General features: G+C 42.9%; 1 protein-coding gene across 1 annotated transcript; it reads left to right on the top strand.

Moving 5' to 3' along the window:
- The first annotated feature begins 38,846 nt into the window (after positions 1-38,846).
- STXBP6 (syntaxin binding protein 6) lies at positions 38,847-120,403 on the top strand. Its single transcript, XM_063439226.1, has 6 exons — positions 38,847-38,999; positions 74,502-74,680; positions 90,210-90,340; positions 101,654-101,819; positions 105,293-105,450; positions 119,351-120,403. The coding sequence occupies exons 2-6, from the start codon at positions 74,527-74,529 to the stop codon at positions 119,372-119,374; spliced, it is 633 nt and encodes a 210-aa protein (XP_063295296.1). The 5' UTR covers positions 38,847-38,999; positions 74,502-74,526; the 3' UTR covers positions 119,375-120,403.
- The last annotated feature ends 23,776 nt before the right edge of the window (positions 120,404-144,179 follow it).

Below are 144,179 nucleotides of genomic sequence, written 5' to 3'. Positions count from 1 at the left end.
TTCTTAATACATACAATTGGACTATATTAATGTCTCTATCATAGCTACCTATTTCGGTTCAAATATTCTTGTCTCATCTGATAAATTCCTTTTACGTAAAGTACTACGGAATAAACTGGCGTTTTATAAACGGTAATATAGATTATGCTAATAATAATAATAATAATGAGGACAAACAGTTCATTTCCAAATCCCTTTCACGTCTTTTGTTTCTTTTCAGTTTGATTCTTCTTCATGGATCAATACATGGGATCGTCTTCGCACACTACGACAATCTTCCAGTCGGGATTTGGATCATTTACAGTCTGATTCTTCATCGTTATCATTATGTATTGTAATAGCAGGATATGTTTATGATTATCTCGCACCAAAAAAAGAGGAAATGATGCAAGAGGAAGGGCCTTTTATACCCTATGGCAATGTTTTTTTCACTAAACTTTATTGTTAAACCTGTGCTGCTGGAGTTTTAGTAAAGAAAGATTATGCAAAATACTCGCCTCCTGTCCTTAATAAAATTAAGATTATAGGTACACTGCGCTAGCATAATCTACAATTGTCCAAGCGGGCAATCAAAGTTCTGTTGCCATTGGCCAGCACGTACTTATGTGAAACTGGATTCTCGCTTTACTCTGCAACAAAAACAAAGTATCGAAATCGACTTGACGCAACTGCAGACATGCGAATACAATTGTCAACAATTAAACCAGATATAAAAAGAATTTGCCAGCAAAAGAGAACATTATACTCTGCTTAATGAAAGCACACAATTTTTTGGGGGGGGTTTCCAAAAATTTTCTATACCATGTCAAAGGGTTCCGATGGAGAAATTAATTGGGAAACCCTGGTCTACGCCAATATGGTGACAAGTCCGAAAGTGGCATTTTGCAATTCGATATACAAACCTCTACAACATTTCAGATGGCTGTGGGCCCATTCCCCTGTTTAGCATTTTTTGTTCTATTGTGCTTATTTATAGATGTACACTGTTGTCTATATTACTTAAGTAAATAGAGTACTACAGTTCTGCTAATAAAACAATCTTTAACCCAGAATAAATTATATATATATGCTGTCATGAACAGAGTAGAGAAATGTTTGGTTGAATTGCTTAAGGGAAACAGAAACTCAGAAAAAGAGCCAAGGGCAAGAATAAAGACAGGAGAAATTTAGACACTGGCCATGGAAATACATTTATTTTATCTGAACTTTGCAAGAAGAATACTTGGGGGAAAATGTGCATAATAAGCAAAAGAAAACTCCAGGCAAAACGGCAAATCAGAGAGAAAGGTTGTGTAGTAGTTCTATTACTCTGATAGGTTCCACAAAATAGCTCAAAAACAAATTGTCACAAAACAACACGTTTTACAGCACAGCTAAGCAGATATTTTCTCGGGCAAACTTTTTCCAATACAGTTTAAATGTATAATTAAAATAGGATAATTGGAATCAACAGTAAGAAAATAAAACATAATTGGAACATATTTTTGATTGGTCACGTCATTTTAAAAGAAAAATATTGCCTCATAATCCCTCCGTAATGGAATATATCTTGAATTGTGGTAACTAATTTCTCTATGGCAAGCCACAAAAATGTTGAAAAACGCCCTTGCCCAGACACAAAGAGAGAAGAGGCTCTAGAGCAAGCATGTAAAACTTGCGGCCCACAATGGACATCTTTGCGGCCCGGCGAGCGGCGGGTACATGCTTAGTGTTAAAGCAAAATAGGCATCTGCTTTCTCCACATTGCAGGTGCCTACTCTGCTAAAAGTTACCCGGCCAGGGAAGAGAGGTCCCTGGCGGCAGCGAGGGAGCTCAGTCTTGCTGCTCCTTACTGCTCCCTCGCGCGCGCCGTCTGTAGAGATACCAGGCGCCGGAATATGACGTCATATTCCGGCATCCGGCATCACTAAAGTGCGCGCAAGGGAGCAGTGAGGAGCAGGAAGGCTGAGCTCCAGATAGAGGGACCACACCAGCTCCCAAAGGTAGGGAGCAATAAATAAAATGATGTGAGTGCAAGAATGTGTAAATGGGTGTGTGTGAGTCTGTCAGTGAGTGTGTGTGTCTGTCAGTGAGTGTCTGCATGTCTGTCTGTGTGTCTGTCAGTGTGTGTGTGTGTGTGTGTCTGTCAATTAGTGAGTGTGTGTGTCTGTCAGTTAGTGAGTGTGTGTGTTGGCCAGTGTTGCATTGGCTGCGGCTGGACAGTGGAGTATCTGGAGGTGCTTGGAGGTACGCAACGGCACATCACATTCTGATATGACATTGACGTGCTCAACATTCACAGGGTTTCAAGAAGTAGCGGGAGGATCAGATTTGGCACAGGGTGTGGACGGCGCCATTTGGGGTATACCAGAGGCCGGACTCTGGAGTCGCATACTGGCAGCGGCAATGTGAGTGGAGTCTGCCTGTTAGAGGGGGGTACTGGGATTTAGTATATGGGGGGACTGGGATTTTTTTATACTGTACTTTTCAAAATAAACCTACGTTTCTGTAAACATTAAGGGTTTTTCTTTTTGCGGCCCACATAAACTTAAACCTTGTTTATTTGGCCCATGCTAGACTTTGAGTTTAACATGCTTGCGCTAGAGTTTGCTAGGCCTAAGGCAAAAAACTCAATTAGGAGGCCATGGTTGATGTGCTCACAGTGACAGCAATGCTCTACCACACTTCCCAATGAAGCGCTCTCTGTATGATTTTAGTGTTGTCCATTCACAGCGCATTCACTTGTGCTGTACTGCCTAAGGACCGTTCCCTGCTCAAATGGCAAAAAAATTCAGATGACGGGTAGAGCCCCAAAAATCTGGAAAGTTGGGAGGTCTGCTCTAGGAGGGGTATAAGCAAGGTCTCAGCAGGTATGAGGCCTTATGCGGTTGCCTAGCTAGCTTAATTATATATAAAGAGCGGCCTAAGCACACATATACACGATAACATACACATTTAACCCTTTAAGGACCGCTGACGGTTCAGGACCGTCAGCGGTAAAACGTGCGTTTGGACCGCTGACGGTCCTGAACCGTCATAACGGTTTTGGGCAACTTACCTGATCGCCGTCGGTCCCACGGCGGCGATCAGCTCTCCTCCCGGTCCAGGGGGACTGCCTGTCTGCCCGGGCAGTCCCCCCTCGGCAGATCAGGACCCCACGGCCATGTGATCACTCGATCACATGACCGCAATAGGTGTCTGTGTATCTGCCTGCAGGGGGACTGTCTGTGCTGACAGGCAGTCTCCCTGCAAGTGTAAAATCATAAAATAAAGTTAAAAAAAAAACCAATCAGTGTAAAAAAAATATATAATATGTATATATATATATATATATGATATATATACACATGTATTATATCTATATATACCTATATATAATATATGTATATATATCATATATATAATGTCATACTAAGTGTATTTTTATATTTATATATACGTATATTAATATAAAAATACACTTATATTTAAATTACACACGAATATATACAATATATATATAATAACTATATATATGGTATATATATTATTATAAAATACAAATAATATGTTAATAAAAATAAATAACAAAAATAAAAATAATTTTTAATAATTAAAAAAAATTATATATATATGCAATTTTATTCTAACAGTATTTTGATATTGATATATATATATTTATATCAAAATACACTTAGAATGTAATGATATATATATCTATGTATAAATAAATAAATAAAAATAATACGAAATATACATATGTCCACATACATAATTACATAAATAATTTCATAAATATACACGTAGACGTCAAATATATAAATATGTATATATATTAAAATTATACGTGCATATTTATGTAATATTTTTACCTAATTAAGTAATTTTAATGATTGCAATTCGAGGGACCTGCCTTTTTCACACACAAACAGCTCTTTCACTGAGGATATTATTGCTGTGATATATTTTACTGTTCTGATACACTCATATTTGTGTTCAGCGAAGTCTCCTGAGTATAACAGTACCCCACATGTAGATGTTTTATAGTGTTTGTGAAAGTTACAGGGTCAAATATAAGGCTTAATTTTACTTTTTTTTTTTTATTGAAATTTGTCAGATTGGTTAGGTTGCCTTTGAGAGCGTATGGTAGCCAAGGAATGAGAATTAGCCCCATGATGGCATACCATTTGCAAAAGAAGACAACCCAAGGTATTGCAAATGGGGTATGTTCAGCCTTTTTTAGTAGCCACCTAGTCACAAACACTGGCCAAAGTTAGCGTTTCTTGCATTTTTAACACACAAGCAAATATAAATGCTAACTTTGGCCAGTGTTTGTGACTAGGTGGCTACTAAAAAAGACTGGACATACCCCATTTTGAATACCCTGGGTTGTCTACTTTAAAAAAATATGTACATGTTAGGTGTGTTTCGGGCATTTATGACAGATAACGGTGTTACAATGTCACTATTGATACATTTAAAATATATATATATTGAAACAGCAATTTCCTACTTGTATTTATAGGCCTATAACTTGCAAAAAAAGCAATAAAGCATGTAAACACTGGGTGTTTTTAAACTCGGGACAAAATTTTGAATCAATTTAGCAGTTTTTTTCATTAGCTTTTGTAGATAAGTAAAAGATTTTTTTTTTAATTTTTCACCATATTTTTTTATTTTTTTTTATACAATATATGGCATAATACAAATAATGGTATGTAAAGAAAGCCCTTCTCGTCGTGAAAAAAACAATATATAACTTGTATGGGAACCGTAAATGAGAGAGCGGAAAATTACAGCTAAACACAAACACCACAAAAGTGTTAAAACTGCTCTGGTCCTTAACGTACAAACATCGCAAAAACAGGCCGGTCCTTAAGGGGTTAAAAACATATACGTTGGTTTTTGCAATTATCTATTTTGCCTTATTTTGGGGGGCTGCAGAAGCAAGAGCGGCTTTCCTACTTTGAAGTGTAGAGCACACAATAGCCGTCAGAGGTTCCTCTTCACTCCAATGTAGTTTTCTTGGTTTATCAGGAGGAAGTGAAATCACATTCTCTCTACACTGCCACATTGGAGTGGAACGAGAGCTGTAAGTAGAGTCTGATAAGGGGCTTGCTCCGTCATAGATCTGCAATGCAGTCAGGTTAGAAAAAATGATTTTCTTTCTCCTGGCATGTACAGTGTAACATTGCACCAAGCAGGCCCCAGGGATAGTCCAGGTTTCCTACTAAAGTAGTGCTTATACCATCTGATGGTGAGCCTGTCTTTCTATATGTCATGGTGCACCTGAAGGAAGAGGTGCACTGTGACTACTCACCGAACCACCAGCCTTCTCTCTGCCAATGATTCACATGGGGACCTGTGTTGGTGGAGTGACCCGCACAGGTCCCTATGTGGACCAGTGGCTGGGAGGGGTCCTGTTGAATCCATTTTTTGTGCATTGGAGTCCTAGGGGGGAGTAGTGGGTGAACAGGAAGAGCAGGAATGCTGGCAATATGCAAATCGTGGGAGGTTACCTCTCCAATTATATAGACCTCTAAACTCCTCCCCATTGGAGTGTCCCCCATCCCATTCTCCTATTAAAACCCCGTCTACCCAGGCCTCACTGCTTATATTTCTTACGAGCTCCCAAAGTGCTGCAAGTCTATTATTAGTTTTCTTATTCTGTGTATTGAACTTTAGCCTGTTTCCGGAGACTCTCTCTTAAAGTGACAGTTCCCTTGCTTTGTCTGCATAATTGAGCCCATTTGGCACAAACCTTTACACCATAACACTACATTACTGTATCACCACTTACAGTTAAAAAATGATTCCGTCTGGTTTTGCAATCATAGATAACAAAAGCAAACAACGAAGGCAGTGTAAACAGGTGAATGCCGCATAGCACACAAATTGAGCTCACACGCTTGTTACACAATAACCTTTAATTAGCGAATTTAATATATGTGAACCTAGCGGCACAGTTTTCTTGGGTATATATGCAATTATTCCCAGTACAACTTGTCCTATTGAAGCTGAAGCTGTACTGCTATTCTATTAAACAGTAGTTCTTTAGTCAGATCTATAAATAAGTGACAGCTGTCCTGGATTGTTTAAAACATCACTTGTCTGGCGTATCTACCACAGTCGTGCTTACACTATGTGTACTTTCTGAACATTGACTTTGAAACATACATGCCAGTGCATTCCCAGGTTCATGGGAAGTGGGGAAACTAAATATAAAAATGTATTATATTATTTAGTACAATTTGCAAAGAAATGTTGATGGGGAAAAAAATGGGTATTGCAACAGAACGCAAAGGATAATCTATGAATCAAAGTAGATATTGAATAAAGAGTAATCACCATGAAAACAACAGAATTTAGCTCTTTGCACCCAAAATCGCACCTGTTTTGCTTTGATAATTTTTCCGCACTGTGTTTAAGTAGTCAACTTCACTATTCATATAAATGTCCTCTTATATTTGTGTTGAACTGTGTTTCAAATATAGATCATTTTTCGCGTGTGTAACTGTGTGTGCCCCTATGGGGTCCATAGATGTATTATGATGTTGTAGCTTTTGATCTGGGTCAGGAAAGGTCAGCAAGCAGAAAATGGATTCAGAAATGGTAAGAAATATGCAAAAAAAAAAAGGCCATGGTAGAAAAAGATGCTGCTGTTGTCAAGATAGAGGGAAATTAGTATTGGGGAGAGAGAAAAGGAATGGAATGTTAGCAGAAGAGGTGAACAAGGAAAATGGAGCGAGTCCAGGAAAGAGATGAAACTATTTCAGTAAAGGCAGAAAAGGTTGTCTGGGGTTGCTGCAGCTTTTGCCCAGAGTAGATCTGCCTGATATTGCAGTTCTGCAAGGCCTTTGTGGGTCTGATATATAAATAGTATTTGTTATCTCTATAACGGCTCGATTAAGCTAAACTGTGTTTGAGACTTTAGAATGAACTAACCAAAAGGCAAGCAAACTGAGTTTATATCCATTCTCACGAAGACCGTCAAGTCTTTGGTTTCTACTCTGGCCTGTCCTCAGCAGGTTGTAATCTAGTGCTTCTCTATGAGAAGCATTTGATTGGTTGACGGTTTGAACATTTTCTAGCATCGACCAGAAAAAAGGGAGAGGGTCCGGATTAGCTGCAGAAGTAAGTTCTACAGCTAATGCATTAGTTTAGGGTTTAGAATTTGGGTTTTCCCACAACTACATGCATTTTTTCCTTTTACTGCCTTATTCATATCCATTAAAATGCATATAGTGACCTATAGTTTTACTTTACACGTATGGCTTGTTTGAAGATTCTAATCAAAACCATAATCACGCAAGGACAATTTTATTAGGATGTGCATTCGGGGATTCTTAAATTTTTGTTTTAAATCTTAAAAGATGAACGTTGATTGATTACTCATAACGCACATTCATATTTATTAACCATATCGAATCATCTTTAGTTTTAATAACTAGCTAGCTAATATGTTATGTAACTAAAACAGGACACATAAAAAAACTTAAACATGAGATTTAAAAAAAATACCAACTATTTGCTCAGTGAAATCCACATGTATATATACACATCTTTACAAGCCTCTTCATTTGAACACTACATCTTTAAAGCCCATTTCCCATGCCATTTTTGCTGCAAGCCTCTTTATTTGAACGCTACATCTTTAAGGTACAAATTGAAATTCAGAAGATGCTCCACCGGATTTCTTTCACCTTTGCCACTAGATTACTTACTTATAATGTTTTCATTGTTATCTAGAGTGTACTACTGTAGTATCCTGTACTTGCAGCTACATGTATTAATAAATGATCTGTTTGTTAGGATTTGATTGGCAAAATTCTAAATTGTAAATCACAACTGTTTCTTGTCCTCTCCCAGTCCTCCCCCTATGCTTACCACTCCTAGCAGTAAATACCTTGATATAACTGTTTATCTCTGCTCCCTCCCTAGACCCATTTCCCATGACTGCTGACCCAACCAGTCCCAACCATCAACCCGTTGCCCCCAATAATACACGTGACACCTCATTCTTGTGGATAAAGGCAACGGCCGCAGCTTTATTTAAATTAACAATTTTGCTCAGTCCAAATCTGGCAGCTGTTGGGTGTTTGCCCAAGAGGCAATTCTCACACACATTCGGTGCCATGAGCCTCGACAGCCAGCTCCTCGCCATCAGCTCCGTGCCGGCTGTCATCTCCCCAATGTCCTTTCTTCCTCTGCGCTGTCCAGGGACAACACAAAAACAACAGCACGAGACACAAGCCACAACACCAGAAACAGGGAGGCAGGGTGGGAAAATAGTCAGGAGCCCTCAACTGATCCTGCCGACTGGTAAGTCCCCTCCCTCTCCCTTTTCTTAAGAACCCCCCAATCTTAGCAACATTGTATCTACGTGCCGGCTGTCGTCTCAACAATGTTCTTTCTTCCTCTGCGCTGTCCAGGGAAACCGCTACCGCGATGCCCCTCCTTGCGCACTACACTGCGCGGGCATCGCGCCCCACCGCCGACACCGCCTCCTCAATTCCTGCTTGCAGGCCCGTGTTAAAAATGTCCAGCCCAATGGGGACAGGTGCACCCCATCTCGCCTCATGAGTGCATCATTGTTCCCCTCCAATTCAATGTGCCTTACTTCTATACCACCCAGGCGGCGCACGAACCGGGACATGGTCATATTGACCTTCCGCCTATAGCGCTCTAGGACCTTACCCTTTCCCTCGATTCGCCAGACCTGGCGGAGCACAATCTCGGACCAGACGAGGGTCAAGTCCCCGAACAACGCGACACAGCGGGCCACGTCATGATGCATCGCGTGCACCAGGTCCACCGACCGTCGCCGTCCGACATCGCTCCCGCCCACGTGAATCACCAGGGTAACCGGCCCCGACACATAGCGCCTGAGCTGAACCAGCTCAGCATATAACCCGTCCCAAGACAGCCCCCGGATACCTCTCCAACGTACCCTTGCTATCTCATATGGGAAACCAAGGTTCCGGCCATAGGGTCTACTCTCGGCCCTTCTAGCTGCCCAATACACAAAGGAATGTCCGATTATCCATTTAAACGCGGGGAAGAACCTACAACGAAACAAAAAACCATAACTACGCTGTGCCGCTGGCCTAAAGCAAGTGAGGGCGCACATAGAGCTGGATCCGCCCCGATTGCCATCGGCCCAACCGCTTGAGAGCTTTTGATGGAAGACCCAGCATTCTGGCCTGAGTAGCCGCCCCATTCCTGAAGGAGTGCGTAGTATAACATCCGGGAGACAATCCAATATTTATCACCCCAGCCCGAAGCCTGAACAGCGACCCTGCTGCCCTCCCACGTATCTCCAAGAACTCCCGCAGCAACCTGACCGGGCAAAACAGCTGATCAGTAGCCTGAATCCGAACCGAGGCGCCCACCCCCATCTGATCCGTCTTTGACCTCCGGATGCACAATGCAACGTCCCCCGTAGAAACCTTGATATCCGCCATTTTCAAGACGGCTGGCGCCCTGGTACTTGGGGCCACCAACTCGCCGACCCGCAGGGCAGCAAAGAAGCAAATGGCAAACGCGGCCAGAAACAGGAGCACCTCACAGTGCGACACGCAGATCTGCGGTAGCCGCTCCAATAGTTTGCACAGGATCTCATAGGAGATGGGACACCGAGCGTCCGGCCTGCAATCTCTCTTCCATCCCTTCATGACCCGTGCGACGCAGAACGCCTTAGTAGCATCTTGCCACCCACACCACTGGAACAGGAACGACAAGGCCGATAATGTTCTCTCGGCTGCCGCAGCCGACTTACCCTCCTCACAGAGCAACTCCAACAAAGCCAGCATAGCCAACAACCTACCTTCCTCCGAGGACACTTCCCTACCCCTGCAAACATCCGTCCATCTCCGCCATACTGCAGAGTACGATCTCCACGTGGATGCAGCCAGCGACCCCCTCACCAACCAGCTCTCATTGTGGAAACCAGGTCCCAGACGCCCGCTGGGAACGAGGTTCCAGTCCGGGCCGCCTCTGGAGCCGCCTCTCGAAACCGGTCCCACTGAAACCGAGAGAGAGAGTCGGCTAAACCGTTCCGCTCCCCAAGCACGTGCCGCGCAACCAACCACAAATTCCACTCTAAACTAAGCAAGACTAAGCGCCTAAGCAGCGACAAAACCGGAGGGGATGAAGACGACGACCGGTTGATCACATGGACAACACTCATGTTGTCCGTGTGCACCACCACCTTCCGGTTTGCCAGTTCCGAACCCCGTAGTTCCACCGCCACAACAATGGGAAAGAGCTCCCAATTTGGTCTCCAGCCAGTGGCGGGGCCAGGCCTCCGCGCACCATAGTCCTTGAAAGTAGGCCCTAAAGCCCACTGACGCGTCGGTGTACAACTCCAAATCCATATTGGACGCCGCCGGGCGCAGCCAGCAAGATTGACCGTTGTACCTACCCAAGAATGAGTTCCAAACTTGCATATCCTCTCGATGTCTGTGGGTGATCCGAATGACGTGAAACGGCTGTTTGCCCCCAACTGTCGCTAATGAAACATGCCGACAAAAAGCCCTACCCATTGGTAGCACCCGACAGGCAAAGTTCAGATGCCCTAGCAATGCCTGTAACTGCTGGAGCTGCACCTTTTTCGCTCCTTTAACCGAATCCACCAGACACAGCAGGTGAGTCAGTTTCTCTTCCGGCAACCGGAAAACCATACTCTGCGAGTCCACTTTAATACCCCAACCGTCTTTTCCCCTGCTATGGGCATACCAAAATCCGACGCGACGGCTCTAAATTAATCTAAGAGCCCCACGCAGTCATCTGACTCCCGTGGGCCCACAAACAAGAAATCATCTAAATAGTGAGTCAGCGACGCTAACCCGGAAACCCGAGCAACCACCCATTACAAAAAGGACGCGAACATCTCAAAATAAGAACAGGCGATAGCGCAGCCCATTGGCAAACACATATCTACGAAAAAGGAACCCTGAAACCGGCAACCCAACAGGTGAAAACAGTCTGGGTGGACCAGGAGCAGTCGGAAAGCGGACTCGATGTCCGACTTGGCCAACTGAACTCCCCTCCCTGCCTCCCGGACCAACTCCAGAGCCCGATCAAAGGAGGCATAGCAAACGTGCGACACCTCCCTGTCAATGTCATCATTCACCGACCCGCCTGATGGGTAGGACAGGTGGTGAATGAGACGAAAGGATCCAGGCTCCTTCTTAGGGACCTACACCAGCATGGAGACCCGCAAATTGGGAAATGGCGGCGTATCAAATGGGCCGGCCATCCTGCCCAAATGAACTTCCTTCATCAACTTCCCCTCTAATATCCCTGCTTTACCCACTAACGAACGCAGATTGTCCGCTAACGAAGGGGAATCCGAATGAACAAACGGAATCCAAAACCCTACCAAAAACCCCTCCAGTAGAACCTCTGCATCCTTACGCTTGGGGTACTTGTCGAGCCAAGAGCGCATCCTTAGGACGCTCACCGGAGTCCTCCCCTCTAGGGAGATCCTCCCTAGTGGGCCTCCCACCTTGGTTACCCTTCTTGAAGCAGCGCTGGGCCAGGTGGACCCCTCTACAATGAGAGCACTCGTGTCTGAATCAACACGATCCAAACCACTTGCAATGACTCTCATTGTAGAGCCAACAGACGCCCCTGCGCTGCCCAGCCGGCGCACTGGACGGTGTGCCGGCCGCTCCAGGAAAGGGGGACGGACGACTGGGGGTCATCAACAAGAGCCAAAGGCTCCCGTACTGTACCCCAAAGTCCATACCTGGTGTAACGGACCGTTTTGCTCACCAGAGGTTAAAAACCGTTAAGGCGATATTCCCCTTTCCAGATGCACAGGCAGCAACTGTAAGCACCAATGTCCCGAACTGCAAACCCATACGAATCCTGGAAAAAGCCGAACAGGAAACCCATACAAAAGGGTTGCACTCCTGGCAGTCAGCATACAATCCAATTCCCCCAATAACGAGACAACACTTCATTTTGAGGGTTAAGCAGAATCTGACTGTCTTTTATTCCCAATCCACAACCACAGTACAGCCCACAGGGTTTTACAGAACAACCAATCAATACGTACAATACACACAGACACTCCCACACAAAATCCATCCCTCTGCCTGTGATATGATTACTGAACACAATGGGTAATCTCATTATCACAGGCAGAGGAATACAGTTTTTACACAATATTTATAACTTCTAAAATATACATGTCACAAACATAAAACATACATTTTCATAATCAGAATGCAAGAAATAAACACATACTCAAAAATCAGGGCAATCGGTTCAGGGGTTAAAAAGTTAGATGGAAGTCCTTTATGACCGACCGCAAGCACATTTTCCTGCCCTAAACAGTTCCATAGAGTTGGGCTGTGCGGTCGGTCTATTTCAGGCTGAAAAAATGACTAAGTCCCATTCGAACGAGCGTTCGAATCTTCGAACGGGACTTAGTCTCTGCGGCTGCAAAATCATTGTGGGAGAAGGCAAGGCTCAGCGGTGTTCGCGGAACTGTGTAGCCGATTTCAGTTCCATGAATTTGGCTACACATACCGCTGACCACATGGACTGAACCAAGATGGCCGCCGCCACGTGTTCGTTTTTCGAATGGCGGCCACTTCGACTACTTCGGCACTTCAACGGCATTCGAAGTGCCAATTTAAAAGTACAAACACTTTCTCTGGGAGTTAAAGGGCCAGCAGCAGCACAACAAAAATCCATTATGCCCAAATCTGCTATTTCAAGGGCCAAACCTCCCAGGGACCATAATCACAGGGCAAGAGGCTGGCAAGCAGTCCTCTCCAGACACAAGTGGCGGGGCTGGCTCCGCCACACCTGGACACACCGCCATCTTCTGGCGAAATTGTTGGTCATAGCGGAACCAACATTGACCCCCATAAACCTTGTACGCCCCCCATATCAGGTCTAAGTATCCAAACACGCTCGCAAATATGGAGAACCCTTAAAGCTAGTTCCCAAACGTACGCTCCAGCTGCTTGCCCTTCTCGCCGTCTGCCGCCTCCCCCCGTCGCGGTCTATCCACTGACTCCCGGTCCGGAGGGACCAGGGACAGTACATCTACGTACTCACCTTTTATGATCTTCTCCTTAACCTCTAACGCCACATGCATAGCTAGGGGGGACAACTCGCAACCCGGCAAGCACCCCAGAACGCAACCCCACCTGCCTACTCTTATCCCCGGACTGGGAAGGGAGCGCGCTAGCAGCCTGGCCTGGGAGCCTCTCTAAAACTGCCCTAAGCAACCCCAGCACCTCTTCCCCCACAAACCCACGACTACTCCTGTCTCCCGCCAGCGCATCCCAGGCGCTGGCGCAACACTCACATGTGGCTGGCTGAGCAGGCTGGGATGCCTCCTCCTCCGATCCAGAACTGGACCCTGCCGAGGTGTGGGGGGACCCGCGGTCAGCCTCCTGGCCCGATCGCAATCTTCCGCTGTGTTCACTGCTGACCGCCGGCTCCAGCACCGGCGTAATCCCCGTGGAACACACGGTGCGTCCTGACGTTTTCCTTCGGCGTGCGCGCTGACGTCACATCCGGTGGGCCCGGACACCACTGCGCGATCTTCCGGCCTCACCTCCGCCATTGCCGCAGCCGCCATCTTGGGCCCGGACACCATTAGCAGCCCGGCTCCTTCGCCCCGGGGACCGATGGCCGCTCCAAGTGCGCGGCCGAGCCGCCACTATGTCTCTGCTCACGCTGCCGGACCGGGCTTAGGGAAAGGCGCGACGGAAGCCTCGATCTCCTGGCCCTCCGCCTGACAGATGCCACAGGCTGACCGGACGCCTCTCCTTCCTCCTGGGCCACGCTCCTCACCCCCGACATTAATTCATCCAGGGCCCCTCGACCGTGGGCCTCGAGGTAAGCCTGCAGAAGCCTCTGCAAGTCAGCAGCTGGGGCAGCCATAACAGCAAGATGCACAGGCTCAGGGTAGATTTGCAGTTTTTTGTTTTTTTTTGAGAATAATAATAATTTTCTTTCTGAATTACAGGGGACAGTCAGCTAAGAAAACAGTCAGGAGCCCTCAGCTGATCCTGCCGACTGGCAAGTCCCCTCCCTCTCCCTTTCCTTAATAACCCCCCAATCTTAGCAACATTGTATCTTCCCTGATCCATCCCACAATCTTGGGCAGCAGTCATGTTCCCCCTTCCTTATTATTCCAGGGGGAATCTTTACATCTTTACTGCAAGCATCTACAATTCTACTCGGCTCAACCAACCCACCCAGGTACCCTCTAAATTTATAGCATCCTCCTCCAGCTGTTTAAAATTCTCACTCACTTGCCTCTGCATTCCCTCTATATTCTACCAATAGCTGCAACTCTCTGTTTACTTATTTCACCATTACTTCCAAATTTCCCCTGCTACCTGTTGTCTCAAATGCCCACGGTTTAGATTGTAAGGTCACGGGCTATCGAGATATGCACCTTGTATAAAAAAAGCTTAAATGGCTAGATCTCAGCTTACGGGCAGGGCCCTCTCTACCTTTTGTATTTGTCTGTGTATATTGTATGTTCTCCACTGATTGTACAGTGCTGCGGAATCTGTTGGCGCTTTAAAAATACCAGTAATAAATAAATAAATATAGGATACATTGTATGCTGGGTTTTGACCAGATAACATTTATTTTTTTAAACTTGTATATTGTACTTACCAGATGACTAGCAAATGTATGTGGGTATATGTAGAGTTATTTAGAATAAAATACTGCCTAACTGCAACATTTTCAGGTGGATCTGAATTAGTACCCCATACAGATGTTTGTTCATAAACAATTCACCGAGAATGTAGTGTTGAATTTTCTGCCCGATTGCTTCATATAACCCGACAGTAGCACAGACACCTAAATTCTGCGTACAGCTAAGTACCACTATGCGTGTAAACTATTTATAAAGAAATCACGTTCTAGCCAGCTAGACCTGAGTTGCCCAAAAGGTAGATCCACAGATGTTGCAGAACTACAACTCCCATGATGCTTTGCGTACCTTTAGAATGACAAAGCATCATGAAAGCTGTAGTTTTAAAACATCTGGGGATCTACCTTTTGAGCACCCCTGATCTGGACAATGCAGTGCATAGCTTGTAAATGTATAGTGATACTTTTAATTCATGATAACTTCTTTTAATAAAAATTTCGACACGTCTGTGATCTTTTTCCATAAATATCCCAAATTTAAAATAAAGAAATAAATAATATTTGATTTCCAAGTAGAAGTAGCAATCTGTGTAGATGGAAAAACAGCAAAAATAAGAAAAAATTTATAAAATAAAATAAAGCACAACAAGGCTCATCTGGCACCGTGTTGACGTATATGTAAGGTTTTCAAGAATACTTTTACAAGTTAGTGGAAGTCACTCGGACCCCAGATGGGACAGTTCTGGATTTTGTCATATGTGCAAACACTTCTATGATCCCCAGCTGGGTACAAGGTCTCCACGGAATAAAGAACTATTCATATCACATGGGAACTGGGGGGGATTAAAAGACCATTCACTGTACCAGGAGGGGCTCCATAATATATAAGAAATATTATAGCGCGGACATTAATAAAAGTGATCTTTTCAACACAGTATTTAATAAGCACGCTAAATTACAATATTAATTGATTGATGAACACTGATATTGCTTCAGTCACAGTAAGATAAAAGCCGTCTAAGCCAGTTACACACATGATCTCGTATCCAAAATTATCAGATTTCTGTGCAAGTGGCTGATAAAAATGACAGCATAGTTCAAATTCCTTATCAGAGTTTAGTAGAATAGAGGGCTGTACTGGAGATATTACTCCATATTTTATTCCGCTCTCATATTTGCTCAGTTACTGCAACACTGGAGCTCAACCTCAAGATTAAAGGAAGAATCCCATCACATAACAATATACGTTTATTTAAGCTGTTTATTCAAGTGTTGGAGTACCTCTTTACCTTCAGGGATTAAACCATTTGGAAAAATGTTTATACCAAAGTTGGCGCTCCAATGCCCAGCGCTTGTATGTGTGACAGACCGTCCGGTCACCTACACCGAGTACATGTCTCCCCACTTCCTCCAAAAAGACTATATCACTATGGATTAACTCTCCAACCCACATCTCCCTGCCCAGCGCCCCTTTTTGGTTATCCAGAGCCGCTGATTTGTCACTCCAAGGGGCGCTGAAACATGGTGTGCCTGACCAGGAGCGACTCTATATTACTCTGGAACTCTGAAGCAGATAGCATAGTTACTGCCGTCTGCTACAACTTTGAACAGAGTGCTTTAAGTCCCAGGACATTCAATCAGGGCGCTCTTTGGAGGGTTAACAAAGGAGGTGCAGAGGCATTGAACGACACCAATAACTTGGAGGAGTTCCATGTACTCACGGAAAGCACAGTGACTTAAGGCGACCGGGAAACTCTACCAAGCACTCTGGAGCCCTGCGTCAGATCAGCGGCTAGCCGCACCTTGCTTGAACTTTCGACTCTCACCTCAATTGGGCTAGCCGTATCCAATCGGGCGCTTTTTGGACAGGATGGGCGCTCCAGAGAGACCTTTCCGGGGATGCATAGAATGTGAGGGTGCTTCACTGTTTTGTATGTGTTTTCAGGGTTTTTTATATGTTGGTTTTCTGTGTCCAGGAGATAATTAGTGTAACCGAGAACTGACTCAATTATCTCCCAGACACAGAGGCTTCTGGGCGGGCTTATGTTGTATTCAATGGAGACCCCATGCTGGGGATCTGTGTATAAATTCAGTGTGCCTTGACCTAATAAAACAGTTCTTTTTCACTAAGTCTCGACTATTGTTTGGGTGAGACAGCAGTACCTGGTATAATCACGCTGGAGCTATTCACAACTAGGAAGGGGCAGCCTAGGCAGTCCCCATCTTCACGTGTGTATACCGCTACAAGAAGCTACCTAGCTTCCATTATTCTCCGCAGTGCAGTACAGTGCAAGGAAGGGTTAGTCGGGTGACCACTGATAGTCTGTGAGTCCGTTGTTCACACATCAACCACTGTCAAACACCTTCTCTTTCACCAAATTCTGCCTTGATTTCCCCCCTAACATCACCCATATGAAGATTTAATTACATCAAATAAGAAACAAACTTTAGGCTCTAAATAGTTCTTGTCCTTTATTAGACTCATTGGCACTTGCAAATTGTGTTACACTGATCATGTTGAGATGTTTATCAAAGTTAAATTCTATATTGATGTTTACCACTTAAAAATTCACCTTCTAGCAGAGACACTGTGCCATATTCTACAGGTATCCTATTATAAAAGGATAGACGGAAGGTGGACACAGTAAGACACTGACCAAAGATCAAAGTAAGAGCGGTTAGCTGATTTATTTATGGAATGTGCCCTTCATTTGCCTTCTGTACTCAGTTGTTCATTAAATAATAATAGCAGCTCATCCTAATCAATGCACTGTGTGGAGAAGAAAACTTCATTCTATATCTGATCATGCAGAGAGAATACATTCTGCATATATTGCTATGCTCCTCATGGCTCTCTGCAGACTGTTTGCTAAAGTTCAAGGTGTCTCCTTAGCGTTGGAAAACTGCAATTTTTTACCATCCCTTAAGTAAAGACAAAATATGTAGAGAAAGAGACGTGTCTATCAAGTTTAGCCTTTTTCACATCTGTTTTGTTGCAGTCTGATTTATCCTTGGATTAATAAGCTATTACCCCACAAATTAAAAATGATATCTCTGAATATTGTGTTTTTGCATGTATGCATCCAGTTGCTGTCTAAACATATGTACAGACTCAGATAAAAACCACTTCTTCAGGCACAGAATTCAACATCCTTATTGGTTTTACTGTAAAAAAAATAAAAAAAAAAATAAAAAAGATTTTCCTTTGCCTTAGACTAAATCTCCTTTCTTCTACTCTAAATGCATGACTTTGTGTCCTATATGGTGACTGTAAGTCTTAAAAGGCCTCAAGTAGCTTAATATTACATTTATTGCTTACAATGCTGTCAACACAGTACCACCCTACCTACCTGCATAGTGCTATTCCGGCTGCTGGAGCTCAAGAAGCAAACATGTATTTTTTTCTGCCATTTAGATTTAGGACGCGCCAATAAAATTTGGAGTTACCTTTAGTGCTATGCCACACTGGTCTCAGCATGGCCGCCTCTCCCGGCTTAGGTTATCATTACAGAAATTTCAGCCATTCCGCTCTGCATGATATACAGCAACCCTAAACAATTGTTTCAGCCGTCATTGGACCTCGTAAGTGAGGTATAGCTGGTACTCTGCTAAACATAGAGGGCAAGGTATCCAGGGTTTTAGATAATATTTTTTTTGAAACCCTGGTTTTATTTATATATTAAAATAGTAATAAATGGTCTCAGTTCCCTGCATTTCAATAAATTAGAGTTTTTCTAGTTTTTCTACATATATTCATTGGGGGTATATCTTAAAAGACCTTTCCAGCAGATCTTATAAACTCAGAGAAAGACAAATGTGTGAATTACAGGCGCTTATTATCTTATAAACTGCCAGATTGCAAACCCTCCCCTTTTTCAGGGGGCGTGCCTAGCTGCCGAAGAAGATTGCTGCCTAATCCTGTAGCTCCTCGTGGTCCCAGCAAAACGCAGCAACACTAGGCTCACCACTCGCATCCAGCACTGAAAATGGGGCGCAATAAGAAGCAGGCAGATCCCTCCGGTACCCCCAGACCATCGGGGTCCGGAACGTAACTCTCCATCCGCACCTACCTCACCACGCCACGGGATCTCGGGTCCCAGCCAGATACGGAGGCCCCAGACCCGACCGCGGACTCGCCCGTGGCAACTCCCGCGCAATTCTCCCCAACGCTGTCGGACTCACTATCGGACCCACCAGAAACCCAGGGGACACTTGAGACAGACCTCAGGGCCATACTACCTACCCTTCTGACGAAGGCAGATCTAGAGGCGCTCTCAGACCGCCTCAGCAAGGTGATCCGCTATGAACTGACCCAAGTGAAGGCAGATCTAACCAGTGTAGACACCAGGCTGACGGCTACAGAAGCAGAAACAAGGGCCCTCAGCACGGAAACTGATGCTGCGGCCTCCGCGATCACGGGCTGTAAAACGAGCCTGGCACATATCACCACATAAGTTGATGATCTTGACAACAGGAGCCACAGAATGAACCTCAGGGTAAGAGGGGTGAGGGAGGTGGGCCCCAATGAAAACATACCTGAGATCCTCCGCACAGTTTTCAGCCTCGCCCTGGGGGGACAACAACCCAGACTAGGCCTCGTACGAGCCCACCGCGCACTCCGAGCAACCCCAGCACCAGGTGATCAGCCACGTGACATAATCTGCTGCTTGGATAACTTTAACCTCAAAGAAGACATCCTGCGCAATGCCCGCCGTATGGGCACCATCAGACTGGACAACCAAGTAGTGTCGATCTTCCAAGACCTCTCCCGCTACACACTGCAATCCAGGAAGGCCCTTCGACCGGTAACAGCGTCACTTCAAGCGGTGGGTATCCCGTATCGCTGGGGATACCCCTTCTCCCTCTCTGCACGTAGGGGACAAGAGCTACACACCATCAAGACCCCGACGGATGTCCAGGGATTCCAACAGTCCCTGGGGCTCCCTCCTGCCCGAGTACAGAATTGGCTGACTCACCAATTTATACAGCAAGCAACAGGCCCTCCGCTTCCACCGCCAGACAGATTCACAAGCCGAGATCACACTCAGCGCAGATACCCAGGGCGACCAGGCCCGACCAGGCCTGAAGAATAATGGCCACACTGAAAGCTCAGCCAGAACGGAGGAATGGTGCAGGAGCACGCCAAACCACACACCACACAGCAGTGAGTACTTTATAATATTTGATATGGGAACTTTGGCTACATGCCCACGAGAATACGAAGGAGGGGGAGGGAGAACTGCTTACACTGAGGGTGGGGGACGGGCACACTGCCATCAAAAGCCTGGGCACCAATCCTCCCTGCCCGTGCCCAGGAACGGGTCTTTCCACCGGGGGAGGACAACGGCTCCATGAGCACTTGCCAGCACTAAGGGGGGATTCAGCACCGTTGGGGCAGGGGACAGGGGACCTGGGCTACACCTTGGCACCCGGGACCCGCAAGCAACACAACATCATTGGAACTGGGCTATTCAATGACTAAGAGGCATGAGACACGGAATATACTCCCACACGGGAGCACCAAACTCCGCAGAAGTGCCGGGAGAGGGACCAGGCCAGAGAACCAACAAGGGAACAACCGACAGGCACAGCCAGAGGGGCGAGGGGAGACAGCTAAGTCCCCCGGCCCCGCCGTACACACATAGTAGGTACACACACACACCACATCGGCCGACTCCCGGCACGCTAGGAAACCACGCAGATACGCAGAACCCACATAATACCGTGACACAACACTACACGCATAGGACAAGGGAGGGAGGGGGAGGAGAGGGGGACCAGGTAGAACAGGAGGGGGATGCTAACAACCTGCAGAATAGGAGGGAGGGTGGGGGGAAGAGGATCCGGGGCAGAAACGCTACTGGGTACCGAGACGAGAAGGCTACAAGGGGAGACACAGGAAGAGGAGAGGGAGGGGACACTGGGGGGGGGAGAGAAACGAGACTCCACTAGACGGGGGGGAAGGGAGTGGGAACTAAACGAACATATGCGGGGGAGGGGGGAATAAATAAATAAATAACCACGAAAAATAATGATTAGACTAAATATAACCCCCCCCCCCAAAAAAAAAAAAAAAAACTTTTGCAAAAAAAAAAAAAAAAGACAATAATTAGAAGGGCCCCGGGGAACCTACATCCCCCTCCCAAATAAAAACGACAGTAAAGAGGAAACAGGGAGGTGGAGAGGCCACCACCCACAGTGCCAACCCAGACCCAACGAGACATAACCCCAACCAACCTGGACCCCATGGTACACATACACTCTACACACTGGAGTAGCACCCCAACAAGTGGACGAGACACTGGGCAGCCCACGCAACACTAGACCATCAGCCATCAGAAACCACACGTAACCAATCCCCTCACAGACCACTTAATGCTCACGCACCGTTCCTACCAAACCTGGAACATACACCTAGACCGAGAACCAGACGCCTAACCTAATCCATACCCCGGATGGGAGCTCACTGACAACGGCAACCCACTGCGAAATTGATAAACCACTAAAAGGTGCAGCCACAAACCACACCTAGGGACCACCACGAGCCACTACCAAGGCCACTGACTAGCCAACTACCCACGGTCAGACCTGACTTACGGACCCAAAACCGAGCCAGCCGTGCACGGGTGATAGACCCGAACGCCAGGAGCGGAGGCCGAGCGGCCACTGCCGCCCCCAAAGGAATAGGACAAAGGGCGCCCTTACACTAGAAGGGCACCACACTCCGGAAGTAACCCCGGGCACCCAGACTACCAGGACCCGAGGACCCACCGCCCGGATACCTGTCCATGACCCCAACCTAAATGGAGAACATACCGAGCTAGACACAAAACAGACTCGCAGACAACCTCACCGTACACCCTCCATCCCCTACCCATACCTCCACACCGCCTCCTCTCCCCCCGCCAAATGGCAGCCGCCCCGGGCTTGCAGGCCCCGAGAGATGTCCACTATGCCAAAGAGGACCTAAACATTATCACATATAACGTCCATGGACTCAACGTCCGAGAAAAACGCACCAGACTCCTCAGAGACCTGAAACGGTACAGAGCTTCGGTTGCATACATTAAGGAAACACACTTCCAAGACCTCCGGGCACCATCGCGTCTATAATGCAACACAACATAAGAACCGCACATGAAAACCCAGGCCTCACATCCGGGGGCCCCCATTTAAGTTTTGACATTACAACCTAAATGGATGTCATACACTACCGTACTAAGCCTCTGCGTAGGCCAACGTTGACTACATATGCTTATTTGCTTAACGACTGCCTCTAATAACACTGTAATAATTACAAATAGTATAGGTCTTAACTATAATAGACCAGCTACAACTACTACTTGAGCCTTGTGATAGCAAATGTGCACTGTTTACTGCATGCATTAAAATAATTTGTATGACTTCTGATACGATTTTAGTACAACGCACCACTAATAGTCTCTTTACGGGGAAATAAACTAACAAAGGTGTCTCATTGAGAAGCCTCTGATCATGCGCTCATATGTCAGTTTGTGTGCACGTGCATTGCACAGCGTTCTGATTTGACAAGGAGAGGGAGGCAGGCAGGCAGGCAGGCATTCTCAAAATAAAGCACTCCTGTTAGGTCAGGGGGAGTCTAACCAAAGGAGGAAGCAAACCTTCCAGGCTGCCTGATTGACAGCCATGTGGGGTGGGCTTCTTAGTTATGGAGTGGTCCTTTAATGCTTACACAACTGAGCTGAAATCTGTTAAAACCTCTACAAGCACTATCCATGCAAGCTATTAAAGGGGAACTTGCACATCCCAAAATATTTAGTATCAGGTTTACTTTTCTCCTATATTTAACAAATATGCATTTTTTGAAGTGTGAAATTAAGAGAGTTCAGAGTTACATAGTTCGTTACCCTGGAACTGGCCTCCTCCATTTTGGAGCCCTGACAATATTTGGGATTAATGTATTAAAAGTGGTCTGATGTACTGTAAAGTGTGTCAGTCACCCTGGAAACCAGTGGGCCGGGTAGGCAAATCCCATTGGTGACCCCACCCTTTTTCCCTTATTTACAATATGTGCCCTAACTGTGCCAGGAATTAACTGGAATGCAATGCCATTTGCTAAATATTTAATTAAAAAAACAAACTTACACACAAGAAAACATGAGTTATATGTGCCTTTAAGGTTATTTTTTAATGGTGCAGTTTAAAAAAAAAAAAGTTTATTTTCAAACTTTTGGCCATTCTTGGTGAGGGCCAGACTTTTTCCCCTTATTTTTTTTTTTTTATTTGTTTTAAGAAAAATCTTAGAAAGCCCTACTTCACTCTTATATAGGTGAATATTATCTGGCAACAAAGCAGTGCGCAGTCAAAGTCCAAAATATTTTTGTAGGGCATTTAAAATTCCAGGGATATATATATCATGAAACATTTTCACCAAATAGACACGAAAGCACTCACCTCCATTTGTGCAGACCAAACAGACGTGTCACCACATATTTGCTCCCCTAGGGTAAAATCAAATCAAGATCCACTTGAGGAAGGTTCCTAATACATCTATTGAACCAAACATTAAAGGGCTATATCCTTAAAAAAACAATATAAGCATAAATATGTAAATACAAGTTTAGTAATAATAGCATAAAATGTAGTACACCACGAAAGGCATTTTTTTGTTCTTCATTTATTTTTTATTTATTTTACAAATCTTAATTGTTAATGACATACAATTAAAGGTACACTCCAAGCATCTGGACCATTACAACCTGCTGTAGTGGTTATGGTTGCCATATCCACCATGGTTTCCTGGACATACATAATTTCATCATGTTGATTGGCAGTAGATGAAAATGCTACCGTGTATTATGGATAATGTATTTGCTGCAGGAATTCTGATTGATTTCCTACCTGCAGCACATGATTTCTACATACAGCAGGGCAGAATTTTTTTCTAGTTTGCTCTAAAGAGTTAACGTTTGAGTTAATGTGGTTGTTCTGTTCAGTATAGCCTTTCCCTAAAGGATTTTTTTACATTACTGCCTAGAAACACCTCTAGTGGCAGTCACCCAGATGGCCACTAGAGGTGCTTCCTGGGTCAGTGCTGCACAATATACAGCACTGACGTTCAGCATCTCAGCACTCCCCATAAAGATGCATTGATGAGGAGAAGCTGGTTAATGCACTGCGGAGTTTGTCACAAGTGCGCATTAGCCTCCAAATGCTTTCCTATGGGAAAGCATTGGCTTAATTGAGGTTGTCAATTTTGATGATCTCAGCTAAGGAGGCAGAGCCAGCTGTGGCAGTCCCACGTGGAACTGGAGTAAAGGTGAGTTTTCACCCTTTTTTGAAGAGGGGCAAGGGGGGACAGTGGCCTAAAATGTTTTTTTTTAGCACAATAGTGCCATGACACATGTTTGTATTCCTGACACTTTAGTGTCCCTTTAAGCAGGGCCATGCAGCGCAATGCTCATTGGCTGAGCGGACTGGCCTTGCTTTATTATGTAGTGACATTGGCTACTACCATAGGAGCAGTCTGGATGCGGCATTGGAGACCCAGGAAAGTTGCCAAGCTGTATTAACACAGTTTGGCTACTTACCATGGGACCGTGCTAGTGCACACCTGGCACCAAAACCACTTCATCTTCTTTAGTGGTTATGGTGCTTGGAGTGTTCGTTTAACCATTTATAAGCACAACAGCAGCTGGACAGAATCTAGCCATAGAACCAACGCTGACTGCAACATTCCGTTATATCTACGCCAGACAGCTCCCTTTATTGGAATGTGTAAGGCAAGCTATCCCTAAATGTGTATAAACAATCTTCATATTGATTCTCAGTATAATCAGGAATATTGAAAAAGTCAAATATACTGAGTTAACTACGGTAAAGCCTTAGAGATAGCAAGCTTTCTAGTTGTAGCTTTGGAACGCAAGGCATTTTTAATCAATCCCTGTAAATCAAGCTAAGAAGGAGGGAGCTGATTTACGTGTCTTAAGCTGGCCATATCCTTAACTTAAATCAATTCTTCGTTATAGGGCGTGGTGCTCTCTGAAGAATAATCAGAAACTGCAACAGCCTAAAGATATCTCATTATAATTAAAACATAAATAAATAAATAAAACACGCTGCTTTCATAATATTAACACTGTCATCAACCATCTGACCTAAACAGTGAGGTTTTTTTTTTCGAAGGTGAGTTTTACTTTTTTGAGGGGGCAGAGGACATTAGCCCTAATGTCTATTGTGACTTAAATCAATTAAGCCACCAGAATTCAAGTCCCCTTCACATACTAACCCTATATGGCCATATACAATTAAAGGGACACCCCGGTCACCATAACAACTTAACTCCTGATAAAGTTGTTGTGGTGCCAGGAGGCCCCCCTGGGCGAATTCTTATCTTAAGGGGTTAAAACGTTATCATGCCCGTGGTGGCATCCAGCTTCTGAATCTCGGAGTGCTGCTGGGCTGGAGCGTCGCTGATTGGCCTAGAACAGGGGTTCTTAACGCAGTCTTTAGGTACCTCCTACCAGTCCAGGATTTAGGGATTACCTTGTTGTGTCTTAAGTGTTTTATTTAAATTTTTCATAAAAACACCTTAGACACAACCGGGTAATCCCTAAATTCTGGTAGAAGGTACTTAAGGATTAAGTTGGGAACTACTGGCATTAGATTGTCAGCTCTAAGCTTATCTTTTTCTTTACTTTTTTTTATCAATGGGGAGCTACTGATTGGATTAGAGTGGCACTCCGCACTTCCTGAAACTGAGATTCCTAGGGTACCTGCAGATTAGTGCTGGAGGTACACTTTGTGGTTAAACTGTTTGAGGTTTAGATGAAGTTGTTATGGTGAACAAAGTGTCCCTTTAATTAGCAGTGTAAATTTGTGTATGAGATCATTAAAAAAATACAATACAAAAGAAATGTATAACTACAGACTCAATCGATTTTGAGTACTGTCCCACGGAGCTTAAAGGGATACATTCCCCAAAACAACTTTAGCTTAATGAAGCAGTCTCGCTGTAAATATTATGCATCTGAAGTTTCACTGCTCAATTATCTGCCATTTAGGAGTTAAATCGTTTTTGTTTCTGTCCATGCAGCCCTAGCCACAACTCCCCTGATTGTGACTCACACAGCCTGCATGGAAAAAAAGGGTTTCACTTTCAATCTGATGTTACTTACTTTAAACATTTTTATCTCCTGCCCTCTAAGTTGAACTTTAATTACACACAGGAGGCTCCTGTAGGGTCTAGCAAGCTATTGGAATTGGACATTTTAAATTAAATAGAATTTGCAATAAAGAAAGTATAAACATTAGATGACTCTTTACAGGAAGTGTTTAGTAAGGCTGTGTAAGTCACATTCATGGGAGGTGTGACTAGGGCTGCATAAACAAAGTGTTTTAGCTACTAAATGGCAATTGAGCAGTGAGACTGAAGGGACATGATCTATACACCCAAACTGCTTAATTAAGCTAAAGTTGTTTTGGTGACTGTAGTGTCTCTTTAAATTTAAACCAAACTAGAAAAGAAGGACATTGGGGGGGAGAGGCCAAATGTAGGGACTGTCCCTTCTAAATAGGGACACTTGGGAGGTATCTTATTCAGTAAAGTGAGAATTTGAGGTGAATCCAAAGTTTAAAATAGCCAAACTGGAAACATTCTCCAAGTCAACTATGCTTTTAGTTCGGCTGCTCTGACCTTAAATGTGAAATTCACTTTGAATTCTAAGTTTAGTAAATAACCCTGTAAGTAAGGATAATTGGAAGAATACTGTTGAAGGAGACACTGGTAGTAGCCGCGGCTCCCTGGTTTCTGCAGCATCACTGAACCACCAGGGAATACCAGGGTCCGGCGGGGTCCGGGGTTAGGTGTGTCCCACTGTGGTGGTTATGGTGTTAGGAGTAAACCTTCAAATAATCACTGATTGTTTTTTTGTGACCGATTTACTTTTAAGCCAAGTAACCATGTGCTTTAGTCCTCTTAAATGCGGAATTGTAATTGCTTACAAAATAATTGAAGCCCCTATTGATTACATGTCTTTGACATTTACAAACAGTCTCTCTCTCTCTCTCTCTAGCTCGCTGGCCGAAATAAGCAGATACAAAACTCCAGTCAGTGCCACTTGGCACAGACCCCACAAGTGCTGCAGTCCTGCTGTACTTTGAACAGTAGTTTATCATTCCATGTCTCACTGCATTATAAAGCTGATCTCTCCTGGCTTATGATACATTCTTCATGAATATTCGTAAATAGAGAATACAATGTTTAACTGCATAGTTTATCATACGGTTATAGATCCAGCGCACCTCGAGTAATGAAATTATTGGATCAAGAGGAATTTATTTACTTTCTTGTGCTATAAACAAGGTCTTAATTTCACAAGCGTTACACTCAAGGCTGCAATCATATAACAGAGCACAAAATAGTAAAAAAAAAAATATATATATATCTATATCCCTCAATCGCTCCTGTCCTTTATAACCTCTTTTATCACATTTTTTTTTTACTTCTTTTCTTTTTTTTTTTTTGGGATTCATTGGCAGACCTCTCAATTCTTTGAAAGGATCCGCCCCCTTTCAGGGTTGGTCTCCCCACTTTGGGCAGTACCTGTGACGCTATTCACACCCCTATCCCGCCCCATTGAATTAAGGTATTTTTATGACGAGATGCTGATTGGCAGTGTGCCATTCATGCACATCATGGAAAGAATGCCTTTAACCTTTTGTGTGCCACAGATATGACCAGCACATTGCAAATCAGTGTGTGTGCTAGGTATCTGGCACTTAAGGGGTTAACCTACATATTCCATGGCTCCATTAAATATTACTGTTGCTGGGATCTGGTAAAAAAAAAACCATACAAAATCATATACATATAGTGTGGCTTCAATAGCAATCTACAGTTTGGAATGAGCACAGCACATCATATGAGCATTTTGCTGTGATAAGGTGGTATGATGGTGACAATGTAGATATGATATTTAAATATGATAATCATCATAGAAACATAGAATGTGACAGCAGATAAGAATCATTTGGCCCATCTAGTCTGCCCAATTTTCTAAATAATTTCATTGGTCTTTTATATCTAGGATAGCTTTATGCTTCCCCCACGCATGCTTAAACGCCTTCACTGTGTTAACCTCTACCACTTCAGTTGGAACGTTATTCCATGCATCCACTACCCTATCAGAGCAACTGTAGCTCAAATAGCTCCATTATTTTAATCAGTATATATCTTTAAGTAGTACACTGAAACTGAGAGGCATTGATAGCTGATATTAGACACATATACATGGTCTCTGGCATTCTTGTAAACTATGCTACCTTTTACTCTCTGGGGCTTTCTTTAACCCCTTAAGGACCAAACTTCTAGAATAAAGGGGAATAATGACATGTCACACATGTCATGTGTCCTTAAGGGGTTAAAAACAAAAAACATAAGTGTAGTTAAAATGTTACTGGAAATCTATCTCTTTAAACTGACATGCTAAGCTCCACAAATACTACAGCTTATTGCAGGGCTTATTTTGCTAGGAAGCTACGGGTGCAGTCTCCGGTTTTATGGTCAAACCACTTTCGTTCAGGCTTCCTGCATCAGTCCAGCTTAACTGAAAGAGTCATCAGCAATTTGGAGATTTGGTACGGCCGAATCCACATCAGCAGTTTGAGACCTTCACTGCACAGTACTTGTTGCAGAATAATTTGCCAAAGTGTGAATTTTCCAAATTTTCTAATTTTCATTCAGAACAGCCAAATTTGAAAAAATGTTCCAGGTCAGTAAGTCCGGCCTATAGTTTGTAATTGATTTTTCAAAGTTTAGTGAATATTCCTGTTAAATGGATAAAATTACATTTGAAAATTTCTCGTTGTGATGTCTTAAGTGTCAGTGTGGGTTTTAGTTGAAAAGTAAAACCCTGTTTTAAGTTACTTAAAAAATACATACATTTTTTTTTAATACCATTGTACAGCGCTACGGAATTTGTTGGTGCTATATAAATAATAAAATAATAATAATAATAATAATACCTTCGCTCCAACCCCGTGTATAGGGAGGGCTGCTTTCATTTTGCATTGCTTTGCAATAAAAAATAATATACATGCTGCCCAGGAGTATAAATATCACTAATTTCTCTGATTAATGGAACTCGAACACTAATTGTAATCCTAATACAGTGTTTAAAAAAAAAACAAAAAAAAAACATGAAATGTCTTTTACAATTTTGTTACCATTTAAAATGTAGTTAAAGTTATCTGTCGTCTTGTACCTATATTGTATGTGACAAGGACACACTATTTCTCCCATAGTAGGGTTATATCCCACTATATGGACAATGGTCCGGTATTTTGACAGTCTAACCATGACGCACAGTCCACAATCCTTTGGAAACAGAGGTCTCAAAACTCCTCCAATCTTGATGAAGAATATTGACAAAACCTGCTGCTTTCCCTAGCAAAACCTTGGCCATTGAGATATCGTAACGGAATTTTCAGTCAGTACATGACATGTAAACAACGTTGGTCCCATAATTTCCCAATACAATTAGGTATGAGGTGCAACATCTTTACTGTGCTTCTATTTAGGTCCCATAATTATCTTGCCATGTATGGTACAGTAGCTCCTGAATTTAAATATGATACATTTCTTATTCTTACTAACACAGTAGAAACAGAGTAAGATAAGCCCCTTAAAAGACATACAAAGTGAGTAGTGAACAAAATTTGTCTTTACTAAATTATTTAAATGTGTCTTCTTCCCTTTGAGTGGTTTTCTTCACCCAGTGGTTGATATACTGTCATTAACAGAATAGACAGTTACTAAATCATTAGTACATACTCTTGTTATGTTTGATTACTTTTATATCCTTTCTAGACATGTGCAATTCGTTTCGGTCTGAATTTAAATTTGGACGAATTTCGGAAATTCGGACATTCGGATGCTTCCGAATGTCCGAATCCGAATTGCCGAATTGCAGAATTTCGGAAGTGCCAAAGCACTTCAGATTTCTGAAAAATGGCAAAACAGGAGAAGGAAGGAACATTAAGGGAATGATGACAAAAATCTAACCCTACCCCTTGCCCTACCCTTAACCCTGCCCCTAACATTAACCCTTCCCCCAACCTAACCCCTAACCCTAACTCTACTTTTGTGTGCTATTATGTACCTATATTTCTTTATATGCACCTTTCTGGTACTTTCTTTGCTCTCAATAAAAAAAAAAAAAGAAAAATTAAATGATTATAAAAATATGAAGCATTGTAGCCTCACATTAGGTAAAGACTTGCCCAGCTAAGGCCTCAATTTAATTTTGTTGGATAAGCTCTCCAAATGTTTTAATATTTTTGGATAAACTTTAAAATATTTTTTCCAACATATTAAAATACATTTATACAAATATATTAATATATGAAAATATTATAAAATAAAGAATAGTTGTCACAATTTTAAATCATTTTAAAAGTGTATCTAAACATATTAAACTAAGGCCCAAGTGATAGATGTCTGTGGAAACCTTCTCTTTATTTACTAAAGTGTTCATTGTCGGGAAGTCAAAGTGAATTTTAAAGCAAGATTTAGGGCACCATAACAAATTAATCTCAATGAAGCCATTTTACTTTAGCTAAACCATTTATGAACAGTTTAACCCAAAAGTTGTGAAGACTGGGTCAATTTACTCATTCTCCCGGCCAAAAAGCACAATAATTACAGTTACCAATGGTAGCTTGTTACGGCATATTTAGACTCATATTACGCACCACGCTTTGCCCTATTGTGGTTTCATGCAACCAAGATTGCATCATCGTGTATCATTTCTTTGTGTTATATTGATCTAGCTTGATTGCATTTATTCTTCACTTTCTTAAGTTTTGACCTAAATTCTAATTTTCTGGTAAAATTCAGTCCTGAAGTACCTACTGCCACAATAGTAGATGTATTTTTGGAGATTTAGACATACAAAAATTGCCAAGATGTATGCAGCCCACCACTGCGTCAAAGTACTCCAATTATGGTGGGTTCCTATACTGCCTAGATATGCATGACTAAATAAATAATAAAACACACACAGCACTTACCTGCAAGAAAGGGGCAGAGGACTTGGAAAAAACTGCCTGCAGTAACAAACTGAAACAAAAAGGATTAATGGGAAAGGAACGGGTGAAAAAAACAAACATTTAAAGGAATCCAAGAGATTGGGAATTCCAGGAACGGAATACAGGAATGAACCCAGAAAACCCAGCATAAAGAAACCCAGACATGGAATAGAGAACCAGAAAAACAAAGAAAAACTAAACAAGAATTGTAAAAAGAGTACTGGATACCAAAAGCCATAGCCAAAAATGATCCGCAGCAGGAACAGGACGTGACACAAACCACATCATTAGCCTTATGCTTGGCATGACTCATCTAAAAAAAGTATATGAATTAGCACAACCAGGGCACCTTTTATTTATTCACCAATCTTGCCAATCATGTCAATGCGTCTTCTATGTCTCGAAAATTAAGTCTTACTGCATTGATTACAGAGATTTAAACTAGATTACAGTGAAGAGCTGGTTTCCAAACAATAGAAATAGCTGATGTGAGGTGGGCAGATAAAAATAAAATATTATATATATTAAATATTTTATATTGTGTTCTTTATTTTCGTTCCGACAAACCATAATTACTGCTCTCTCCTTTGTCCTTTTCCTTTAGGTTACCACTAAGGTTTGAAAATACGGATGGTAAAGAGATAAGATAAGTGCAAGGGTGAAGTGATTACATCATATTGGGTCTTTAAAAGGTCATAAGGTTCATGTGTGATGTCAGGCATATGAACACACTGAGCTCCATGCTGCAGAACCCTATATCCAGCATAGCTTCCAAGGCTCCACTGACAAGACCTTCAAATGAAGTTTCTCATGAAATAGAAGTGTCTTGTTTCAATACTGGACCATCTGTATTGATATGTTTATATCTATTATGCTAAATGGTCTGCACACCTTCACTCATCTTTCAATGTACCCTATGGCTTAGACAAGGTTTACAAACACATATCCCTTCCGTTTCACTACAAATTCTGCAACTGAAACCTTCACCATGTGTACTGAGAGAAACATGTTAGTTTACACAATAATGCCCTTGAGCTTTCAATCTAATCTTAACAATGCAATTTCCCAAATTTGCCGTACCACCTCCCAAATATTAGCTCTTACCACATATGCTTTTAATGACCTATTACACAACAACACACCAGCACACATATTGAGCTTCATTTAATAAGTAGCTTTGCAGAAGAACATACTACAATGCTTTTTTAGATGCATGTAACATTCATTCAGTAGCTTCTGCGGAGTAGGAGCTAAGCTTCAAGGTGGCCAAAGATTTGTGTCCCTAGGAAAACATAGAACCTGAGCAAGTACCAATAAAAGCTATCCAGTGGGTAACCAGTGATTTGCGTTCTGCTGTCTGGTGTGCATACCCTATATTACAAAAAGGTCCCCTCTGACCTACATCATCAGTCCTAGCTAACTAATGTACCCTAATTAGGTATGTGCAGCACCCAATACAGGCATACTTTCTATGATGCTGTAAGTACTTAACACCCATACCCACACCACTATGGAAGGACACCTGGGAACCTAAAGTCTTCACTTTATGGGCAAGGGGTAAATATGGAAAAGAATCCTCTATGAAAGTGATGTGATAATTGTCTTTAAGTCATCCATTGTTTCTCGACTGCAATTAAATTCTAGGGATAGTTCCAGCCCTTCGCAATGTATTGTTATGTGTAACTGGCACACATTCCTGCACACGATTTTCTTAGTGAGTTTCCTCATATATAACAACACATGGCAAAATGCGTTGGAGGACAACAGTGACAGCAAATAGTTCATGGGCCTTGGAAAGTAAATGCTTATTTAGGGATTAAAGGAACCATATAGTCACACAGACCACTTCATTGAGATGAAGTGGTCTGGGAGCAGTGTCCCTATGCTCTTAACCCTGGAATGCAAATCATTGCAGTTAAGTCCACCTCTAGTGGCTGTCAGTAGAGGAGCTTCCGCTGCACTGGCCAAGCAAAACGCGTTTACGTGATGTGGAAGCACCATAGGAAAGTATTGATTCAATGCTTTCTTATGGAAAATGTTGAATGTGCGGGGCACTGGCCAGGCTTGCTTATTGGGTCCCCAATGTTCCCCTATGAGGCCTTGACTCCTCTATGATGCCGCTGGGGAAGATGAGGTTAGCAGCCCAGAGGTAGCCTTGGCACTGGAACCAGGTGAGTAAAAAAAAAAAATGTTTTTTTTAACCCTTTCTTTCCTTGGAAGCGGATAAGCCACCCAACAGCAGTTAGAGAAAAAACTGTGAGTTAGTGCTTAGAAGAGCAAGGATCTTCTTTTTGTTTGTTTTATTTTTGTTTAAATTGCCAGACCTCTTAATAAAGAGAGACTGCATTTACAAGAAATCTGATTTGTGTGGTCTTCCTATCATTAAGACTGTGTGGTTGTATGGTCCCAGGTCACAGTATATATTTATTGTAAATAATTGCCATTCTAGTTTTGTTATTTTCTTAATTATTAATACCAAGTTAACTCCAGTATGTATGGGCTCATGTGCCATGGTTCATACCAAGAGTAATAAAGTAATTTAATAATAATTTCTACTAGGAGACCTGACAAATATGGATGAAATGAATACGTGTTTTGAGGAAGTCGTTAGTCTGGATGTGTGTGTGGTGTCTAGCCTGGCTATATATAAATAAAAAAGAGCTAAAACATGAGACCGAATTGGGAACAAAAACTGCAGGAACAGTATCTTTCCAACAAAACTACTTCACTAAGCTGAAATGGTTTTGGCGTTTGGAATATATTTTAATTTTTTTTTTTGCGATGGACCTGTTATTTTATTTGTTGTTGCAGAGACATGTTTGTTCAAATTACAATAATTCCACCACACCCCAGTCAGGGCATGGGATTTTGGCAATGCATGGACCTCACACCCAGTATATTGGCTCCTGTAAAACACCCTTATACTAAAGGGCTACTCAAAACACCATGACCACTTCAGTGATTTAAAGTGGCCATATTGCCTGGAGTCTGTAAGTGTAGCATGATGTTGTGAAACTCAGTACATACCAAGTTTATCCCCTTGGATGCCTGAGGTGTAACTCCACCTCCGGCAGCATTAGCCATCCCAGAACAAGAGGTCTGGGCTGGCTAATGTCAATTCTGTGCCAATTTCTTTTTTACATTGTGGCATTCATTGTCTGAAAGCATAATGCTCTCAGCAAATGTATGGCGATTGGATCGGCTCCAACTTCTGCAGCTCGACAAAAGCCTGAATCGCATCACGGGAGGAGCGATAGCCTCGGAGTCTGGTGGAGACCCAGTTGAGGTTTGCAAACTATTACTAAATGGTTTGCCTCATTACCAGGGAACTGAGGCAGGGTACTCCTAGCATCATAATTACCCAGCAGGCTGTAGTAACCATTTAAGATGGGGCTCCTACATAGCTGAGACTACGATACCAGTGGTAAAATACAGTTACAGATGTGGTAAACACGGAAATGTAGGTCATACATGACCTTTCCACACATGTGAAATCAGTATTGAATATTATTGTAGTGCTCTATTTAACAATATGGTGTGAGTTGGATTTTTAATTTAGGAGGGTTTGCATTTCATGGATACCAAGGAGTAGGGATGTCCAACAAAAGGTGGGCAGCAAGGGAGGAGCTTTTTGGCTACATACAAGAGCTCAGAAACAAAAAAACATGTTTTATGGGCAATGCATGGGGTACACACAGGTGTATATATGGACTTTTACGGACAAAATATGGGATGGGATCTGAGTTGCTTTGCACTGAAGGTCATAGGAATAAAGATGTCCTCTTTCAACTTAGCCAGACGGTGGTTATTGGTTTATTTTAGAAAACCATTTACAGGGATAAATTGGGTTGAAAGAAGACTGAAATAGCTAAAGAATGTTAGCAAATTGGAATACAAAACTAGATGCCAATAAAGCTTGGATGACAGAATGTGTGAAGATGGTACATGAAATGAGAACCTTGATCTAGCATACTTATGAAATTAGAACCTTGGTTATTTTACTTTTTCTACTAATTATAGCAAATGGTGCAGAGGAAAGTGCCACAGGGGTTGGGTTAAATTTACATTTGTGAGTATATTCAGATATAAGGGAAGAATTCAAAGGGTCAAGAAGGAGAAAGGAAAGGGTAGACAAGGCTGCAGATGCTGTAAGAAGAAGATGGCAGTGAAATGGTGGCTTCAGTTTAAAATACGAGTTAATATAAATATATACGATGGAAGGTTATAAAGAAGCAATTTCATGCTGTGACAACATGGGAGTTTTAATCAGTAGTGTCAATCTTCTGTTTGAAGAATTGTGCAAAGGCTTGAGGTATGAGAAAGGTTGGGTGGCGAGAAGAGGAAGGTTCGAAAGAAAAATCAAAAGGAAGAAGCAAGCTTCTATACATTTAAAATCGAACTCAAGGATTTTAGGACTCATTCTTTACTCTTTCAACCTCGACACAATGCTGCAAAAAAAAAAAAAAAATCAATTAATCAATCAATAAAGAGATAATTAAAAACAAAAAGGCAAAAATGAGTTAGGTGGCCAGTTCCCAACATCTATAATACCCTGAAGAAAATCATTGTTGTTCTTGGTACTAGAATAGAATGCTTTCATAGGCATAGAAATAAAATCTGTAAACTGCAATCTCTTAGAGTGCGGGGCTAATGGCATAGGGGAATAGGAATTCCTCAGAGCATAATGAAACATCATTATTTCATCACATTACTATTTATTTGTGCCTTCGCCTCTCCGGGAATGTTTTTTTTTTTTTAATCAAATCCACATCGATATTTAACGTATTGCAAATGTCTTGTGATGTCTTTTGAGATCAGCTGTAAGTAACTCACAGCTGATTAAAACACGAGACGACATTTGTAAATGCTTGTTCTGCTTTTCAATGTACGAAAACTTATACTAATGGCAAAAAAAAAGTCCTTTCACCCCTTTAGGACCAAACTTCTGGAATAAAAGGGAATCATGACATATCACACATGTGACATATTGGACTGTGATATGTGGGACATTTGCACATTTTGAGAAAACTAATCAATGCAACATGTTTTGTTCCACAGTGAAGACTAGGGGAGAGTTAACAGATAACTATACTCTAAACCTCTCTCTCCTTGTCACCAACACTGTCCTCTTCAGTTCCACCTTCAGCTCCTGGTGCATCTGTTAGGTGCACAAGTCATGTGATATCATGTGCACAATGAGATACCATAGGCATCTATTACATATTGAGCATAAATATGTCTGTTACCATTAGCCTGTATTCATGGCAGAGTGGATAGGATGTATCAAGATGTAGCTATGGAAGCTGATTGAAGCTTAGACCTTTGCCTTATTTTCCCCAAAATCTGAATTTGTACGTACAAGTTTACCTTCTGATTGATTACATTTTTAATTAAATGCAGTCATTACATTTTCATAAAGATTCTAGTGCCACTTTAAATGGACATTCCAGACACCTAAAGTACAATTTTTTTTCCATTAAAAAAGTGCAGATTTCAAAAGAAATTGGCACTTTTATGAATTAACCTTGTTACACCCACCCCGGCAGTTAATCAAACACTAGTAATTTTGCTTCCTGGTTGTTTGGGTCAGCGATGCTAAAGTAAAGAGGTGTTAACTGCAGAGCATCTGCCTGTAAAGACGTCTCATTGAACTACATTGGGAAGTTGTGATTGGACACTCACAGAAAGTCTGCGTAGTGTTAGAAGGGGAGGGCTTGCAAAGGCTGCAGTCAAGAAATCTGCAGCTTTTTCAAGCTGTTTTTAGATATACCCCAATTAAAATACATAATTAAATGCATATATCTACTAAGCAGTGTTTTTTTATTTTATTTGTTTTGGATGGTATTTGGGTAGTGGGGTGTCCCTTTAAGTATATCTCAAATTATTATTATTATTATTATTTTATCACTACTAATAAAAAAAAAAAAAAACTCAGTATTTCCACATTGATTATCAACAATTCTTTGGAGAACAATTCTAATAACTTTTTTTCAGTGTAATATACAGGAGGCCTGGCCATGCTCTGGAGCCAGCAAGGGGCCATATAACATGTGGTCCATTTGGGGACTAGATGCGTTGTGGATCCGTGATGGCATAGGCCCCTTTCAAGATGATACAGAATGCTCCCATTCATCTCCAAGATGGCTGCTCCCAGAGATGTGACATTCAATCACTTAGTCCCAGTGTTCAAACAAAGATGCATGAGTGGAGGAGCATACACCACAACCACTGGTGCTGCAGCTGTTGGAAATTATGGAAATTTCAATATTTGATTTTGTGTAGGTTAGTGTTAGTGTCTGTATATGGCTGTCAGCATGTGCCGATATGTTTGTCAGTGTGTATTGGTATTTGTAAGTGTGTCTAGCACTGAGTTTGCCTGTGTGTATATGTATCAGGCAGTTTGTACCTGGTATGAGTGTGTCTAAAATGTATATTTGTGTGTGTTTAGCAGCAGGAGTATGGGTGTGTGGGTGGGGGCCCAGCCACTGGCTTTGTAAGAGACCCCAAGTGTTATGACTGCAGCCTTGGTAATGTATTTAAAAGGAACACTCTGGTGACCATAACAACTTCATCAGAATGAAGGAGGTCCCTGGTGCCGGTTTACCTCAATAGGGTACACTGTTAACATATGGTTTAACCCCAAAGTCTTCAATCCGACGCCTGACAACTCTGTTAATTTACTTCCATTACAGTCCAAGGCTTAAAAAAAAATTAAAAAGCCTCAGAATGGGATCTGCTGATTGACTGAGAGCATCAGCTAACTCTATTAGTAGAACCTTATTCACAAAAAGAAGCCAAATAGATACATACCTTTGCAGTAAGCTGACTCTCTCAGCTTATCAGTGGCACCCAGTCTGAGGCTTCCTGAATGAGGTAAGCCCCGGTGCCCGAGACATCCTCGCACCACAACAACTTACTTACAATGAAGTTTTTATTGTGCCTGAAGTGTTCCTTTAAAATGTTAATGTATATTGTTAATGTACTACAAAAACAGAGTTATTAGCATTAGAATAAGTTACTTACTGTAAACCAAATCATTATATACACTAAGATCTGAAATAGCCAACATTTAATATGGCTATTATGGTTCATGGGTTTCTATGTTTTATTTGTTGTAACAAGAGTGCAACAAATTCCACAAACTAGTAAACACACACAGTATAATAACTATAAAATTAATAATATAAAAAAACAAACAAAAAAAAAAACATACAGGGTTATTTACTGATTGAGAATTTAAAGGGGCTCTCCAGTGCCAGAAAAACAAAGCAGTTTTCCTGGCACTGTAGAATCCTGAAGTGCCCCCCATCCCATGTCGCTAAAGGGGTTAAACCCCTTAAGCCACTTACCTGAATCCAGCGCCGTTGACCCTCAGTGCTGGGTTAGGCCCCGCCCACACTCCTCCCCTGCCGACAGGGGAGACCTAATGCGCATGCCGCACGCATTAAACCTCCCCATAGGAAAGCATTATTCAATACTTTCCTATGGGGAAAATCTGACGCTGGAAATCCGTGAGGACGTCCAGCGTCAGATAAGGGACCAAAAGTCTGTTCCGATTCCGGAAGAGCCCCCAGTGGTTGCCTAATAGACTTAGAGCTGCAACGTAAACATTACAATTCTCTGGAACGGCAATGTTTTACAATAGGGCAATAGGGACACAGCACCCAGACCCCTTCAATGAGCTGAAGGTGTCTGGGTGCATACGGTGTCCCTTTAAGGTGAATTTAAATTTTAAACTCTAGGCCTTGCTGCCATGTAGAATTTTTCCAGTTTAGCTATTTTGACCTTTAATTTGAGATTCACTTTGGATTCCCCTTTATTTGTCACTTAGTTAGTAAATATCCCTGTTATTAATGCTGGGAGTGGGATAATTTGAGGATGGGTCACTTTATAAACATGTGTCCCCAGGAAGTGTTAACGTGGATAATGTGGAGCTGAAAGTTTGTTCTGAGGGAGATCTGATTCCTGTCCCCCATTACTACCTCCCCCCCTCTCCTCTCCCCTCTCTCTCCCTCCCTCTCCAGGACCCCCCAATACTGCCCTCACTGTCTACACCCTGAGCGCGAGCCGTGTCCCGCTCCCGGATTGGCTGCCTGGGGTCACGTGTAAGCACCCTTTGCTCTGCTGCAGTCGGAGCCCACAGCGAGGTCCGCACAAATCAGTCCGGGACCGGGAGAGACAGGCGGGAGCAGGGAGTCCGGGGGAGACAGCCGGGAGCAGGGAGTCCGGGAGAGACACGGTGTGAGAGGCGGGAGTCCGGTATCAGACAGGGCATTACCAGAGTGACAGAGTGACAGAGTGTGAGAGCCGGAGGAGTCCGAGTGTTGCCCGGGGTGAGTTAACATCTGTTTTCAATGCTAACATGTAATGTGTCCATGTCTTCTACAGTGTGTCCCATGCCTGCCCCCTTACTATCCCATACTATCCCCCCTGCCCCCTTACTATTCCATGCCTGCCCTCTTACTATCCCATACTAGCCCCCCCTGCCTCCTTACTATCCCATGCTAACCCCCCTGCCCCCTTACTATCCCATGCTAACCCCCCTGCCCCATTACTATCCCATGCTAACCCCCCCTGCCCCCTTACTATCCCATGCCAGCCTCCCCTTGCCCCCTTAACATCCCATGCCAGCCCCCCTTACTATCGGATTGCTGCCCCCCCTTACTATCCCTTGCCAGCTTCCCCCTGCCCCTTACTGTCCCAGGCCAGCCTCTCAGTATCCCATGCCAGTCTCCATCTGCCCTTCTTAGTATCCCACCTGCCCTCTTTAGTATCCAATGCCAGCCTACCCCTTATTATCCCAAGCCAGCCTCCACCTGCCCTCTTTAGTATCCCATGCCAGCCTCCACCTGCCCTCTTTAGTATCCCATGCCAGCCTCCACCTGCCCTCTTTAGTATCCCATGCCAGCCTCCACCTGCCCTCTTTAGTATCCCATGCCAGCCTCCACCTGCCTTCTTTAATATCCCATGCCAGCCTCCACCTGCCCTCTTTAGTATCCCATGCCAGCCTCCACCTGCCCTCCTCAGTATCCCATGCCAGTCACCACCTGCCCTCCTCAGTATCCCATGCCAGCCTCCACCTGCCCTCCTCAGTATCCCATGCCAGCCTCCACCTGCCCTCCTCAGTATCCCATGCCAGCCTCCACCTGCCCTCCTCAGTATCCCATGCCAGCCTCCACCTGCCCTCCTCAGTATCCCATGCCAGCCTCCACCTGCCCTCCTCAGTATCCCATGCCAGCCTCCACCTGCCCTCCTCAGTATCCCATGCCAGCCTCCACCTGCCCTCCTCAGTATCCCATGCCGGCCTCCACCTGCCCCCCTTAATATCCCATGCCATTCTCCACCTGCCCTCCTTAGTATCCCATGCCAGCCTCCCTCCTTAATAACCCATGACAGCATTCACCTGCCCTCCTTAATAACCCATGCCGCCCTCCCTCTGCCCTTCTTAGTAACCCATGCCAGCCTTCACCTACCCTCCTTAGTAACAGATGCCAGCCTTGTATCCCATGCCAGGCAACCACTTCCATCCTTAGTATCCCATGCCAGCCTCCCTCTGCCCATTGTTATATAATGCCAGCTTTTCTCTATCCCCACTTCAGTGTATTCTGTACCTGCATCTTTTTACCCTGTATCAGTATATCATATGCCAGCTTGTATCTGTTGAGGCTTACCCTTGCTTATATTTAATGTATAACTGTGACAGCGTCATTCTGCCCCTTCAGTTAAAACCTATCCAGCGTCCATTTCACCATTTTAGTCTATTCTGTCAACAGCCCTTTCTATTTAACGTATCCAGTACTAGCATCATTCTGCCCCACTTCAGTATATCCAGTTCTAGCATTCAGTCTACCCTGTGCCAGTCTCTCTTTGACATTTCAGTACATCTCATGACAGATTCTATCTGCCCCATTCTGTGTCAGGTTCTCTTTGACCCTACATTGCCTGTTTAGCTCTGCACAGTGTCAGAATCTGACTTTTTTTTTCTGTCCCTCTTCATTGTAAGTGTGTTTAATTATTTAAAAAATGTTTTTAATGTACTCTGGATCCCATTGACCAGAACTACAGAATCTGCTCTGGTAGCATGTTAATTGCCCCTTCCCAAATAATGCTGTTTTCTGTCCAACCTGATTCTACAATGTGCATATTGTTTTCTAACATACCTATCCGCATGATTTTGTTTTATACTAGGAATGTTTCCCTGTGAATGTGTAGTTGAAATACAGAATTTGTGCATAATATAGGGGAAAAAAGTCTGGTATTTACTAAAACGGCGACTTTGCTGTTATTTACTGAATGCAGTGCTCATCTCCAAACCCACTATAATCAAAGCCTGGGTCTGTCAACGCAAATAATGCATACAATTAGGTAAAACGGGACGTTGACATAATCCACAAGTCCTTCTATCTGATTTTTGTTTTCTTAAATAGGAAGAACTCTTTATTCAATATATGTAAACAAACACAGAAAATTGACAAAATATTTATCAAACACATAGAGATATTGTATACATGAATCAATAAAACGTATTAGCAGTCAATATATGCAGCTTACAGTACACTATGATAACTAGACTATTTGCATTCCTAATTGGTATCGACTGGCCCTGGAGACTGCCCTGCATGGTTTCATGCACCACATGTGGTGTTTCTCAGAGGCTATCACACAAAAAATATAGCTTTGTCAGTGAGAAAATTGGAACTAAAATATTTTTTATTACAATTTTTCTTTTCTTCAAATGTCGTGACCGTATGTTCCATATGAGATCTACTTCTAGTTTGAATACAGAGTTAATTGTTTGCAAAGTGATACATAGGAAAATAAACAAACCGTTTTATTTTGGAGCATGATCAAGGTCTAAGTATTTAGAAACTCATATCTGTATTGATAAATCCTAAGGCAGCACACTGCAAAAACACATTAGACATTTTAAAGGGACACTCCAGGCAATAGAACAGCCTTTTGTTGTAGTCATTGAGCTAGGAAGCTATTCATTTTGGCATTTTTATATTTTGTTTTCTTTATTTTCTTGAACTCTCCAGTAGTCTTGTTCTCCTGTTGACATAATGTGGGGAAGTACTGCTTTTCTTTGCTGGCTAAGTACTTCAGCTTCTATATTACCTCCTCTCCCTGTGCAAGTCTACCTCAGTGCCCTGTTACCTGCCTAGTAAAACTCTTCTCTCTCTGTCTCTCTCTCCCTGTCTCTCTATGTCTAAGCATGCAATCAAATTTTCCTTAATTATACTTTTTTTGCTGTATGAAGTTGTCATCTATAAACATTTAGTATTTCATGAATGAATTACTTGCTTTGAAAGAAGTGAATTGAATGCAGGAATTTTAAATATTAATTTTAAACACATGGTTGCAAAAAGCAGAGAGATTTTAGTCAAAGGCACAGGCCTGTTAAAGCGTTATTGAAATACAAATGTTGCTATTGGCAATGACTGTCAGTCGAGTTTGCTAAATTGACACCCAAGCAGCCAGACCTGGAATCGATCAGAAAAACGTATGTTACATGTGTTTTTTTTTCCCAATTCTGTGCAGATGTAGTTCGGACTTCACGTACTGTTTATATTTATGACAAACTTATTGTGAAGTACCTGTAATTTGGTTTAGGAGTAAAAGTTGATCTTGCAGACCAGTAGTGCCCAAAAGGTAGATCACCATATTTTGTAGAACTACAATTCCCATGATGCTGTGCACTTCTACAACATGTCTTTAGAATGACAAAGCATCATGGAAGCCTTTTGGGCACCCCTTTTGTAGACAGTTTGAATTTGGAATGCACACGAGTTAGATTTTCCACTTCCACGCCTGCTTGTTATTTTACAAAAACATTTTTTTTTTTTTATGCTATATGGATTTCTCATGTGTTTTTAAAAAAAACTTTTTTAATTGTTTTTTTTTTTTTTTTTTTTCTTCACAGAAAAAGCCTAAAAGTTTATTTTGGATGATGTAGTTTTGATTTGAGCCCTTATCCCAGATCCCAGCAGGAAATTGCATATCTTTTGCATGATAGGCTACGGTGTGGGTCTTGTACCCCAGCCTTCATTTACAAAAAAAAAAAGTGTTGAACTAAAAAAACAAACATGTGGCTCGAGGGGCCAAAAAGTTAGTAAGGGCTTATTGAACAGTAGCAGTTTTAACTTTTTTTCCTCCTGGTCTGTGTTGGCTGGATAGTCAGTACATCCCTGAGCAAGCCTTTCTCGTCATGAGACGTGTCCGGGTATCTTCCCTAGCAATCACGTACATTGCAAAGGAAAGTGCCTATTTACAAGGTCTACCCTGGTGAATTGTCTTCCAAAGGAACCCATATACAGTGCGACCTCGGTTTACAAACGCCTCGGTTAACATAATTTCCGTGCACAAATCAAAATCCATTGAAAATAATCCTTCGGTTTACAATTTTTTTTCGCAATACAAAGCAAGTTTCCCCAGGATGCATTGCACCTGGGAGGTTTATAGCACCTGCATGCTGGAGCATGTGAGTAGCACGTGGTGTTGAGTGGGGTGGTGTTGGAGCGGCTTTTGCATCGAGTTTTTGAGCCATTCTGGAAATTGTTTTCAGTTGTTTTGGGACTTTTTGGTGCATTTCTCAAGCTGTGGAAAGGTAGGGAGCTGAGCTTCGTCATTTGCATGCCTATTATTGTGTGTTCTGCATTGTGGGTTGGTTTCCATGCCAGCTCATTTTGACTTTTTTTTTTTCTGACCTCCAGAACGGATTATTCGGTTTTCAATGCATTCCTATGGGAAACCGTGTTTCGTTTTACAAATTTTTCGCAATAAAAATCGTCCCGTAGAACGCATTAAATTTGTAGACAGTGGTCCCACTGTATTCCTTTTTTCAAGGGAAAAGCCATTTCACTGGACTTCATTGGAAGAACTTTCTGAGGACCAATGGTTTTAATAATTAAATAAAATACTAACTGGATTTGGAAAGTCCTGGATGTTTTGGAGATTTGGGGTTGTTGTTTTTTTGTTTTTTGGGTGGGGGGAGGGGGGGTGTTCTCAGCTTTTTGTTAAGCATATTTAAACTTGACAAATTATTTTATTTTTATTTTCTCTATTGAGATAATTTGTGTTAATTAAGGCCTTCCAAGTAATAATTGGCTTATACACCTCAATTATTCCAATGGGAATGTCCTTTATTTTGCCCTTGTGCAAACTTAAAGTGGCACTCTCCCACCTCTAGTTTTGGCAATATCTAATGGAACTGTAGGCTGCGCTTTGTAAAGTGGAACTTGCAGGGTCTTTGCAGCAATATATCCATGGTGTTGCCTGGAAGGGGCGGGAGGATAGGTCCTACAGTGTCTTTATCCTGCTTAAACTTTTCAGAAAGCTTGTGTCTATATGGAAAATCTCAAGAATTGATTTTTTGTTTTTCCACTTTTTTTTTTTTAAAGCAATAATGCAGAAGGTTTGTTACAATCACGTATGAATTTGCACAACCATTTACAAGCCGGTGCACAAGCACTCATGAACACTTCTAGGCAATGCTACGCTCCTCACCCCTGTTACAGCACCGATAGTGTTTGCTATGGTAAGCAATCAAAAGCTATCACTTCAATAGAAGTGTCTTTTATTGTTTAAAATTAGGTTATTTCTATCTTGGAGTTTGAAGATGTTAACTCAAACAAAGAATGTTTTACTTTCAGGTTTTAGATTATTGGCGATTCTAAGAAGTCTTTCACTTTGAGCGGTATTTGAGTTTTGCAGTGTGCTTAGATATGTTACAGAATATTATCATTTTTAGTGGAATTTGACCCTGCTTTAGAGCCTTGCGTAATGTGTATTTTGAGTTATTTGTAGATGTTAACCTCCCAACATTCCAGAATGTTTACCAAACTCTTCCACTTACCGCTACCTCTCACCAATGGATTATTGTACCTCTCTCTAGAAAGTACAGGCGCTTTTACATGAAACTCTCAATATACCGTAATAAAAAAATTAATATAAATATTGAATTGTATACAATAGTTGTGGTGTATTTACTGTGCATATTATGTATTTTTGTGTAGGTTTTGGTCAGTGTTTAAAACGACCAGGTATGGTACTGTAACAACTGGGAGACCCCATCTGGCTAGCCGTCCTTTAGTGGATGTTTTGCAGGTTGAAGTGCATATTAAAACAAACCTCAATTTAGAGCGTGACCGGTTTTTAATTTGTAGAGCCAGGTACTGCATTGCAATAAAACTGCACACGTTGCTCACTGATGGTATAGCCATTATTATGGAAGTTTGGGACAGATGTATGTTGCCTCCAAGGTTAGGTGAACTGTTGCGACCTAGATACTGCTCACCATAACTGTTTACATGTAGATGTGACTGTCTTTCACAGTGCCACAGACAAGACTGTTTGTTTCTTAACCCCTTAAGGACACGTGACATGTCATGATTTCCTTTTATTCCAGAAGTTTGGTCCTTAAGGGGTTAAAAGAATTCACAAACTCTGTGTTTACAAATTAAGAATAATTAATAATAATTTGCGATTGTTATAGCGCTTCTCTCCCTGTGAGACTCAAAGCACTTTACAAATATACAAACATAAAGACATAAAAGTTCAGAGTTTCTGATGGTCAGATGAGCGGACAGAATGCCTGATGGAGGAGGTGAGACTTTAGTTTTTGTTTGTTTTTAAAAGTAGTCTTTAACCCCTTAACGCCGTAACGGCGTTCTATGCCGTCCCGGCTTTAAAGGGCTTTAAAGCTGTTGCGGCGGCATAGAACGCCGTAACGGCTTAAGCCCCCTGGAGGTGAGATCTACTCACCTCCGCCGTGATCCTCTTCTGGAGGGCTGCCTGACAGCCCAGGCAGCCCTCCCCCAGCAAATGAGGCCCCCGGGGGCCATGGATCTGCCAGCAGGGAGGCTGTCTAAAATATCACAGTCCCCCTGCTGGTAGTTAGTGTAAAAAAAATTAAACATGTTTAGAATTAAATAAAAAAAGTGTTTATATATATATATATAATGTGTGTGTGTGTGTAAGTAACGTCATACAAAGTGTATTTTAATATTAGTATATATATTAATATTAAAATACGCTTAGAATGACGAGATTATATATATATATATATATATATATATATATATATATATATATATATATATATATATATATATATATATAGGCAACTTGCCTGGATTTGTGGGAGGGGCTGGTTTGCTACCTCTAGCCTACTTAAGGCACTCCCCTTACCTTGCTCATTACCATTCGAGGTCAGAGTTGAATGAGGATCCACTTCTGGGTTCTCTCAGACGCCATCTTGGTTTTCTTACCCACAAGTTTTTCTGCAGCAAGCTGTGTCCAGGAATCCTCTTGCAGGCCTTTTCCATCCATCCAGCTTCTTACCCGGGTCTTCGTCGTAGATCGCGTCCCAGGGACTCCTAAACCGTAAGTCAGACCTACCTGTCACGCCAGGATCGGTTCCGACGGCGCACGGTACAGCACGGGTCCTCGCTTTGCGGTTTTCTCTGCACATTTCATTTGTCGCATTTCAAAGCCTTTTTCGCGGCTTCATTTCTTACAAATTGTTCGTCTAAATTATGCGTATTAGAGAAGCAATCAATTAGTACAAACTGTTTTTCCCTTGCTTCATTTAAAGGATTGTCATTTCGGTTTGTGTTTTCTGGTCGGCACTTATTCATAGTATACTCTGTGCACGATTGCTGTTCGCATTAAAATGCATACGGTTAAGCTATTCATGCTAACTTCTGTTTCCCTTCATACTAAGATTCGGTTATTATGCTATGTATTCACATAGATCTTTTTCGTGAGTTACATTTCATCATTTCATGTATTTACATTTGGTTAAAAAGTTGCTTGGTTAAATACACAGACCATTTTCATGCTATTTTTAAGGTATCACTTATTACATCAAGGGTATGAAACCAGCTAACATTTCTGTATAGACCATTGGACTCCCACACTTACTGGAGTTTTTTTTGTTTTTTTGTTTAAATTATCCATTTCATTACAATTAAATCAGCCTACGTTACAGGCCTCATTTCTTTGTTGTTAACCATGACACATAAGGATTTAATTCCTTTTCATGCATACTCGGGTTGAATCACACGTACTGATCCAACCAATCATACGTTTCCTGCACGGTAATATACATATATATATATAACTTACATTTTATGTTCCCCTTGTACACCATTATTATAGAACACAAATGTTGTTGGTACATAGGCCACGGCCTCCCTCAGATATCTTATTAAAGCCATGCCAACATTTCTGAGTAATATATATCTATTGCATAGTATCAACATTTTATTTGCAATCAAACGCAAGCAAACCTTAAAACATTGCTTCTACAGGCTATAATATAAGTCTGTTTTCTTTCCAACAATCCACACTCATCATACTACTTTCTTTTACCCATTTCAGGCTGTCAAGCTTATATATATTTGCTCCACACATGTTTGTTCCTGTGAATTTGTCATACTACCAGGTACGTACACCTGCTCATATGTTTTTTTCTACCATACATTTCATTTCATCCCCCTAGGTTACAGTGCTGGCAATAGGGTCACAGGCATCCCAATAGGTATTTACCCCTTCTTGGCAATCGCCATCAGTTAGTGGTCCCGCGAGGCCAACACCCCGCCTCAAACGTTTCAGAGGCAAACACCCATCGGGCCACACGTTAGCTAGCTGCCTCGCATGTTGCATAGCGAGGTTCTTACCTGTCACTCCCTTCCCCTGTTTTCTGTCTTACAGTCACCAAGAGGCCTAAAACTCCTGCCACTACGACGAGTGGCCTCAATAACTCCTCGCGCCAACGCATAGAGCCTCTCAAGCCGCTTGGCAATTAGCAGGGCCTCATCTGTCACCAAACAAGTATAATGTTTTCGCCATCCGGCCTAGCTAGCCTGCCAGTACAATTTGGTGGTTTCCTATACTAATTAATTGTTTTGTTTATAGTATGTCTCAGGAAGGGGTAGAGGATTTCTCCCTGCCTAGCACCCCGGCTAGAGCTGTCACTTCCACACAAGGAGGAGAGCTAGCCAGTCCAGCATCGATCAGATCCTGGACGATCCCACGTATAACCATGGAATTGAGGAGACGACAAATCCCCTACCCTGCTACAGCAAGGAAAGCAGAACTTTTCAAACTGCTACGCACATCTACAAATAACATGGATGCCGGGGAAGGACCTAGCCAGTCCAACCCAGGAGATATACATGCCATGTTATCCTCACTCATGGCGTCCATGAGCAAGGTCAACTCCAGGCTGGAGAAACTTGAGTCGGTCACCACGGCTCTTACTCTAGCAGGGCCACCCGCTGCTGCTCCACAAGCACCAGCTGACTTGCCATTAGTTGCTCCAGCCATCACCCTGGATGACCAGGAAGTTAGCCCGGCTCATATGATACCTGAGCATATAAAAAGGGATATCCTGGAAGGTAAAGACGTCAACCTGGCTTCCCTGTTGATTGCCTCCAAGGATATTGTTGAGAATAAAACGTATGCTTATGATGATGTATCTGTTGTTGTCAGGTCTAGTGATGCCCGCCTAAACAGGAAACTGACTATCCCTGAATTTGTACTAGCTTTTGGTATTTACAGGGATTTCATCTGTGTGGTCTATCCCAACAGAAGAGAGGAGTTTGATCTCTATATGCACAAGCTGGTAGACCTGGGCAACAAATATGGTGGTTCAGCCTTCTATGACTACCATAGGTCTTTTTCTGCAAAAGTGTCTGGAGCCTTCTCCCAGTACGGAACACGATCCAACTGGGAAAGGATTGATACCGTCATTTTTGCAGACACTTTGCAGGTCTAAGAACACCGGCTTGTGCATACTGCTCCTCCACAGCCCATACTACAAACTTTTGTCCCAACACGGCGGACGAACATGCCTCCACGCAAGGAGCTAGTTTCTCTGGGGTTCCAGAGAAGTTGTCACGAGACAAACTGGGACGCCCAATCAAGTTTCTGGGCAAGTCCCAGATATGTAATAATTTTAATGTTGGGTCTTGTAATTACAGTGGATGTAGACTATTGCATGTCTGTTCAAAATGTCTTAGTGCACATGTAAAGACCATGTGTCCAAATAAAATGTATTCCAAGCCTTACCTAACGTCCATTAATATGCCATCTAGACACCTAATAGACTTTCTTATCTCTGGTTTAACAGAAGGCTTCCATACAGGTATCCTACACTTACCAGTCGGAACTCTGGAATGCCCTAATCTACAATCCGCCCAGCACAACCCCACAGCGGTTGACACCTTCATAGCTCAAGAAGTGGCTGAAGGCTTCGTATTGGGGCCTTTCAAAACTCCCCCATTCACAGAATGGCGCACTAACCCCATTGGTATTGTCACAGGGAAATCTTCCCAAAAACGGAGACTCATCATTGACTTATCGGCACCCCACTCATCGGCCAACCCCAGTCTTAATTCCCTCATCCCCTCTGAGGAATTCTCTCTGCAATACACCACCATAGATCACGCTATCATACAAGCAGGGGTTGGAGCCTGACTCAGTAAGACCGACATTACCAATGCCTTTAAATTACGACCAAGCCACCCCACACTGTGGCACCTGCATGGCATCAAGTGGTCCGGGAACTACTATTTTTTTTTTTCTCCCGGTTAACCTTTGGGTCCAAAAGTAGCCCAGTTATTTTTTACACATTTGCCGAATCATTATGCTGGTTACTATTGAACATAGCCAGATGCCCTACGGTATTACATTACCTGGACGATAAAACCTGTACATGGGGGGTACTGTTATTCTTGGGAGACTTCACTAAACACAAATATTCATGTTTTAAAACAGTAAAACATATTACAACAATAATATAGTCCATAAAAGTGCCGTTCGTTTGTAAAAAATGCAACAAAGTCACTTTTTTACTTAAAATATCATCGTTGTAATACAATTTACCAGTTTGAAACACTAATATTTTAGTTCAGCGAAGTCTCCCAAGTAAAACAGTACCCCCTATGTACAGGTTTTATGGTGTCTTGGAGAGATACAGGGTCAAATATAGAGCTGTTGTACTCGTGAGACATTGCTGATTACACATATGTGCATTTTTTTGCAGTAAAACCTAACAGTATTATGACATTTACAGCTAAAATGTGAGGCGGAACTACAATTATTTTTTTTTTTTTTATTTCTCAGTTTTTATTTTATTCATAATAAATTATGTTTCATATATAAATATTTGATATAAAATGAAAGCCCTGTTTCTCCTGAACAAAATGATATATAATAAGTGTGGGTGCATTTAATGTGACAGCGGTGAATTACAGTTGAACAGACATAAAGCGCAAATTCCAGTTTTTGTTTACGTTTTGTTTTGATCAGAACGTGTACTATTGACTCCGTCCTGAAGGGGTTAAAGACGGTGCCTCTCTGAGCATGGTAAAGAGTTCCAGAAGTTAGAGGTAGTGTGGCTGCATGCCTCTCATTGCTCCTATGGTGACAGTTACTCATTGCTCCTATGGTGACGGATGGTGACAGTTACTCATTGCTCCCGCAGTGACGGATGGTGACAGTTACTCATTGCTCCCGCAGTGACGGATAGTGACAGTTACTCATTGCTCCCGCGGTGACAGATGGTGACAGTTACTCGTTGTTCCCACAGTGACGGATGGTGACAGTTACTCATTGTTCCCACAGTGACGGATGGTGACAGTTACTCATTGCTCCTGCAGTGACGGATGGTGACAGTTACTCATTGCTCCCGCAGTGACTGATGGTGACAGTTACTCATTGCTCCCGCAGTGACAGATGGTGACAGTTACTCATTGCTCCCGCAGTGACTGATGGTGACAGTTACTCATTGTTCCCGCAGTGACTGATGGTGACAGTTACTCATTGTTCCCGCAGTGACTGATGGTGACAGTTACTCATTGCTCCCGCAGTGACTGATGGTGACAGTTACTCATTGTTCCCGCAGTGACTGATGGTGACAGTTACTCATTGTTCCCGCAGTGACTGATGGTGACAGTTACTCATTGTTCCCGCAGTGACTGATGGTGACAGTTACTCATTGTTCCCGCAGTGACTGATGGTGACAGTTACTCATTGTTCCCGCAGTGACTGATGGTGACAGTTACTCATTGCTCCCGCAGTGACTGATGGTGACAGTTACTCATTGTTCCCGCAGTGACAGATGGTGACAGTTACTCATTGTTCCCGCAGTGACGGATGGTGACAGTTACTCATTACTCCCGCAGTGACGGATGGTGACAGTTACTCATTGCTCCCGCAGTGACAGATGGTGACAGTTACTCATTGCTCCCGCAGTGACAGATGGTGACAGTTGCTCATTGCTCCCGCAGTGACAGATGGTGACAGTTACTCATTGCTCCCGCAGTGACAGATGGTGACAGTTACTCATTGTTCCCGCAGTGACGGATGGTGACAGTTACTCATTGCTCCCGCAGTGACGGATGGTGACAGTTACTCATTGCTCCCGCAGTGACGGATGGTGACAGTTACTCATTGTTCCCGCAGTGACGGATGGTGACAGTTACTCATTGTTCCCGCAGTGACGGATGGTGACAGTTACTCATTGTTCCCGCAGTGACGGATGGTGACAGTTACTCATTGCTCCCGCAGTGACGGATGGTGACAGTTACTCATTGCTCCCGCAGTGACGGATAGTGACAGTTACTCATTGCTCCCGCAGTGACGGATGGTGACAGTTACTCATTGCTCCCGCAGTGACAGATGGTGACAGTTGCTCATTGCTCCCGCAGTGACAGATGGTGACAGTTACTCATTGCTCCCGCAGTGACAGATGGTGACAGTTACTCATTGCTCCCGCAGTGACGGATGGTGACAGTTACTCATTGCTCCTGCAGTGACAGAGGGTGACAGTTACTCATTGCTCCTGCAGTGACAGAGGGTGACAGTTACTCATTGCTCCTGCAGTGACAGAGGGTGACAGTTACTCATTGCTCCTGCAGTGACAGAGGGTGACAGTTACTCATTGCTCCCGCAGTGACAGATGGTGACAGTTACTCATTGCTCCCGCAGTGACAGAGGGTGACAGTTACTCATTGTTTCCGCAGTGACGGATGGTGACAGTTACTCATTGTTTCCTCAGTGACGGATGGTGACAGTTACTCGTTGTTCCTGCAGTGACGGATGGTGACAGTTACTCATTGCTCCCGCAGTGACAGATGGTGACAGTTACTCATTGCTCCCGCAGTGACAGATGGTGACAGTTACTCATTGTTCCCGCAGTGACGGATGGTGACAGTTACTCATTGTTCCCGCAGTGACGGATGGTGACAGTTACTCATTGCTCCCGCAGTGACAGATGGTGACAGTTACTCATTGTTCCCGCAGTGACAGGGGGTGACGGTTACTCATTGCTCCTGCAGTCAGGAAGATGTTGTATGTATCATTGGAGCTAAGGAGAGATGTAAGTGGGAAAAGGGGAGTGCACAAGAGGAAAAATGTGAAGTATACTCTAAACCGGATGGCTTGGCTTTTTAACCTGTAGTCTGCCGGGCATAAACAGATTATGGAACTTATTAAAGGATAACTGAAGTCACCCAGGCCACTTCATCTCGATTAAGTGGTTTTGGTGCATTGGTCCTTTTTCAACCTTTTATGTTAAAACATTGTGCTGTTTTTCAAAAATGACAGTTTAAATTAAAGTAACACTATAGGGTCAGTAACACACGTGTATTCCTGACTGTATAGTGTTGGAACACACCATCTAGCCCCCCTGAACCCTTCTTTTCCCCCTAAATATAGTAAAACCTTATGTTTACTCCAGTGTGCTGCTGCTGGCTCTGCTCCTGATCTGCCTGCTTGGCTGACATAATCAGAATTGTTGTTTAATGCCAATCACGCTTTCCATCGGAAAGCATTGGATTGATTGAGCTTGTCAAGAAAGCAGATCAGGGGCAGAGCAAGCACAAGCCAAAAAACAGCCCTGAAAAGACAGTGTTTGCTGCAAAAAGCCTGCAGGCACTGACTATACTCACCAGAACAAATACAATAAGCTGTAGTGTTTCTGGTGACTATATTGTCCCGTCAAAGAGTTAAGCTAGCCTCTAGTGCAGTCTTCCCAAAACTCCGGCCCTCCAGATGTTTCTGAACTACAACTCCCATGATTCTATGAATGAAATAGGCTGAGAATCATGGGAGTTGTAGTTCAGCAACATCTGGAGGGCCGGAGTTTGAGGAAGCCTGCTCTAGTGGCTGTCATACTGAGGTGCATCGCTGCACTGACTTAGTAAAACTCAGTCACGTGACGTTCGACATCGAACTTAATAAATTGCAGCTCATAGGAAAGCATTCTTATGGGAAATTTGAGTGCACTGACTGCACACTCCGCACATGCACTTCAGGTCCCCAGTGCTCCACTATGAGAAACTTTGGATTGGATCATCACAGGCCAAATTAGAGATTTGTGATATTTTCCTTCTTTTCTATATAATTCACTGAATTAGTGTCAATTAAACGATTAGTGTTACCTTTTACGGGTAAATTACAAGTTTTAGATATGGGGGGGGGGGGGGGGGGGGGGAGCATGACTTTTCCAATGCCATCAGTTAGGACCAAGGGCATATATCTACTGTGTTTAGAATGAGTACCAATAAAAGGTACAAAGGGAATCCTGAGGCAGACATAGGCATCTCCAAAGTCCAGGCAGCCCAGTTTCATAGGCAAATTTAAGCCAGAGTTTCAATATCAGGATAGCACACTCCTAGGATTCTGGCCATTCAGAAATGTCCTAAGAGTACAAAGTGTTTAACCCAACACATGTCTGCTGGTCATATGTAATTCTCTGTGTGTATTTCTCAGTCATGACTTTGGAAAAGACTTAGTAGGCTAGTGATACTGTGGATTTCTCGGTCTCCCAAGCACACCAAATAGGGAAGCATGGAATGAAATGCAATGCATCATAAAGTTCTGACTCTAGTTTTGCTGAAAAGCATGTGAATATTCAATATTATTATGATTGTTACTACTGTGTTTAGATCTTTCATTTAATTTTCAAGCACCTGTGCTCAGCCTTCAATAGCAGGATTTCCTGAACGTTCTGCAATATTACTTTTGTTTATACAGTGCTCATTAAGTTAACTTTGTGGTATTTTATAGTTCGTAAGCTTGCAGACAGAGCCCTCTATTCCCTTTTGTATGTGTATGCACAGATATATTGTATTATGTTTTCTGTTTGCTTTGAGGAGAAAAATGCAGGTATTAAAGGGATACTAGGTATTTATAAATAAAAGAAGACAAGAGACTTGGACTCGGTTGAGTCCTGTTCCCCCTCCTTGCAGAAGAATGGTAACAGACCCCTTTATCCTACCCCCTATCAAGATGAAGGTCACCTAGACTGTGTTAGCTAATAGGAGATAACCCTTAAATATTAAAATTAAAAAAGGTCAAAAATCCCAGCTGCCTCCGTTTTTAAGAGGAGGCTAGTGGGAAAGAGCCCAGTATAATATGCTAGTAGCCAAGCAAATAAACACATTTATTATCAACAGATGAGCCACTATATCAACGAGGGAATGCTTATCTACTAAAGATATCTAATAACTGGATAAATAGTTATCCTTGTGTATGGACAGGTAATAGTAGAGGCGATGGGGATGGGAGGTAACCAACTCCTATCATATAATCCAAAAAAGGACTTAAAGGACCACTATAGGCACCCACACCACTTCAGCTCAATGAAGTGGACTGGGTGCCAGGTCCCCCTAGTTTTAACCCTGCAGCTGAAAACAGCAGTTTCAGAGAAACTGCTATTTTTACACTGCAGGGTTAATCCAGCCTCTAGTGGCTGTTTACCTGACAGCCACTAGAGGCCGCTTCCGCGTTTTACACGGAGTAAATCACACTTATGGCGCTGGACGTCCTCACGGAGTCCAATGTCAAAAAAGATCCCCATAGGAAAGCTTTTTGTAATGCTTTCCTATGGGAGGGTTTGAATGCACGTGCGCTCCTCTGGCCGTAGATGCACATTCGGCTCCACTCGGAAGCGGACATCGATGGAAGAAGAGAGGTCACCAGTGCCGAAGGATCCCACCGCTGGATTAAGATAAGCAGAGAAATGGTTAACACTTTATTTGCTGTGGAACGGGGCCCTAGTCACCTAAACGGTGACTAGGGCTCTTTAGCGTTAGGAATACATATTTGTATTCCTAACGCTACAGTGTTACTTTAAAGCAGCAGCCGCTATAAAAGTAGATAGGGAAAAGATTAATTCTAACGTGAAGGATAATCTCCATCAAAAGACCCTAGAGATAAGCGCTAAAAATCCTCATAAGGAGAGCTATCTCCCCTAAAGGGGAGGGGAAACAAGGGGCATAGCTACCACCCACAACCCATTAAAGGGATCCCCCTACTAGTCCCTGTTTACTTCTAGAGCTTCTGCTCCTGTAAGTCCTTTTTCGGATTATATGATAGGAGTTGGTTACCTCCCATACCCATCTCCTCTACTATTACCTGCCCAAACACAAGGATAACTTTTTATCCAGTTATTAGATGCACTTATATATTTTAGTAGATAAGTTCCCTAGCTGATCTAGTAGCTCATCTGTTGATAATAATAAATGTTGTGTTTTTTTGCTTGGCCACTAGCATATTAGACTGGACTCTTTCCCACTAGCCTCCTCTTAAAAGGAGACAACTAGAATTTTTGACCTTTTTTTCATTTTAATCAAAACATCTTTATCTTGATGAAGCAGTTTGGGTGTATAGATCATGCCCCTGCAGTCTTAGTGCTCAATTCTCTGAGACTGCAGGGGCATGATGTATACACCAAAACTGCTTTATTAAGTGAATTTTTTTATTTTATTATTTTTTTTTTTTTTTAGTGCCTATAGTATTTATTTAAGGCTCACCAGAGCACATGCAAAAGACAATAATTGTATCCCTTATATGAAAGTGAAACGGTAAGTGGTACATGGAACTAAGTATGTGTGAGTGTTCTACTTTAAGTAACACTCCAAGCACCATAACCACTACAGCACACAGTAAGTAGTCAAATTTGACTTCTTACATGTTGTTTGCTGGGCAGCACACCCTGCTTATACTGCAAGCAGATTTTCTGAGCTAACTTGGTGATGCTCTCAGTTAATGAAGTTAGCCTTGCACTGCAGGGCTTAGCGCAGGAGTGCTAATGAAAGCATCTAAGCAGGAGATTCTAGCTCTCCTGAAGCCTGTAAAGAGGTGAGGAGCAGAGCCTATGTAAGAAGTCAAACAATGCTAAAACTGTTTTTTACTACTTATAATGATGGGACTAGAGCATCCCTGGAACCATAACCACAACATTGTGCTGTAGTGTTAATGATACTTGGAATGTTCCTTGAAGTTTAACCCCTTAAGGACACATGACGTGTGACATGTCATGATTCCCTTTTATTCCAGAAGTTTGGTCCTTAAGGGGTTAAACACTCAGTTTGCCTTTCAAAATGAGGAAAAAAAACAGCCTTAGTTTGTCTTGACATGGATATATTAAACTGTATTTTTATGTCTTATATATGTGTATCATAATGAGCAGTGATCAATAATCAAAGCAGTCAGACATTCTCATGGGTTTACATGGTTACGGAATGTTGGATTAGATTACTCATAATAAATAGTTGTATTTCTTCCCATAGTCTCTTTGGGACATTTCAATACTGTTTCTTGAGTTTGCAAACTGCAAGCACCTGAGCGCCTGGCTGCTCTCAAAATCTCATGGAAATTTTAATTTTAGAACTGTTATCTGTGTTCTGTTATCAGAACACCTTGGCTTTAATGTACATTAATAAAGTTTATGACCATAACCCAAAATAAGGGACAGCCGACATTCAAGTTGGCAAAATGTACAATGATTGAAATCCAGGGTGCTCAAGCCATGTCCCGCGGGCCACATGGCCTGCAAACAGAAGCCTCTTATAAATGCAAGTAGTAACTTCTCGTTGAGAAACTGAGCTGATATTGCGAGGACTACAGCTTTAGAGATTAAAGTTTAGTCACAGTAATTATCCCAAACCCGAGCTACCTCCAGGGTGTGTAAAGCCCTTGTAAGACTTGTTCACATACCTACAAGATCCCCTGATTAAAAAGTTTGGACTGCAGAGGGGATATTTAAACTCGGAAGGAACAACATATGAGAATGCTGTGGAAATTTGAACTTATACGGGGAGAGAGGATAGTACTTTGATGATGGTTGAAGAGAAGAAAGGTAATTTGTCCAAACTGGCTAATGTTGAGGATCGGCACAGGTTTCCAAAGGTGTGTGGTGGACAAATAAATGAAATAAAGAACTGGGAGATTTAGAGAAGGGTGCTCGGTGAGCCAGAAATGACATGAGGAAAGCTTGAACAAAAAGTGCACTTGTAATTTTATTTAATTTCTGAAGAAGATTTGGCAGTCAGGATCCAAAAAGCTCAGCATCACTGCTCTGCCTATGAATGGGGAGAGCCATAGATGAATGTTGCAGCTCATACTATTATGCTGCTACAATTTGTAGTCTTTGTGAAAAGTAAATGCATATTTTAAAGGGACTGATTAGCAAATATGTATCAAGTTACATGAGCAGTAAAAACTTGGAGCGCTTTTTTTTTTCTTCTCATTTTATTATGAATGTATTTTATTTATTTATGCTCACTTCCCTTGGCTATATAATTTTTCAGACTAAAAATGAATGTAGGCGGTAACAGCTTGTTGAGCAAAGGAGAAAAACTGCCATTTTGGAATCCAAAGGGAATTTTTCCTTGTTTGTGGCATAATTAGAAATGGCTTTAAATTGTTTTTGTGAACTTGTTTTTGTTTTGTATTGTTTTTTTCTCCTTGCCTATATTACTATGTAACAGTACTGCCATCACATCCTTGATTTTCTACAGGATGATTTTTCCCAGTGCCATTGTCAGGCCGCTCTAAAGATCTGAGTGCGGAAATCACACTCATTGTTTCGATAAGGTCACGTCTAAACCAAAACCCAAATATATTTCCAGATGATCAATTTGGGACAATAATATGGCTTCATCAGCTAATCACGGCTCCACCTCTTTGAATCTCTTTGAACCTCTGGAGGATAACCACTGACCTTCAAAGCCATCTTCCTGATTAGTGTCTCCACTTCTAGGAGGTGAAATTATCCTCATATCTGTTTGCTGAGATAGGTGATTTTAAGTAGCCTTATATAAATAAAATGTGTATATATATATATATAATTTTTTTTTTTTTATGTGTGCGCTTCTCCTTAATCTGTATTATATATGAATTCTGGTCACTACAGCAGCACCATTCCTGCAGAATACATGATCTGGGTGTGCCTCCAATTCCCTTTTGCTTTTATTTTGTAAGTTTAGAATCCATACCAGATTCCTTTTTAGGTTGAGCAGCCTGCCCAGCCTGCGCTTTAGAGGCCCCTTTGGAGGTGACCACAGATATATATTTGAGGAGGTTTTGGACAGTAATGTCACCTAGATTTTAATTTGAATAGAGCAGATATGTTGTGCATTGTGAGTATATACAATAAATCACTTGCACGTTAATTATTTAGTTTTGACACTGCATTTTTTTTTTAATTGTGTTTATCACATTCATTTTGCATTATTTATTTATATTCACAATAACAGATTATTAAAGGACCACTATAGTGCCAGGAAAACATACTCGTTTTCCTGGCACTATAGTGCCCTGAGGGTGCCCCCACCCTCAGGGACCCCTCCCGCCAGGCTCTGGAGAGAGGAAGGGGTAAACGCTTACCTTTCTCCAGCGCCAGATGGGGAGCTTTCCTCCTCCTCTCCTACTTCCTTGCGACGTCATCGGCTGAATGCGCATGCGCGGCAGGAGCCGCGCGCTCATTCAGCCGGTCTCATAGGAAATCATTATCAATGCTTTCCTATGGACACTGGCGTCTTCTCACTGGTTTTTCACAGTGAGAAGCACGCAACTGCCTCTAGCGGCTGTCAATGAGACAGCCACTAGAGGCTGGATTAACCCTCAGTATAAACATAGCAGTTTCTCTGAAACTGCTATGTTTATTTATATATATATATATATATATATATATATATATATATATATATATATAAAAAAAAAAGGGTTAATCTTAGATAGACCAGGCACCCAGACCACTTCATTAAGCTGAAGTGGTCTGGGTGCCTATCGTGGTCCTTTAAAATACACTTTAGTGTATTTAGTTTTAAGCAGCATTTCATTTGTCTCCCATATTTGGAATTAGTGTAAGACTTAATGATATTGAGGTACTGTGAAGTAGTGGTGAGCTTAAAGCGGCACTGTCATGCCGAATCCCGTTTTTTTTTTTAACCCGCTTCCACTACATCCAATCGACCCCCTAGTCACCCCCAAATGCCCCTAAGCCCCCCACATTACCTATTTTTTATTCTTTATTTTCTGCCCCGATCTTTATTCAGGGCGCCGCCATCTTTGTGTGGGTAGGTGAAGTCCCTGTGGGACACGTCATCTACCCACACTACACAGACTGTGAGATTCCCGCACATGCCCAGTGAAACACCTGGACATGCGAACGGGAATTTCATCTATTCATTCATTCATCAGACAGACGAATGAATAGAAAAAAATCAGATGAACAAACTAACACTGTGTATCAGTGTTCGTTTGTTCGTTCAGTTTATTACAAGGAGGGAGCTACCGGCGTGCAGCTCCCTCCTTGTAATATGTAACTATAGAAGCGGCAGGGAGCAGAGCTCCCCACCACTTCATAAGCCCCCCAGGTCCCCCCCCTCACTCTATGGGGGTCAATATGACCCCCATAATAGCACAAGGGAGATTAAAATCTCCCCAATGCCCCTACTCGCTATACCGCGAGTAGGGGCATGTCCACTAAACAGTGAGCAGCCAAAAAAAATGGTAATAGGGGGAGGAGGGGGGACCTACTGTCCTCCCCCTGGCCCCCACCCCTGAGCGGTGGGTGGGGGCCCTAATAAAACAATAAGGGGGGGACTACTGTCCTCCCCCCCTGGCCCCCACCCCTGAGCGGTGGGTGGGGGCCCTAATAAAACAATAAGGGAGGGGCCTACTGTCCTCCCCCCCCGGCCCCCACCCCTGAGCGGTGGGTGGGGGCCCTAATAAAACAATAAGGGGGGGGACCTACTGTCCTCCCCCCTGGCCCCCACCCACCGCTCAGGGGTGGGTGGGGGCCCTAAATGAACCCCCCCCCAATCAAGGTGACTAGGGGTCCCAAGCCCCTAGTCACCCCCCCACCCAAAACATTCTATCCCCTACCTACCCCCCTCACCCTAAAAATAGTGAGGGGGGAATAAAATAATTAACCTGTAAAAAAAAAAAAAAATTAAACTTGCCATTTGACGTCTTCTTTTTTCTAAATTCTTCTTTCTTCAGCCCCCCAAAAGGCCAAATAAAAATCCATCATACCCGTCGCACTTAAAAAAATAAAAAACGAGCGCAAACAAAAATTAATCCATGTTCACCCATGGAGGGCACGCCGCGTACTGAGCTCCGCAGGGCGGGTCAAGGCTTATAAAGCCTTGCCCCGCCCTGCAATTAGGCTTAGAACACACTGGTTGGTTGGTTTAAGCCAATCAGAGTGCTCTGTGTCATTTTACACAGCGTGGGGAAATTCAAAAGAACTTTCCCACGCTTGTAAAATGACACAGTAGGTCCCCCCCCCCATATTGTTTTATTAGGGCCCCCACCCACCGCTCAGGGGTGGGGGCCAGGGGGGGAGGACAGTAGGTCCCCCCCCCCCTATTGTTTTATTAGGGCCCCCACCCACCGCGCAGGGGTGGGGGCTGGGGGGGAGGACAATAGGTCCCCCCCCTTATTGTTTTATTAGGGCCCCCACCCACCGCGCAGGGGGGGAGGACAATAGGTCCCCCCCCTCCGTCCCCCCCTTATTGTTTTATTAGGGCCCCCACCCACCGCTCAGGGGTGGGGGCCGGGGGGGGAGGACAGTAGGTCCCCCCCATCTTTAACCCCTGCGCGGGGGGGGATGTTTATTAGTTTTTTTTTTGGTTTTTTTTTTTTACAGTGAGCAGCCACAGGCTGCCCACTGCTTACTAGACATCCCCCTACTCTCGGTATAGCGAGTAGGGGCATATTATTTACTAATACTAATCTTTACTTAGTATTAGTACATTTGGCTGAAAGACCAATTTAGGTCTTTCAGCCTTTTAGTAGATAGCTCCCTGATACCGTGGGAATTAGGGAGTTATCTACTAAGCGGCTGCAAGATGCAGCCGCGGCAATGAATAGGATCGGAGTTTCATTCATTAGAATGAAATTCCGATACGATCAAAGTACCGAATTGCATCCTAACACCAATGGAGAAGCAGTGCTTATTCTGTTAGGATGCAATTCAGCAGTTTTGCCGGCGTTCTGTCTAAGTGACAGGACGTTCGGCAATACTGACAGGAAGCATTGTGGGAACAGGGAGGAAAGCTAGGGATCATGGGAAAATTGCTCTGACCAGTGGAAATGAAGCACACTTTGCTCCTCCGCTGGTCAAGCGGAGAAATCCTCCATAAGACAAAGAGTCCCTACTTTGTCTTATGATTTTAAAGAAAACTAAAGAAGACAGGAAGAAAAGAATAACAGATCCTGAGAGAGGGGGAGAAGAGGAAGAGATTGAGGAAAGGTAAGTTCGGCATGACAGTGCCGCTTTAACACAATATGGCCATATGGTGGAACTGAATCCCCATATCAACTTCCTAAGAAAATAAGTAGCCTTGAAATGTAAAAATGTATTTTTATGTGTACGCTGTTCCTTAAACTGTACTATGTGCAATAGACTTTGAATTTACTTATATTCCCAACATTTCTCACTTTTGTGAATAACCCAGTGAGAGTCAGGAAGCTTAATGCTGCAAAGAGTTTGAAGTGGTTATGGTATCAACAATGTTCCCTTTAAAGTATTTTCTTTTTCTGTTTGTTAAAGAGTTACAGGATGTATATAAAAAAGAAAAGTAAATACAGAGAAGAAACTTTAAGATTACAGGGCTTAGCGATAAAGGCTTTAAACGATTTTAGCTGTTCCTAGTTCATGTTGATATAATGCAAGCTGGGGAATATAGTGCAGGGAGTGGATGATTGTTTTAGGTTTGCCAAGTCTGCAAGGAAAAAGGAATGAGGTTGTGCTGGATTCATGCCCTTATTGTGCAATTCTTTACACCTACAACAACTCAAATGCAGAATAAATTAATAATCTTTTTGAGGTTTAAGTCATTGTAGTCATTTTCTACTTTCGATCTATGATCTTTATTGAACCTCAGACCAGGCAGTTATATATCTGCAAAATTAAGTTACATTTAAAATAAAGGTGTTTTGCCTTAAATATTCCCATTGCCTTGAATCATTATTTTATCAAGCAGACCTCTCTCACAACAGGAAGAGAGCTTCAGTCAGGAAAGACTGTGGTCTATGGGGTCTATTCTTATTCGATAAAACCATGTCCAGCAGTAGCTTCTTGGATAAGTCATTTATCCTCTGGAGACAGAGCTGATGTAAAATGTTGTAAATCCCTAGCAACTTAAAGGAATATAACTAGCTCCATAATCACCAGAGTGATACAGTCTCCTAAGGTATTCGTTGTCAAACTATTTGGGAATGATTTGTAATATACTGGTGGACTGCCAGGCTCTGACCATCAGCTAATTGAATTGTTTACAGGAGCTTCCGCCTCTTCAAGGGGCCGTGACCAACGCCAAGCGGACACCGTGTGTGTGTGTGTGTGTGTTATCAAACCATTCACAAATGGTTTAACTACTTACCTTTGAAGGCCTTGAGGGCACTCCTGATACCATAACCATTACTTCACTGTTTTCATTTCAAACCGAAATGCCTGTAGATTGGCATTTATAGAACACTGCGTATTTGACTCTCTGGGATGATACCCTTAGATTTGGCTGTAGATTACTATCCATGAGACACTCTCGAGTCACATTCACTACAACATTTTTCTTGTTTATTTTTCAGATTTTATTTATTTTTTCTTGTAGCATTCTGTGTTACTGTTTAGCCTTGGTATAAAAACTGCAAATAAGCTTTTTATTAGGGCTTCGCGTGGAGCTCACATTCAGTGCGACTTTTCAGTTTGGCAGCCAGGCCCCGCCCCGTGTATGGTAGTGTCTTGTGACTTAACTCTGTTTTTACTAGTTGATGTATATTTTTATCGATGCCCCACAAAGTTCACCTGGGTGGTAACCTTTGGGGCAAAAACCTGACCATTACAGAATGAGTTCTGCTCCTTATACTGAGTGTCGTCCAGTTATTGGGAAGGGTGATGGGAATTTCGTGTAGCATCTTGTTTTTATGCCTACTGTCTTAAAGTTTCCTGTTTGTTCCGGAGTAGCTGTTGGAGTAACCAACGGGAAGAAGCCCTGCTACCACTGCTCTCCTCTACAGTCTCCCTCCATGTTAATGGTGCTACCATTAGCTCCACCACACAGGCTCGCTGCCTAGGTGTTCACAAGGCTCTGACCTCTCCTTCACCCCTCATGTACAGTCTATCGCCAAATCCTGCCGCTTCCATCTCAAAAACATTACATGCAACTGCCCCTACTTGACACCCGATGCGGCTAAGGTGCTGGTCCATGCCACTGTCCTCTCTCGCCTTGACTACTGTAATCCGCTTCTCAGTGGTCTTACGTGCTCCCAACTTGCCTCATTGCAATCTATAATGAATGCGGCGGCGCGGTTCATCTTCCTGTCTGCCCACGCCTCACCCCTCTGTCAGTCCCTGCGTTGGCTTCCTGTAAGATATAGGGCTCAATATAAAATTATGGTTCTTGCTTTCAAATCTCTACATAATGCTACTCCCACCTATCTATCCTCCTTAATATACAAGTATGTCCTGTCTAGGCCCAAACACTCTGCCGAAGACCTACGTCTATCCTCTGTTCGTACTCCCACTTCTGATGCTCACCTTCAAGACTTCTATAGGGCTGCACTGTTCATGTTGAACTCCCTTCCCTTTTCCATTAGACGCTCACCCACTCTTTCAAAAAAAATCATTAAAAATTCACTTTTTCACAAAAGCATATAAAACGTTAATGGCTGCCAACTGATTCATCTCCTCCAACTGTCATTTAAAAAAAAAAAAAAAAAGAGAACCCTCACTGTCCTAAGTGAATACTTTTCTACCAATCTACTTCCCTTACCTTTTTTGTGTCACATTACCCTACTCCCTCTAGCATGTAAATTTATTGAGCAGGGCCCTCAACCCCTCTGTTCCTGTACGTCAAACTTGTCTGGCTACAATTACATGTTTGCTAGTCCATCCATTGTAAAGCACTACGGATTTGTTGGCGCTATAAAAATATAATAATAATTCTGAGACTATCCCCAGCTTAAAACATGGAACTCCAGGTATCTATTCATACCTGAAGGTTCATTCTGTCAGCTGGTACCACAGTTTCTAGTTCCCGATAAACAGATAAGCTAGGTGCTGCGCTCAAAGTGAGTGATTCTCATGGCCCTTTAAGACACCGCAGTTGAGCGATCGCCTACCTAGTGATGAGTCGGAGTCTGCCCCATGATGCGGGAGACCCCAGTGTCAGAAAATACCCTGGTGAACTCTCCTTGCATGCCCCCCTGCTCAGTGGTCAATGCCGGCCCTTCCGAGCTGCCCAGCACCAATCACAATTTCAGGAGTTGCAGCATTAGGTGCAGTCATATAGTACACAATGCTCTGTAATATGTTGGAGGAATTCCCTCTGCTGACCTCAGTACTGACATCAGAGAGGGATTTCCCAGCTGAGGTGGAATTAGGGCAGCATTATGGGAAGGTTTGGTGTTGGATTAAGGGATGGGTGAGGGGAAGGATTATGGGATGGGTTAGGGGTAGGATTAGGTGATGGATTAAGGGCTGGGTTAGGGGTAGGATTAGGGGAATAGTCTACATGAGGTATCCTTGTGCTCCAGAACTGTAGCAGAATACCAATATGGGATGATTACAGTAGTGGGATATGCATGGGCTGTGAATTACCCCAAAATAAAACTTGATAAAAATGATAATATATACTTTGACCAAGGTTTGTGCTAAAGGTTACATGAAAAGTGTCAAAAAGTTATTAGATAGCCTGGTGCATGTACTTTCTACGAACATATAGGTGTAGAGTTTTGGATTACTCGGTGTAAACAAATAAAATTAAAACATTTTTTTTTTTCCTAATACTTTTTTTTTGAAGTGCTCGATGATAACAGACATAAGCCAGTATACAGTAGAGAGTTTGCAATGAGTTAGCATGTCAAGTCAGGTTAAATGTATACATAAATCAGCACATTTTTATGAAAAGAAGAAAATAGACAATATAGTGTATAAACAGGCTGGATAAACTCAGATTAGCGTGTCAGCCAATGCCTCGGTTTGGGATTGCAGGGTAGTCTGAGTATTGCGGCAATAGTGGGGTGCACCAGGTTGCCATCTCTAATGCCCCATGCTTGAAATAGGACCCGCATCTGAAATCCACTGACCAAGTAGCTTAAGTCCTTCCCTGTCGGGATAATGCAGAAGCTCCGGGTGGTCCCCATATACGGGAACGGGTCTTCCGCCGACGTGGTCGATGTTTCATGGCAATAGCCAGAATGGCCCTCAGCCCAGGTAGGCCAAAATTAGGTGTCACCAGAGCTTGTGAAGATGAGTTTCCCCGAGGTGACCCTGGCTCTCTGTGTCTCCCGCTGCTTCGCTCTCCCTCTTGAAGCTGAGACTGGAGCTGACATCCGAGCTTCCAGTTGTTGCCATAGGTGTTGCAGCAGTCGATCAGCTAAGCCATGCAGGGCCGTCTCTGGCCGTTGTAGCTTGTGCACCTATAGGGAGAGCTCGTCCGCCGTCTTGAGGGGATCAGTCGAATGTTCTATTCATGCAGTGTTGGGCGTACAAGTAAAGTGTGAGTATATGGAGCAAGCCAGAGGGGACTGGGAAAACCCCCATCGGTCTATAAGAGGTGGGGGTGTGGGGACAGCACTAGTCTGATTCCACACCGCCTGTCGGCATCGGGGCTGATGTGTGCTATAGCCATTGCTGCCGCCCAGGAGTAGTGTGAATTTGAGTGCATAGCATTGTTTTATGTAGTAGAGGGACCCATCTAACAAAGTTTTTAAATGTATATGATTTCTTTAAACTGCCACTGACGAGAATTGCACATCATTTAAGGCCAAAATATTCACATCGGAAACTATATCCAAGTGAGCTTCCCCTCTCCCTCCCCACACACAAGGTATTCCAGCCTAAAATTTACATTTCCTCTGTTCTCATTTTCCATTTTATTGTCTTCACTGGAAATGTTCATTTTATATCAATAAATAAACGGGGGCGGAGGGGGGGATAGAAAGAAAAATCACTGCAATTAGGGTAAACTAGCAGATTCATTTGTCAAGTAACTGAAATTCCACTGATAGTTCTTGCAGAACTGAACAATTTAACAGTTTTTTTGTCATATAGAATTTCAAGAAATGTGAGTAGGAATGGCCGAGAACAGATATTCATCATTTACAGTACGAGAATGAAGCCTGCCGGAGAGACAGTGACATCTATCACATTGAACAAGCCTGATTGTAAATGTCATATTGTTGCTAATTGTGCTACTCCATCCCTGCCTACCAGGCCAGCCTCCCCGCACCCACGCTCTCTCTCTCTCCGAGATTGGTGCACCCGATCTCCAGTTTAAAACAGAGACATCTGCCTACAGATATTCTGCACTAATATATGAGCTTATACCTGCCTAATTACCACTATTAGCATTTATAGCCTTTTCTCGCTAGGTTAGCATTGCTGTTTCAGCACAAATCATCACGCTAAGCGGACTCACACTGGGTGGTTCTGTAGAAACTTCGGTTATTAATGCCTTCGTTCCCCGCTGTATTCTAGGAGGAATCTGTGGGCAAATCGTAATTCCAGGGGCTAGGGCTGACTTCTCTAAATCTTAAAGGTGCGTGCAATCATTTTCTGGTGTTATTTATTATTATTTTTTTTTTTTTTTTTTTTAACTTTTTGTTTTATGCCATTTACACTCTGACAACAGAGAATTTAAATAACAATAGGCATTTCGGTAATCACATGTACCTTTTTGTTTTTAGTTTTGTGTTACTGGACCAGTGATCTACAGGTTCTTAGCTGTCTGGCTGTGGTGGCATAGACCACCTATTAATTCTGTTAATAGGTTCAAAACAGTGCTTAACCCCTTAAGGACCAATCACTGTCTATACAGTTGTAACATTATAGAAATCTGCAAGAATGTACTGACACTGATGCAGGATCTATATAATATTATTATTTGTTTTATTATTATTATAGGGATACTATAGGGTCAGAAACACAAACATGCATTCCTGACCCTATAGTGTTAAAACCACCATTTAGGTGGCTTGCCCTTCCTTAACCCCCTTAAAGAAGGTAAAACAAAACTTTTTTCCTCCGCTCCCGATCCGCCTCCTAGCTGTCATTATCAGACTTTATTATTTTTACCCAATCCAATGAAATAGGATGGAGGCTTTAATCAACGCATCTCTGAGGAAAATTCAGCATCTCCCTGCAGAGCGTGGAGACCCAAAAAGCACCTCCAGTGTGACCATCTGAGGAGTGGCCAGTGGAGGTGTCTCTAGGGGGCAGTGTAAACACTGTCCCACAACATACAATGTTTATGTAACTTGTTTACCTGTGTACAGTATCGTCCTAAATACTGTGGTTATTGTGACGGAACACCGTCACTGAGTACCATGTCCACATGCGCTTGCCTGCTTATTGTTTTCAGGTCATCCTGCTGGGGATCTCCCTATCTGTGTGGTCCCCTTGTTTGCAAATCTTGTTTAGGCTTGATTAAAAGGTTGTGCTCGTCCCATAATCAATATAATAAAAACGAGGCTTAATTATTAATCTGTGGGTACGTATTAATATTTCTTTTGGATATGATACGGGAACACACGGGTTTGTTTTCTTAAAAGCTAATGATCATTAACATATCAAAGAAATTAACTCCTCAATTAAGTGTTACAGGCCATATAGTTGAAGTCAGTTAGTTTACATTGGAATTAGACATACTGGCTTTTCAAGTGTAGAATTTCACACCTTGCAGAGCCTATGATTAATCCAAGGATCAATCCATATGGTAAACCATCTGACCCCTTTCACATTCCTATCCAATTTACATTCCCCCTTCTGTCATCTACCAAGTTCTACCAAGTGGCCAATTCACATATGCACTAGATAAATTGCATTAAATGGCAATATTCTATAATGCAACAATTAATTATGTACCCTTGCTGTGACACCTCCCCCATATGCCAGCTATTCGGTAATGTAACTGTCGTGGGGTTATGAAATATTAAAATGTGTTTGTGGGGTGTTTTACAATTTTTTTTTTTTTTTTTGTACCTGGGAGATAAATGAGTTTGTACAATTTCTGACTCCATTATCTCCCAGGCACAGGGGAGGAGTTTGTGTGTAATTGTATGGAGACCCCCTGCTGGGGATCTGTGTATAACTTGGCTGTACCATGTCCCATTAAAAATCAATTCAAGTTGTACTACCAGAACTGTGTGTCGTCCAGTTACTGTGGGAAACGGATGTCTGCTTATTTCTGGCTGAGGGAAGGAATTAGCAGAGCTAACCGGTTGGGTTACCCGTGGTCCGCTACAGTTATAAAATAAATAATGCCATTTAAGTATAATTTAACAGCTGGACTGTATAGTACTACTGATGCTTAACAAGATGGAGATTTTGTATTGGCATAAGGTCTTCAGGGGCTTAATTTTTGACGATTGCAAAAATGTTAATGGTCTGTAAGGGGTTAATATTGTGTAATGGACTTTATAATTGAAAGCCTCAACTCTTTCCAAAGAGATTCATTGCAATAAACTTGAATATATATATATAACCACTTAACCAGTCACTGGAGCAGGCCAAGTGTATGGGTTGTACTTTTATCTTGCACTTTATTTGTGGCCTCTCTTGTGCTGAAGAATTTTCTAAGTAGCCCATTTAGCATATTGTTGGCCCCGCTGTGTGACTGCAAGGCCAAGCTTTTCAAAACACTTTCAAACACCGGATTGAGTGGCTGCCGAGAACCAACACATCAACCAGGCGGGTGCTGTATTAAAACCACTATAGCAGTACTCGATAGATTGTGATGTCTACTTGAGGTCAACTCAACCCTTGTAGAGTTTACTTTGAGAAAGAAAGAAAAGCTCAGTTGCATTATCTCTTTGCTGTGGTTATTAATGCAGTCTGGCGTGAACTTCTTCTTCAAAACCTCTGCAGTCCTCAAACTATATGTATTATTTAAAAAAAATAATTCTGTACTTATCGGAGCTGTGTATCTACAGCATCAGTTCAAGCTATTACCTGTGCCAGGAGGTGGTTGGATGAACAGATGCCCTACACTAAGTTCGAGGTTGGAACCATCTTTCTTGCGAAGGTTGATGTATGTGTCTTGCGTCTGCAGAGGGCACAGCCCTGCTGGTGGTGCATTTATGATAAAATAGCAACCGAGTACAGCTGTTTGCTTGAAAGCTTTCTGCAGCAGGCGTCCATCGAGCAAATGGAGACACATTGCTTGACTGCTGGTATATGCATTTATTTATTTTTTTGAGCTTTTTTATGCCTCTTTATTTAAAGGAAAATAAAATTATCAGGAGTTGGAAACTTTATCTGTGCTCTGCAGATTATTACCGAATCCAGTGAGCATTTGAGAATTCTAATTGCTTTTCAGAACCATTGATTGCTTATAGAACATCAATTGCTTCCACTGTTAAACTCTTTAAAGATTTGCCCAAACATATATGTTTCTGGTAAAGCTCAAAGTATTGTTATTTATTTTATTTATCTGTGTGGTGGTTTTTATTTTTTTTTATGTATTAACAAAATGCATGACTGATCTTAAATGAAGACATTATTTACGAAATGTTTGATTTGCATTAAAGCGGCACTGTCATGCCGAATTCCGTTTTTTTTTTAACCCCCCTCCCGCCTCAACTACATCCAATCGACCCCCTAGTCACCCCCCAAATGCCCCTATGCCCCCCACATTACCTATTTTTTCTTTATTTTCTGCCCCGATCTATATTCAGGGCGCCGCCATCTTTGTGTGGGTAGGTGAAGTCCCTGTGGGACACGTCATCTACCCACACTAGATAGCACTGAGATTCCCGCACATGCCCAGTGAAACATCTGGACATGCGAACGGGAATTTCACCTATTCATTCATTCATCAGACAGACGAATGAATGAATAGAAAAAAATCAGACGAACAAACTAACACTGTGTATCAGTGTTCGTTTGTTCGTTCAGTTTATTACAAGGAGGGAGCTACCGGCGTGCAGCTCCCTCCTTGTAATATGTAAAGACAGAAGCGGCAGGGAGCAGTGCTCCCCACCACTTCATAAGCCCCCCAGGTCCCCTCCTCAATCTATGGGGGTCAATATGACCCCCATAATAGCACAAGGGAGATTAAAATCTCCCCAATGCCCCTACTCGCTATATCGCGAGTAGGGGCATGTCCACTAAACAGAGAGCAGCCTGTGGCTGCTCACTGTAAAAAAAAAAAAAAAAAAGGGTAATAAGGGGGGGACGGGGGACCTACTGTCCTCCCCCGCCGGCCCCCACCCCTGGACGGCTGGTGGGGGCCATAATAGTAATAAGGGGGGGGGACCTACTGTCCTCCCCCCCGGCCCCCACCCCTGGGCGGCAGGTGGGGGCCATAATAGTAATAAGGGGGGGGGGGACCTACTGTCCTCCAGCCCCCGGCCCCCACCCCTGGGCGGCGGGTGGGGGCCCTAATGGTAAAAGGGGGGGGGACCTACTGTCCTCCCCCCGCCCCCCACCCCTGGGCGGCGGTTGGGGGCCGTAACGATAATGGGGGGGGGACCTACTGTCCTCCCCCCGCCCCCACCCCTGGGCAGCGGGTGGGGGCACTAAGTAAATCCCCCCCCCATCAAGGTGACTAGGGGTGCCCAAGCCCCTAGTCACCCACCCCCCACCCAAATAAAAAATGCCCCTACCTACCCCCCTCACCCTAAAAAATAGTGAGGGGGGAATAAAATTGCTAACCTGTAAAGTAAAATTAAACTTACCATTCGACGTCTTCTTTTTTCTAAAATCTTCATTTTCAGCCCCAAAAAAGGCCAAATAAAAAACCATCATAGCCGTCGAACTAAAAATAAAATAAAAAACCCGAGCGCAAAAAAAAAAACCAGACGAAAAAGAAAAAACCCGAGCGCACAAAAAAATAATCCATCTTCACCCATGGAGGGCTCCGCACAGACTGAGCTCCGCAGGGCGGGGCAAGGCTTATAAAGCCTTGCCCCGCCCTGCAATTAGCCTAAGAACACTCTGATTGGTGGGTTTAAGCCAATCAGAGTGCTCTTTGTCATTTTACAAGCGTGGGAAAGTTCTTTGGAATTTTCCCACGCTTGTAAAATGACACAGAGCACTGTGATTGGATGGATTTCAAGCCATCCAATCACAGTGCTCTGTGTCATTTTACAAGCGTGGGAAAATTCCAAAGAACTTTCCCACGCTTGTAAAATGACACAGAGGACTGTGATTGGATGGATTTCAAGCCATCCAATCACTGTGCTCTGTGTCATTTTACAAGCGTGGGAAAATTCCAAATAACTTTCCCACGCTTGTAAAATGACACAGAGCACTGTGATTGGATGGATTTCAAGCCATCCAATCACAGTGCTCTGTGTCATTTTACAAGCGTGGGAAAATTCCAAAGAACTTTCCCACGCTTGTAAAATGACACAGAGCACTGTGATTGGATGGATTTCAAGCCATCCAATCACAGTGCTCTGTGTCATTTTACAAGCGTGGGAAAATTCGAAAGAACTTTCCCACGCTTGTAAAATTACACAGAGCACTGTGATTGGATGGCTTGAAATCCATCCAATCACAGTGCTCTGTGTAATTTTACAAGCGTGGGAAAATTCCAAAGAACTTTCCCACGCTTGTAAAATGACACAGAGCACTGTGATTGGATGGATTTCAAGCCATCCAATCACAGTGCTCTGTGTCATTTTACAAGCGTGGGAAAATTCCAAAGAACTTTCCCACGCTTGTAAAATGACACAGAGCAGTGTGATTGGATGGATTTCAAGCCATCCAATCACAGTGCTCTGTGTCATTTTACAAGCGTGGGAAAATTCCAAAGAACTTTCCCACGCTTGTAAAATGACAAAGAGCACTCTGATTGGCTTAAATCCACCAATCAGAGTGTTCTGTGTCATTTTACAAGCGTGGGAAAGTTCTTTGGAATTTTCCCACGCTTGTAAAATTACACAGAGCACTGTGATTGGATGGATTTCAAGCCATCCAATCACAGTGCTCTGTGTAATTTTACAAGCGTGGGAAAGTTCTTTAGAATTTTCCCACGCTTGTAAAATGACACAGAGCACTGACACAGAGCCCTCCATGGGTGAAGATGGATTATTTTTTTGTGCGCTCGGGTTTTTTCTTTTTCGTCGGGTTTTTTTTTTTTTTGCGCTCAGGTTTTTTATTTTATTTTTAGTTCGACGGCTATGATGGTTTTTTATTTGGCCTTTTTTGGGGCTGAAAAATGAAGATTTTAGAAAAAAGAAGACGTCGAATGGTAAGTTTAATTTTACTTTACAGGTTAGCAATTTTATTCCCCCCTCACTATTTTTTAGGGTGAGGGGGGTAGGTAGGGGCATTTTTTATTTGGGTGGGGGGTGGGTGACTAGGGGCTTGGGCACCCCTAGTCACCTTGATGGGGGGGGGGGAATTTACTTAGTGCCCCCACCCGCCGCCCAGGGGTGGGGGCCGGGGGGGGGGCAGTAGGCCCCCCCCCTTATTACTATGATGGCCCCCACCCGCCGCCCAGGGGTGGGGGCCGGGGGGTGAGGACAGTAGGTCCCCCCCCTCTTATTACCATTATGGTCCCCACCCGCCGGCCAGGGGTGGGGGCCGGGGGGGAGGACAGTAGGTCCCCCCCCCTACTACTATTATGGCCCCCACCCGCCGCCCAGGGGTGGGGGCCGGGGGGGGAGGACAGTAGGTCCCCCCCCCACTACTATTATGGCCCCCACCCGCCGCCCATGGGTGGGGGCCGGGGGGGGAGGACAGTAGGTCCCCCCTCTTATTACCATTATGGCCCCCACCCGCCGCCCAGGGGTGGGGGCCGGGGGGGGAGGACAGTAGGTCCCCCCCCTCTTATTACCATTATGGCTCCCACCCGCCGGCCAGGGGTGGGGGCCGGGGGGGGAGGACAGTAGGTCCCCCCTCCCTACTACTATTATGGCCCCCACCCGCCGCCCAGGGGTGGGGGCCGGGGGGGAGGACAGTAGGTCCCCCCCTTATTACCATTATGGCCCCCACCCGCCGCCCAGGGGTGGGGGCCGGGGGGGAGGACAGTAGGTCCCCCCCCCCTCATTATCTTTATGGCCCCCACCCACCGCTCAGGGGTGGGGGCCGGGGGGGGGGGGGACAATCGGTCTCCCTCCCTTATTTTACTTTACAGCCCCCACCAGTCGTTTAGGGGTGGGGGGCAATATATATATTTTTTTTTTTTTCAGTGAGTAACTGCTTACTAGACATGCCCCTACTCGCGGTATAGCGAGTAGGGGCATATTATTTACTAATACCAAGTCATTTTTACTTGGTGTTAGTAAATTTGGCTGAAAGACCAATTTAGGTCTTTCAGCCTTTTAGTAGATAGCTCCCTGATACCGTGGGAATTAGGGAGTTATCTACTAAGTGGCTGCAAGATGCAGCCACAGCAATGAATAGGATCGGAGTTTCATTCATTTGAATGAAATTCCGATCCGAACAAAGTACCGAATTGCATCCTAACACCAATGGAGAAACTGTTCTCATTCTGTTAGGATGCAATTCGGCAGTTTTGCCGGCGTTCTGTCTAAGTGACAGGACGTTCGGCAATACTGACAGGAAGCATTGTGGGAACTGGGAGGAAAGCTAGGGATCATGGGAAAATTGGTCTGACCAGCGGAAATGAAGCACACTTTGCTCCTCCGCTGGTCAGAGCTGGTCAAGCGGAGGAATCCTCCATAAGACAGAGTCCCTACTTTGTCTTATGATTTTAAAGAAAACTAAAGAAGACAGGAAGAAAAGAATAACAGATCCCGAGAGAGGGGGAGAAGAGGAAGAGATTGAGGAAAGGTAAGTTCGGCATGACAGTGCCGCTTTAAGATTTGTCAGTTTATGTCATCCACCACAAAGCTTGTGACTGGAATTCCGACCGTTAAAGAGTTACTATAAGCCTATTGAGAGCGGGAACTTTACTTACTTATTTTTTAAATCCAGAGCTAGGCAATGCTCCCGGCATGATGTCCCCTTCTGATGTCACAAAGACATTGCGTAGGTCCAATTAGACAGTATGTTCCAATCACAATCACAACCTGTGATTGGACCATATTGCCGGCTCAGAGTGCATGGCTGGTGAGAGGTAGTTTTTTTTTGTTTTTTTTGCAAACCTCGATGCTGCAAAGAGAGAGGTGGGAGGGAGGACCAGGTGGGATGGGAGAGCTAGCTTCCCCTTGCAGGCAGAGCGCATGCCGGGTTTTAAAGTCTATTGACAATGTGCAGTGCACGCTGACAACACATGTAGTTTATGCACAGAATTGATATAAGGCAGCCCGTAATAGTTTTTTGCTGCCAGTGCCACGGTGCTGGGGGTGCAACTTGCCCCTGGCACATTATTGCCAATATCTCTGGATGTGCAGTGTTTCAAGATGACCACTTCAGATCACTTAAGTGGGTGGTTGGAGTAACCCTTTAAAAGCATTCCGTGGTATGATGGTGATTGATTTTTAACGGGAAATATCACTTCTCTGGAACTTACAAAATGATATTAAACATGGGAATTTTTCCTGATCTTTACAGCTTTTAAACATTTTCACTTTATTGTCTCTAATTCTGAACCTTCCGTTTGTTCATCTAGGTGTGAGACTCTGAACCCCAACACGATGTCTGCTAAAGTCGTCATCAGCAAGGAGGTGTTCTCCCCACAGGATGAAAGGATGTTGGGGGCTGTTCAAGTTAAACGAAGAACCAAGAAAAAGATTCCCTTCTTAGCAACAGGAGGGCAAGGAGAGTACCGCACTTACATTTGTTTATCAGGTACTGCTCCACACTCTGCACATGCACCACATGGCTTCTACCAAGAAAACAAGCAATACATCATGCTACATTTTAAGAGTGTTTGTAGAATTCAGAATCTGTAGGTTTCCTGTTTGTGTTCGAGAAGTGAGGGGCTCAAGGTGTAATGAGTGACATAGGGAATTAAAACCCAAAGAGTATGGACCCTTTCTTCTAAAGGAGGATGGTTGCTAGTTTTTCATTACAGTTTTGTGATAAAAGATTTATTTATTTTGCAACATTCTGCATCTTAAATCTGCCTCCTACCCATTCTAAAATACCTGCTTCTTGCGGTTTACTTTATTTGGGTAAGTGATATCACAGTGCCATTAGCCCTTCCATTGTGTTGCCCCCACCTTAACCTGCAGAATTTCTTTAATAATACAATTGTACGTGTCATCAGGAATCACAGCAAAGACTTCTTGGAGGCGTAATTCCGCTAACCGCTTTCATACGTAGAAAGCCGACAACTGAACTACAAGTCCCAGAAACCCTTGTTTAGAGCAAAACTGGGGCTTATGAGAGCGAGAGAGCTCTTTGAAATGTTTTAGCCAAACCCTCCACGGTACACACTATATACATACACAGGCACTTTGTGATTGACAGCTTCATAGGTCAGAGAAACACAGATGCTCGTTATCTCTAGCTACTGACTGCATGGAGAACAACTAGTGCTGAAATGCACTTTAACCTGTTCAGTACTGGGTTATACATGGCCAACAGTTGCAACCAGAATTAGGAGTCTCTTGAAATTGGTATTATCTTCCATTAATAGCATGGTGCAGCGTGCCACCTTTGTATGTTTTAATGAGTTGTTTGTATAGATACGTATCTAAATATATAGGTGGATAGATATATGAGACAGCGCAAGTTAACGGTGTCTTTGTATCCAGATGTAAACGTAAATATGGAGACCAAAAAAAAACCACACCTTTTGTACAAATCAATTTTTAGGAACATTTTCAAATATTCAGACAAATGCACTGCTTAAATTGTTTTCAGTTCTAAACTAGAATAATGTATTTTACAGAAACATTTTATTTTTGAAATCCAGAAAAAATGGATTGCAGAGGTGCCAACTTAAAATTTGACACCGTAAACATTCTCAGCTATTTTATCTATCAGAATTGGATATTGTTTTGCAACTTTTTATGTTTACTTTTTGTATACAGTATACTTTATCTTCAGAATAGAATTGGCACTGTATGTAATTGCACGTTGTCAGAGATAACATACCCCATCCATCTTTTGTAGTCTGTCTGATTTGTGTGAATCTGTCAACAAGTTAACCTATGACCTTCTCAATCCTTTCCTTAGTATGGATCTCCAGTGTCTGACTTTTTTTCTGATTGTGTCTGAATACTACACTATAATTCAAGTCTTTTTTTTCCTGACACAAACTCAATGCTAATGTTTCTTTCCCCACGCCTCTTTCTTGAGCTCCAAGTTTCTGAATAATTTGCCTCCCTAATGAGCCTGTTTTATTCTATTCTTTAGATTTAATGACTCGGAAGTAGAGTTTTGAGGTTATTTCGAGCAGTTAAAGGATTCAATTTAGTCGCGTAAGCTAAAAATTAGCAAAGGCACGGATATCCCTGTCACAATGTACTGAAAAGGCTCAAACGTATGTAAAAAACATTAGAGATAAAATAAAAATATTAAAAGATATATAACCTGAAGTGGCAGTACGTGATAATAATAAAAAAAAAAAATGCAAATATTATAATTTTTCTAGATATCTGCCCCTTCTGTAGAAAATAAAAGCAAACCAGTGAGCACATTTTTATGATTGCCATGTAAAAGTATTAAACATATTTTTACGACAATATGCACATTATTTTTATTTATCTTTTGCTTCAGTAATAAAATATTCTATTTGATTCATAGAATTTAGCATTTTGTTTACTTTTCACAAGTATAGAATAGTGTATTAAATGGGCACTGCTTGTCCAATGAACATGCGTTGGTGCTTGGTCTATTTGTGAGTCATGACAATCTACTTGTTTTGAGACACAAAATAATTTCAAACTGGGTCCCCTGCCCAGAACCCTGAACATTGACAGGGTCATTTACTAAACTCTGAATTTTTGTAAATATATTCCATAAAATAAATTTAGTACTTGTAATTCCCACTTTAGAACTGATGATGTTTGCCTTTAGGCTATGAAATTTTGATGTTTATCTGCTACACTGTTTTCATGTCTAGTCTCTACTTACTTGCTAAAGTCTACACTTTATGCTGCAGTCTACATTTGTACGGAAGCCCAACACTCACTGATAGGCTGTTAAATCTAGAGTATACCTTTAAAAGCTGAGCTCAGGTTAATCTTTACATGATCAAAATAAATTGTATTAAACACTATCTGTAGCAAAATATTGCTATACACGAATATTGCTCTGGCTGTGGGCCTCTGGGTTCCTGCCAGTTTCTTTATTGGTTACAGTGTCAGGCACAATGATATTTGGCAGACAGATTTAGTTTCTATGCCCTACTCTGGCAGACTGAAAGGATCTGTCCCAGTAGAGATTTAGTTTGAACAAAAAAGTGTTTTTTTCCGTGGGCATAGGCCAATATTTTCAAGGATTCACCCATCCCGTCTTATGCGCATGGATGAGAAAGATCTAAATTAAGTTGAAGCTGCTTCACACGTGTGGCACTAATTAGATTGCTCAGTTTATGGTGTGGCACGTGTGCTTACATTCTGTTTCAGCTCTTTGTTACTTCTTATAAAGCTCTGTTTTACGCGGTTGTAATGAAGGCATCTGCTTAGAATAATAGCATTTTTAGTAACTCATCAGATGCATTGCAGCGGTTAGCCCTTAGTTATTTTGTGGCCTAACAGGTTTCCAAGTATTAAGTCAAAGTATAGTTTGATAACCTGACCGGAAGGAATATTTTTGTGAGATAACTTATAGGCTAAAAAAAAAATGTTTCTGATGCATAAATATTGTTCAGAGCATTACACAATAAATTGCAAATTGTAATTCGAAAGGCTAACGTTGCTAATTAGTAAACAACCCGATAATACATGGTGCTCTATGTACATCCATATCTTATGCATACATATGTATTAATAGGATTTACGCAGAGTTGTGACATTCTGTTACATTTCACACTGTACAAACACCTGATGAAATAGCAGTTATTTGTTTTAAAACCTAAGCAGACTAAACTAATGTAATTTTACCACTTTTGCCTTAAAAGTTTAACCCGTGCCTACATTTACTTGTAAAATGGTTTGTTGTAAGCGACTTCAACAATTGCATTTGTTTAAAAAAAAAAAAAATTCAAATTTTTATTTAGTTTTTTTCTGAGCAAAATTATTTATTTTAAGTTAAACATCTGAAATCCCTTTTGTATGCAAACAATGAATTTCCATTTCTTTGTTTATGTATGTAATGTAGAATTTTGGATGATTCACTGAAGTGAGCAAGCTTTCAAGGCATATAGTCCTTATTTATTACCCTCTTAATTGTTATCCCGCTGTCCCTTTTCTGTTATCTAAGAGCGTGCAGGAGATATGAATTCATAACAGACCTTTAAGCCATCATTGTGTGATTTCACCTCCACTTAATGTGTTTCATAAATTAGCTTATTTAAATAACATTTGTGATCGCTCTGAATAACTTGCACACATGCATCAATTTTTATCAAGTGGTTATATTGTCAATGTACTTCCAGATATTCCATGTTATACTAAAATATCCCCACTTTTGACGTGTAAAATTTAAAAAAGTATAAGCCGCCCCGCGCCCCCCCCTTTTTTTTTTGCACAATAGGGATGCAAATCTACACACAATCCACATATCTATGCAGAATTCTAGACTCCCTTTCAAAGACTCTGCATGGGGCTTTGCATGCCAAAACAGAGGTCAGCACATCTTATCTTTTCTTTCCATAATTCACTTTTCCAAAAGCTTCCCATAAGTTTTTCTAGAACCTTTTTCCTATATATCTTGGTGATTTTTTTAAAATTTTTTAAAAAAAATGTAATTGCTGTAGACGGCCTAATCTATTAAGAAACCTTGTATTTTATTAAGTTGTTTTTTTTTTTTTTTTTTTTTTGTTTTTTTTTTAGCACCTACAGACTGTTAACCAGATACCCCCATATTCATTACTGCTGGAAGCAGCCCTGGTACTGAATGTAATGGGTACGCTATCACCAGACAGGCACAGTTTGTCTCCTGCTAGCCTGGCAGGAGTTTTGGACTTGTGAATGCAACTTCAGCTGTAGAGTTATTCCATCAATTATCTTGATGGCCTGTCCTATGAGCCTATAAGAACTAACTTATGTGTTGCAGGTCAATTTATTGAGAAGTCCTCCTTATTACTTTTTAACAGTTACAGCAAGCCCGGCCTGTTGTTCCTGTGATGTATGTATATCTTAACACTATATCATGTCGGATGCTGGCCCGTTTTAGTATAGTATAATAAAAACGTGCAATTTTGGGCACTTCTTTTCAAAAAGTAGAAAAAGTTCAGAACTGGGCTACAAAATTGATCAGTAGTCGAAAATGTGGATAATTTAGAACAGTTGAGTTTTGTTTATTTTAGAAAAAAAAGGTGATTAGATAATATACAAATCTATACAGGAGAAATGCGAAAAGGCCTCTGCTGATCTGACTGTGCAAATAACTAGAGGTCAGCAATTGTGTCAAGAAGTAAGGTGATTTTGCCTATTCCAACATATAAATAGTGTGGCAGTCTGCCAAGGTTTCACCGCCACTGATACCCTTTTTCCATTAGAAACAGCAAATAATTCCCACAGGCGCAATATCACTGATGTAGCATAAACCCCCACATATGAGCCAAGATTTAATGCTGGGAGAAAACGGTTTATCGGCAGTACAGGCATCAAATCTATACAGTCACTAAACTCCTCCTCTGTGCCTGAGATATAATGGAGTCAGGAACTTTACTAAACTCAATTATTTCCAAGCACAGAAAAACATAAAATTCAACAGCACCCCAGAAGTTACCCCCAATATACATGGAAACCCCACAAAAGTCACATCCCTGGCCAGCTTGGATCTAAGCGAACAATATAACCAAAAATTACCCTGATCTGTTTGGCAGTTTTTGATCACCTACGCATGGAAGTATCTGACTAGTCTGCCATGAGGTTGAAGCCCAAAACCGTTCCATGGGATTTGTGGCAAGAGCCAGTCTCCGTTCGTGGGGTTTTGTATGAAAACCACATAAGGTAGACGAAAGCGGGTTCATGTAGAATACTCCCCTTATTCGGTAGTATATAATTCCCGAAGGCCGTTTGTGTAGATGTTATGGAAAGGGAACAGGCAGCAGGTCCATGGTGACCGGTGTTCGGGAGAGTGCCTTGCCAAAATTGGTTCCAGACACTCGACCCCCAAGTCCCGCTACCTGCGTTCCGGAGACAAAATGTCCGCCATCCATTTTCCTGACCACGTGCGTTCGTATGCACAAAATGACGGCCACCCAGTGAAACATTTAATTAGTTCCTTTGTGGGTTTTTTATAATATACATTGTTCTAATGAGTCTCTGGGGTGGTCTCGGTTCGGGAGCCAAAAAAAATAAACAAAATAAAAATCGATACGAATCCAGAAATGCAAAAAGAGCCAAAAGTGAAGGGGATATTCCTTTACAAATAGTCTTTTGAAATGATAACACAAAATATGTTCTCTGCCTAAAGACAGTGTTTTTACATTTCATTGACAAGGACTGGGGAACTGGTTAAATTTTGTGGCAAGGTGGGAGGTTGTTAGTTGCTATTAGAAGGAATGTGTATCACAGAGAAGCCACCATTAACCGTGTGTGAAGAGTGTGTCCTCTTTTTGTCACTTTGCAAAAAGTGCAGATTTCAATAGAAATGTACACTATTCTAAATTAACTTGGTTACACCCCCCTTGACTTTCAAGCAGACAACACGTAATGTTACTTCCTGGTTTGGTTAGCTCAATGCAGTTAAACTTAAAAGGCAGCTATTGCTTAGAGCACCTGCCTTGCAAAAACCTTGCCTTGAACTGCGTTGGAAAGTCTGATTGGACAGTTACAGAACAGTCTGGGCGGGGTTAGAATGGGAATGGCTTGCAAATGCAGCAGACAATAGAACTGCAGGTTTTGCAAGCTGGGTTTCTATACACCACCAATGAAAAAAATTATAATTAAATGCATGCAGGTTTTTATTTGGGTATATCTATTAAACAAGGATTTTTATTTCTTTTGTATTTGGGGAGTTGAGTCCCCCATTAAACGGCTAGAATTCTAAATTTGGGTTAAACAATGAGGCTCTCATTACAGAGTTGGAGAGGGGAGACCATTGGCATGGCACTGCTCTGTGCTGTGTCATTGAATGGGTGAGACTAGTAATTGTTACACATGCCATGTCAGGTTATGTTAACACCGGTTAAAGAGAGTTTACATTTAATAATAATGTGTTGATAGGGCATTATGGGGAAAAAATGAAAAAAACAAAATACAAAAATATTGCAACAAAAATGAAGAAAACAAAGTACATTATATATTTGATGCGTTCCAAGAAAAATTAACTTTTGTGATACAGACTGAATGATAAGAGTACATGTAAACCATAAGAAGGAACAGCATGTGGGTAATGTAAACAAGGAGGGGGTTTGGCAGGAGTCTCACTAGATGGGCACAATTTACAAACATTAGCTATAGGTAATTAAAGGGACACTATAGTCACCAAAACAACTTTAGGATAATTAAGCAGTTTTGGGTTATACATCATGCCCCTGCAGTCTCAATGCTTAATTCTCTGCCATTTAGTTGTTAAATCACTTTATTTATGCGGCCCTAGCCACACCACCATGCATGTGACTTGCACAGCCTTCCTAAACACTTCCTGTAAAGAGTCATCTAATGCATTCTTCCATTATTGCAAATTTTGTTTAATTTAGAATTTATCCTGCACGGTTAATAGCTTGTTAGACCCTACAGAAGCCTCCTGTATGTAATGAAGTTCAATTATTATTATATTATTATATCCAATAAGTGAGCCCCTTGTGAATGCCAAAAGAACAAGCCCACTGGTCATAATCAGGAATGGGTGAGAATACTAATTGTTGCACAAGCATATATAAAACATGTGCTCTATGTGGACACACCCCTATTCACAAACCAAAGCATATTGAAAACACTTTATTTGGACATCATTTCAAACCCATTTTCACAAAAGCGCATTGAGGCAAGTCCTACCACTGATTTAGAGGGTTCACATTCCTAGAGAACAAATTTTGAGTTGCAAATAAGAAAAGAGTATTGTTCTGTAGTTTGGATAAGGTCACAAAGAAATTTAAAGAAAAGCTGGCATAAAATTAGTTATTCCCTCCGCTACCTGTGATGTTTGATTCAATGTGGTCACAGCGTTCTAGTGCAAATCTTTCGGCATTGTCTAGTATGGGATATCCCTTTGCTGCAAATTGACAGCGTTACTCATAGAAGCTGTAAAGTGATCAGCTTTATATGAACACTTTTTACTACAAAAATGGGCGGGTGTAGGGAATCACAGTTCAGTAGATATACCCCAATTAAAGTATGAATGCATTTCTTTGCAAGCATGTTGTCATTGGGGATATATCTAAAATTAAAAAAAATCTTGTAACAGTCTTATGACTGCAGCCTTTGCAAGCTCTCCCTGCCACTCTCCCTACCTCCCCCCCCCCCCCTTCCCCCTCAGCCCACACTTTCCGTCTGTGCTGGTAAAATGTCCCTCCTAGGATTGATCAGTGGCTTTACATTAAAGGGACACTATAGTCACCTGAACAACTTTAGCTTAATGAAGCAGTGTTGGTGTATAGAACATGCCCCTGCAGCCTCACTGCTCAATCCTCTGCCATTTAGGAGTTAAATCCCTTTGTTTATGAACCCTAGTCACACCTCCCTGCATGTGACTTGCACAGCCTTCCATAAACGCTTCCTGTAAAGAGAGCCCTATTTAGGGTCAGTCACATCTGTTTGAAAGTGAAACCAGTTTTTTTTTTCCATACAGACTTTGTCAATCATAGCCAGGGGAGGTGTGGCTAGGGCTGCATAAACAGAAACAACATGATTTAACTCCTAAATGACAGTGAATTGAGCAGTGAAATTGCAGGGGAATGATCTATACACTAAAACTGCTTTATTTAGCTAAAGTAATTTAGGTGACTATAGTGTTCCTTTAAGCATCAAAACAACTTTAGCTTAATGAAGCGGTTTTGGTGTATAGATTATTCCCCTGCAGTCTCACTGCTCAATTCTCTGCCATTTGGGAGTTAAATTACTTGTTTGTGTCCATGAATCTCTAGCCACACCTCCCCTGGCTGTGACGGACACAGCCTACATTAAAAGGCTACTTAAATTGTTTCATTGTCAATCAGATTTAAACTTGCTTGGAAGCTTTTATCTCCAGCTCTGTAAACTGAACTGGTCTACAAGGCTATTTTCCAAGCAGGAGATATGAAAATCTAAATTAAACAGTGTGCAATAAAGGAAGTTTAAAAGGACACTATAGGCACCCAGACCACTCCATCTCATTGAAGTAGTCTGGGTGCAGTGCCCCTATCCCCTTAATCCTGCATATTTACATTGCAGTGTTAAGACTGCCTCTAGTGGCTCTCTTCCAAACAGCCACTAGAGGTGCTTCCTCCATTCAGATAGCTAAAATACTTGCATACATTATGGCACCATCCTTAGAGTATGGCAGGTATTAAATAATGTTTTGTGCATTGAAAAACAGGACCCGTTTTGGCTTTGCGTTTATCTAGAATGACAAATGGATTTCAGTAAACCACAGCATAATTTATTTTCATCATTATCAATCGGGGATCTTTATCTGTCTTTTTATAACAGATCTTTATCCTGTGACTAAAAAGCCTGATGCAACCACTGTAGGACCATGATATTCTGTCCGACAAATTCTTCCTTCGGTGTTTAACAGAATAATACTGTCACCAATTAAACGGTATCTGACAGGACTCCCAGGTTGCACCTTTTTAGAGATTTATAGCCTGTGCATATGACCTTATTTACTGCATTCTTCAAGCATGTACTGTAATTGTTTAAATTGTTTGAGGACAAGGAAATCCGTGTAACGTGTATGCTTAAAGATTGAGCCAATACAGGAAGTGTCATGGTTCCTGTTATGAAGAGGTGTGGAGCTTCTCCCTGCTGGCAAGGCTGCGCAATATAGTATTTTTCTTCTTATATATAAAAGGCAATAATAGATTTTAGCACTGTTGAACTGGTTAACCAACTTTAGCTATTCCTCCTAGATCAGTAATTAATGAGAGCCCGGTCCCTGTTTTTTTACATTTTATGCAACAATAGAAGTGTAGCGTATCAAAAGAGGGACAAAAGCCGTATTCCAGTGCATAAATCTCTAGAAATTGTTCATGAATTGAGCTTGTGTTGTATGTAGGCATGTATATGTAATGTCATAAAACAAATACATGTATACTTAATGTATCTGATGGATATTCTTTGCCTTTTGTATCTGATTACTCTCTGCATGTAAATTTGTAACAATGTGGATCTGGCAGCATTTTTCATCGATGATGGAGATTAAAGGGACATTATAGCACTCAAAAGAACTTTAGCTAAATAAAGCAGTTTTGGTGTATAGATCATGCCACTGCAGTTTCACGGCACAATTCACTGTCATTTAGGAGTTAAATCACTTTGTTTCTGGGGATAAGAAAATCTTAATTAAACAGAACTTGCAATAAAGAAAGCCTAAATAGGGCTCTCTTTACAGGAAGTGTTTATGGAAGGCTGTGCAAGTCACATGCAGGGAGGTGTGACTAGGGTTCATAAACAAAGGGATTTAACTCCTAAATGGCAGAGGATTGAGCAGTGAGGCTGCAGTGGCATGTTCTATACACCAAAACTGCTTCATTAAGCTAAAGTTGTTCAGGTGACTATAGTGTCCCTTTAAGGCAAGGATGGGAGCCTGCTGCCTTTTTGATGGCCAAGAACCACGGGAGTCACAGTTTATCAAGTACTGAAGTGTCACATGTTTCTTTCTAATGGTATACACAAATTGTATGTTGGCTTACATTTCTATTTAAATTAGCCCCTTTTAACACTCACTTGAAAAGCCAATATCTATTTTGGAGTAAAATCACTTTATGTATGCAGCCCTAGCCACACCCACCCTGCATGTGACGTACACACCCCTTCTAAACACTTCCTGTAAAGAAAGTTCTAATGTTTAAGCTTCCTTTATAGCACAATCTGTTTAATTTAGATTAGTATCCCCTGCACTGTTAAAGGACTACTATAGTGCCAGGAAAACATACTTCTCTGAAACTGCTATGTTTATAGGACAAAGGGTTAACCCTAGCTGGACCTGGCACCCAGACCACTTCATTAAGCTGAAGTGGTCTGGGTGCCTATCGTGGTCCTTTAAAATACACTTTAGTGTATTTAGTTTTAAGCAGCATTTCATTTGTCTCCCACATTTGGAATGAGTGTAAGACTCAATGATATTGAGGTACTGTGAAGTAGTGGTGAGCTTAACACAATATGGCCATATGGTGGAATTGAATCCCCATATCAACTTCCTAAGAAAATGATAAGTATCCTTGAAATGTAAAAATTTATTTTTATGTGTACGCTGTTCCTTAAACTGTACTATGTGCAATAGACTTTGAATTTACTTATATTCCCAACATTTCTCACTTTTGTGAATAACCCAGTGAGAGTCAGGAAGCTTAATGCTGCAAAGAGTTTGAAGTGGTTATGGTATCAACAATGTTCCCTTTAAAGTATTTTCTGTTTCTGTTTGTTCAAGAGTTTCAGGATATATATAAAAAAGAAAAGTAAATACAGAGAAGAAACTTTAAGATTACAGGGCTTAGCGATAAAGGCTTTAAACGATTTTAGCTGTTCCTAGTTCATGTTGATATAATGCAAGCTGGGGACTATAGTGCAGGGAGTGGATGATTGTTTTAGGTTTGCCAAGTCTGCAAGGAAAAGGAATGAGAGAGTAGGTAGTAGCATAAATGTCTAGAGCAAGTTAACATCTTATTGAAAATGAAACTTTTTTTTTTTTTTTATTTCATGCAGGCTGTGTGAATCACAGCCAGGGGAGGTGTGGCTAGGGCTGCATAAACCAAAACAAAAATGATTTTAAATTTAAAATGGCAGAGCATGAGCAGTGAAACTGTAGTGGCATGATCTATACACCAAAACTACTTCCTTAAGTTAGTTGTTTTGGTGACTAATGTCCTGTTAAATGATTTGGCACTGGCACAAGATAAAAGGGGGCACTTCTAAAAGGCAGCAAGATTTACATCTGTGAGACCTAGATGGAGAAGTGCGTGGAGCTAAAGGGTAGTACGTCAGCAAAAGTAGTCAAGAGGTGTGTAAAATATATATTAAAAAGAAAAAAAAAAAAGAGTTGATATAAAATAATGAATAAAACATTGACCGTACTTGGTCTGCTCCTTTCCCATGCCATTAGGCTTTATGTAAGTGTAAAAAGAAATGTGGACTACCCAGTAAGTATTACATTTCTTCTGACCATCAGATGCACAAGGCAACATCCTTAACAACAATTTGTATTTTTGTACACTTTATAGAGAACCCAATTTGAGTTTTAAATCTTGGCTTTCTGTGTAACTTGTCTTGCGTTTTTGTGCGGTGTGGCGCGACCCGGGAACTCGGAGAAGACTCCTCAAATAAGGAGCGTCCATATTCCATCCAAATGCCTGCAAGTTTCAAAACCCAGAATAAACAAGATCGTGATAAATTGGATGCAGCATTATTTTACTGAATTCTTTTGTTGGGAATGTCCTTGCTATGTACGTGGGATAGAATTTGTTCTTAATAAAATGTGATTGAGCACATTATGTTCAACTTTCTTCATGTAGAAACCCATGCAGTCAGATAATTTATATTTTGTCATGAAACAGCTAAAAACCAAATGGTAAACAGGAGGATAAAACGAAAAAAAGGGGAAAGAAATGCAAATAAATCTGACCCTTCCCAAAACCTCATATAGTGTTTCGTTTTTTTTTTTTTTTCTCTCTGCGTAACAGTCTAGACTCAGATTGTAATACATTGGGCACATGTCGGGTAGGATACTAACTGAACCTCTTATATTTTTATTCTTCTTATTGACGCACCCAGTATTCTCAAATTTAAAGGGGCACTATAGTCACCAGAGCAACTACAGATTAATGTAGTTGTTCTGGTGTGCACAGTTAGTCCCTGCAGGCTTTTTTTTTTTTTTTTTTTTTTTTTTTTTAATTCTTTATTTTTGAAGTGCAGGTAATTACATACAACTTGTCACGCCCCAACAGCTTGTGACAGGAGACAAAATACACAGCTTGTAATCAGTAAGGCAGTGCGAAAACGTGCACTATTTTTTAAAGGTACAAAGACAAGAGTAGGTACATGCTTGTTATTGCTATTATACAGTGAGATTATTACATAGATTCTTAGGGTATTCAAATCTATCTAGATTCAATAGCGATTGTAAATGATTATTTATAGCTTTCTCAAGTAATAAGTAAATATGTTGGTTTAACATTTCGCTGCAGTGTGTAAATCAACAAGTGTCAACAAGTGGTATGTTTAAAACAGAGTGTTAACAGTCGTATTATGTATGTTTGCTATACATTAACATTAGCTGGTCGTTAGTTGCACATTTTTAACATTTTAGGACTTTAAGAGTTAAGTCAGGCTGTTTGTCATAAAGAAAAAAAAAGGAAAATAAAAAGAGAAATGTATAACATACTAGATATAAGGTAGTATAACTCGCTTGAGGTGACATTTTTGTCGCTGCTAATGTCAGACATATAAAGATCTATAAGTCACATAAATAAAAGTAATTGGAATTGCTGGCACAAAACAGGTTATACCTTGAAAAACTTAACATGGCAGACCGATCTGCATTATTCTGGTGTACAGCCTATGTGTGGTGAGATAAGTGGGGAAGTTATGCCCTTTATGTGCAAGAGTGACAGAAGCTGCCGTTGGCATATAATGTGTGCCTGGGTGGTACAAAATTATAACAGATTAGGCAGGCATTTTTAGTGACAGGCATGCATGCTCGGTTCTTTGATTTACTAAGTAAGCTGCACACTGTTTTGAGAAGATTCAGGCTAAGTAACATGCATTAATCCCTTAGTGCAATTATATAAACATGTCTAGTTTACTGGAGAGGTGATATATAATAGGCAAGCAAGACAGTGGCAACCAGCAAGTTATATTAGGTTACATGTTCGGCAGTTAAGTAGTATTCTAAGCAGGGTGACAGTGATAGGAGACATGTTTAGCTCACTGAAGATTTGCTGCAGGATCGCTATAAGTGAGTCCTTGGTAGTTCAGTGTTGGGCATGTCAGCCTTGTAAATAAGTGTAACAGGCGTCCCGGTGAAGTGTGCAGCAGGAACGAGATACCTGTAGTTAGTCCACTCCCGACCCTTAACCCACGCCAGACCTCGAGGCCCGTTGCCCGGCAGCAAAGTTCTGTTCGGCAGTGTGGAATTCCCGCCCATCTCGTGGCGGACCGAAGGACGTAGTGGCAGCGGGGTCGGAGCTCCGTTCCAGGGAGGTGGGCCCGGCAACCGGGGGCATTCTGCATATGAAGGTGTATCCCAGGTCACGGTATCGAGGTGCAGACAGGTGGGTTGTGCGTCTCGTGGAGCTTGGGGTGCTGCGTCGTACCTCTGATTGACGCTTCTCTCCAGTCCCGGATTGCGGGTAAGGTGACTTCCCCGTCGCTTTATGTCTGAGTGATGCGCGGTGTCTGATCCTCCGGCGCGCCGCTCCCCTCAGGAACAGTAGAGCCAGCGGTCCGAGATGCCGGGTCTGGCGCCGCAGCTGGTCTCTATTGCACCGGTGGTTCGTTGCGGCCATTTTGCTGTCGCCACGTGGGCGCTTTGAAGACCGGGCGCCATAGCTTGCTGCAGTGGTCTGTCGTATATGCTTTTCTAGTTTGTGCCAAAATGCTTGAAAGATGGCGTCCAAGCGTGCCGCATATTTTAAGCGGTCTGCTCGGTCGCTTGTTATGGAGTCAGGCGCGTCCGCCATCTTGAGTGTCATCGCTTGTGTACTGCATGAGGGTGTCACCGCTACCTCTGCTTTGCCCAGGGCTGCAGTCGTCCAGCTCGGCAGGGACCGGGATATCCCCCGCCGGTCCAAGGGGGGGGGGGGGAGGCAATATAAGAGTGCTCCCACTTCAGCCAGAGAACCGGGAGAGCGGCCGCCTCTCCTCGGCTCCCACCCATGTAGGCCGCAGTCTGCGCTGTGGTTGATTCAGCCACTGAGGGTCTCTTAACGGGTATCCCCTGATTCAGCATCACCTCCTGGTTGGGGTTATCACCATCCACAGTTAGTACGCTTGGGTGGTCGGGCGTTATCACCCAAATCTTGGCCTCAGTCTCAGGAGCTCTTAGCGGGCACGTCTGCTTTGCTCGGCAGGCAAGCTCCGCCCCCCCCCCCCTGCAGGCTTTTTGCAGTAAACACAGTTGTTTTTTCCCTGTAAAAATTACATTGGCCCCTAAATGGTGGTTTTAACACTATATAGGGTCAATAATACGTGTTTGTGTTCCTGAACCTATAGTGTTCCTTTAATATTTACTGAATATTATGTTCTATGACTGTCTCTGATGAATTGACCTGGCACAATATAAGCTTTTTCATGTACACCCATGCTATCCTGTAATCAACAGTGATTGTGAGGTTGATTGCACAATCTAATAGCATTGTGATTATTATTATAGCTGCAATGTATGCTTCTCCCTTGTCCCCAGTTTGGCATTCACTACTGCTGAACCCCATGTAGTCCACTTTCATAGCAACTCTTTACATCCTTTGGTCCATGAAGCATCCTTTTATTGAGGGTGCTACCATGACAAGACGGGAATATACGTTTTGTTTCAGCTGCACTGCATCTCTTCTTAAAATATCTTTGCACTTTTAATCAAAATATAGACCGTTGCATTACATGAGCAGATAATTGGCCCATATCTTATAGGAATCTCACAATCCAAAAGGAGGTCAACAAAGTTTGATGAAGTTTCAGAGCTTCAGATAGCTTAGTGGTTTAAGTCTTAAGTATGGGTCTCATATGTATCCAGAAGGCCAAGATCTACCATAAGGCAGTGCTCCACCCAAGAACATTAATGTCCTGCCTAGAGGGAGATTGTGGTTTTGGAAAGTGAAATTTATATTTCATTTGAATCTAAAAGCACAACTGCATATTTTTGAATCAACAATATATTGTTTTATTAATAAACTGTAAGAAGAGAGATCATTTTTCTTTTTAGGAGAAAGTCTTTGTTTCAAAGCTGAAACGGAATCTATCAAGAGTAAACCATGTTTTAGCATACCTTAAGCAGCATGTGGCAAGGAAACAGGCAAGCATGAAAAGGGGAGTTTAAAGCAGACATGTAATCAGTGTATCTTTTGAATTTTTTGCAGAATTGTAGGTGATATGACCATTGAAATAAATTCAAACAGCGTCGTTCTGTCTCACTCTTTCTCAGTTGGTTCTCTCTCTTGTATCACTTTTCCCCCAAACAGTTACAAACAAGAAGCCTCCCCAGGTTTACGTCACCAAGGTGAAACAGTTTGAAGGATCATCCAGTTTTGTAAGAAGGTCTCAGTGGACGCTGGATCAATTGAGACAGGTTAATGGCATCGACCCAAATAAGGTGAGTTGAAAATCGAGACTATGTTGGCTGGGATTGTCCATCATGTCCAAAGCAGAAAATAATTGAAGAGAATGGAGCCACTAAAGGTCTTGCAGCATTATTCCTCATGTAAAAAGTATTTAAGATTTCAAATGCTCTATGTCAAAATATGTTAAAATGTAGAGAAGAAAACTATTTATAGTGCGTCCAACACATTTTGATCTCATTGGTGGTCTGATTTGGTATTCAGCCCTGCATGACTGATCTAACAAACCCTTCCTGACATCTCCACCCATAATGATATAATAACCATGATTGAAGATTCTCAGCTCTCTCAGAATACCTGGCATACAACAGGTAACTTTGCCTTCAGATGTAATCTTATAATAGCATGCATTACGCATGGTTTGTGCTCCAATCGGGTTCGGGAGACTAAGCTTTTGGATGCTAACTTGTTTAGAAGTCTTCCAAATGTATTTGGGCGTATTTTAGAGTTGGAGCATATTATTTGGATTAATTCCCTTAAGGACCAAACTTCTGGAATAAAAGGGAATCATGACATGTCACACGTCATGTGTCCTTAAGGGGTTAAGGGGTTAAAGGACTTGTACAGTCCCTACTGAACACGTACTGATTAAGAAACGTTGAACTATTTCCTTGAAATAATTTTTTCATTACAGTTGTGTTGGATAATCTTCTAGTTATTTAAAAAGAAAGAGAAATAAGCTGGATGGTAAAGTCGTGTTTTTTTTTTTTTTTTGTTTGTTTTTTAACGTGCTGTAAAATACAAAGCGCGAGTGTTCTTACAATAATCTCGTACAATACCACATGTGCATACAATACAATGAATAATTATATTTGATCACAGAGCGTGGCTGCCTCCAGTGTTGTAGTCCCGTGCATAGATGTGGAACAAAGCTGTCTTCTGTCTGCAGTCACATGCAAAACCATACCATAGACTGCAGTCATTTTTATATCTGCCATTCTTGTATTTTAAGCTGTCCTACAGAATGGATTAATATATTTATTATTATTGTTAACATCAAATATGGTGTTCTTTTAACTTATTACTTGTATGGTTTTTTATTTTATTTATTTTTTTTAATTCTTGTGCGTAAAGAGAACTGACTTCTATATAAATAGTAAATCAGGAGCACTCCCTTGGATTTTCAAACGGTGTTTAATCAAGTGTTCGTAACTCACATCAACATTTCGACCCTACAGGGTCTTTATCATGAAAATCCAAGGGAGTGCTCCTGATTTACTATTTATCTACTGGCTTGGAAGCACCCGGGTAATATTGCTCTTTTTATTTTTTGGGGGATGAGTGCCAGAGTCTGGCCAGGTTGTCCTGTTGTCTCTGACCCTGAGGAAGGTCCCGATTGGGGACCGAAACGTTTGTCATTATTTAAAAAAAATAAAATTTCAATAATATTTTCGTTTTAAGTCCGGAGAGCAGCCTTTTCTTATTGGATGTTGTGTGTGTGTGTGTGTGTGTGTGTGTGTATGTATATATGTATATATATATATATATATATATATATATATATATATATATATATATATATATATATATATATATATATATATATAGTATTCTTTTTACTTCACTAACTACCAACGCAAATTCAGCTAATTTGAATTTTACACAGCCTCACAGAGCTGCCTAAATTCATCTCATGCATTCTGCTTACTGTATTTGGTGCTCAAAAGGCCATATTGACTTTTATCATATGCATTTCGGTTAGTCACCCTGGTGTTTAATGTTTTCTTTATGGCTGACCTCTTGGTATTCAGGCATGCTTTCTCTGTACACAATACAACTTAAAATTCCTTCTCCTTTATAAAGGGGAATCTCTTTTAAATGTCTAAAAACAAACAAGCAAATCAAACCTCAAACTCATTAACTCATAAAATATATATTATATACATTCATGCATTTCAGTTAGTCAACCTACATTTTAAAGTGTTCTTTGTCTGCCCTCTTGGTATTCCAGTACTCAATGGGCATACATTGTTTAGTAATTGGAAAAAAATAAGATAAACCTAAACACATAAACAGAGAGAGAAAAACCTCATAGGGAAATAACATTGATTAACATTTGGCCCCTTGTTTAAATGTTACTCACATATGTTGCATACATTTAAACATGAATATGTTTTTATATGTCTTCATTATTCTGTACTCTACAATTAATGAGGACTTATTAAGTTAATCCTGTGAAGGAAAAACGAGGTGGAACGCATATGTGTTTCAGCCGCATATCACCACCGTCAGCAACGACTACACAAGAAGTTAGAACACTTCCTGATAGGTGAAACGCACGTACGTTCCACGGACTTCCGCCGGAACCCCATATAAGGAAGAGAGCCAATGAACAATTGGAAACCAGTGAATTGAGACAAGCGGATTGGTTAAGTGGATTCCGACACCTGTAGGAGGGACTTTTAAATACAGCTACGGTCCTCCGAGTTACTCAGGCACTTTATCTGCATATTATTTCATTTTTTTACTCCTGAGAATGTCTAACTTAATAGACGAAAAGCGTAGAGATACATTTTTTTTTTTTAAATTATTTCATATACATCTGTATTCTTGCCTGCCACTTCTATGAAGAACCCTCCACTTTTCATTAAAGAGATTGGGAACACAGAACTATATTGATGGCCTTTTTAACTACTTATACACTGTAAGTGCATTCATTAAAGCATTTGATTTTAATTCATATCAGCGCTGTAATATGTTTATTATTTTTTTCATGCATCACTGGATATCTGAACGAGGATGAACCTGTGAGAGTCCATACATGATTGATGAACCTGAATATCTCTCCAATTTTGTGAGTGTAACATTTAAACAAGGGGCCAACAGTTAATCAATGTTATTTCCCCAAGAGTTTTTTCTTTCTCTGTTTGTGTTTAGACAAATAGATATTATTTTTCCATGTACATTGGGAATTGAGAGGAATCCTTTGTTATACAAAATCAAAAGGAAGTAATTATCTTTTTACATTCATTGTATATATGCTGCACCTGGGTGGTCTAATTCAGTTTAAAAAAAAATAAATAAATACAAAAAAAAATGTTTAGTAATTTTTGGGGATTAACCGATATTGATTTTTTTTAGATAATCTGAACTTTCAGGCCGATAGCCGATAGCTTACCGATATTCTGTACATTTACCATATTATTTTTTTAACCAAATCTTTTGTTTATTAAGTGGTAAATGCACAAAATATACATGTCAGTCAGATTTCTTTTAATGTTTTCAAGAATATTTATATGTGTGTGTAGTGGATGCAGTGAGAGTATTTGGCTAGTAAATGCAGTGTGTGTGTGTCTTTGTGTTAGTGGATGCAGTGTGGGTAGTGCATGTAGTATGTTTGTGTAGTGGATGCAGTGTGGAAAGTGGATTCAGTGTGTTTGTGTGTAAATATGTGCAGTTGGAACTCCCCGTGCACCCCTTACCTATCATTCCCCTTAATGTTCCTCTCATTTCTCTTTTAGTGGTCCCCCCTACACCAGTGCTCCTATTCCCTTCACTCCCCTATACCTTAGTGTACTCTTTTTTTTTTTTTTGTCCAGGTGAGTGCAAGGCAAAATCAAACTCCACTACAGCTTACACATATACAGAAATGTAGATACTTAGGCTAAACATTTGCACATTTTTGTGTTATTGGAACTTTTTTTTTTTTTTTTAAATTATTTTTGGTGTGCATAAGAGTAGTTACAAGCTTTGGTGCGCCACAACAGCGACATCAAGGTACAAAATTGAACATTGCATTACAGGTTGCGGCAAAAGATTGTCAGGCACAATTTTAGTCAAAGTAATATGTTAGCAATCATTTAGGTTCTCGAGTAGCTTGAGCTTTTAAGCATGCAATGTAGCTAACATGTATAAACAAGTTTGACTCAGTAGCTTAAAGTAAGTATTAGTAGTATGAACACGCTGAAACTATGCTTGCCTGTGCTTAAGAGAGGGACATGCATTACATACATAGAAATCTGGGCTAATTAATCTTACACCCCCTCTTTGTAAAATTATATGTCTAGCTAGGTACACAGATGAGTGAAATGAATGACATCAAGCTTATATGTTTGGTAGATGGTATACTATGCGGAGTAGTTTAAAGTTCAAACACATTGTTAACCGATGTGATCCTGCAAGTGGTGGAGCATCAGCAGTATTCCACCCCGGCTAGTCTGGACTTCTTGGGTTGGTGTATGCAGCATAGGGTTGTCCGGTGTGATTGTGGTGGACATGGGAGCCCAGAGCGAGCCATGCCAGTAACAGTCAGTACCGGATCTCTCCATGAGTGATAAGATGGCAGTCTGTCACATACACAAGAGGGTGTCGCAGTCCAGAGCTATTCAGGAGGAGTAGAAGTAAAAAAGATAAGGTGTAAGAAAAAAAACAAAAACAAGAAAGTAAAAAGTATAACCACCGTTGTTGGACCTGTCCTTATGCCCGTTACAGTCCCCAGAGTGATGTGTTTTGTGCCATCGATGTTGTGAGATTGCATAGGGGGCTCTGAGTGGTCGGCAAGTCCGAGGCTGGGGTCAGCAATCTTCATTGGGTGAAGAGGTGTGGAGGTCCGTGCGTGAGGGTCTCATAATGTGGGCGAGTGATGCTCGCATTTACCGGAGGCGCCACGTGTGGGACGCTGCGGTCGGCCTTTTTTCAGGCCCAGTTACAGGGCTATCAGGTGAGTGGCGCTTCTGAGGGTGGCGTTCGCCACTTGTGTCCGTCGCCTCTTACCCTATCCCTTTTCCCATGCAGGTAGATGGCACTAGTATATGCGGGCTTTTCTCTAGTGAGGATGTAGCTCCGTGGGTTGTTGTCGCCTGCGTTCGCATAAGGTTGTGTATTGTGGTACATGCTGCTATTTTAGAGGCCCAGCTCGTGGTGAACGCCATCAGGCAGGCCCGATGTTGGGCTTTGTAGGGCGAGGGTTCACTCCGGTGGGGACCGAGATAACCCCCCCGGTCCATGTGGGGGGGAGGCGAGGCCTGTGAGGTGCATCACAAGGCTGTTGCGTGGCAGTCAGGTCCGCAAGCAGGACGGCGGCCGTCCGTCCCGCTCTCCACCTGCATAGGCCGCAGACCCCGAAGTCCCATTTCACCCACTGGGGGCTCTGGCACTCCCGATCTCGGGGCCCGCGGTGGCTCCAGCCGCAGCCCGGACACTAGATATGGCTTCAGGTCACACATTAAGCCGCAATAGCCTAAGCTTGTAGCCTAATTTGATCCGATTTATCAGGAGCCTCTCCAGCCTGCGACCGGTCAGCATGGCGGTCAGGCCCGCCCCCCTATTGGAAAATTTTTAACTAGTCTGACATGTCTCAGATGTGAGTAGCTTGGTTATCCAGTTTTTGGCACTGCATTGTGGGAATCCCTTTGGCTTTTATTGCCTTTGTCTGGCTGCGTCTGCCCTTAGTGTGGCTCCGGGCATCTGTTGCCGGGGTGACCCTTCTCAGGTGCTTGTCCAGCCTGGGGTGGAAGTCTGAGGAATGTTCCGTGTCCCTATGTTGGGCTTCCCGTGATGGGCCGTGTGATGTTCCATCGGGCAGGTTCTCTGATTCCGGGGCCATGTGAGTATCGCCAGCTTCTCCCAGAAGGAGCAGAATATGCCGTTAAGTCAGAGCTCCGTGTCCCTCCAGGCTTTGCATAGGACTGCGGCGTGTGTGCCGTGCGCCATTTTGTAGGCCTCACTAGCGACCTCCAGACTGCATGATCAGTTCGCCTGATTACCTCTTTTCCGGGGGATTGTGTGGGGTGGTCTGGGATAACCCCCCTCCCCCTGGTACTGAAGGGGAGAAATTAGGGCTCTGTGTCAATTTTCCAGCCATTCCCGGTGGCAGGAGAGCGGCTGTCTCTTCCGCGCCCACCATGCTGGGGGGCCTCGCCAGGGTATCGTGTGTGTACCAGAGCAAAAGTTGCTTGGAGGGTATCGTCGTGTGAGTCCCGGTTTCCCCTTTCGCTTGGTTGCCTTTATTTGCCATTTAGTTGCCGTTTTAGTCACGTAGTGTCGCTTTTTCTGCCGCCGTCGGCCGGAGCTGTTGAGGCTAACGTTCTCTCGGCTCTGTGGTCAGGCCCCGCCCCCTTAGTGTCCTCTCGTAATGTTCCTCTCTCCCCCTAGTGTTCTTCAACCCCCTTCCCTGTCCCATAGTGTTCTTCAACCCCCTTCCCTGTCCCATAGTGTTGTACACCCCCCTTCCCTGTCCCATAGTGTTGTACACCCCCCTTCCCTGTCCCATAGTGTTGTACACCCCCCTTCCCTGTCCCATAGTGTTGTACACCCCCTCTTCCTTGTCCCATTGTGTTTTTCACCCCCTGTTCCCTGTCCCATTGTGTTTTTCACCCCCTCTTCCCTATCCCATAGTGTTTTTCATCGTTCCCTATGCCATAGTGTTCCTTACCACCCCACCCTTACATAGTGTTCCTTACCACCCTCCCTCCCCCATAGTGATCCTTACCACTACCACCCCCGTCCCATAGTTATCCGTACCACCTTCTGCCGGTCACTCCAATCTAGAGCCCAAAATGTGGCCATGATAAATTTATGACAGGTCCAAATTTGGGCCTATATATGTGGTTAGCCTTTATGGTACTGCCTTGATGATAATCTGTCTTATTTCACTGTCCGTCACCACTTACATTGTCTTAGCCCTTTCTGGCCAAAGGCCGCACAGGCCTAGTGCATCGTACTTTAAAATTGCCGGGCATAATTCTAATATAATATAATTATGTCTGTTAACTACTTTATGCACGTACGCTGGTTCTACTGGTCATACGCTAATTTGCAGTTTGTTTAATATTATTGTTATTTTATTTATACAGCGCCAGCAACTTCTGTAGCCTTATAATGCCTTTAACATATGGTGCAGGCATTTGATAACTGAATTAATGTTTTTTTTTTTTTATTGCTGGCCACATCCAGCCCACATTCCGCTGCTCATGCACATCAAACTTTACAAACTTGCATACGTTCACTTCACGTTCTACCACTCTGGTTCCTCATCAGCATTTTAGAAACCGTTCACATCTCTGCAATCTGCAGACAGAATGTTTTCTCTGTTACACTTACTTTCTTCAATTGTGTTCGACCCCATTTCAACTGGCCCAGGTATTGTAATTACTTTTATTGTCATATTTATATGATCCACATGCGTTCAGTTTATTTCATGCAGTCATGTTCATTAAGCAATAAAGCTATAGCTTATGCTAATATACTGTTATTCTACGATTGTTCTAGCATGTGCAGTTGCCTTCAACCTTATTCTTCCAGGCTAATTATAAGTATTTATCATCTTCCTAAGAGTTCCATAAGTATGTAAGTAACCGTTTGTCTTATATCTCATTAAACTCTAATGTATGGTATATCGCCATCAAAGCCACTAAAGCTTTTCGCCCACTGTTGCATTCTAGAGGCATGGGCCTCAGTTCCCGTTATGATTTGGTCTGCAGACACCACGATTATTTGGATCAGTGGGTATGTATAATACCAAGTGTAAAAGAGTTTACATGCGGTCTCTATTCTGTTCAACATTTAATACACTTGATATTTATTAGTAACTCTCCCATCTCATCATCATGTCCTCATCAGTCCAATACAAATGTTCCACAACTACACAACCTTTTTCTGTTTCGCATCCTACCGGTTACCTGCATTAATCACAACACAGATCACGCAGCTACCCTGTAACGCTAGACCCAATCGGGCCTCCCCACCCCCGCCGGTTTATATATATGTTTCCTACACATAGTCCTCACTAAGAATGGTCATGCTTGTTTATATGCCCGGCAGTGGGCAACCAACCCTGTCCTATTCCAGCATCTCTTTTGAGTATTTTCCATTACATCTGTCTTACAGGGGTTGCATACTACCATATTATGTTAGATGTTTTCAAGAACGCACCTTCAGACCCTCATTACGCATTCTCCTTGAATAACTGTAATTCCATCATCACCTACATTATCTTCTCCTCACATTAAGCACTTGGGTCCAACTGCATCTATTTGGGTGGTTCCATTATCTCCTTCATAGGTTTCAGATTGAAACTGTGCAGATAGCTAAAGTTGTAAGTAAATCTGATTTATACTGGTCTTGTTTCAGGTCCTAAGGTCCTAAGCCTTCACACGTGGTCTTACTAGGCCTACATTTCATTCCCATCATATGACCCTATGTGGGCGGCATTATGACATACCCACCCTTCATGGCTGCCTGGGGTAGGGGGGGGGGGTGTATATATATCTCCTTCTATATATCCTTCTAACATCATTTCATTACATCACATGGTCTCGCTAGGCTTAAATCAACCAACCTATATGGCCTAATCTCGGCCGACTAAACTCACTAGTAAATGAATCCCTTATTCTAAGCATTGTGTCACTTTATTATTCCACAGTAATAACAAGTATTATGTATCAAGTCACCTACTGTAAACTTGTTTGAGCAGGGCAATCTTCAACCCTTCGTTTCTGTAAGATTTTTTGTAATTGTCCTATTTATTGTCAAATCCCCCCTCTAATAATATTGTAAAGCGCTACAGAATCTGTTGGCGCTATATAAATCGTAATAATAATACATCAAGACACTACATACTCTTCGGCGTTGGTGGCACCGAAGATTGTGCTTTGACCTTAGATGGCCTACACTGATTTCCTTGTTATTACCCTTATAGCATAACTGATCTTCCTACCATTCCTATAGACCTGACCTTACACAGGTCGATCGAGCAGGGTCCTCTTCAACCTATTGTTCCTGTAAGTTTATTTGTAATTGTCCTATCTATAGTTAAATCCCTTCTCATAATATTGTAAAGCGCTACGGAATCTGTTGGCGCTATATAAATTGCAATAATAATAATAATAATAATTGCACAACTCCTATACCATGATACAAGTATCCTTCCTTTCTTCATTCCATATATCTATTCCCCTTGTACAGCTATATTTCTGTATCCTGCCTCTGAGGACCTATTCTCCAGCTTCACTCTTCCTATACATTTTCCCCTTCTCATATTGTGCCGCTTCGATCTTACACAGTATTTGTAAGTAACAGGTGTTTAGTCACCTCCTTCATGACAATATAAAATATATTTAGTTTTGGTTACATACTCGTCATCATTTGGCATCGGTCTTACAGATGGTCTACACCACATTCCATGTTGCCACCCTTCAGTCTGACTACTCTTCCTACCTCTACACTTGCACAGGTCCACACCAGGACATTCCTAATGGATTCTAAACATACCTAAATTGTTCACTCCATACATCCGTTGCCATTTTCAGCGTTATTTCTCTTTTCTGCAGCTCATGACTTACTTTGGGCAATCTCTGCCTTCCGCTACGGTACTTTTACACACAGCCATCACTAACCCTTCACTCCATATGTTACACTGCCCTCTGGGGACACCACTACGACTGTTACTGCACATCCAATAGGACACTTAAATACGTTTTATAATAATAAAAAAAAAAACTTCAAAATACAATTCCATTCTACATTTAAATATTACACACAGCCTCTGTACTCCCACGTACGTTCTTTCCATGCAGCCCTCTCTCTGAACACTCCCAAGAACCTTGGGCCTCTCACGTAGGAGTTAACATATCCTGGCCTCTTCGATCTGTCACTAATTTAACTGTATTTGTGTTATCCTCACCTCCTATTTCAGGCTCTTCCTTCATTCGCTTTATGCTAGTACGATAGGCAGATGATTTTTATGTGTTTGTTGTTTAAATTCTCAGGCTGTTCTTTCTCATACGTTCAGTCAGTGATTCTATTCTTGCTAGGCTTCATGTCATATTGAGTTACGTGCATATCCTTACGTAAAGTCTCTCCATGTCTACTTCTTCCCGGTCATTGCATATCTGGGACCGATTGTCAGATATGGTCAACTGTGTTTTTATTATGCTGTTCAATTTCATTCAGTTAGGTTGACAACTGTTGTCACCTGAGTAATTTGGTGTTCTGAGCTCATAGTACTTATTTTATCTACTTTTCTGGCACAAACTGTTGTGTTCACAATTACCAACTTTGAACAATTGTTTATCAAGTTCTCTGGGGTAACTCTCAGGTTTTGGTTAATTTAATCTCTGTACAAGTATTTCTTTGCCCTTTATTACATATTCACTTATTACTATCAACTTTCACTTATCATCCAGGTATACATTTATTTAATCATTATTTTGTATTTCACATTTTCTATCACCACATAAGTGATTTGCTTTTACGATAATACCTCCCTACATACAACAACCACTTGCTCTACAGAATGCTATAATTAGCTTGGTCTGGCTGTTTGGGTACCCTGGGTGGCCATAGGTAGTTTTCGGCCTCTTGTACCATTACATCGCTGTCCTGTGAGACCAACTCAGCAAAGGTATTTCGCCCCTCGGGCCAAATCATAGTTACTGCCTCGCTTCTCTGCCCTCTTGGCAAAGCAGTTAAGGCCTCATCAGTCACGGCCAACTAATCATACATCTCTTTAGTTCTCACTGAGAGGCCAACACCCCCCCACAACGCTCAGTGGCAAACCTACCCCACGGGCCAAATCATAGGTGTAGAGCCTCTCATGGCCACTTGGCAACTAGTTAAGTTCCCAAGTCACCAATTTAGCTTAATCGTTTCACCACTTGGCTTAATAAGGGTCAGCCAGTACCTGGGTGTTATACAGTATCTCCCATTAACAAATTGTTTCTCTTTCAGGTATGGTTATAATGTTGATAAATATTTAAGTATTGGTTATGTAAAGTCAACACGTAATAAGTTGTAAACAATTAAACGTTTGCCCTCTTTTTACAGGCCTACCTGAACCTCGGTTCCCGCACGCCACAACCGACTTATGCCACTACTACTATAACTCAGCTTATTGTCCCCGACCACAAATTGAAGGCTGAGCCTGTCGGTGAAGCCTGGAATTGTGGGAGGGGTCAGTTTGCCTATAGATATACAGGCTTCCCCTTCCTCTGTGCTGTTGCTGCCTGGTTCAGCTCACCCACCGCTCCCTTTCTCAAACCATTCAATTTGGTTGGCCCTCTTTTTACAAGCCTACCCGAATGTCGGTTCCCGCACACAACTACCGACTTATGCCACTACTACTATAACTCTGCTTATTGTCCCCGACCACAAATTATAAACTCTCTTTTTTAAAATAATTTTTATGTATTTTATTTTTGAAAGTATTTACTTTCGTGACAATAGAAATAGCTGAACTTGTAACATGACGTAACTCAGAACTGAAATATTTTGCTTATGTTCATTTCATGATTCAACTTTCTGAGTTGTTTTTTTTTCCACTACTAGAAATTCTTATTTTCTTTTTCCAGGAGTCTCCAGAATTTGATCTGCAGTTTGACAATGCTTCTGATCAATGGGTTGCAAGTTCAGGTTCGGAAAAGTTTACTTTCTTTCAAATACTTCTCCACACATGTCAGCGATACCTCTCTGACCAAAAGCCTGAATTCATCAATTGCCAGTCGAGACTGTTTGCAGGTGAGAACAATAGTTTTAAGATAAAATCATGCCAAATCTTCAATGTTGGGTGTTTTTATCTGTGGCAAATGCCAAACTTTTGTTGACCACATTTAGCATTAACAGTCGTAAGTAACTAAAGATGTTTTTTTTTCTTAACAAGGCAGTTTGGACTGAATTTTGCTATCCTATCTGTTGTACTATATGTGTATTGCGTTATGGATGTGATGTTAAAAGAAAAACGTGTAATAAAGATAGACTAAACAGGTGTGCTACAACAAAACCAGCTGACATCTGCTACCAGACATAGAATGTTTGCATAGTCTGCTTTTAAAGAACCACTCCACACACACAAAGAATTTCAGCTTGCTGAAGTGCTATATGTCTGGAGCCTGTCTGATTTGTGACCGTTTGTAAAGGTGCCAAGTTCAATATAGAATTTGGGGCAGAAACACATCCCTGGCTGGCAGTCAGAAAGCCAGGGAGGTTTTCTTGTGCTTCCGTTAACACCTTGAAACTATGGAAGTGGCATGTGTGCTGTGCTAGCGTCCACCTGCCTTACCCACTTTTCAATGAGATGCATCTGAGTGGTGTAATTCCTTGCACAGACTTTCAGTCGTACAGATACATGTACATACAGGCACAGAGTCAAACACAGTCATACACACACAGACATTGGCAGACAGTCTAGCATTCAGACATATATATACAGTTTTGCAGCAGTACCCGTTATGTGGCGAACTTAGGACTCGTGTGCCAAATAGGCAGGGTATCTGCTTTCCTGCTGTGGTATGCATACCGTAGGATGTAATGTGTGTGTTTTACTGAATTTGTTGGGTAGTATAAGAGCTGCATTCTGTGGTTTATGAGAGGGGAAAAGAGACACACCCCCCTCCCCACCCCCCCCGACCCAAGGTGCTGACTGTGCAAAGAGGCCTCTGAGACAAACCAGTACATAGTAGCCGGATGCAAGATGTTAGCAGGAACAGCATACACAGAGAGACACAACCAAGCTGCTGGGCATCTGCACAGAATATAGATTGGAGATACCACAAAGGGTAGTTGAGAATGACAGAGCTAAGATCCTGTGGGACTTCAAGGTCCAACTATCCTGACATCGTGGTGGTAGACAAGGAACGAAAGACTGCAGTCATGGTGGATGTGGCAAAACCCAGTGACTATAACATCAGGAAGAAGGAACGTGAGCAGGTGAAGAAATACCGAGGACTGAAAGAAGAACTAGAAAGGATGTGGAAAGTGAAGGCAGTAGTAGTCCCAGTTGTGATAGGGGAGTGGCTTCAACAGATTCCAGGTGGGACATTTTAGATCGCTGGCCAGAAGAGTGCAGTTCTAGGAACAGCTAAGATACTGCGCAGAACCCTCTAACTCCAGTCTTTTTTTTTTTAGTAGCCACTTAGTCACAAACACTGGCCAAAGGTAGCGTTAATGTGTGAGAAAAATGCAAAAAAAATAATTTGTATGCCAATTTTGGCCAGTATTTGTGACTAAGTGGCTACTAAAAAAGACTGGACATACCCCATTTGCAATACCTTGGGTTTTCTACTATTGCAAATGGTATGCCATCATGGGGGTAATTCTCATTCCTGGGCTACCATGCAGTCTCAACGACAACATAACCAATCTGGCGAATTTCAATGTGAAAAAACTGAAATGGACCTCACGATCACATGGCCCAGGTGGGCCTGATCGGCAGCATGGGGACTCCCTGGGATGTCAGGTAAGTTTCCTCTCCCCCCCACCCCCATCGCGAAGTAAATAGGACGGCGTGGATGTGCTATACCGTCCCCTAGTGTTTAGAGCCAGGTCCCCAAGGACGGCATAGCACGCCCGCCGTCCTTAAAGGGTTCAATATTTGCAATATTTTAATGCAAAAAAAAGGTCTCCCACACACATCCCATCTGTGTTGCTCGAGCACTTGAGGAAGCATTCTCCTGAGCAGCACAAGGTGGCTGTAATTTGCCAAGTGTGTCAGCTGACTGCCTTCAGCCTATTACAGTGCTCATTGCAGGTATGACTTAGTATGGTTCAAGGAAGTGTATAATATCTGCCCTTGCCATACCTCCAGTGGGAGCGGGATATGGGAAGCCAGAAACCATCATTTAGTGTTAAACAGTTTGAAAATATTTTAACACGCTATGAAGGGATTCCAAGCACTACAACCAGTTCAATAAATTAAAATGATTATAGTGCCTACAATGTCCCTTTTAACCCCTTAAGGACACACAGCATGTGTGACATGTCATGATTCCCTTTTATTCCAGAAGTTTGGTCCTTAAGGGGTTAAAGCAGCACTGTCACCGTCTGGGCACTTTGCAAAATTCGCAAAGACCCCCAATGGTGATGTTGCTGGTGGCCGGATGGAGGGAGGGCAGGTAAAAGTGAGATTTGCTTACCTGAACCTTCCCTTGCAGGAGTTGCCATCTTCCTCCATTAGCTCCAGGTGCCGACATCACTGCGGTACTATCGTGCACGCACGCCAGTACAGCATTAAGGTCTATGGAGGATCCTGCGAAACCGCAGGATCCTCCATAGACCGAGCCAATTCCCAGCATCTGTTCATGGTGACTGCTATCGGGAATGACTGTCTAGCTCCTCCAGAGTCCAAGAATGTCAGGTGGAGGAAATCTACAGAGACCAAGTAGTCACTAAATGTTTTAGTATATCTCTTAATTGGGTTGGAATTTCAGTGGCAAAATAAGTATTTCATAAAGATTCTGAAATACTATTTTTGGAGAGGGGGATGGGGGGGGGGGGGGGGGGAGGAGGGATATCACAGATCTGGAACAATGAAAGACATATAGACCTGTACACAATCAGCTTCAGCAGATTGAATCCTTGCCAAAAAATACGGCAAAGCAGTTTTAAGTTTTACTTTAAACTTCAGAAAGGCAAGTGACAGACAACTCTTGTAATTAAATTCTTCATTTGTCTTGCAGTGAACAAAAGTATGTACCCAGTGTTTCAGGAACATAATTGGATATGTTGTTACTGCAATATTACCTGTGTCAACACTAGTGAGGCAGTCATAATAATGGTAGATGTTGCCAGGTAGTGATGAAACATATTGATCTTTGTATGTGGGGAGATTTGCCATTGTGATTCTCAGGGTTGTTCAATAAGCAGGGGATCTACTGACGAGAGAATTGCAAATCTTTAGACAAAATAGCTGAGCTGGGGGAAAAATGCTTTAATAATAATAAAAAAAAAAGTCCAACTCAGCTATTTACCCAGCTTGTCTGTTCTCCTCAATTCCCAATCTAATGAATAACCCTGACTGTCTTTAAGAACACATTCGTGGAAAGATATCGAATTATAGCCAAATCATGATACATTTCAATTCACTAAGATTAAGTAGCAGTTTTGGCTGCATATGTTCACAGGAATAAGCATTTACTAAAACCGCATTCTACTTTACAAGAAAAATAAGAGCAGCATTTATTTACGTGTGTCTCCTTTTTTGGGGGGGATTGCAGGCAATAGCATTCTTCACTCTGCCGCCGACAGTGTGACCAGCGCTGTACAGAAAGCAAGCCAAGCCCTTAATGAGCGTGGCGAGCGTCTCGGACGTGCAGAGGAATCAACAGCAGACATGATGAACAGCGCCCAGCAGTTCGCAGACACGGCTCACAAGGTAAGTGAGAACCTTGCTGACTTAGGACTTGATAACATTTTTTGAGATAAGCTTTTGAAATGATCACAGTCTGTTAGAAAAACTTTTTGAAAAGTTTATCCTAAAGATTTCAATTGAGGCCTTAAAGGACCACTATAGTGCCAGGAAAACAAACTCTTTTTCCTGGCACTATAGTGCCCTGAGGATGCCGCCAGGCTGAAGTGGGAGGAAGGGGTTAACATCTTACCTTTCTTCCTCGGCGCTGGGGACTATCCTCCTCCTTCCAACGTCATTGGCTGAATGCGCATGCGCACGCACATTCAGTCAGTCCATAGGAAAGCATTCTAAATGCTTTCCTATGGACGCTGGCGTCTTCTCACTGTGAAAACCACAGTGAGAAGCGCCTCTAGCGGCTGTCAATTAGACAGCCACCAGAGACTGGATTAACCCATATGTAAACATAGCAGTTTCTCTGAAACTGCTATGTTTACAGCAGGCAGGGTTAACCCTAGATGGACCTGGCACCCAGACCCCTTCATTAAGCTGAAGTGATCTGGGTGCCTATAGTGGTCCTTTAAATATCAGATCGCCACCTGTCATGTCACAAATTGTTGTGATAGCAATATAGTTGAGCCATACATCTTTCTATAAAATATGTGGGGTGGGGAGGGAGAATTATTTTCCTTTCACCATATTGACAAAATACATACATCTTAGTTATTGAATTCAGGTGTTTTAATCAGACCCATTGCCACAGGTGTATAACGTCAGGCACTTAACCCCTTAAGGACACATGACATGTGTGACATGTCATGATTCCCTTTTATTCCAGAAGTTTGGTCCTTAAGGGGATAGTCTGTGTTTGGCAGATGGGAGGAGAATGTTACCTGTCTGATTGCGTTGTACCAACTTTAAAGTTTAGTGGAGAGGTTATAATGGTTTGGGGCTGTTTTTCAGGGGTTGGGCTAGGCCCCTTACTTCCAGTGAAGGAAAATCTTAATGATTCAGCATACCAAGACATTTTGAATAATGCTATGCTTCCAACTTTGTGAGAACAGTTTGGGGAAGGCCCTTTTCTTTTCCAGCATGAGTGTTCCCCAGTGCACAAAGCAAGGTCCATAAACCACACGGTTGGATGAGTTTGGTGTAGAAGAGCTCTACTGGCCCAAACAGAGCCTAACCCGATCGAACACATTTGGAATGAGCTGAAACAGAGATTGTGAGCCAGACTTTCTTGTCCAACAAAAATGCTCTCCAGGATGAATGGGCAAAAATTCACAGATTATCTGCGACCAACCTATATGTCTAGAAAGTCCCGCAAACTTTTTTATTTCCATATAGTTGAATCTACTCACTCTAGACGTATGAACCCAGTCTGATTGTATTACAATATAAAATTGTAGATAATGCTAGCTTTAGTGTACCTATAATCTTAATTTTATTAATGACAGGAGGCTTCATATTTGCTTAAGTCTCTCTTTACTAGAACTCCACAGCAGCACAGAAAAAAACAAACAAACAGAAAAAAGTTAGGTACTATAAAACACCTCTCCCCAGGCATCATTTCCTCTTTCAAGCTGTGACAAAACAAAACAAAAAGTAGAAAAAATATAAAGGGAAAGAAACGAAGTCCTAGATACGATGAATACAACAATGTCCACCATTCAAGAGGAACTGCCAAACCAGATGGCGATGATGGACTTTAAGCTGAAACGAGAGAAAAACAGAATCGAACAGGTTGGTTAGCCAAATGTACTCTGAACAACCATGTAGGTACCCATTGTAGCAACCAAATACCCTAATATGTGGATATCCCAACCTTGCTTATGAAAAGTTAGACATAAAACAAGTGACAGGTAGGGGGGCAGAGCCTAGCGGTGAACCTGGACGATCGCATGCTCGCTGTGCTCCGCTCAAACTTTACGAAAACGGCCAAAATTACCGGCAAAGAGACCCAAAAAAGCCCCAGACTATACCTCTCGGACCACACAACCGAGTATGGGCCGAAAGAACAAAAAATCCAAGCCAGACAGGAGCCCACAGAGCCGGGATATTGGGGACCTGATCCGGAGCTCGTAGAGAGCCGCATGGTGCAAAATGGCGCTGGAGGACGACGGAACCTCATTCTCCTCAGACGACATGGCTATAGCCCCGACGGACAGGCCAGCTCAGGCGGCGAAACAGGGCAGCACTTCTCTGGAGGCTGCTGCTGGCAGAGAACCGGTCACAGCAATGCAACTAAAGGAGATGCTAGCGGAACTCCGCGCAAATCTAGCGGGAGACCTGGTCCCCCTCAGAAGGGCCGTGGAACGTACGACCGCACAAATGACCCAAGTAGAGGCTGTACAGAACAAGCATGAGAGCCAGATATCGAAAGGAGCTTTGCTGCCCTGGACAAGCACCGACTGCAGATTGACCGCAAGCTGGACATCCTCGAGGACCAGAGGCGCAGGTACAACCTGAAGCTCAGGGGGGTGCCGGAGACGGTGGATCTGCCGGACTTACCACACTTTATTAGGCGCTTCATTGCGGCCCATCTACCCCCGAAGCAGGCAAAAAAACCTGAGGATGGATGGCGTGTTCCGCCTCCCTAGGCCAACCAGTGCACCAGCGACCGCTACCCCGGACCTCATCCTCCGGTTCGGCTCCCTGCAGGACAAAGCGGTGCTACTGGCAGCGGTGAGGGGGAAGACGCCAATTACCTTTGAGGGGGCCTTGCTGCTCCTCTTCCCAGACCTCTCGCGGAATGCACTCATGTGGCGCCAATCCTTTCGACCGCTACTCCAACACCTCCGGGCAAGCGAGGTGCCCTACAGATGGGGCCCTTCCCGCACTGTCATAATCACGACCCAAGATACCACCCTTCGGGCAGAAACGTACCAAGAATTAGAGAGCCACCTACAAATGCTGAAAATCCCGCTGAGCAACGCATTGGAGAATAGTTCCCTGGCACAGGTGGACCCGGCCAAGATAAGGGACTTTGTTCCAAGGGCGACGAGACCCTCCTCATCCACTGGACTGGGGACTTAAGAGTGGGGATATTGAGCCATAACCAGAGATCCTCCACTGCACCAGTAACTTGCCAAATGGGTTAATCACAACAGCCCTGCTGACCCTAGGACTTTGACTTGGACTGCCACTCCAACAAGATTGGTGAACCTTCGTTGTTAGGTTTTATTGTTCTACCTCTTATCTTATTTCTGTCTAATACCACTGTATGCCACTCTTGTCCCCACCCACGGTATGCACCCCTAGCCTGAAGGGACACGGAGCGGGACAGCTTCCCTACAAACCCGCTTAAACCGAGATGCCCACATGGGGCCAAACCATCCCGCATGCACACACATGGCAGACCTCACATTTCAGACCGTCCAGTCACCCACTCGTAGATTACTTAAGTGACAAATCCTCCCCCTCACCCCCTTCCCTAACTTGGACGGACGCGCAGACCACACACACCACCCACATGGGGAAGGGACATGCACCCAAGCCACGGGTTCACCTACCACCGGTCACACGAAATGCAACCCGGTGGCAACCCATCTCCTATGTCACTCCGTCAGGTCTACAGCACAACATAAAAATACCTCTACTCACTGACACTCTAGCAGGCAACACAAATACAGACCCAACCCGCATATGATGTATACTCTAATGCCTCAAATTTCTGTTTAAATGATACCTTTCCAAAATGTACGCTTCATGAACAAATATTGCTATCCCATGTGAGTCGAGAAAAAACTAAGAATTTATCATATCTAAAAGTCAGCTAATGTAGCCTATTGAAGCTAATACTGCATGCTGTTAATTAAAACTGTTCATAATGTATACCTAGATTGTGCACTAGCGCAGTTAACTAAGCATAGGTAAACGCTGATCACTTAACTTACCCTGACGACACATTTACTTAGAGATACCAGACATATGCAAACTGCATGTCTTCACCATGATCAACCTCTCTATAAGTATCTTAAAAATGTGCACAACTGAGATAGCATAACTAACATAACCAGCCTAGCATTGTTAAATGTTGACCTTTTTTATTTTTATTTTGTATTTATTTTTTTCATTTTATTCTAATGACGCAACTGTTTAGCCAAGCTGATGATTATCATAACTATATAAAACTGTGCAACTCCTCATGCCACTGTTCAATTTAAGTACATACTCAGACACGCTGTTGTGGCGTATGTCACTGCTTTGTATAATATGCACAACAAAAATAAAGAATTAAAAAAAAAAAAAAAAACACCAAGTGACAGGTAGCAGAGACAACAAGCAGAGTTGCATACGTACCTATGAAACCAAACTATAAAATTAAACAAGGGAGGGATAAGAATGGGCGGGAAATACTTGCCTCCTGTCATAAATAAAATTAAGATTATCGGTACACTAAAGCTAGCATAATCTACAATTTTATAACATGACAGGAGGCTTTGTATTTGCTGTTTTAACGCTCAGCCAACAAATCCAACGCTGTTTGTTTCGCTGGTACCTATTCCGGGATATATTCGAGCAATCTTAAATAGACCTTTCAACTGCAACCTTTCAACCAAGTGCATAAACACATAAACAATCAACACATAAACTACAGAAACATAGTAAAATCCCCCACAGATTAAATATAAATACTGAACATATATCAATCCTAAAGCCCCCAACTAATATTAGCAGGAGGCAGTGGTACTCTGACCTGTACTGTCTGCGGAGCAGCAAAGAAAGAGGAAATGATGCATGGGGAGAGGAGTGTTATAGTACCTAACTTTTTTCTTTTTTTTTTTTTTTGAATTCTTTATTTTTGCGTGCATGTGATTAACAATGTTGTTAACTAAGCCACAACAGCTCAGGTTCTCGGTTTCCAACATACAATAACATATGGCAAATATGACAGTGCACAGTTTTAGGAATTATAATACGAACTTTTCAATGGTATAATACAGTGGGATTTTCACAGGTTTGTAAATCGCTAGCTAAGGCTATAATGTAATGTTACATTTACACCTAGGCTATAACAAGTGTATTTGTTATGATTAACCGGGGATGCAGCGTACAGGATATTGCTTATTACAGGTGTCTGAGGATTTTAAAACAATAGGTTACACAGTTCTTCGCATTATAGTGTGCATATAATCGGTTAGCTCTGTTTAAGTGCTCGGTGATGTTGCGCCTGTGGTAAGTGCCTACAGAGTCCACGAGAGCGTCGTGTCTGAGGGCCAGTGGGGAGCGTGTGGGAATGGTATCTTTGTGGGTGTACTCTGGTCTGTAGGAGTGTGTATATGCACGTATTGTGCTCGCGTTTATTGTTTCCTGGTGTGCTCGTCTAAACATAGGCTATCAGAAGCCTTTAATAGAGTGTCATCGTTTTGTGTGCCAGGTTGTGAAGTAAGGCGCTGTGTCCCGCTAGTTAGCGTTTATGTGAGAAGCCGCTGGGGTCTGAAATGCTCTGAATCTACTCTCCCTTCGGTTTACTCAAATTGTGCGGTTCCTGAGGCTGTATGTAGGCTAGGCTGGCTATGCGTTATATACGGGGCACTTTTTGCTTGCCTAAAAAACAAAGAATAACCCGTAGACAACCCGCTGTAACTTAGGGATAGTAATCGAAAAATTAAGGTAAACAATCAATTGCTCGTGCGATGCACGGTAGTGGGGGAGAAAGGGATAACATATATGGCCATGACCTTATCTGCAGCTAGTGTATAGGACATTGTACTCCTTGGCGGTCCTTATAGCGCACGGTTTCAAAGCAATTAACATGAAGTAAACAAGTTAGCCTAAACATAAACCAAACAAAGAAGAAAAAAAGAAAAACATGTATGCAGGCTGTTGGGTCGAACGTGCCTGGAGCATCGTCCAGATTGTCGGTATTAAAGAGTCATAGACCTTAGCGGGGTAAGTTCGGGTCAGGTGTGCCAGAACAGTTAGTGGGATGTCTCCAATCGTGTTCTGGGGCGAGTTGGATCCTCAAGTCTCCGGGGTGAGGCGTGGGTCGAGTTCATCGGCAGGCTCAGTATGTATAGCTGGTTAGTGTGAGGCCTCACCCTCTCCACCCGAGACTCCGTGATCAGTAACTTGGTGGGGGGGGGGGGGTGGACAATTAGGTTCGTCGGCTGTGGTTTAAGATATTGTGTAACAGTCTCTGTAATTAAAGTCCCTCACCGTGGGGTGAAGTCCCAAAAAAAAAGGGAAAGAAAAGAAAAACTCACAGAGGCCTTCAGGTTGTAGCAGGGATGGTGGATGTTCCGGCTTGTCCTCTTGGTACGAATTCGGCCGCGCTTGCATTTTCCCAGCTTGGGGGGTTCGGGTGATTTCCCTTGGGTGCTGGCTGGGGCAGTGTAGTCCGAGGGAGGCCGAGCAGCCGCAAGATCTCCGGTGCCTCCTGCATGCAGTGTAGCTTATGTGTGTTATCGCCCTTTGTTATCAACAGAGTGTGAGCTGGGCCCCAGCGATATTGAACGCGTTGCTCCCGTAGGATTGATGTGAGCTGCTGCAGGGATCTCCTCCAGGCCAACGTAGCCCCCGAAAGGTCCGCATAGAACGTTAAGTTCATGCCCTCGAAAGGGTAGGTCGGCTGGGCCCTAGCCGCTGTCAGGACTGCGGTTCTGTCCCTCTGGGTTTGAAACTGCAGGATGATATCCCGGGTGGCCGATTCAGGGGCCTTAGCCGGTTTTGGGATGCGGAACATGTCGTCCAGCGTCACCGCTTTGGCATGCTTTGGAGTGAGCATTACCGTGAGGAGCCGTCTCACAAAATGGGGCAGTTCAGATTCCGTTACGGCATCTGTTACGCCTCTGATCTTGAGATGCTTCATCCGACGCTTGTCCTCCATCTCAGCATACCGCAGGTCCTGCTGCTTAGATAAGTTCCTCAGCTCTCTAACCTCCTGCTGTAAGTCTTTAAGTTGTCTTGCTTGGGTTTGCGTAGAGTGTTCCACAGCCCCTATTCGTCCATTGAGGCCTGTTAAGGTGTCCCGAATCGAGGCCACCTCTGCCGATATTTTTTTATGGTGGTCCGCCATTAAGGCACTGATGGCCTCCATGCTCACCGGCGTGAGGGCTGCAGCTGGAGGAGGGGGCTGCGGTCGGGTCGGTGGTGACTTGAGGGCGGCCTGAATAAGCTCCCCTTCCGCTTCATCTGATGATTCGCTGTAAAAATCCGAACAACCCCCATGGAGGGACGCCATGTTAGGAGTTGAGGCTTCTCGGGCCCTCCGCCACAGCTCAACAATATCCGTGCCGGGGTTGTTTTTTTCAGGCTTCATTTTTTTCGTTTTACGCCCCATCTCGTTGGGGTGAGCAGCTGAGGCTATTCGGGTCAAGTTCTGCCTGATTTTAAGGTTTTTAAGCGGGTTTTTCCCGTTGTCTGGCTCGGAGCTCAGCAACCCTGCGACCATCCGCTACCGTGGTTAGGCCACGCCCCAGTACCTAACTTTTTTCTGATTGGTTGTTTTTTCTGTTCCGCTGTGGAGTTCTAGTAAAGAGAGACTTAAGCAAATATGAAGCCTCCTGTCATGTTATAAAATTAGTGCTATGATCTCACAATGTCACATACACATTATACAGTTATTCTTGTTGTGCCTGTCTCTGCTGTTGGGGCATTGCAGGATTGTTTGTAACCCTCTCTATGTACTACAAAAATAAATTTAACGAAATCACACAGAAACACGATGAATGCTGTTATAGCTGCAATGGGGAGGGGAGGGGGGGGGGGGGAGACCAACTGCATATCAATGTTGATGTATTTAGAATGCAATGTTCTAAAAGTCCCTGCTGGTTAAATGGTCAGGTGTCCCAATGCGTTTGTCCATATAGTGTATTTCGAACAGTATCACCTCATTGGAAAATGACATCTTTGATTCTTATATTAAAATAGTAATTTATTGATTTATTGTTTATTCCTACATGTGATATGACGTTTATTTTCCAATTAATTACACATGGAATGCTTTACAATCCTTGTATGTGTACGGTACAAAATGTAATAAAGTGTGTGTGTTTGTGTGTACGTGTGAGTGTGTATATATAAAATATGGTCTGTATGCCATGGCAAGCAACTTTTAAGGCGTTTGTGTGTATTATGCATCTGTCAGCTCATTAAAGTGGTCATGGTGTACTTCCCTGTCCCTTTAACACTGCAATGTTTTCGGAGTTAAAGGAACACTTTAGTCACCTAGACCACTTCAGCTTATTGAAGTGGTCTGGGTGCAGTGATTATATTGCAGTATTAAGACTGCCTCTAGTGGCTGTCTTCCAGAGACACTTTTAGTCGCCTAAAAGAAGCTGGACATCCTCACGCTCTTTACAAAGACATTCAGGGTCAGTGCAATCCCTATAAGAAAACATTGAAGCAATGTGACCAATCTACAAAAACATCTGTTTCTTGCTAAACTTGTTCCTGTCTCCAAAAATAAGGCCAGTGTATACACAGACAATTTGCAGAGCAAAGGGTCACACAGCAGGGGAGGGCTGGCAGCCTTAGGCCTGGGGGGCAAAACCAGTCAAGTGGCCCATTGCGCCACCAAATCAGTTCACCATCCATGCCCACCTTTTTCTGGTTTTATAACGGATATTGATGTTAAGCTAATCAGTAGCTCTTTGCCATACCCGCTCCTTCACGGCTCTGACTTTCAATGTTGTCAGAGCACAGGCTGAGAATCTCTGAGCCTGTGCTCTGACTCACTAACTGAGCGCCGGAACCACGAGGGAGAGGATATGATCTGACTGCACCTACTGCTGGTGCGCACCAGTGGACCACCAGCGAATCGTTTGAATTAAATATGCTGGTGTACCCAACTTGTGAGCTGTGTTGGCCGCCGGGCGCCTCTGTTGTCATGGCACCCTGCGTGACCGCACAGCTTGCCCACCCCAACGGCTGGCCCTGCTGACACACACTGATGTTACTACTTAGACATCCCTCAATATTAATACAGAGATGAGGGTAAACACCAATAAACTGTGGAAACAGAGCTGATCCCCCCAAATTTATAAAGGTTTGCTTAGAGGATTTATTCAAGATTAAATCATGCCTCCTCCTCTCTCCCCCATGCGCTGCTCTGTAGGCTGGGAGGAAGTGAAGAGTAATCACAGTCTCCCAGCACAACGCCACCTGTGGCTGCATGGGGAACAGCTGTTTAATGTAATGCTTGCAGGACGGCCAGCTGCCGCAGAACCTCTTTGTTTCCGTCTCTGCAAAGGGCTCCAGGCACTGCTTGTTGTGAGTGTGAGCCACTGTAAATTAGGGGCAGAGGGCACTTGCACTGCGGTCAAGACGGGTCTGGGCAGGAGGAGAGTGCAGTGCAATCAGTGCACTCCCCTCCTGTGGGTCACCAGTAGACTGGTGCACCTGCCCAGGATCAGAGCCGGTGCAAGGATTTTTGCTGCCCTAGACAAAATATAAATTTGCCGCCCCACCCCCCATGTGACATCACAATGCCCCACCCATATGATCTGCCATATGAACTAACGCCAGTGCTGCACACAGTGTGTGTTTACATTAAAAAGCCTGCAGGGACCAGCTATAGACACCAGAACCACTTCATTAAGCTATAGTGTCCCTTTAATGTGAGGTAAATTATAGATTAGTGTCACTAATAATATACTAGATTGCCTACTTACAATTAGATGAGGATGATGATGGGCTGCAGTTTGGCTCCACTGGTCTGGTGTAGAACAGGACCTCTGGAGGCTGTTTGCAACTGTGGTCACAAAATTCAACGTTCTGGGAGAATTGGAAGCAGCTCCATTTTTTGGGGGCCTCTTACACAGCTCAAGGTCTGGGCCCCAGTGCCTGACGGTGAGTATGCCCATAAGGCCCACTCATAAGTCCACTTATATGTTCCACCCACCCATGAGCTCGCTCACAGTGTGGAGTGTGTGAGTGGAGTATGTAGGGGATGTGTTATGTGTTATGTGTTATCTAATATGTGTGCTTATGGTATGTAGTGTATAGGGATACCAGTTTGTGCAGGTGATGCAGTGTGTTTGTGTGTAGTGGAAGCAGTGTGTATTTGTGTATGAGGGATGTATTATGTGTTTCTGGTTGTGTGTGAGGGATGCATTGTGTGAATCTGTGTTTGTATGCATAAGGGATGCAAGGTGTATGTCTGTATGTCTGTATGTGTGTGCATTGAGTGTAAGAGATGCATTGTGTTTCTGTGTGTATGTAAGAAAAAACAGTGTGTGTGTTTGCATGTGTGTGTAAGGGTTTGCATTGTATGTTTCTGTGTATGTGTGCAAATGATGCATTGTCTTTGTGTGTAAGGGTTGCATTGTGTGTGTGTGTAATGGATGCATTGTGTGTTTCTCTGTGTGTAAGGGAAGCATGTTCTGTTTCTGTGTATGTATAGGGATGCATTGTGTGTTTCTGTGTATGTATAGGGATGCATTGTGTGTGTGTGTGCGCGTAGTGTTAAAGAGCTCCCTGTCTTGCCCCCTGTCCTATAGAGCTGTCCCTTCTGTCCCTTAGAGCTCTCCCCTGCCCCTTAGTGGTCTCTCCTCTCCCCCACCCTCCTCTAGCGGTCTCTTCTCACACTCACCCACCCTCCCTGTGCTCTTCTCATCCCCCCTCCACCCTCCCTGTGTTCTTCTCACTCCTCCCTCTGTATGTTCTCACCCCCCTCCTCCCTGTGTTCTTCTTACTCCCCCCCTGTTCTTCTTACCCCCTTCTTCTTATTACTCCCCCCTTCTTCTTACCCCCTTCTTCTTCTTACCCCCTTCTTCTTCTTAACCCTCCTTCTTCTTCTTACCCCTTCCTTCTTCTCCACCCTCATTTACCCCCCTCTTCTTCTTACCCCCCCTCTTCTTCTTACCCCCCCTCTTCTTCTTACCCCCCCTCTTCTTCTTACCCCCTCTTCTTCTTACCCCCCCTCTTCTTCTTACCCCCCCTCTTCTTCTTACCCCCCCTCTTCTTCTTACTCCCCCTTCTTCTTACCCCCCTCTTCTTCTTACCCCCCTCTTCTTCTTACCCCCCTCTTCTAATTACTCCCCACTCTTGTTATTACTCCCCCCTTCTTCTTCTTACCCCCTCTTTTTCTTATCTCCCCTCCTTCTTACTTCCCCCCTCTTCTTACTCCCCCCCTCTTATTATCCCCCCTCCCCTCTTCTTACTCCCTCTCTTCCCTCTTCTTACTCCCTCTTTTCTCTTCTTCCCACTCCCCTCTTACTCACCCCCCTCCCCTCTTCTTACTCTCCCCCTCCCCTCTTCTTACTCCCCCCTCCCCTCTTCTTACTCTCCCCCCTCCCCTCTTCTTACTCTCCCCCCTCTCCTCTTCTTACTCTCCCCCCTCTCCTCTTCTTACTCTCCCCCCCTCCCCTCTTCTTACTCTCCCCCTCCCCCCTTTTTACTTTCCCCCCTCCCCTCTTCTTACTTCCCCCCCTCCCCTCTTCTTACTTTCCCCCCTCCCCTCTTCTTACTCCCCCCCTCCCCTCTTCTTACTCCCCCCCCTCCCCTCTTCTTACTCCACCCCCTCCCCTCTTCTTACTCTCCCCCCTCCCCTCTTCTTACTCTCCCCTCTCCCCCTCTCTTCTTACTCTCCCCCCTCCCCTCTTCTTACTCTCCCCCCTCCCCTCTTCTTACTCTCCCCCCTCCCCTCTTCTTACTCTCCCCCCTCCCCTCTTCTTACTCTCCCCCCTCCCCTCTTCTTACTCTCCCCCCTCCCCTCTTCTTACTCTCCCCCCTCCCCTCTTCTTACTCTCTCCCCCTCCCCTCTTCTTACTCTCTCCCCCTCCCCTCTTCTTACTCTCTCCCCCTCCCCTCTTCTTTATCTCCCCTCCCCTCTTCTTACTCTCCCCCCTCCCCTCTTCTTACTCTCCCCCCTCCCCTCTTCTAACTCTCCCCCCTCCCCTCTTCTTACTCTCCCCCCTCCCCTCTTCTACTCTCCCCCCTCCCCTCTTCTTACTCTCCCCCCTCCCCTCTTCTTACTCTCCCCCCTCCCATTCCCCCCCCCCCTCTTCTTACTCTCCCCCCCTCTTTTTACTCTCCCCCCTCTTTTTACTCTCCCCCCTCCCCTCTTCTTACTCTCCCCCCCTCTTTTTACTCTCCCCCCTCTTTTTACTCTCCCCCCCTCTTCTTACTCTCCCCCTCCCCTCTTCTAACTCTCCCCCCCCCTTCCCCTCTTCTTACTCTCCCCCCTTCCCCTCTTCTTACTCTCCCCCCTCCCCTCTTCTTACTCTCCCCCCTCCCCTCTTCTTACTCTCCCCCCTCCCCTCCTTTTTACTCCCCCCTCCCCTCTTTTTACTCCCCCTCCCCTCTTTTTACTCCCCCCCTCTTTTTACTCCCCCCTCCCCTCTTTTTACTCTCCCCCCTCCCTCTTTTTACTCTCCCCCCCTCCCCTCTTTTTACTCTCCCCCCCTCCCCTCTTTTTACTCTCCCCCCTCCCCTCTTTTTACTCTCTCCCCCCCTCCCCTCTTTTTACTCTCTCCCCCCCCCTCCCCTCTTTTTACTCTCTTCCCCCCCCTCCCCTCTTTTTACTCTTCTTACCCCTTCCCCTGTAGGTGGCCGAGCTGCACTCCAGTCCGCGGTCCCGGCCGGAGTGATAGGAAGGTGCTCAGTGTGCACCTCCCTGTCAGTCCGGCCGGGTACAGGAAACAGAAACTCCTGTTCCGCGCGGAACAGGAGTTTCTGTTTCCTGTACCCGGCCGGACTGACAGGAAGTGCACACTCAGTGTGCACCTTCCCATCACTCCGGCCGGGACCGCGGACTGGAGTGCAGCTCGGCCACCTACAGGGGAGGGGAGAAGCTGCTGCAGCCGTCTGAGCGCTCTTTACAGAGCGCTCGGCGGCTGCAGCATTTAAAGGGCCGGCCCGCCGCGGCCGGTCCTAAAAGAATTTCGGGTGGCCTGGGAGGCAATTGCCTCCCTGCCCCCCGGCCCAGCCCGCCCCTGTCACACAGTGTTATACTTCAATGATAGAAAAGGAAAGATTATATTCGGTCTTCATAATTTATTTAAAGGACCACTATAGGCACCCAGACCACTTCAGCTTAATTAAGTGGTCTGGGTGCCTGGTCCAGCTAGGATTAACCCTTTTTTCTATAAACATAGCAGTTTCAGAGAAACAGCTATGTTTTTAAATGGGTTAATCCAACCTCTAGTGGCTGTCAATGAGATTTTCACAGTGAGAAGACGCCAGCGTCCATAGGAAAGCATTGAGAATGCTTTCCTATGGACTGGCTGAATGCGCGCGCGGCTCGTGCCGCGCATGCGCATTCAGCCGAAGAGACTGAGAGGAGGAGGAGGAGGAGAGTCCCCCGCCTGGCGCTGGAGAAAGAGGTATGTTTTCCTGGTACTATAGTGGTCCTTTAAGATTAGTGTACAATATATTTTCACTTTTTTGCCCCGCCAGAATAAATTTTTTTGTTTTAGGTTTCTCATTCTACTTACACACAGCCCTTTTTTGTTTTAACTTGTAACACTATGTGTTTGTTTATATACTCTCCTAGAACTGTGTTTGTCAGTGGCATCCAGTAGATTTTGCACCTCTGATTAATCATTTTTGGAAAAAAGAACCTGATGTGTCAAGCAATTATAAAGTAGTGGGCATTATTTAGCTGCGTTTTGTGTGTTTTGTAGTCTGTTTTGTGGTGATTTTCAATTCGTACTTAATGACCGAGATATTTGGAAAAGATGTGGATTCAGCAAAGGCTAATGCTAAAACTATATTTTGGCTCTTTTTCCTTGTTTGCTGTATTTTCCAGACTGTCATGCTGTCAACTTCAAGTGCCCTTTAGGAACATTCTCCAATTTAGAGAGGAGAGCAGCTGTGCGGTTTGCCATTTATTCTAGTGTGTGTTTTCTTGGGTACATGCCACCGAGCTCCTCGGTCTTTTCATTTTATATTATCTTTCGATAAATTACAACCTTGTAAAGTACGCACAGTATGCTTTCCTACTCTAAATCCTGTTTGTTTTTGTTCCATCTCTCTGCAGCTTGCCATGAAACACAAGTGCTGACCAAATCAGCGAAAAAGGTGGCTTCCACTCGTCCGGACTTTCCAATAAAACAAATCAGCACAAGGTTATTTACTGAATATGTATGTCTTTCTTTTAAATGGGACTCCTCTATTGTTCGCCTGCGTGTCTTTCTGCATCTCCCCTGATCTACTGGGCGAGAACTGGTTATCAGCCAGCGTAATGTTTCCATCATTTTAAATGGATAAGTTAGAGCTTGTGCTGGACAGAATTCTCTTTGTACAGCTCCTTGCCCCCTCTTCATTTTTTAGCCTCTTTTGTTCCCGGGGGAGAGGGAGGTTTAAGGGAGTGGCTGGAGGGACTGGTCTATCTTGTGCATTGTGATTCCCACTAGAAGATTCACTAAAAGTATTTTCTTCGAAAGACTGCTCTAATGAATCATTGATAAAGTGTAACCCACTGAAAATGGTGTTCATGGAGTGGGCAGGTTGGAGAACTTTTCTCAAAGCAATGTGAGTGCTGTGACTGATGAGAGATGACAGATAAATCTGCACATCGATGGATGATGAGTTTTGGTAACTGCAAGTCATTGAACCGAGTGCTATACTGGATGGAGCAGCTGTTGGTGTATATGGAGCATTTAGATGAAGCATTAGATGGAGTTGAGATGACTTCAGTTGGGCACAAAACTTTCAGAGATTTTCAACTTTGTTATTGCAAGACTGTCTTGAAAATTGAGCTACGCGTGCCTACTTATGGTTTGTGTTCCCGTTCCACGCACATCAGGAAAAAAGCTTTTTGTGGTTTTTTTTTTGGGTTTTTTTCCTCCGTACTTTTACATTTTATTAATGTCCTCTTTTGAATGAACGTGTCCATCATACACACCTTCATGCCAGCGTCCTTATGAGGGCTAAGCACATTTTTAATGTTTCCATGTGATTTTATTTTTACCAGTATATCGCATATTAATACCCCAAGCAATAAAAAAAAGATGGCTTATAAGGACAGAACACACAAAACAAGTTTGTTTCCTTAAAGAGAGAGCAACAATAAAAAAAGTAAAAAATACAATTTTGTTTGTGCCTTTATTATTTTTTAATCGTGTATTGGTCATATTATTGAACATTGTTTGAGCGTTACTATTTATTGATGAAGGATAGACAAATTACAACAGTGCGATTTAGCGTAAACCTATATTGTGAACTTTTGTGAAATACCTAGTTGCTAATGCTGTAGTTATGGCTCTGATTAGACGACTTCCGCCATTATTGGCGTTCCACAAAATATGAGTGATAGTCAGCATTAATCGGACCTGTGAATTTAAGCAGACCACAGTACTCCACCAAAAATATTAGGTATCCGTTTGGTCAATGTGCAGCTGAAACTGTGTGTTTTTAGTTTGTATACTATATCATACCTGTTGTCGTAGTGAGGCAACTGGGCATGTAAGTTAGGGAATTCAGGGCAGCTTCTCCCACAAAATCATGGGGAAAATATGAAATTCATAGCTACTCTTAAAGATCTGTCACTTTTTTTATTTTAATGCTGGCGTGTTCCAACCCTCCCTTGCCTCATTTTTTTTCTTTTGCGCTAATTATGCTTTATTTATTTTTTTATTCAATTTTTTAGTAGGGACTAGTTTTCCTCATGTATAACATGAAGGTGGACCTTTAGTGAGCTCCACAACCTTTTGTCAACTTTGTCATCAGTAGTACTCGAGTCACTTACAGGTCTTGCATTTTGCCTCTGTCTGGAGTAATTCGTACATTACGAATACATAATGGTTACCAACACTACAATCACACACTTAGAGAATTCCACACTGCATAGTCCAGACATTAAAGGAACACTATAATACAAACGTGTATTCCCAACCCTCTAGTGTTAACATTATTTAGGTAGTCGGTCCCACCTTGCCACCCTTAAATAGGATAAAAACTCTCCTTTATTCCAACGCAGCGCAGGTCTGCCAGCTCACCCCCCACCTCTGTGGCTAAGATCATCAGAATTGACTATCTCAGCCAATCCAATGCTTTCCCATGAAGGTAAGGCGAGGGGCGGAGCCAAACTCGCTGGCCAATTAACATCTCATAGATATGTATTGAATCAGTGCATCTCTGGGGAAAATTCAGCATCTAGATGTAGAGAGAATGTGCAGCACTGACCCAGGAAGCACCTCTAGTAGCAGTCTGAGTGACTGCCACTGGATGTTTCCCTAGGAAGAAATGTAAACACTGCCTTTTATCTGAAAATACATTGTTTACATTAAAAAGGCTTCAGGAAATGACTATACTCACCAGAACAACCACATTAAAGGTGAACTATAGTGCTAGGAAAACAGTTGTTTTTCTAACCATATAGTGCCCCCTCACTCATGGTGATAACGGGGTTAAAATCCTTTATCGCTTACCTGATTCCCTTGGCGCTGGTTCAGGCTCCTGATCCACCTACATCAGGCGTTGGGGGGGATCTATTGTGCTGTGCTCGCATTTGGGTGACGTTGGATGTTCTCATGCATAGAGTGAGAACGTCCAGTGTCAGCCGACCAAAATTTGCCTTACCATCGGGAGTCCGTCTAGTGGCTACCTGGCAGACAACCGCTAGAGGTGGAGATAACCCTCCAAGGTAATAATTACAGTTTTTAAAAAACTGCCATAATTACAATTGCAGGGTTAAGGGGCTGGGGACGCTGCAACCAGATAACTTAAATTAGCTGAAGTGGTCTGGGTGCCTATAATTTCCCTTTAAGCTGTAGTTGTCTATAGTGTCCCTTTACTATACCAGTACAGGTGTTGTGAACTAGGTCTACCCCAATGCTTTGCCAGCATTATGGCTGTAAGGGCATTATGGGAGATGTAGTCCACAACATCTGGAGTCCTGAAGATTGTCTACCCCTGTATAAACTATTTAAACTGATAAACTCAGTAATTGAATCATGTAAAATTACACAACACTACAGACGTATTAACTAATGTTAAGTATAGTGTCTCTTAACATAAGTTGAATTTCCTTGGTAAACTTCGCGAGCTGAAAACATAACCTAAAAAAACTGTTTTCACACATAACAATAATTAAGCGATTCTGTGGGGCTTTCAGCTGCTGTGTCCGTGGTCTTCGTGGAGGAGTCAGTTGCCCACGAGGTGTAAAGGTGACTACGGGGGTCGGGTCCCAGGTGTGGGTGCGTTGTCTGTGTCCAGAGTCCTTTGCAGATACTGCCAGACCCAGAGTGCTGAGCAGGATCAAAGCTTCTTCTTCAGTGGATATTTTAGGTGTAGTCTCGTTGTGATTAACCAGAAGGGATCTCGGTGATGTCCACCCGTATGTCACTCCAGCAGTTCTCAATATTGTTGCTGCTGGGCATAGGGATTTCTGCCAGAGCAGAGTAGGTCGTGAGAGGTCTTGGAAAAACGTGAGGGCAGCTCCTTCAAAAGAGATGGGTGTGCTGCTTTGCAGTGCTGTAAGAAATGATATTTTGTCGATTTAGAGGGATTATCTGATAATAACATCTCTCATAGCTGTAGGTGGTGCTCTAGGTGACTTTGGGAGACGATTCCATCAAAAGAAAGCTTCTTGGCTTGGTTGGGGGCAACAGAGTTGTTACTAGGCACCTGATGTAGTGTGGGAGTTATTCCATTGGTATTGCTTCTGGCACTCCCCGTATCTTTAGGTTATTACTCCTGGTGTGATCATCTAGCGCAACTAGTTCTGTGACAAATGCATGGTGGGTACTTTGAACAGTGTACTGAGTCTCTCAGTACAGTAATGTCTTGCCTTATGTCTGTGATGTCCTCCTCCGTGGCACGGACTCTGTCTGTGGCCATCTGCACCTCAGCCCTAACCAACTTCACATCAGCTACCAACAGCTTCTTTACATTGGTCAGTAGATCCTTGATGTCCTGCTTGGTGGCCAGAGTAGACACGTCTGGATAGCCTGGAGCAGGTAAGGCCGATGTCTGGAAAAGGCTGCAGTGGAGGGTCACCGTGATTGGTAAGTAGATCTTCAGCATGGGCTTCACTCTCCTCCGCGGCCGCCATCTTGGATTGGGCCTGTCGCTGAAGCCCTATATCCCTCGAATCTTGAGGTGTGCCAGGCAGTGGTTTCTGGGATCTCCTCCCCATGTTTGTGTGCAGGTCTGCTGCTTTGGGACCGGTGGCTAGGTATTGGTTCGGTGCACTTAGAGGTGAGACAGGCCTCGGGAGATTGTACAGGCTCAGGAGCGCGCGAGGTTGGTAGGTTGCAGGCCTCCTTTTCTGCTGAAAGAGCGGCATGTATTGTGGTGGAATCTCGGTAAAAATACATTTAGTAGGCCGAGATTACCACGTGGCATGTGTACGTGCATATGCTGACGTATCGATCAGTTGGTTGCACGTGGCAAGATACGATCAGTAGTGTACGGAGCATGTGCGAGAATACAGGATGTAGTATTCCCCTCCTCCATTGTGCTGGACAGGCCATGCGGTCAAACAGGAAGTTAATTCTTATTTGTATTGATTGGTTAAGAGAATGTGCGGGTGGAGCTTAATATGGGAGGAGTTATGTGCCTATATAGGGAGCCTGCACTATTGTCCGGGGCTCAGAACTTGCTGTATTTTGGTGACATTAGTCCCTCTGAGTCCCGATCGGTGAACCGAATAAAGAATCTCTTCCTTCCTGAAGAAACCTGTGTCCATCTCTCTGTGCTTGGCTTCCGTCAGTTTCTCCGGTATCATTTGGTGCATTGGCCGGGAAGCTCATCGTTCAACGGTAGCTGAGAAGCAGAGGCGTGAGACGGTCTATCTTTACCCACGTTCTCTACGGCTGCACCCCTGAACTTCTGCGTGGACCTCCCTTCGTCTCGGCGCCACTGGTCTGTTGTCCAGGAGATCATCGGCCTCTACGTAGTAAGTGCTGGGGTGTCCCCGTCGATGAGTGTGAACTCAGGTTCAGGAACGAGGAGGTAAGACGACCGCTGTTTTAGATGGCGGACCCACTAGGGATATACCGATTGTGCGGTAGGCCCATAAGGGGTTAAATCTGTGTATGGAATCTGCCCCCTCTGTCGGAGGGAAGGAGCGAAGGCGCACCGCTCAATCGAACGCTCTTTAGTAAGACCGTTTGATTTGGTTTGGAGTCAGGCGGGGTTCTGTGTAAATAGCCCTAGCTGGACACCGGTGTCTTGTCTAGACTAGCGTTCTATGGTGTACAATTTGTTCGCTAGGTCGGAGGGACCGGGAGACTAAGCGGCGTCTGTGTAAATTCGGTCCGCTAGATCTCAACCTATCTTGGCTAAGTGGGAAGGCGTGTAAATTTGGAACCCACTAGACTATATATAGAGTAGAAAGACTAAAAGGGTTCTGTTGTAAATTCCGCCCTCTAGTTCGCTATATGTGGTGCTTGGGCAGTGTGGCTAACCAAAACGGATGTAGATAGTTTTAGGTAGTCCATCAAGGTACTGGCCAATAGTTTAGTTGGGATTGTATATGTGTTAAAGATTGTTAGTAAAGTGTATATCTTGTTAGATAGCGCAAGCTCAGCCGTCTAGCGAGAGTGTTAATAGTGTGTTGCTGTATTATAGTGCACGGTACCATAACCCTGTATATTTACTGACATTGAATATAAGTACTAATCATTGTCGTCTAATGCATGTCTAACACCATAACCACTAATAATTGTATTGTGACCTTAAATTGTACTTTGACCTATGCTAACCGTACTGTAACTACTATTTGTAAAAGACGATGTTACTGGGGTGTGTTATAGACGGGTAATTCATATATAGAGAATTATAGCGTGGGTGACTGTAAAGTTTCGCCAAAGGGCTTAATATTGATTACTTAGTGACTGGTGTAACAGCTGTGTGTGTACGGGAATTCCCTGAGTGATTATCGTGTTATTGTGTACGTTTCACTTGGTAACTGTACCACGTGGTGCTGTTGCCGGAAGAAACGGGTGTGACTGTTGAATAGTGTGTGTGTATAGCATTCGTTGTCAACGACGCTCCATTGCTAAGTATGGGCGCGTCGGAGTCGACGATTTTGGATCCCTTAGATTGTATGGTGAAGAATTTTAAAAAGGGATTTACAAAATGTGACTTTGGGGTTAAAATGTCTTCTGTACGTTTGGTCACTTTGTGCACTAGGGAGTGGCCCACTTTGGTCGCCGCATGGCCGCCACGTGGCAGTTTAGATCCAAATCTGGTACAGCGTGTACACGTGGCTGTATCAGGTAGGCCTGAACTTTACGGACAGTTTCCATACATTGATTGTTGGAGGCAGGCCGTAAACGACTCGCCAAGATGGATCCGGATATGCCACGAGGAGCAATGTCGCCTCATGGTGGCCAGGACTTGTTTGTCCACTAGGACCACGGTTAAGCCCATTTTGGACACGCCCCCTGGGTCCGAGATCCCTATGCCGCCCCCTTACTTCCCTGTAGAGGGAAGTGATACAAGTACAGGAAGTTCCACACCCACTCACCCGTTGTCCCCCTCTGCTTCCTCCTCCAGTTCAGAATCCACCCCCCGCCGTACTAAACCTCCCCTTCCGACACCAGCCCCCGTTAAGTCCATCTATTCTGATTTGGCGCCATTTCTAGTTTCCGGTCAGGCTTCTTCTAGCCCGGCTCGGAATATTCTATTCACCGACCTTCCCCAAAATCAAGCTTCTACATCCTCATGTCTTACTACCCCCCGACCGGAACCTCTAACCGACGCCCCTCCACGTAGTCCTATACTAACCCGACAACTGACCGGTACCCAACAACCCAAACTTTATCAGATGCCTCTTCGTTTGAATCCTGGGTCAGCCTATCTTGATGCCACAGGTCAAATGGTGTATGCTGACCCAGTCTTCGTATATGTCCCGTTCACGACTACCGATCTCTTGAATTGGAAGACCCACAATTCCTCGTATACTGAGAAACCACAAGCCATGACCGACCTGTTCACCTCGATAGTCCAGACGCATAATCCAACCTGGGCTGATTGCCAGCAATTATTAATGACATTATTTAACAATGAGGAGAGGACTAGGATAAATCAAGCGGCTATTAAAGCACTGGAGGAAGAAGCCCGTACTTTAAATCAAGCCAATCCAGCAGCATGGGCCGCAACTCATTATCCAAATACCGATCCCGAATGGAACGTTAATGGCGCAGATATGCGTCACCTAAAAGCCTATAGAGATGCTATAATTGCTGGCATGAAAGCCGGAGGGAAGAAAGTCATTAATATGTCGAAGACAGTTGAGGTGATTCAGAAAAGTGATGAAGCGCCCAGTGTCTTTTATGACCGATTATTGGAGGCATACCGCCTGTATACCCCCTTTAATCCGGAAGACACTGATAATTCCCGAATGGTAAACTCTGCCTATGTCAGCCAAGCTTACGGAGATATTAAGCGCAAGCTACAGAAGTTAGAAGGGTTTGCAGGAATGTCTATCACCCAACTAATGGAGGTAGCAAATAAGGTATACATGAATAGGGAATCAGAAAGTAAGAAAGAGGAAGAGCGCAAGATGCGTAAAAAGGCGGATATGCTAGCGGTAGCGATCGCAGGCGTAGATAGACGGGGCCCAGATAGAGGCGATAGTAGGTGGAATAGGGAGCCCCTGAGTAGGAATCAGTGCGCGTATTGCAGAGAAGAAGGGCATTGGAGAAGCGAGTGTCCGAAAAGAGAGCAGTACGAGAGAGACCCACGCAGGGCAGGTTATGGAAACTTTAGAGGCAGAGCGAGAGGTAGAGGAGGTCCCGGAGGGAGTAATGGTAATAGAGGAAGTGTAAGAGAGGACAGGTACTATCCCGCAGCGCAAAGGTCCCGCGATAGAGAAGGTAGGGACTTTGTAGGATTGGCTGACACGGTCATGGAGGACTATTGATACCGACCGGGCTCCATCCCCCTTGGTCGAGCGGAGCCTATGGTCGATGTATCAATAGGGGGGAAAAAGGAGTGCATTCATGATCGACACTGGTGCTGATCATTCGGTGGTGACTAACCTAGTTGCTCCTCCATCTGGAAGAACTATTACCGTGATAGGAGCAACTGGAAGAAGTGCTGCAAAACCGGTTCTTAAAAGTCGACTCTGTACATTGGGAGGCCACGTAGTAAAACATCAATTCCTTTACATGCCTGAATGTCCAGTCCAATTGCTGGGACGTGATATGCTATCCAAATTACAAGCGCAGATTACGTTCCTACCAAACGGAACAACATCCTTAAAGTTTAATGGACCTTCAGGTATTATGACATTATCCGTACCAAAGGAAGAAGAGTGGCGACTTTATACAGCGTTGACTAGCCAAAACCCTAGGAGTGATGAATCCTTATTCAACATACCAGGAGTTTGGGCAGAGAACAACCCACCAGGACTTGCCCGCAATATTCCACTTATTAAAATCGAACTAAAACTTGGGGTTTATCCAGTGAGCCTACGACAATATCACATTCCGCAGAAGGCTAAGAAGAACATTCAATCTTATCTGGATAAGTTCATACGGTATGGTATCCTAAAATTCTGTACTTCCCCCTGGAACACCCCATTGCTGCCTGTTCAAAAGCCCGGTACAGATGAGTATCGCCCTGTGCAGGACTTGAGAGCAGTCAATGATGCGGTTGTTAGTATACATCCAGTTGTGCCCAATCCGTATAACCTGCTTGCTTTAATTCCGGGCGGGGCTACCTATTTTACAGTCTTAGACCTCAAAGATGCCTTCTTTTGCCTCCGAATTTGCCGCAGAAAGCCAATGTATCTTCGCTTTCCAATGGGAAAATGCTGTAACTGGCTCAAAACGCCAAATGACTTGGACAAGACTGCCCCAAGGGTTTAAAAATTCACCTACCCTGTTCGGTTCAGCTCTAAGTCAAGATCTACTGGATTTCGAGTCCATCCCAGGAGAGTGTGTATTGTTACAATATGTAGATGACTTGTTGATAGCCGCAGTCACAAGGGAAATATGTCAGCAAGAAACGCACGATCTACTACACATTCTCTGGAAGGCAGGATACAAGGTGTCTAGGAAGAAGGCTCAGTTGTGTCTGCCAACTGTCAAATATCTGGGATTCCATATCTCTGAAGGTCAAAGAATAATGGGGCCAGAGAGAAAAGAAGCTGTGTGCCAAATACCAACACCCAAGAATAGAAGACAAGTGCGAGAGTTCTTGGGGGCAGCAGGCTTCTGTAGGATATGGATTCCCAGTTACGCGATATTGGCAAAACCTCTGTATGCAGCTATCAAGGGTACAGAACACGACCCCTTCCTATGGACTCAAGAACAGCAAACGGCATTTGAAGATGTGAAGAAGGCTTTGATGAGTGCTCCAGCATTAGGTCTACCTGATCACACACGACCATTCTACCTGTATGTACACGAGCAAAGAAGAATGGCTGTGGGAGTATTGACACAGTACTTGGGATCATGGCAAAGACCTGTTGCCTATATGTCTAAGCAATTGGATGCAGTGGCCAGCGGACTTCCACCTTGTCTAAGAGCCGTAGCTGAAGCCGATAAACTCACTCTGGGTCATGAACTTTATGTACGAGTCCCACATGCAGTACAGACGTTGTTGGATTACAAAGGAAATCATTGGTTTAGTAATAGCCGTATGACTAAGTATCAAGCAATGTTGTGTGAAAACCCAAGAGTGCATTTAGAGACTGTAAACACCTTAAATCCAGCTACCCTTTTGCCACAACCTACTGAAAGTTAACATGATTGTTTGGAGGTGATGGATGAAGTATTCTCAAGTAGACCAGATCTTCGTGATTTTCCCATCCAGAACCCCGATGTTCAATATTACACAGATGGCAGTAGTTATGTGAAAGAAGGGATTCGCTATGCAGGATATGCAGTAACGACGATAGACAAGGTGATAGAAAGCCGTGGAATGTATGTGGGGATCTTAGATGGGAGAGAACGTATGGGTCTAATGATAAATATATTTGTCCCAGCAGTAAAAATAAGTATGTGAGTCCTAGATGCCCAAATAGGGATTATAATTTTTGCCCATATTGGTCTTGTGTGGGGTGGGCAACTTGGGGACAGACAGCAGACAAGGATATGTGACTAAGTTGCCTACCAATCCATACTGTAAGTCTATGTAATGCAATCCAGTCCATATTCTTATAAATAATCCTGACCAATTCTTAGATAGATATGGTAATTTATTTGGGTTTCAAATATACGGGACGGGTTTAGACCCTGGGACAGTATTGTTTATAGGGATAGAGACCGATACGGTAACCTCACAAACTCATCAGGTATACCATTCCTTTTATGAAGAGATGAGTATAAATAATAAGATCCCCCATAAAGCTAAAAACCTGTTCATTGATTTAGCTGAAAGTATTGCCGGTAGTCTTAATGTTACCAACTGCTATGTGTGTGGAGGTACTAACATGGGAGACCAATGGCCTTGGGAAGCAAAGGAGGTAATGTCCGGTTCTGAGGCAGTTGAACAATTAATATCCTCACAAGCCGATTATCAGATGAGTGTTAGAGGTAAATCTGAGTGGAGATTAAAGACCTCCATCATAGGTTATGTTTGCATAGCAAGGAAAGGAATGATGTTTAATACTTCTGTAGGAGAATTAACTTGTCTAGGGCAAAAAGCTTATGATGATGATACAAAGAATACAACTTGGTGGTCGGCTTCAAATGTCTCAGAACCATCTAACCAGTTTGCAAGATATGCCAATTTAAAGGATGTGTGGTTTGATTTATCCATCACATCTAGTTGGAGAGCCCCAGCAAATTTGTACTGGATCTGTGGTAAGAAGGCCTATTCGGAGTTGCCACAGGACTGGGAAGGGGCATGTGTGTTGGGTATGCTCAAACCATCCTTCTTCTTGTTACCTATTGAAACAGGTGAGACTTTAGGTGTTAAAGTGTATGATGTGAATCATAGGAAGAAAAGGGGACCCATAGAGATAGGCGCCTGGGAAGATAATGGATGGCCTCCCCAGCGTATTATAGAGTATTATGGGCCAGCCACATGTGCAGAGGATGGTACCTTTGGATATAGAACCCCAATTTATATGCTCAACCGTATTATAAGATTACAGGCAGTGGTTGAGATTATTACTAATGAGACCTCACAAGCGCTCAATCTTCTAGCGAAGCATAATACCAAAATGAGAACAGCAGTGTACCAAAATAGATTAGCCTTGGATTACCTATTGGCAGTAGAGGGAGGTGTATGTGGGAAGTTTAACCTGAGCAATTGCTGTCTTCAAATAGATGACGAAGGGCAAGCAATAGCTGAGCTTACTAGCCATATGGTTAAACTAGCGCATGTGCCTACTCAGGTATGGAAAGGGTACAATCCAAGTAGCTGGTTTGGTAGCTGGTATGAGCAGTTTGGAGGGCTTAAGGCATGGGTAGGCGGAGTCCTACTGATTTTAATGTTGTGTCTACTCCTACCATGTCTTATCCCCTTAGTAGTTAGGTCTGTGCAAAGCCTGATAGAAAATATAGCAGAAAGGAAGGCTGCAGCACAGATAATGGCCATATATAAATATAAGGCTCTAGATCAGGGAGAACCAATGCAGGAAGAGGAGTGTTGAGGGATTCACATCATGGGAAAAGTCTGGTCTGGTTCATGGTAACCTGAGGTATATGCAAACCAAGGTTAAGTGATGCCTCAAGTAATTGTGAAATATCAAGAGGCATCAAAGGGGGGAATGTGGTGGAATCTCGGTAAAAATAAATGTAGTAGGCCGAGATTACCACGTGGCATGTGTACGTGCATATGCTGACGTATCGATCAGAATGCACGTGGCAAGATACGATCAGTAGTGTACGGAGCATGTGCGAGAATACTGGATGTAGTATTCCCCTCCTCCATTGTGCTGGACAGGCCATGCGGTCAAACAGGAAGTTAATTCTTATTTGTATTGATTGGTTAAGAGAATGTGCGGGTGGAGCTTAATATGGGAGGAGTTATGTGCCTATATAGGGAGCCTGCACTATTGTCCGGGGCTCAGAACTTGCTGTATTTTGGTGACATTAGTCCCTCTGAGTCCCGATCGGTGAACCGAATAAAGAATCTCTTCCTTCCTGAAGAAACCTGTGTCCATCTCTCTGTGCTTGGCTTCCGTCCGTTTCTTCGGTATCAGTATTGGTGGTGTATGCTGCTGAATGAGCATGGATTTTAGGCAGATTGAGCAGCGAGTCTCCGAAGCTGGGGGAAATAGCGTCTGCTCACTTCGGCAGTTAAACCCTACCCCCTGGTTTTGCTTATTTTAATGTCTCCCCCACTGTCAGCTACCTGTGCTCAGGTGGTGGGGGCTCTATTAAGAAACTAGTGGACCCATGTACCCTGTAGCCCCCACCCACAGACAGTGTGTGTGGTTGCTCTTATATTAACACTGTGAGGGACATAGTGTCCTCCTCTTGCCCAACTTATGAGTGGAAAGTGGGGATTTAATAATAAGGGGGAAGCAAGTGTCCTCCCCCAGCCACACCCGTGGGCGGGAAGCGGGTATTTTAATATTAATATGCCCGACCTACCTAATGTTCTACAGCCCCCACTCATGAATGGTGCGTCTCTAAAAAAAAAATACAAGAGGACTTGCCATTGCCCACCATCCAAATTGCCTAATAAACTTAAAGCGGCACTGTTTCAAAAAGTTCCCGACAGTGACATTGCCAGTGCGGGTCCGGTGGCTAGGGGGGAGAAGTTAGTGTGAGATTGGTCGCGCTGCTTTTCTTGAGTGAGCAAACGTCACTGCTGTTGTCTCGCACATGCGTGAGAGTACAGCATGTAGTTCTGTGGAGGATCCCACGAGTCCAAGGGATCCTCTGTAGACACAGCCAATTCCCTGAGGTCGTAACTGATGAGGGCTACAAGGATTGAGACTTGGGCTCCACCTTGTGTCAAGAAAAATCAAGCTTTGTCTCTGTGTATCTCTTTACTGGGTTGGTATTTCTGTGAAATTCCAACATAGTCATAATGAGTATTTCATAAAAATTCCATCTTTATAAAATACTCCATTTTAATATGGGGATGACAGTTCCACTTTAATTCGAGAAGTACAGGTAGAGCAGACAACTTGGCAGAGAGGAGAGAATAGAAGGGAAAGAAAAGGTTTTACAGTTTTATCGGTTAAGATTACATCAGAATACCATTCTTTTTATTCTAGTTTCATGATATGTATAAATTATGCACAAGCCTCCTTGTCATTAGATTCATTGTTTCCAGTATAAATGTGGATATTGTTCAACAATGGAAAGCCTATTGTGTATACAATCTAGGACAAGCTCCATGGGGTGTCATGACATAATGACAAAAAAAAAAAAATGACAGAAAACATTTGTTTGCGGACATTTGCTCATGTTAATAGATACAGCTGTTCAGGTGACTACAGGGTAAAATGGGCTGCATTGTTTTGGGGGACAAAGGTTGTCTATATACATCTATTAACTCTATAAAAGTAGAATACTCAGGCTTCTAAGCTCTTTCGAGCAGGGTCCTCATCAACCTATTATTCCTGTAACAACTGTAATTGTCTCGTTCATTATTACATTTCATCCCTTTAAAATATTGTAAAGCGCTCTGGAGTACGTTGACACTATAGAAATGCCATTAATAAGAATACTTAAGATCTAGATGTTACACAACAAATATACTTAAAAAAAACAAAAATGGTTGATCTCAATCTGATTAGTTTTCCTGCATTTGGTAGTGAATACAGTGAATCACAGAAAATTTTACCAAACTAGCTACAAACTACATGGATCTCATTGCTGCAATGAGGTTGATTTCTGAATAGCTCAACCAGGGGGCCGGAGACCTCAACCACCACCCAGCCACTATAGTGTCAGGAATACATGTTCGGAAGGGTTTGATGGAAAATAAATTGTTTTACCTATGCAATGCTTGGTGAACATCCCCCTAGACATACAGAGCTATATATTTTATGTTACAGGGTGTCCGTCTCATGTCCTGCTTTCTACTTTTGTATTTCTTATTAAGTAGCTAAAGTATTACTGTATACATGGCTTGAAAGACTTAATGGTCAGTAGGCCTGATTATAATACAAGATACTCATGCTTTGAAAGTGTTAAACTCACATTTTTTAAACATACAATATTTTTCTGTTCTTGTGTTTTTGTACCTGACACCAGATTTCGTTATTGTAACAAACTGTGTCTCAAAAGACTATAATGCCTCCCACTCATTCCCTGTTAAAACTTTCCCCACGTGCAGCCATTCCAGCAAACCCTTTGTTTCAGCCCATCTCATCCGAGAGCCAATCAGAACACTTAACCGACCAGCAGGAGATACGGACAATCTCTCTGGAACTCTAGCGCGACTGTGGGCAGCACCTCACCCCGGTCACTTTTCACCCTTTTTTTAACCCCTTTCCCAAAGAGCTAGGAAGCCGCTCTTTGGAGGTTATGTTAACCCCATCCTCCTGAACAATCGCTACCTGTGAAATGGAGGGAGCCCTCCTTTTTCAGTCCACTAGAACCCCCGGTAAAAGACTGCAACCTAGCCCTAACCGCCTGGAACTATTTTCGGGAAGAACTTTAACAGTGGTCGGTCTAAAAGTAAATTGAGTGGCGTTTGGACAATTTACCATGGATCAGAACACTATTTTTACAGAGTAGGTGCTCTGATACCCTCTTTTGGGGAATATATGACTTGTGGGGATACCATGTTGTTTTTGGGTTGTTTTGGGGTCTTTGTGTGTCCGGGAGAATTAGTTTATTGGTTATCAGCTCAATTATCTCCCAAAGAGACGCCTGCGCAGGCTTAGGACTGCTTGAATAGAGACCCCATGCTGGGAGTCCTTGTATAAATACCAGTACCTTTTGCCTGAAATAAGCCATACCGATTTACCCTTCATCAAGTCTTGGCTGATGCTTGGGGATACTAGAGCTTTATCACACTTTCACTCAGCGGGACGAGGGAGACTCTTCAGCGGATATACTCAGCCGGAGTACAGGGAATCCATTTAGGTTATTTTTTTATAAACATCCTGCACTGGAATAAAGAGCATTCTTTCTTGCACCTACAATATTTAATTGGGTTCCTAAATCAGACTGTCATGTGCATTAGTTAACAGGAGACTAACTAACCGCAATACGTAATGTTATATGAAAAATTATACTTTAGGTTCTGAGACTGCTATGATTGTTTAAAGGACCACTATAGTGCCAGGAAAACATACTCGTTTTCCTGGCACTATAGTGCCCTGAGGGTGCCCCCTCCTGCCGGGCTGGATGGAGAGTAAAGGGTTAAAACTTACCTTTATTCCACCGCCGGGCGGGGAGCTCTCCGCCTCCGATCCTCCCTTTCGGCTGAATGCGCATGCGCGGCAAGAGCTGCGCGCGCATTCAGCCGGTCTCATAGGAAGCATTTACAATGCTTTCCTATGGACGCTTGCGTGCTCTCACTGTGATTTTCACAGTGAGAATCACGCAAGCGCCTCTAGCGGCTGTCAGCGAGACAGCCACTAGAGGATTTGGAGGCTGGATTAGCCCATTTATAAACATAGCAGTTTCTCTGAAACTGCTATGTTTATATATAAAAAAAAAAAAGGTTAATCCTAGAGGGACCTGGCACCCAGACCACTTCATTAAGCTGAGGTGGTCTGGGTGCCTAGAGTGGTCCTTTACTGTTTCAGTCTGATGTATACACCCCTAGACAAACTGTGTTTTATATATTCGATGTATGACACATTTAACCTCTGAAAGCTTATTGATACAATATCTGTGTGGTATAGTTCTTTAACCCCTTAAGGACCAAACTTCTGGAATAAAATGGAATAATGACGTGTCACACACGTCATGTGTCCTTAAGGGGTTAAGTATTACCATCAGCTGGAGAGTTAAATCGAAAGCAGAAAGATCTTCTTTGTTATTATGTAAGGCCATGGCAGCGTAAGGGTTTCCAGACCCAGTGGTGATTTCTAACAGGGTTCTACCACACCTCTCAATTGTATTTATAGCATCCTTATTGAAAATTTCTCAGAGATTATATAAAACATCAGATTGTGTAGAACATTTAAACATAATATTATTTTCAATATTGCTGTATAGAAATGTACGCTTGTGGTATAGAGTTTTTAGGGACTAGCTCAGTGTAGTAACCCCACATGCTTGACTGCTGTTAGGTTGACGCTCCATGTTTAATGAATAGACCTTTGGATGTCTGTAGTTTTGGAAACCACATTTACTAAGTTGCCTTGGTAGGACTTGATTAAAATATAACAAACAAAGTGAACAGTACACAAAATATATATCAAGGAAAATGTATTCTTACTTAACGTAATTTTCTTTTCCTGGTCATAGGCCAAGGCAGCACAACAATGGGTAGCTCCTCCCTATCCCTAATTAGACAGGAACCTAATTACAACAGAAGGTATAAGTAACCTCTACTACCCCTCCCACACTCAGTCTTGTTTCCAGAAATATCCCAGGGCGGGATCTTTGTGCGGCCATGGCTTATGACCGGGAATTGAAAATTACGGTAAGTAGGAATACATTTTCCTTTTTCCTGGCCATATCCATGGCAGCACAACGATGGTTAATACCCAAGCAATAACCAAGGGATAGAAAGAAATACACAAGACTTCCAAATTATGAATACAGACCTCATAAGAACGTTGGAAATTAAAAACAGATTGCCCACTATTGCCACATTACCAGATCAACCTACTCAAATGTACCAAAGAAAATGTCCGAAAAAGTATTGGTTGAGGACCAAGCAGGCATTTAACCTATTTATTTTTTCCAGGGAAACTTGGCCACTGATGCTCAAGAGGGAGAAACAGCTCTAGTGGCGAGCTAACAGACCTTAATGTACTGTAACCCCAAGGGTTTAGTAAACTGAAAATAGCCAAAACTATCTCTCTGCTGATGGCTTATATAAAGGCATGAAGACGTTTCCTGGTGCATTAGTAAAGATAAATAGACTATCACTAGAAAGCCAGATAGTGAATCTATAGAAAAAGATCTTAAGACCTATATCTAGGTGTAGGACAAGAGAAGAAAGTTTAGTTACAGAGTCTTCATTCCAATCAATAGGCTTTTAGAGCTGGAAGAATAATGTATTCATTAATATGGAGAAAATAAGCCACTTTATGGCTAAATTCAGGAACAGATTGAGGATTATTCTATATTGTGAAAGACTGTAAAGGGTTTTATGCCAAATAGTGCTTGAATATCTGATATCCTTTTTCCCAATGCTAATGTCACATATAGAGCTAACTTAATATCAAGCAGATGTGGAGAGAGAGTCTCCTGGTTAAAAGGGGAGAGAAGTCCACAGCAGCAATGATTAACTGAGGGATCATATAAATACAGCCGACAGATATTTAGATACATCCATATCAAAGCCCCTTTATGAAAAGAGAGATCAGAGCATGTTAAGACGTGTACCTCTGAGGTGATGTGGCTAAGTCCTAGATGAGTCCTGGATTGAAGAACTTAGAACCTCCTTGGTAGAAGGAATTTTAATGATTACCTAATTAGAAATAGACCAGTAAAAAAGGCATCCCAATTCTGTAACGGTAGCAGAGGATATACATTTTCCCTGGCCTTCAGAAGGGTATTAATTGCTGCTCCTGAAAGACCCTTGTATTTAAGCCTTTGTTTTCAATATCGAAACCTTCCGAAAGAGGAGAGTAGCACTGGACCTGGTGGTAGAGGGAAGAACTATTTTGGGAGATCCCATGGAGGTACTGAAGAAGATACACAGAAGTGAAAACCATGTTGATGCAACCTATGCAGATGAGAGGTATTGGATGTTAAGAATGTCCCTTTCATGAACCTATTCAATTTTGGAGAAAATTTCCTCAACCCCAGTGGATGGTATTCATAGTTTTCACTGTCCAAGGAATTGTACTTGAACCCTTTCAGCGATGGAATGTTAGTCCGTTTCATATCAATCCTTGCAATCCATATGCTCTGTTTGTGCATGTCCAGCATGCTACCCCTTGGGTCACTAGAAGAAATAGGATGATGGCACGATCTTGCTACACCTCGGGTCACAGCAAGTAAATCCAAATGCTCTGTATGTGCATGCCCAGCCTGCTACCCCTTGGGTCACTGCAGGAATTGACATGATGGCATGATCTTGCTACCCCCATCGGGTCACTATACACAATGTGGATGATCCTTAATACATTATACCCACAAAATATTAACATAATATACCAAAAAACAAGTATACAATCAAGTGGTGTAAAAAAATATATAAATATACCCAGAAAATGTTCTTGAATAGGTGTCACTGCAGGAGTGAGAAAATAAACACTCTCATGGGGCAATACAGCAGTTACATATAATTACTCAATATGTATAAAATATTCCCTTCATTTATTGCACTCACATTTCTTTGAGCCTATTTGTATAACTGGCTCAGGTAAAACAGCTTGGTGTGATCTTTATATTCCAGGTAGGGTAGATGTCAGCTGCATCCTTAGTCTACTCTCAGTATGCTCTAGAAACCCTAACTGGTGTTGCCTTTCTCTGTGTTCAATATCGAGGACAGCTGACATCCACCCTACCTGGAATATCAATATCACACTAAGCTGTTTTGCCTGAGCCAGTTATATTTTCACGTTGTAAGCGTGAAATATGAATGGGATTTTTTATATATATAGATATATATGTAACTTATGTATTGCCACATGAGAGTGTTCAAGAGCATTGTCTGTGTATATTTATTTTTTTAAACCACTTGATTGTATACTTGGTGTATTCTGTTAATATTTTCACATGTGGGTATAATGTTTTATTCTCTTTTCACTTCGTGTTATGAGAACACTGCTAATAATTAATTAGTTTTTAGCTTTCCCTTTGTGGGCCCCAGCTCAATCATTATAGCTCCCTGCCATTGCAGAGAGAACTTTATCAAGTCATGTATCCGACAATCCCACTTGTAACTGGTTGCACTTTTTTTTATTTTTTATTTATTAACTAGTTTGAAATAGTTTATCACTATTTTCCAGTAAGACTCTAGTTTTAAGGTGGATGGTCAGATCAGCAATTTTCTTCTCCCTTGAGTCTGCCATTTTTTCATCTGTATATTAAATTTTTTATTTTTTATTTTTTTTATTCAACAGGTCAAACTTGCTGTTTTATCTTTTCACCCTTGGACGCACCAAGCGAGTTATATTTTTCGATGCAGTAGTATCAACCAAACTTTGATAAACACTGAGTCGCTTGCATAAATCACAACATTTACAATACTTTACGGGACTACAGGTAAGATTCAAACACCTAGATAGATAGCATTTGCTTTTCATATCTGAAATATCTTGTGCTAAGGGAAGCAAATTAGGGTTTCCGAAAAATACTCCAAAATAAGTGACCACCTTTCATGGACGTAAATTATAATATTGAAATCACTACCGGCTACCCTTGATGATGCTATTCTACTTTCTTGTTTTTTTACATTGTATGAATTTTTGTTTTGAATGTAAAACAACCAATACAAGAAATTCAGTTTCTTGTGGACGGACGGTCTGGTAGTTAGTCTACTGATCTTTGTCGCGGTCCATCTCTTGGCAGAACGTGAGTGCTCTGTTAGACTCTCTTGTGCGTTCGGCTGCAATTCCATGGGTTCAGTTGCTTCCATGGGTTCAGTTGCCAGCAGCCCGAGGGATTGAAGAAGTGCTTGTGGGTCCTCCGTGGAGGACAGGGTGAGGGTGTCCTTCCCCCGGGGCACCACCAAGGAGCCCCCTGTGTCCCAGCGGTATTTGATATCGTTGTCTCGGAGTCGCTTGGCTACCTGCGCCAATTTTTTCTTTTCCGCAAGGACTTGAAAGGGTAGGTCGCTGTAAATCTCGACTGATCGCCCCTCAAACCGCACTGTGCCCATCTCTCTGGAGCGTTTCATAATCACGCTGCGGATTTGGATGTCGCTGGTCACTGCGATGACATCCCTGGGGGCTGTTTCTGGGGCTGTCGCCGATTTTCGTATCCGGAAGGTTACTTTTATGTGGGGGATTGCTGGGTTGTCTGCAATGCCCATGGAGGCTATCAGCCCCCTCACAGTTGGGAGTAGGACTTCGTCTCCTATCTCCTCCGGCATCCCTGTAAGGCGGATGTTGCGCCGGCAGTGCCTGGATTCCAAGCCGAGCACCGTTTTCTTCAGCATCTGCACCTCAGTGGTGAGTCTTTCCAGCTGGCTTGTGGTGTGGCTGTGTTGTAGGTCTCTGGAAGCCTCCTTCTCCTCCACCTCCTGTACTCTTCTGTGGATTTTGCCAATTTCGGCCTGGGTCTGCTGTATGTCAGCTTTCCAGATCTGCTGCATGGACACAAGGAGTCTTTTTATATCTCCTTTTGTGGAGGTAGAGGAGTCGTCCTCAGAGTCTGTGGCTGACGCGGCTCCGCCCGGGTCTAGCGAGGCAGGGGATTCCCTCTCTGCCTCAGAGTCGTCCGAGGTCTCTGGGCTGTATCGAGGCGCGGGCGCCATTTTAGGTTGCGGCAGCGGCGCGGGCCTCTCAAAGGATAGCCTGATATCAGGCTGCCTAGGTGTCTCCGGTTTCTGGATTTTTTTGTTTTTTCTTCCCATGGTTGTCTCTGGGTGGGGATTCGTGAGCAGCTGCCTGTAAGTGTGTTTTTTTTTAGCTCTTACGTGCCTATTACGGTGAGGCCCTTATGGAGCTCCCTTGATACACGTCTTGTAGGTTTCTTGGTCGGCCACGTCCCCCCCCAAAAAAGCTTTTTCCAAAATAAGTGATCACCTTTCATGGACGTAAATTATAATATTGAAATCACTACCGGCTATCCTTGATGATGCTATTCTACTTTTTTGTTTTTTTACATTGTGTGAATTGTATGAATTTTTGTTTTGAATGTAAAACAACCAATACAAGAAATTCACAAGGTATTATTTAATAAGGTGTTATTTAATAAATTTTTGCAGTAATGCAATCAATCAATGCTTATTGATACTAGTAAATACATCTTAATGTTTTGAGTTCTGTGGCCCATCATTAATAACATGTTCCTGGTAGAGCTGCTAACTGTCTAACCTCTCCCTCGGTGGGGGAATGGTAGTGATCCCGGGGGCTGCAAACGTATCTTGTGTTTTACTTCGGTAACAGTCTCCACATTAAAAAAAAAAACTTCTTCTTAGATCTATCTGTAAGACATTGAACCACTTCTTTATAGTTTGCCATCTGGAGGTCTTGGTGCAAGCCTTCAATGGCCTCTGTACCTGGACCACGTCATTGAGATAAGGTGGTCTGTGTGACTTTAGTGGTGGTGACTTTAGTTAGGATATTATTTGTACTAGCAATCAAGCCTTGCAACCATCTTCTATTCCTTACACTGGGGAAGGATCACCGTTCAATCTCTGGTCCTAACTGGTGTTGGCATTACATACTATCAAGTATTATTATAAAAAAAATTAAGATTATCTCTGACTACTGGAAATCTATGATTCAATTCCTTGGTGGCCACCTACATTTAGAAATGTTGGCAGATCTCAAGTGGAAACTACAGCCAAGCTTGTTATAGCTTGGGTAGTTTAAATTGATATGAATTGACAATTAACATTGCTTAAAGGTTTTAATTACATTTTCAACCCAATCGCTGAGTAAACATGTACATACGTTGTGGGTTTAACCCATTGCTGACATGGGTTTCAATTATCGTTGGCATATTTTATTTGCACTATTGTTTAAACTATGCAGTTGGATTTTGCATGTTGCTAATTACTTGCTTTGGAACCTTATACCAGCATTGTTTTTTTTTTATATATACATTGACCTAGTTAACTGAAATGAATGTAGCAGATCTCTTAATTATAGGTTGAAACAAGGAGACTTTTGGAAGCCAAACCTTATATACAAATAAAGATGTGTTAATTGTGTGCTCTTCATAGATTGTAATGTGTGGTTAGATTCTCTGGGCTATAGCCAGAATGTATTGTTTTAACCCCTTAAGGACACATGACATGTGTGACATGTCATGATTCCCTTTTATTCCAGAAATTTAGTCCTTAAGGGGTTAAAGGTAGACTGTCACTTCTCTGGAATTTACATAATCAAATAAAATATTGATATACACCATGTCATGAACGTGGGCTTTTGACTCATCCGAGACAGTGGGGAGAGTGTGGAAGTGAAATGGTTAATGACACCAGACCCCTAGTTACCTGTTGCTAGTCCCAGCAACTACTAAATTAACCCCTGCAATACCTTCTACACTAACCCCCTAGTACACACTTTACTGCCACCCCCAAGACTTTATATCCGGGCGTCTTAGGTTACCCCACACACAGTAGAATTATAGTATCACAACCTTACTTTACTGATCAGACATATATAATTAACCTTTTTGGTAACGTGTTTAGCTGAGCTTTCCTCAGAAGAGTGAGCTCATAGAGAACAAAGACACAAGCTGATTAAGTACACATTTAATCTGACAAAAGGATTCACAGTGCTGGGTACAAAAATACAGAAATAAATGACATACACAAACACAGATAACAAATTGCAAAACAGGCCATAAAATAAAATAGGAGAAAACACAAGAGATCCTTACATATATTTACAGCTTATATATCATTCTTGTGCAAGATTCAGAAGTTGTCCAAGTAGTTTGTTAAATAGAAAATCTCTCTCTGAATAGTCCAACATCCTCAATATATAACTTAAAACTAGTTGTTTCTAAGTGGGCAGACCCCTGGGTGGATCAGAGGGGGTTGGCCTGGCAGTTTATTGCCCACTCCATATTTTCTTTAATTATGTTGTCCTTTGAAGAACCCAAAGTCAGAAGTCAGAGCATACACACCAGTACCTTTTATGATGCCCTAAGTCCAGCTCTGGTGATGGTTATCTAGTAGTTTTATGGCTTAGGCCTGGTGTAAGATCAAAGCCTACAATAAATGTTATCCCAACATTTACACCAAAAACTCATAACATATATGAAATGCCAACTCATGCTTTGGCATGACACACCTATAACCTGCGTTAAACTTTATTTTATAGCGAGATGCTCCATTTTCATTTTAAAAAGTTGCCAATTGGTATCATCATCCTGCTCAGACAAGACAAAGCCATGGCAAACATTGTTTACATTTCTCATATTTTATGTTGCTTCCATGGAACTGCCAGGTGCAGAGGTCTGTCTTTACAGCAATAATTGGCAGGGGTGCTAAAATGAAGGGCACCCAATTGCACAATAAAGAGATGTGGATTGCTCACAAATACATATATTTAAATGTAGGGAAAAGCAAACATAACATTAAGAAATTGACAATGACACCAACACTTCTTCTCTAAGATTATAACCACCGTGATAGGATATATTGGGATCAAATATAACAATAGATCTTATGTACCCGTGAAGAATAGAAAAAAAAAATGTATTTCCCGCTGTGATAGGAGGATCCTTAGCTGTCTTTTCCTCAGAGACATATGCTTATTTTTTATAACCAATATCTCTGAGGACGTGCCCTTGCCCCAGTTGCATGAAATGTGTCGGCATGCTCTTTCTGGTGTGTTCCCCTTGCATTATAATTATCTGTTTCAGACAATAAAGTTGTGCTTTGCATTCAGCCCTGTTTATGTGCCTCACTGGAAGTCAATTATATTTATTTTAAACAAAGTTTTCAGGGGGGAAACCTGCTCTGGACTTTTGATGGACGCCTGGTAAAGGCATATGTTGACTTAGACTGAAAATAAACTTGTGTGCATCAAGTGCAGCCTTTCTCATGTCAGTTTTTACTCTAGAGCCAAAAGGAGGCAAAAAAAAATCACTTTGAAGCACTTTCCAATTTTGCAACAAACTAGGAAAAAGTTCCTTCTCAATCCAAAATGGCAATCAGAACTCTCCTTGGATCAACAAGCGGTCACCCAACATATTAAAAATGGTATCCCTGAATATTGTGTTTTTGCAAGTATTCATCCAGCTGTTATTTAAACATCTGTAAACACTGTTGAAAAGACCTATTCAAACAGAGAATTCCACATCCTTATAGTTCGTACTGAAAAAAAACTAAACAAAAAACTTTCCTTTGCCTTAGACTAAATCTTCTTTCTTCCAGTCTAAATGGGCGACCTTCTGCCCTATATATAATCCTTTTTATGACTAGTCCATCTGATTATTGACCTATACAGTGCAAATTCAGCAGTGTGGGTATTCGTGTGGGCATAGAGCTCATTTTTGATGTCATTGTTCGATGACAAGGATAATGTTTTCCCATTTGTGCACTGGGCAAAAAAATATCATGGAAACGAACAGCTAAATTTTACAATTAGTCTGAACAGGAGGTAAGTGTGGATTTACATTACTTTTGCAAGTAATCCTTGCCCACGAAATACAAGGAAAATACATACAATAAATTGTAGTCAGATTTCTAACGGATTTTTCAAGCCATGAAACTTCCATCCAAATCTCATTTCTGCGCAAACCTGTGTATTCAAATTTTGCTTAAAGGACAACGGTCATCAAATTTTCACTTCTAATATTTTAAGTGATCATTACATTTGATGAAACGTAATATTCTTTAACTGTTATTTCACTTTTCATCTGGCTGAGCAGCCATGGTGGCTGAGATTCATCTGTTATCTGACCAACTGCTGCTCAACTTAACTTGTCTGCTGCAGATTCAGTCACAGCAGCAGGCATATTAGGTTGAGCAGTAGTTGGTCAGATACCAGTCGAGTCTGAACCAACATTGCTGCTCTGCTGTTTCATAAAATGTGTCATAAATTTTTTTTAAAAAATCAATATACATAATTTAATTTCATAATTGTTCTGAATATGTTTTATTGGCATTTTATTTGTTTAAATCTGAGCATTATGATAAGTGTCCCCCTGGTGCTTTTCAATTAGCTACCTACCATGTGTCCTGTGTTGTGTACCAGCATTTAAAGAACCAAGTAAACTGGGTTCTTGAATCCA

This window comes from Pelobates fuscus, chromosome 13 (assembly GCF_036172605.1).
Source record: "Pelobates fuscus isolate aPelFus1 chromosome 13, aPelFus1.pri, whole genome shotgun sequence".
Classification (NCBI taxonomy): Eukaryota; Metazoa; Chordata; class Amphibia; order Anura; family Pelobatidae; genus Pelobates; species Pelobates fuscus.
Note: the sequence above shows the minus strand (reverse complement) of the source record. Positions and strands in the feature narration are given on the sequence as shown.

Bases quoted from the DNA above. Each gene is read 5' to 3' on its own strand.
- STXBP6 (XM_063439226.1), top strand. From the start codon at position 74,527: ATGTCTGCTAAAGTCGTCATCAGCAAGGAGGTGTTCTCCCCACAGGAT. The intron at 74,681-90,209 runs GTACTGCTCCAC...TCCCCCAAACAG, and splicing joins CACTTACATTTGTTTATCAG to TTACAAACAAGAAGCCTCCC. The intron at 101,820-105,292 runs GTGAGAACAATA...GGGGGATTGCAG, and splicing joins CCAGTCGAGACTGTTTGCAG to GCAATAGCATTCTTCACTCT.